General features: G+C 42.9%; 2 protein-coding genes across 9 annotated transcripts; one reads left to right on the forward strand and one right to left on the reverse strand.

The window, feature by feature from the left end:
* The first annotated feature begins 8,139 nt into the window (after positions 1 to 8,139).
* Positions 8,140 to 44,739, forward strand: CNOT10 (CCR4-NOT transcription complex subunit 10). Of its 8 annotated transcripts, XM_075705852.1 has the most exons (19): positions 8,140 to 8,197; positions 13,659 to 13,750; positions 16,527 to 16,688; positions 17,209 to 17,359; positions 18,124 to 18,269; positions 19,182 to 19,268; positions 19,893 to 19,976; positions 20,964 to 21,081; positions 23,571 to 23,720; positions 24,905 to 25,107; positions 29,085 to 29,206; positions 29,850 to 30,026; positions 32,677 to 32,757; positions 37,831 to 37,944; positions 39,808 to 39,938; positions 40,727 to 40,762; positions 40,867 to 40,994; positions 43,179 to 43,254; positions 44,445 to 44,739. In XM_075705852.1, the coding sequence occupies exons 1-19, from the start codon at positions 8,176 to 8,178 to the stop codon at positions 44,597 to 44,599; spliced, it is 2,235 nt and encodes a 744-aa protein (XP_075561967.1). In that variant the 5' UTR covers positions 8,140 to 8,175; the 3' UTR covers positions 44,600 to 44,739. The 8 variants fall into 8 exon arrangements, with proteins under 8 accessions (XP_075561967.1, XP_075561969.1, XP_075561972.1 ...); XM_075705854.1 differs by lacking the exon at positions 40,727 to 40,762; XM_075705857.1 differs by lacking the exon at positions 32,677 to 32,757.
* Positions 44,740 to 55,198: 10,459 nt separating this feature from the next.
* Positions 55,199 to 112,696, reverse strand: TRIM71 (tripartite motif containing 71). Its single transcript, XM_075706295.1, has 4 exons — positions 111,782 to 112,696; positions 70,482 to 70,649; positions 59,457 to 59,591; positions 55,199 to 56,650 (listed from the first exon to the last, which is right to left on the reverse strand). The coding sequence occupies exons 1-4, from the start codon at positions 112,694 to 112,696 to the stop codon at positions 55,199 to 55,201; spliced, it is 2,670 nt and encodes an 889-aa protein (XP_075562410.1).
* Between the last annotated feature and the right edge of the window lie 30,297 nt (positions 112,697 to 142,993).

Raw genomic sequence — 142,993 nt, forward strand, 5'->3', positions numbered from 1 at the left:
CTAGAAATCTAAATTCTTCACTGCATGTTTTCGCATAGAAAGGAAATACATACTCCATTGACTTTATCTATGTAACTCAAACAACACTGTATTACACTTGGAAGTTTTACGGCTTTGTCTCTCTTCTCACTCAAACCTATTTCAGAATCATGCAGTACCCTTAAGTAAAATGCTCACTTTCCATCTACACTTGAGTAATGGAAGAAACTTTAGACCCATCAAGTATTACACAATATTCACTATTATTACTGTTAATTGTCGACATTATTGGTAGCTCTTAATAACCTACTTTTCTAGTTGCCAGAATAGTCAAACGTACAGTTTATCAGCTCTGATATGGGCCCTAAAACTGGAACAAACAGCTGTCCTCAACTTAGGGATAGAGGAAGGAATATTTCTTTGGGAAATAACATGAGAATTGCGGTTAGCTCATATCTCACAGCTAGTTTGCAGCTGCCTAGCGTTGGAAATTTCCCAGCGCTTTTCTAATATTTCTATTTCATTGAAACTAAAATGATATTAACATCAGCAAAAATTTCCAAAGGGAGATTTCTCAGGTTTAGAATGGGATTTCTGGTCTAGAAACCAGAAACAAATACATACAATGACTCAGTGGTTAGGTTATTAAATTATTAGATTTGGAGTAGGGAGCTGAAACTGCTTCCCCTCTCCTAATTCCATGTTTACATGCGCTGCATTTTTTTAACCTTTTCGCCCTGCAACTTGAAGAGATTGGAGTTTTATTCTCACATAGAGGCCCAAAATAGTAAAAACTTCAGAAAGTCTGTAGTGCCTGTTTTCTCGTTAAACTTAGCGTTGGTCCCATCTTTCCTGACACTAAGAATTTAACATGGGGTGAGATGGGTAAATTTATTTTAACTGTCAGGATGGTCTCTGAGGTCATGGAAAGGAGCAAGGAAAGAATAAGTAATGTGCGAGACTGCTTCTACAGAAAATTAAGAATTAAACATATCCTCATGCTTCTACATTTTTCTGACTGCACTGAAACTTGGTCTTCTTGCTACAACTTTGGACATAAATAGAATTTAGCAAATGGATATATCTTGTAGATGCAGCACAGGCATATGCTGGCATATGATTACCGTATGTCAGTCCGCAGTGATTCTCTAGCTCCTGAGACATGTTTCATTCTTTAAATAGCTTTCCATCTTTTTAACATTTTGGAACACGTGATTATTTTCATTATGCTTGTTTGCTCCTTCCTTTGAAGCCACATGCATTTACAACTGACTTAGATTAGGCAGAAAGGACTGATAGAGAGAAGCTAAAACAGCTTTCAGAGACTACTACTACAGTCAAATGTATTTGGAACTTGAAAGGCCAACATGAACTATTGAAACAAAATCTCTATTGATCTTTATAAGTAAAGAAAACATCATAAAGATTGGGATTTTTGTCCTGGATTCATCCAGGATCATATACAATATTTTATTCCTGGTATGTGACACAGCAAGTTAAAATTTAATACAGAAAAAGAGAAAACCTTTGTATTTAATAATGTATCGTTAAATACTGAGGTTTTGACTTGAACTGGAGACCACCTGAGTCAGAACCTTATAGTCTCACACAGAGAACAATGGTAGCTGCCAACAAGGTATTTCCTGTTGGTTTTCACAACAAACAAATAAAAAAAAAAAAGGATATCTTCATATGATCTGCAGATGTGCAGTATGAAAGCATTTACATTTAAGTTTTACAGATGCCTACTATTTTAGGCAAATAATAGATAAACAAACCTTCTATCTCTTAACAAACCAACTCCATCAGAATAGTCTTAACATCTTTCAGCAAATTATGTGACTCATAAAATACACTCAATCTTATGTTCTTAAGTTCCTAAAACTTTTGGAGGAAAAAATACTTTAAATTTACTTAAATGCCTGTAAGAACTTTAAAAAAAAAGGAAGCAGAATGAGAACATACACAAAGATTCTACTGCACTATGTGAAGGTAGAGAAACTGTACTGAACACATTCTTTGGCTTTTGCAACATCTCGTATAGGCTTTATCAGCTAAATACCTCATTGGTATCTTTAGTGGAAAAAGAATTGCTTTATACTTCTTGAGAGAGAAACCATTTCTTTCTGAATGTCTGGAGAAATGCTGAGAATAATAACTACCATAAACAAGTAATTAGTAAGAATTTACTTATGTTTTCTTCTCCGATTTATAGATTATTCCTGCCTGGAGACATAACATAATTTCTGAATAAACTCCAGCTTCCTAACTGTTGCAATACTAAGGACATCAAGCGTTAGACTTCCCTACAAAGGGTATGTATCAGCTTAGGCTGGCATGGGAAGAATTCTTAAGACTGGGCTGAAAGAACCAGTGTTTGTTTACTCAAAGCCTCTGATTTGGCACAGGTACATTTGCTTTCTATTTCTGCATCTCAGAAGGGGTCAAAGTGCTCTGCAATGTAGAAGGGCATAAAGTAGTGCTTGACACATTGGACATAAGCACATACATCATGCAGACATCCTACTGTTATGAATGAATCAGTTCCTGCTTGTGCTAAAAGGCACTGATGTAACAAAATTGTTTTAGAAACCTGATCCTTTTGCTCTTAACTGTGCAACACTGGGAATTTTGCAGTTCTGTAAATTAAGGATTGGGCCTTAGTAGACCTCTGTTGAAATAAAGGCTTTTCTGTCTGATCATTTAAGTAGAACTCAAAGTTCCGTAAGCTTTAGGTGGGCCTTCTCTACAGGGAAGTAAACAATGCAAAATGTCTGGTGATATGCGTGTGGTTTTCCTTCCACAACTGCCTTGATTTCCAGTGTAATTGTAGTTGGGTGCACAGATTTCTTCTGGATGACACCAGAAGGGAAAAATGACAAAGATTATATAAAACAATTTTTTGTTTCTTATCCTAGGAAAGTCTTAAAAAAATGCTAAAACATAGCACAATTTGGGTGATCCCTGGATTTAAATACATTAACAGAAAAAGATAGTGGAGCTATCATGAGAGCCAAAGGGAGAGAAAATACATACCAATACCATATACCAGCAAAATCTGAGCAGATGTAGAATGAGGGAAGGGGCAGGTATGTGATGCCATGAAGGAGTTATTTGTCAGGTACTATAATGTGAGGAAAAGATGAGTGCTTCTTTTCAAAAGGGGAATCAGAAATTTATTGAGGATATTGTGGCATCATTCCTCCAAACTCCTTATGCTCCATTGTTCTCTATGTTTCTCAGTGGTACCCCCCTGCACCCAGAAGTTTTGCACCTGCTGCTTCTCTTTCCGCATCCCAGTGTTGATGAGGTCCTATCTGTCTAAGCTTGTCTCCCAGGCTCAGCATCTCTTATTTGACTGTCAGCAAAGCTGTCACAGTGGTAAGCACTACCAGAAAGATAATTCTGCCTCTCTTTTCTTTGTCTGTGAAGCAAGGTGTAAGAAGAGCTTACTCAAGGTATTTTCCTGGCACTGCTGCTGTGGTTGCAGGGTGAAGGCTAATGTTCCTCCCCTGCACCACCAAGCAATGGATGTTCCAGCATCAGAGTGAAGAACAGAATCTGAAACAAGTAAAACAGTGTCACTCAGAAACTGCAGGAGTGACAAAAATTGGAGGGCTTCCTTCTGCCTGTGAAGTTTTTATGTAGACAGTGGAGGGTGGTGTGAACCATCTGCATGAGACAGGTGAAAGGGGAACTTGTTGATTCCTAGAAGTCCCATGGTTGAGGAAGTAAAGTTTTGTGATATAGCTTTACTTCAGGGAGTTTCAAAATGTGTAATGGAGATGTGTGGTACTGGCCCAGTCCCCACCAGATGCAAAACAATATACTGGAGATGTGAGGAACCTCAGCACCAGCTGTTCATAGTTGTCAATCTACTCCTGCTGCTCCAAGTGAACTGCTGAAGTAAACACAGCCTATGCTGTTTTATTTGCTGCTCACAGACAGAATAAAAAGTGTAACAGTTTGTGATGCACCATAATTTTCCAGGAAAAATACATTCCATAGCATCCTGAAAGCAAAAATACTGTATTTAAATGAGATTCACAGCAGTATATTTTATTGACTTTGAGAGGCAGATTCAGAAAAAGAGGATTATCAAGCTGAGACTAATAGCTGCATTCAACATACGCAAATTTACACTAGTTTACATTCTAAATAAGAACTCCAGTAGGGGGAAAAAATAGTACTTAAGCATGCCTTACTTTATTAGATAGTGCCACCTAGGGGTTAAAAGCTTTTAAGCTTTAGAGTGGCAGAGGATAAGAAGCCCTATTAATAGCAGCGAAAGTATTTCTTACATTAAATCATTTGTATTTTGGAATTTACTAGGCGAAGAAAGTGTTGCCGAGATTTCCATACTGTTGTGTCTGGCAAAAGAATTGTAACTCTCACAGTTCCCTTTGGAGCTGGCCATACTCTTCTCTCTCTCTCTTCCATAGTCTGGCAGTGATCAGGGATGTCGCAAGTCCTGATTTTCTCCTCTACTCGCCAGGTCTTGCTCATATGATCAGTGAGGAGGTTATCTACATCTACTGCTGCAAGGCCGGGTAGGAGATTGCTGTCTTGCTGGTTTTGAGTCTGCAAGAACTTAAAATAGAACCTTGAAAAGTTTGCTTCCTGGCCTACTTAACCTAGTCTACTAAAGGGAGGTACTGTACAAGGGAGGAATGAGATGCTGAGACTACTCCCTGTGAGCAGATATACTTTATTCCTCCTGAAATTCCCCCACCCCCACGCCTTGCACATTACAAATTACAGTTGGCTCCTTTTGGCTTCTTTTGATGTAGCCTAGAAATGCACAAAAGAAACATAGAGTCATAGAAACCTAGAAAACTCTGTCCATCTCTGTACACATTTGTTTTTCCAAACTGAGTTTTGGGCTAAAAGCCTGAATTGTGGTCAATTCTTTCCTGAAAAAACAGAACTCCAGGAGAGGTAATATTTTAGAAGTGGTTTTTTCACACACTTTTTTTTATTCTCTCAAACAGTGTTTGATTTTATTCTGTATCTTCCACAGCAGGTGGCGTACCTGCCTCACTGAGACCAGAGACCCTGTCTGTGATCTGCTCACTTGGCAAGCTCTGCTATACCTCAGGCAGAATGCAAATTACACATGCATGTAGTAAAGAAACTCTCTCCACTCTCCTGAGAGGAAGGTAGTGGTGCTATCACAATGTCACAATGTTTTTCAAGGAAAAATGGCAATGACATTTTTGATTGCATGACTGTATGCCTGAACTGTAATGCTAATGAAGAGCATGTGTCTCTTCCTTCAGTATTCTCCAAACACATAAGCAGTTAAGATTTGGTTATTAATAAGAAGGGGGGAAAAGACCAGGTTTTATTTGTGTTAAGTTCCTTTTTAAACTCATCCATACTGAAAAAAAAAAGGACAGCTGACAAAAATTGCTTTGTCTGTGCCTTAGAAATGGAAAGAAAAATATTTTGAAACTACAAGCCACAAACATGGCAAAATGATGCTGCAAGATATACCAAAGATTGCTGTAAGCACCCCTCAGGTAAACAAGCCCTGTGGTAACTTCATAGCATGATGGATAAAGCAAACTCTTACAATTGTCCTCTAGATGTCATGATGTAGAAGAGAAGCTGGATACCAGGGCTGCCATACTTGAAGCTGAATGAGCTTTGACAAGATTGTTAACGAGAAGCTACAGTAGGGAATAGTAAATTCATTCTGGTGCCCATTTTGATGCAGCATGCTCCGGAACAAGCAGACTACTGCTTAGATACTGGCGATAAACACTGTACCAAGCCTGAGAGAGAGGGAGATGTGCATCCACATCAGGTCCACATTAGGCATTCTTGCTCTGTCACTCTGGGTGGATTTTTGGTGACTTTCTTGTTTTGATAGAAGTCAGAGAGAATATGCAGTTACATTAGTAGTGCAGTCCTTTTGCCTTTATAAGTTCTGTTGCTTACCAAAACAGCATGTTTTTTACATATACATATGTGTATGTATGTGTATATAAATATACATATTAATAAATAATATGCCAGCCAAATAAATAATACACCATTTATAGACACATATAAATAAATAAGTACACTTGTAAATATATACACATTAGGAGGGCTTGCTATTACAACTTTATTGGCAGATGCTTTCTAATACAGATACAGCCTAATGGTCTGGGCCAGCAGCTATTTCTTAAAAAAAAAAAAAAAACAAAAACCAAAAAACCCACCAACCAATTCAGAGACTTGGAATAAGATACTTACGAATAAGGATTGCAGGATTCTCTCATATGTATTTGTATGTCTAAAAGAAAGTCTGAAGATCAGTTTAGTGAAGAGGAAGTGGTGATTAATAGAAGTCATTAAACATAATTTGGAATATTCAGAATTTCAATTACAACATTAAAAAAGTCATGCTTTTCTTGAAATTCCTGAAACGTTTTCAGAATCTTTCATTTTACAGGGCCTGGCTCATTAAAAGCTGTGGTATCTAAAAGCCTGTTTCTTTCTTTCCAACTGTATCCCTCTGTTAAACAAAGTATCACCTTTTCTTACAAACCGTACTGCTCTGAGGTGCCCGACAGCAGTTAGGGAAAACATCGTAGCTGGAGGCCTACCACAAGAAGACTAGTCAAAAATCCTGCTTCCGCTAAATCACTTTTGCCATCGACTTCCCCAAGGACAAATTTCATCCTCAAATCTGGTCTTTCTTCACAAATGTTCTCTGCCTGGCAACAAGGTCAAAATCATGTAATGCACAATCTGTTAATCAGGATTGGGTGTATCCACACTTACTGTCATAAGTGGAAAAACAAGTTGATGTTTAACAGGAATAAATGAGGAGGGGGGAGTGTCTTGGAGAACCACATCTGGAGAAATAATCCAAGAAAGTGTTCCCCTATTAACAGACAACCAAATTATGGAAGCAGCACCTTACAGGAACCCCACTGTGACACACAGGAAGCACACAGAGAGCACGATGATGAAAACTCACGTTCGCGGAATGGCAAGGGTAACTGTCCCTGTGCCTCAGGAGCTTGGCTCCAAGGGACGGGAACACAGGGAGCCTTTTCGGTGCCTGAGATGGGACACCCCCAGGGCCCCTTCTCCTAAGCTCATCCCACCTCCCACTGCGTATAACAACGGGGGTTCAAAAGCAGAGGTGGCTCCTCTGGACTCCTCCACAAAGCCCCCAGCCGAGAGTCGGAAAAATATATGGCTGCCGAGCCTACAAGGATACATCTTAGGGAAGGTGGACACTTAAATGCTATATATAGTATATCCAAGTCATAAACTTTTAAGAATCTTTACTATTCGTAACGCTGCAAATGTCATTTATCCTATGTATGGTACTTCAATGACAAAGATAACGAGGACAATAACAAATGCTAATTTTCAGCCTGGTGAGGGTTACTTCCCCCCCCAGCACACTGAATTCCAGGGACCCTCCAAACTTGCGGTGTGGAGCTGGGCTCCCCCGCCTCTCCTGGGGGGACGGAGCTGGCGCTCAGGCATCCATTTAGGAAGGAATTCAAGGTGCAGAGACGAGGCCACCTTATTGGCCTTCGTTACGACGGTGATGAGCACCTCAACAACGCTTCAGACGGTCAGGCTGACAACCCACATAAACTAGGGAATATTTCGAAGGTGTGCTCGTCACCAACAGGTGACACCTGAAGGAAGCCCCGCGGTCACCGCTCCCGGCGCTGGCGGCTCCGGAGGGGCTCCCGGCGCGCCTGGACCGGGCAGAAAAGACAAAAGACGTTCGAGAGCAGCGGCCGACACCTGCCAATCAATTCGGTGCCGCCGAAGAACCAGAAAGCGCCTACACCGAAACGGCCCGCACCCTTCCGCCAGCCCCCAACATGGCGGCCCTCGGGGCGGGACGCAACGCGCATGCGCCTCCCTGCCCTCAGTCCCCTCCCCCCCCCGCCCCTCTTCCCCGGCGGGAGGCGCCGCGGCGTCCTGACGTCATATGCGTGATCCCCCGGCAACGGCCGGACGTCGCGAGGCTGCCGGGAACCCGGAAGCGGCGGGCGAATAGGAGCGAGTGGCGCAGTTAGCGGGGCGGGTTCGGCGCGCGGAGGGCGGCGGCGGAGGCAAAGTAGTCCCGGGGGGCAGCGGCCGGTTGGCGGTGGTGCGGTCAGCGCTCGGCGCGGCGGGGGGGGAGCCTCGGCCTTATCGGCGGGCTGGGACTGCGCGGCCGCAGCGGGGGAGATGGCGGCGGACAAGGCTGCGGGTGAGTGTGAGGGGAGGCGCCGCCGGGCGCTGTGACCGCCTCGGGCCTGGGCCGCCTGGTGCGGAAGGATACGCTGCCGCGCGGGGGGCGGCGAGTGCCGGTACGTCCCGGGCGGAAGGAGAAACGGCCACCTGGGCCGCTCTGCGCTGTTTCCTTCCGCCGAGGAAGCAGTGTCCCTGCGGCGGCAGGGCTGCCGGCAGCCGAGGTGGCCGGTGTGAGGTGCTGGCGAGGCCCGGCCGCCTGTGGGCCTCTGTCCTGGGCTGTGTGGGGACGGCGCCCTCCGAGCCCTCAGCGAGGGGCTGAGCTCTTGCACCCCACTGGCCTGGAAGGGCTCGGTGGGGAGGGCGTTACGGAGTAATAATAAACCGCCCAGAGCCGAGCGGTTATTACCGCTTCAGAAGTTGCGCTTCTGGGTTAATTTGTTGAACTGGGGAGACTTGAACGCTTCGTGTTGCTACTTAATCTCTGGCGTTCAGCCCCATTCCCTCTGAGCTGCCGCTTTGGTTTCAGGCAATGAGCGGGTCTCTCCTAAACTCGGGCCTGAAAAGACACTGCAGAGAGAAATCACAGAGATTAAAAAGTAAATCATCTTCTGGTAAACACCCGAAATAAATCTCGAGTACAGTTGCTGTGTAACTCGTTAGCATTGATAAGCTACTGCTTTGCTACTGACTCGTCCATCTCCCATGAGACTGCCCCTCATGCAAGAAGTCCTCTTTGCAGGAGCGGTCCTTCCCTCAGGTGGCAGCTCAGTGGGGATGGAGAAGAGGGCGATGGGGAGGAAAGCCAAAGGGATCTACTTGCGTTCTTCATTTGCTTCAGTTGGCTTTATGTGGTGGCAGCGTTATTTAAAATCGCCTCAAGCATTTTTTTCTCTGGATGCTAAATATGAAACTCCTCAGTATCTGAAAGCGATTGTGGGAAAAATTAGTGTACTGTACTGAGCAATATGTACTAAACTATCCTGTGCTTATTTGTAAGCACTGTAAGCATCTTTTAAACCACAAGAAAAAAAAATTGGCATTAAGTTTTTTTTATATTTTTTTGTTCTTGGAAGTGTTGAAGGAACTTTTTCAGTTGTACTCGCTTAAAAGAAAAGTATATGCCCAAATGAGTCAAAGACATGAGCTATGGTGTAAGGCACTCTACATACTGTACTTGCTCATAGCAGTGAGTTACAAATAACTTTCCACTGAAAAGTGTTTTCTTTTTATTGTACAGCATTGAAGAAGTCTATTATGTTTATACTAGTAGTGCAGTGCTTCATAGAAAAATGTAGTCTTGGTGCCACAAACTGTCATTACGTTATAAAGGCTGAATGCTCTGGCTGGTCTTCCTACCCTTCAGAATGCTTTTGGAGCAAGAGTCATGTGATAGATTCTTCCCCTTCCAAGGAAAAAATTATCCCCCTGCCTGTAGAGTTTGAAAATAAAAAAATAATTCCAGAGATGCTCTCGTATTCAACAGCACAGTTCATGCAAGATGTAACTTACAGGGCCTAGGGACAAGAGAGCTCAGGAACAGCAGTCCTTGGAGATATGGAGAACAGGTGTGAGAAGGATAATGATTGCAGTCGCTCTCCAGGTGTCTTTGGATATGTGTATGTGGGAGATGTGGCTTCTTGTTGCTTATATGATGTTGTGGCAGCAGGCCGATGAGGAGAGCAATCTCCCTTTTCAGGTGGCAGTCTCATGCTTTTCCTTGTTCTCCTCTCATAGAGCCGGTTTTCCCAAAGTTCTGCTGTCCACCGTGATGTAACTTCTCCAGTAGGAACAGCTGCCTGCTTGGGCAAAGCAAACAAGCCTCTGCGACAGTGTTTCTGCTGCTGAGCCCCAGGATTGCTAACTAGGAAGATAATTTCCTGACTTGCTTCTTTAACTTCAAACTCAGTGCCGCAGCTGCCTCCAGATCAAAATCTGAGCAGCTGATTTTTACATCCTTTTCCAGGTTGCCCCTTTTGCCCCTCATCACTAGCCTGACAAGTATTAGTTTTAGAGTTGCTCTGTACTGGTGAAAGTTGGACAAAATGAAAGGTTAAACAAACAGGTCTATATGTAAATGCAATTTACAGAGATAAATTGAGTCCTGTCATTTGTAAAGCAGAGAAATCTGCACTGTTTCAGATATTTCAGCTGATAATTGCAGCTACTGTACGGATAGGAGCATGCCAGTAGTGACTGGTGTGTTGTGTGTTACCCACACTGCATGCTTTTGCAAAGAGCTCTAGATGACCAGATCTGAGTGAGCAAGTGAAGGCTCTTATGTTTTGCCAGGGAACAATGCACCTACCTGTTTCATTTTCAAATGCCTCAAGAAATATGGAAATAATAGTTTCATTTGCAAGCACTTGATAGCCATTTGCAGCCAAGAGTGCTTTTCTCCTCCCCCCATTTAAGTGTAATTGAAGGGTTCTTTTCAATATCTTGGGCCACCCAGCTTTTAGGTGACTCCTGTCTGTGAGATCTCTTGATAATAAAGATCAGCTGAAGCAGTAGATCCTGGTCTAAACAAGAATGGCAGGATTACAGTAGATTAGAAGGACGTTCAGCTCTTTAACAGGTTTCAAGTGTGTTTGGGCAAAAAGGGTAGAGAGTAGCCAAAGTATTTTGGTGGTTCCCGTCCCCCCCCCCGGTCTCCCCCCCGCCCCCCCGCCAAAGGAAAGAGCTGTGCTGTGAACTACACCAGCTGGACTTTAGTTTTATTCTTTCTTGATAAGCTTCCTGTTTGGGTTTTGCAAACCTGCTTTGTTTACTGAGTCGTAGTAGGTGCAGTTGATCAGATTACAGCCATAAAACTGACTTTATAGGAGAAGGTACAGCTCTGGTTTTGCTTAAAGTGTCCCCAGTTTAATTTTGGGTTTTTTTTTAACATAACAGCAGACTTGGAGACATAGTGAAATCTGTAGACCTGTCCTGATTTTTGCCTAGGAAATACATCAAACAGCTATATAAGTGGTGCTTTTATTACACAACTTAGACAACGGTCTTTTTAGTTTATCTTTCACATAACTGAAGACATTTTACTTCAGGATTCAGACTTCCACTTTCATTTGAGATGCTTGTTTTATGAACTTGCATACAATGGCAGTAATCAGTAATGCACTCAGTAGTTGATGGCACTCTGCTAGGTAAACCTGTGTGTGAGGAACCTCTTGACCAGACCGAGCGTTATCAACTTCAAAAGTTTTAGAGTCCCAAGCCTCTGCACTATGGTTACTTTTGCTGGCATAATCTGAAAGGCATGCTGAGCAAGTAAAGCAGATAACGTAACTGTTAGCATGAAAGTTTGAGAGGAAAATGCATTTGCTTATTCGCTGCTCTTCTAGAGATCCTTGGAGGGCAATAGCTTTCTGTTCAGCTGTACAACCACAAGATTTAGAGTACGAATCAGATCTATATTTAGCTTGAAGGAGAGGTGCTTCTTGTTCCTTTCCTCTTTTGCTGCAGAACACCTTGGCACATCAAAAATTTTCTGAGCTTTTTTGTGTTTTAATTTTCTCTCTGGCCTTTCTCTTTCAAAGAAAAGGCAGTGCAAGTGGTGTTGATCAATCCATTATGCAGCCAGGTTTTATAGCAGGTGCATGCGGTTCGGTAGCCCCCTAAGGATCCATCCCTCTGGAGTACTGAAATTGCTGAATCCTGAATTTTGTCTAAATCACAGGGGCTTACTTTGTAACTTACAGGTGTAAGATTGTTGAGATTTTAAAATCTCAACTTCGTTGGCATCTTGATGCAGGATAAAAGTCACAACCAAATATTTATAGTTCTTGCTCAAATGTGTTACTGCATAGCGCAATGGAAGAGATCTCACTAACTTCCCAGCAACAAGCACAAACTATTAATAGATTATGAAGTCTGCTTTATTCCTACTGTGGATGTTAATTGATGAATCTTCTGAAGTTTGATTGCTCCTTACTGTTGTTGTCTGTCTTGTCATACTTGTAAATTTTCCTAGTCAGATGATCCAGATATAATGGTGATGATGAGGAATGGATTTTGCAGGGGAGCTCACAGATGAGTGTTTTCATTTGTTCAAAGTGAAAACAAAGTTAGCAGAGTTTGCATTATATCCTTGAAATCTAGGAAGAGAAAGCAGCATTGCATTTACAAAGCCTACATAGCCCATTAAGATAACAAAATGTAGGTTAGAGCAAAGCTGCCACTGTTCAATGCAAGAAATTCTCTGCAAAAGTGGGAACCGTTGCTGGTTTATAAAGTCTTTGTTTCAAAAAGATTAAATTATTTTTGCATGTTCTAGCCATGGGTTAATTATTCTAGAAATAAGCTGTCTGGTGTGGTGGTTGTTTGGTTTTTGTTTTTTTGTCCCTATTCCCCCCCCCCCCCCCCCCCCCCCCGTTTACTTTGTTTTCAGTACAAGGAAGGGTTTGGCTGGGTTTTTTCAGCTTCTTTAACATGGAATGTCTGTACTGTAGTTTTTAATGCAACTTCACCGAATTCTTAATTACATGATGACAAAAGGGTTCAGTAGACTCCTTTCTGAAAAATATGCTCAACAGTAACTGAAAGGTAAATTGTTAGGAATTCTACGTAAATGAAATTGAAGACAATTAAACGCTCATTATATTACTAGATAAATGCTCAAAGGGGCTACCATCACAATTGCTATGTGCTGTTCTTGTTGTTTTAATCTGGAAAAAGATATGGTAGAACTGGAGAAGATCCTGGGGAAAAAAAATGCGTGAGGAAGATGCAGAATAAACTGTTCCTGCTCACCTTGGAGGAGAGCTGGTTAACGAAAGATCTGTAAGATCAGGAGTGAGGCTGAAAAAGTGAATAGGTAGCATTTGCTCATGTCTTGCAGTGTAATCACTAGATAGCATTTGGTGGAGTACATTGAAGAGTACAAAAGTATAAAGAGTTTAAAAAATAAAATTATCAGGTCTGTCAGTGATTATTAACAATGATGGTTCGATTGCAGCCTCATATTTAGGGCGACTTTTTCTTCCAAAGCAGGGAGCTCGGTGGAAGTTCCAGTGTTTGCTCTGGATTTTTATGTTGTTCCCTAAAGCATCCCTTGCATGCTGTTTAGGAAGAAGCATACAGGACGCATGGGTTTTTCATGAAACCTAGGGTGGTACTTATTTTATGACGTGTGGCCTTCACTGCTAATTTTTTTGCAAATAAAGCCAATCTTAGCGATTTCTCTTTAAAGCTGTAGCCATACGCAAGTGTCTGCATTGTCAGTTAACCTACAGGACTTTGGTTATTGATTGAGCACAGTAATTTAGCTAGGATTATTACATTTACATTTTATGGAGAGGAATTCAGTAGGAGTATAGGCTAACTTGAGATGTTTTAGTGTAGTAGGGAGACAGTGCTACAGTTACCTGGGAAGTTGTGCTGGCAGGAGGATCTTGAGTACTGGAAGAAACAAAATTTTTAAGCTGAATAGCTGTCATCACACTTGCAAACTTTCTTGTAATCTTCTGTCTGCTTTACAGATCAAGGTACCGAGAAACATGAAGGAGCAGGCACTTCTGGGATTACTGATCAGGAAAAGGAATTGTCGAGCAGTGCGTTACAAGCTTTTCTGGTAAGACAAAGCAAAACTGAGACTCCTAATTTACCACATAACTGCTAAACGGGCTTGTATAATTATTTTTCCTGTTTTCGTAGCACAGTTGCAAAGGTATTAACGGGATATTATATCGAAAGTAGCACTGGTTTTATTATAAAGCCAGCACATGCATTTTCTGTCTTCTGTGGTGTGAGAAGACTGAAGGGGATACTTGAATGAAGTGTGCAAGAGCGCATTTAATCTTGGTGCTCAAAACTTAGTAGCCTTAAAAGCTGTATAACAAGTTAATTAGAAGAAGCAGGCTGCTATTCTGTACCAGCATTGGAAATGCATGATCTCTCTGAATAATTAATTGCTCCAAGCTAAAAATGTTGTATTAAAGGGTTTAAAGGAGCCATGCGTATTAAAAAACAGCAACCAAACAAACGTTTTTTGTTTTAGCATCTTGCTATATTCTTTCACAAAAAGCATCATATACGGTTCTGTCACTTTGCGTCAAAACACATTCTTCAACACGTAATACCTACAGGCAATCTTAGCAACCTGTTTTGTGTTTCTTGGAAGATTTTTTTTTATGTGTTAAAATTCAGGTACCACATCTTTCAGTTTACTCCTTTGTATTGTCTCCTAATTTTATTTAGCGTAGGAAATGACAGGAAGTATACAACAATTGAAAGGAAAAGCAATTATCTCTATCTCTACAGTGCCTTGCATAATTCCGTTTTGGATGTGTTAAATAGATCGGGAGAAGAATTTAAATACTGTGTTTTGAGATTCCTGTTTGCATGTTTCACTCATTACTTTTATTTTATCTGGAGTCTTGCTACATGAAGTGCATGTAGTTGGTCCTTAAACTGACTACAGCTGATGTTTTTCACTGATGTCGTCTTGAGTGCTTTCTAGCTCAATTGTTCTTTTTCCATAACTTTTTGCTTATTGACATTTGATCCCAAGAACTGAAGGCATAGGAAAGGGTTGCCTGTTTTCCACCTTGCCCACAGACCTACATGCCTAAAATACTTTTGATCTGTTGACAGCTTCATCTTTAATTTTATACTGGTCCAGTGTATCTTGTTTATCTCTTTTTTCTTGCTTTAAGAACTCCCTAAGTTTGTGATGTTGTGAGGTGGTGACAGATGTCAGAATTAATCTGGTGCCTTGTTTACTAATTTTGCTTGCCATTGAGTTGCTCTAAATAGCTTTGTGGACTGCCTTGCATGCTTTTATCATACTGCACTTCCAATTTCTGTCTTTGATAGAATTACTATAAAATTGTATATTATATTCTAGAGCCTGTCTAATAGAGTAGAGTTAAAGGGACTGTTGGCTGAGGAAAAACATCACAAAACAAGCTGAGTATTTAAGGGGTTCAAGGTTTTTAGTCCAACCATGGCTAGAAGCCATGCTGCTGTGATCTGAAAGCTAATCCTGTTGAAGAGAAGCTCTGAGTGTGAACACATAAAGAAAATCATTGGGATATGAACGGTCTCAGTTGAAGAACGTGCCAGCAGTTGAGTTGCAAGTCCCTGTGTTTATGCACATGATCACTAGGCAATCCATGCTGTTGATACTCAGAGTTGTGGAAATACTGCGGGTCAATGTGCTGCTACATCTCTCTCTGTATGTTGTATAACTGTGCTTTTGCAGGAGACTGAAGGGACTGGGATGGTTCTGTTGAGAGTAGCCGCAGAATGGCAGCTTTCTCAGGAAGAGCAGAAGGACCACAGAGCCTTTCTCTGTTGTAATTCTTCACTTAATAGAGGAAGTTAGGCAGGAGCCCAGGAGAAGCTCCATGGAACAGCACTTAAAAAGGAGGAGGAAGTGGAGAGTGGTCGTGGTACTCAAGAGCACAGCTTTTGATTGTGAAGCGTTGACAGAGATGGAAACGAATCTGCTTATCTGACTGACCAGATTGGAAGTAACCCTTCTACGGAAGAGGTGATTATTCCTGTATAGGAATTGAACAGTAGAGACTGAAGGATCCTTTAGGCTTAACATAGTTGAAAGAGTCTGGAGTTCTCTTTCATTCCTTGATGCCACTAAATTCCTCCTGCACAAGCACAGAAAAGACTAAAACTGAAAACAGAAAGAGGTGAGCCTGTCTGAAGTCCTTGCCTATTCCTGAGGTCAAAGAAAGGGATTTCTTGATTAAATCGCACCTAGGAGGAGCATCATGCTTGGGTCCTAGTTTCTGTTTAAGCATGCCTAGATGATTGAATGCTTCATTCAACAGCTAAAACTTGTAAATATGTTATTTAAACCTGTACTGGGAAAGTGATACCCTCTTTTAAATCTGTCTTAAGCTGACTTCCACAGACTAAATTGTACCTCGCAATCTCTCCAGATGAAGTGAAGAATGAACGTAAAATGACAGGCTGGGACTTATGTAAGCCACTGCAGCCGCTCAGTGTACGTGTGATGGGGAAAGATTACGAAAGCTAAGGAAATAAAGAATCTTGAAACTCAAAATAATACGATGAAGAGAAATTAGAATAACTTTTTATGGAAACATCTGTTTATAGTAATCGACTACTCCATTTGTCCTTCCTCCACAATTCTTTTTGAGGTTTGGATATGACCTCAACTTTCAGACTTACTTCTCATACATATTAATCTGCATAAGTAATGAAGTATGTGTGTAGACATTTAGTTCGCTTCACTTACTGTTGATAAAGGAAATACTACTTTGCTCTCTAAACTTACAGAGGATACTTTCATTAAAATTTAGTAGCCTGCTAGTTAAAACTTTGTATCTTCTAATGCATGTTTCCGGTATGTGTGCAATTTCCAGGCTGGAAACTATGATGCTTGTTTACAACACCTAAATACCCTTCAAGACATAAACAAAGATGACTACAAAATAACTTTGAATACTGCTGTTGCGGAGTTCTGTAAAAGTAACCAGACTACAACAGACAATTTGAGACAAACCCTTAACCAGCTGAAGAATCAGGTAATGCAAATGGGACTTGATTTTGAGTACTGTTAATGGTGCTGAGATCTTCCAGTGAAAAAGGAATAAAACTTCTGCCCCTTGTCCCCTAGATTTAATAAAGGAGTAAGAAAGTAATGTTACTTTTAAACCTCTGAGTCTGTTTAATCATTTAGGACAACTTTTTATAGTTATGTTTTTAGTTATTGTTGAAATTGATCTGAAGCTCAAAGGTTTCAGAGATTATAACTGTAGAAAGACCTGCTATGTTCTTTCAATAGAAAGTTCCTTAACCTGAAATAGTTTGTGAAATAATAAAAAAGTGAGAATGTTACTTTACTACTCAATTGATGGCTTTCTCAATTGTAAATTTTTTGTTGGATTTATGTTGAACAACAATAAAGTTTATTAGCTTATAACTCTTACTGACCTGTCTTTAGACAGATTAATACCTTTGGATTACTTTTTTAAAATACTTGACACTTTTAAAAATCATAGGTATTGAAAGTTTAATGAAATGAGTGGGTTTTTTTTTTTTCAGGTTCACTCTGCTGTTGAAGAAATGGATGGTGTAGATGATGTTGAAAATAGTATGCTGTACTACAATCAAGCTGTTATTTTGTATCATCTGCGTCAGTATACTGAAGCTATATCAGTTGGGGAGAAGCTGTACCAGTTTGTAGAGCCTTTTGGTATGTAGACAGAAAGAAGAGTCTTGTTCATGCAGTAACTAGAGAAAGATTATTCAGACTTTCTCACTGTCAGACAAATTATTTGTAAATTGCCTAATATGGTTCTAAAAAAGTAGGTAGGCTTTGGAATGAAGAATATGTTTTACTTATATCAAGGCCAACAATTGAATTTGGGGGGAAGGTACTTCAGAGACATTTAGCAGACAAGTATAATGAAACCGAAATGGATTTTTGACAACTTTAAAAGGCATTTATGTAAATAATACGTACAAGCTAATTAAATTATTTAAAATCTAGTTATTTTGAGTCATCATCCAACTTCATGGGTGGGTGTGTATTTGTCAGGGCACTCACATTTTTAAATACCTGCATTAGGTCATACATAATTGTATGTGCTCATGTCTGAGTATAAAGTCTTGAGCTTTTATGAGCTGTGGCATCCTGTGTAGTGGAATTGCCTTACTTGTATGAAATAACTTCATAATCCTTGTTGAATTTTAGGGGAGACAAGGCTGAAGAATGTATAGGTGTATGTGACTCTATAAATTAAGTAAATGCTACTGTGTTTCTCCATCAATTCCTCCCAGTTTTCAATATGCTTATTTGGGACTTACCTCTGCTTGGCTGCCTTCACAGAGTATGTTTGTATGGAATCCTGTCAAATTCTGTGGGGTTCTACATATAATTAATTTTTTTCTTCAGTCATGTTTGGAAAGATTGGTATTAGAGCTGTAAAATCACTTTTACTTCTTTGCTTTATACAGAAGAGAAGTTTGCCCAGGCTGTGTGCTTCTTGCTTGTAGACTTATACTTGCTAACTTACCAAGCTGAGAAAGCCTTGCATCTGCTTGCTGTTCTGGAAAAAATGATTTCACAGGGCAACAATAACAGCAAGAATGGGAAAAATGAGGTAAGCTTAAAATCATGTGAATGCCACTAAGTGTTTACCAGAAGTAAGCTTTAACTCAATTCAGAATTACTTATTTTAAAATACTTTGGAATTATAACTGTGTTACATCACCTGTAACTTCAGACAGCAACTTATACGTGTTAGTAGCTGAGTTAATTGTATACAGCAGCTGTTTATTCCCTCTCTGCCACCCTTTTCTCTTACTACCAGGGAGCTAAGAAGTATTTCTTAAGTCACAGACTTGTATTGGAAAGATGGTTGTCTTCAGGGTCAAATATACATAGTTCTCCTTGTTTCTCTTGGATTATGACCATATGAGACCCTAAGTTTGAAAGGGAAGTTGGTGTCAGAGAGGAATTGCAATTGCGTACTGTAGTATGGAAAATCAAACATCTTTTTTACATAGTATCTGAAAGTATGAGATATGCTTTCAAATTAAGTCTTTTGTATGTGTCTTTTGGAAAAATCAGTAGAATGAGTAGTGGCTTGGAAGTGAAAAGAGGACACTTCTGTCTTTTCCTGTTGATGGAATGTCATGCTTAAGAGAAAACACTTTATCTTTAGGTATCTAGTAATTCTACTGAAACAAATATTAGAGAGAGGCTCTAGAATGTGCATATCATCCTTCTGGGTAAAAGAATTCTTAAAATACCTCAACCGCAGAGCAACATAGCGTAACACTACGTTACGTAATGTTAATAGAATTGTGCTTTTCATAGGCTGGTGTGGTTGTTCTTAGATTTTGATTGTTAAGCTCAAGTTACAGTATTTGGTGGGATGTGTATTTTTTGAGTATTAAATACTTATTTTTCTTCTTCGTGTGAGATTGATAAAAATAGCTTATGAAAGAGTCTGTAAACTTAAATGTGACTATTAGTAACAATTCCTTTTTTTTGTTTGTTTGTTTGACAGTCAGGTAATAATACAAATAAAGAATCCTCAAATCAAAAAGCTGAAAGTGGAGCTTTAATAGAAGTTGCTAAATCTAAGATACATCAGGTAAGTGTCTGCATATGACTTATACAAGAACATCCGTGCAAGTTTTTCTTAAAACCAAGTGCCATCTACTTCAAATCTAGCTCAGCATGAACTGTGATAACTTTGTCTCTCCTTGAATTTCATTTTGTAAAACCAAAGAACTAAGTCTTCCTTTGTAAGATCCATGTATGGGCAAAAACTGACCTAACACAAGAACAGTCTAAATCAGCTGAGGCTTTATTTCACTGTACTGTTCTGTGGAAAAAATATGTGAAGAAACAAAATGCTTCTCTATCAGCATTCACTTATTGGTGTTTTCAGTTTCATAGGTAAATGTCTGGGATTAAGAGGTTAGATTATTTTAATTAGTTTGTCATTTTAAGTGCTAGTGTTTCAGTGTTTGGATATAGAGTAGCTGTTGACCATTGAACAAAATGTACATCTGCTTGCTGTAAATATGAAGCCTATAAATTTGTTGTTGAAAGTCTGAATAGATTTTCTCTTTTAGGAAGTCTTTTTGATCAGCTTTTAATACCTATTTTGAAGATGTATATAAATACTCTGTAATAAATCTCCAGATATGGTTCATCTTGCAAACCTGCACAAGTTATTGTTTTTTATTTAACAAATTTAATTTTTTAACAGTATAAAGTGAGAGCCTATATCCAGATGAAGTCACTAAAAGCATGCAAAAGGGAGATCAAGTCTGTTATGAATACAGCTGGGAATGTAAGTATTCTTAAGGCTATTGTTCTTCTAATCTAGATCTGTCTTCTATCTTAACACTGAATTTGCTAATTTTCTTTACAAAGAAAGGTCTTACTGAGGTTGAATGTCTGAAATAATGCTTTATGTAGTTGGCTGGGTTTGTGATCTCTTTTCTGCAAGTGTGATTAATGTAGAATTTTCTTATTTGTGCTGTTTTCAGTTGCTCAGAAAAACGCACTTTATTGTTAATGATACCAAAACAGGGTCAGTTTGCTTTATAATTTAAGCAGTGCAAAACAAATTTTAGTTTAGTATAAATGTTATGGGAATTACAAACTTCTGCTGTCATTGCTGGCTTAAACCAGTTCATAAAAGATTAATTCTGGGGTACTCAGTTTTTTGGTTTTTTTTTTCTTTTTGTTGGAGTTTTTTGGCGGCTTACCTCTTGCTAGAAAGCAGTTTCTTTTTTTTATATAGAAGTTCTCAACCCAGAATTACATCCACCATCCCAGATAAATTCTACATTAACTGAGGAGCAGGGAATGGTAGGAGAGCAATTCCCTTCTGTTGCCAGTCTCAACAGCTGCTAGTTTGACAGAAATCCTTCTGGATCCTGAGGTCTCTGTTGGCAGACCAGGACGATCACAGCCCAGGAGGAAGCTGTTGAACTCCACAGGGAGGGAAGCGTGGGGAGGAGTGTAGTAGAAGACAGGTTCGAGAAAGATCCTCTCAGAAAGATGCTCTGTGCTTAGCCATTGTCATGACAGAGTTCTCTAGCATAATGCTGGATTTTTAGAGTAGTAACAAAAAATATGTATAGTTTTGTAGTTCGGAGGAGGTGAGTGTTAATCACGTGCTCAACAACGAAAAGCTACTTCATGAAAATATTAAGGCCTAAGCCTGTGTATTTTTAAAATGGCAGCGGGGGCAAGCTGTTTGTGGAGTGATTTAACACTAGCAGTAGAAATCATGAAACGAGATAATTCACTGTTGTTTTCTTCTTCACAGTCAGCTCCTTCTCTCTTTCTTAAAAGCAATTTTGAATATTTGAGGGGCAATTATCGTAAAGCGGTGAAACTTCTAAACAGTGCAAACATTGCTGAACACCCAGGCTTCATGAAAACAGGTAAAGTAGAAAACCTTAATCCTGCAAGTATGTAAATGTGTAGTATAATAGGGCTACTCACAGATATTGATTTTAAGCATATTAATGATTACTTAAGCGAGTAGGCCCTGAATGTCATGGGTTTATATGCTGGATACGTTTTCATCTTTCTTGTTGTGCTCCTTCATGTAACACTGTTGTGTTTTTCATTGAACATTCTTCTAGACAGTGCAGTGGTTGTCTAAGAAAATGGATTTGTGACAGTGTAAATGTAATATTTGTAAGGCTTATATTTGGGTCTCTAAAGACATGAAACAAAAGGCAACGTACTAGATCTAGAAATGAGACTTCAGATTGTACTTGGAGAGGAGACTATAGCAGTTGTAATGATTATTGTGGGGGAAACACAAATGTTTCATGAAGTGTAGAGGTTTGACTTCTATTGTATGCCATTTTAAGTTACTTCTATATCTAGAAAGTATCTATGTGTACACATGCACAGAGATACAACAGCTTCTAAATGGGTATACTTCTTTAGATAGAAAAGTTTTTTATATACTATAAATATATACACTCACTGTATAGGATATTATTTAAATATATTTGAGGTTTTAGTTGACTGTTTAAAACATCAGTTGAAAAATCTGGAGAGAAAGCTGTGTCTTGTGTCAGCAGAGAGTTAGGATTTCAAAAAATACTTGACTGTAAAACTACTGAATTTCTTTATTACTTTGTTTAATGCTGCTTTTGTGATAGTACTCAATTTTTTGTGCTGCAAGATAATATATCTAGTAGATATTGCTGCATGGATTGCAATTAGATTATAGAAGCTGCAGAGTTGGCCCTGGGAATCACAAGACTGAGTAAATTTTGTAAACTTCTGTATTTACACATAAATTTAATGGAAAACATTAAAAACATTTGCTATAATGTCTGGGGAGGAGTGGCTGGAAAGCTGCCTGGCCGAAAAGGACCTGGGGGTGTTGGTAGATAGCCGGCTGAACATGAGCCAGCAGTGTGCCCAGCTGGCCAAGGAGGCCAACGGCATCCTGGCTTGTATCAGGAATAGTGTGGCCAGCAGGAGCAGGGAAGTGATTGTCCCCCTGTACTCGGCGCTGATGAGGCCGCACCTGGAATACTGTGTCCAGTTTTGGGCCCCATCACTACAAGAAAGACATTGAGGTGCTGGAGTGTGTCCAGAGAAGGGCAACGAAGCTGGTGAAGGGTCTGGAGCACAGGCCTTATGAGGAACGGCTGAGGGAACTGGGGTTGTTTAGCCCGGAGAAGAGGAGGCTGAGGGGAGACCTTGTCGCTCTCTACAACTACCTGAAAGGAGGTTGTAGTGAGGTGGGTGTTGGTCTCTTCTCCCAAGTAGCTAGCGATAGGACGAGAGGAAATGGGCTCAATCTGCGCCAGGGGAGGTTTAGGTTGGAAATTAGGAAAAATTTCTTTATGGAAAGGGTGGTCAAGAATTGGAACAGGCTGCCCAGAGAGGTGGTGGAGTCACCATCCCTGGAAGTGTTCAAAAAACGGGTAGATGTGGCACTTTGGGACATGGTTTAGTCTAGTCTACCCTTGATTGGTTTAGTGTGGACTTGGTAGTGTAGGTTAATGGTTGGACTGGATGATCTTAAAGGTCTTTTCCAACCTAAATGATTCTATGATTCTATTCTGGCATATTTGGACACTTCTTTTAGAATTTACTGTAACTTATCTTTTTGACAGTTTTTATGTTTTAAAGTTCTTCTTATAACTTAACACTTCCTGGAATGTTTTATTTTCATATAACTATTTTGCATTAGCTTTTTTGCACAGTACAATGTTCACTTAATAGTCTTCCTAGGTTAATTTGTTAATGGTCTGTTTCTTGGTTGTTTGGATTTTTAGGGTGTGTTTTACTTTTTTTTTTAATCACTGGTAACCCTGTAAATCTTCAATTACAGATAAGTCAAAAGTTTAATTTTCTGTCCTTTATTAATTAGAAGAACCTTTTTATAGTGTTACCTGAACATGATATATTTAGGAAAAAAAGTGTATTTCCTGCTTGTGTGGTTAGGCTGACATATTTGCTTATTTTATAAAAAATAGGTAAGTAATATCATTCAAGAATTTCCTTTTTTACAAGAGCCATCTGTTAAAAAATATGAAGTACTTGCATGCTAAATGCTACAAAAACTTCCAGGTGAATTTACTTCAACTTGCAGTCTGATAAATTTGCTTTATACCTGGCTCTCCTAGAATATGGTGCATAAGATCTGGAAATCTGTGGCTGCTTATATACAGGTCATTTCAGGTCAACTGTCCAAGAGAACTAGGGTGGTATACAGAAATTCAGGTTATTAGAATGCTTGTGAGGCAGGGATGTAAATGCATAATCCACGAACATCTCGCTGAAGAACACTTCAATAAACTACCATAATACGCTGACCTGTGAGAGAGTGGTGGGAGCATTTTGTGGGCCCAGTGACATTTTTTTGGTTTACAAAAATGGTCTTTTGCTTTTCTCTCAGGTGAATGCTTAAGGTGTATGTTCTGGAACAACCTTGGCTGCATCCACTTTGCAATGGGAAAGCACAATTTAGGAATTTTTTACTTCAAAAAAGCCTTGCAAGAAAACGATAATGCATGTGCACAGCTAGGAACGGGTAGCTCAGATCCAGGTAAGACTTTTAAGAGACGAAAATAGATGGTGGAAGAGGGGTGGGCAAATCAAGAAAACAGAGGATAGCAGATTTCAGTAATTATCAGCAAAATTCCTGTTTCACCTCTTGGCAGAGGACAGGATAAAGAGGGTGAGAAGTTTGATTATAACTTTATTTTAGAGTACAGTTGCTGTTGCCAGAAACAGATGATTATGAAATACCTTCTTTTTTTGCTGTTCTCTTTGACATGCCATGGGGGTGGGGCAATGAATTCTCTCTCGTTTATAGTCTTTGACCATTAGATGTGACAAAAGGAAAGCTTCTGTAGCCCATTATGTATCATTAAAGATGTTAGTTATAGTCGTGCTGACAGTATGTAGAGTTATCAGGACTTAAAGGATGTGTTTTGGTTTGGTGTTTTTTTGTTGGTTTTTATTTGTTTTTTTTTTAACTTGGAAGATCTAGAAAATGTGGAGTGCAATACCGTTAAATTAGCATTTGGAAGATGGTATATTTCTCAAACTTTCTTACTGAACAATTCCCAGACTTGTATGGGAAATGTTCATCTATTGTTTAGTTTTATGGTTAGTTTTATGCATCTGCTTTTGTAAGTATACCAAAGGACAAGAAAATAAATGTTCTAATAAGTTCTCTTACTTTGGTTAGTAATGCTTAAGTTTTTCTTCTCTTCCAAGTGAATGATTTCACAGGTGAAGTGATAACTTTTTAATTTCTTGTTTTCTTTAAAATCTCATTACTATCACACATTTTATTGTTTTTCCTGTTCCTCCCTGGCCCTGTACCTAAGTGCAGTCTTAGATACCAGTGTGAAGACAGAAAATGTTTTGTGCTTGTTAACAGCGAAGTGTTTTTCTTCTGGAATTTATGAGAGTAACAAAGATGTGTATTCTCATGAATCGGGACTTCAGTAGTATTATATAACATTCAACTTGAGTGGCAAGGAACATAAGTGGTTCACATTTAATGTACTTCAACCCTTATTAAGAATACAATTTATTTGTCTTTGGTATCAGCTTTGATGTGGACGGAATTTATTTACAGAGGGAGGCTAGTGAATTTCTGTGATGAAGGGGTTTTTTGATAGTTTTTGAGGGTTTCCCACAGCTTCCCTCCTCTTCTCAGAGTTATGTTTTCAGCTCTCCTGACCTGCACATCCAATATTATGTTATCCTTTTCTGCAGGTAAAAAATTTTCAGGGAGACCCATGTGTACACTACTGACTAACAAACGGTATGAGTTACTCTACAATTGTGGAATTCAGCTCTTGCATATTGGGAGACCCTTAGCTGCCTTTGAATGCCTGATTGAGGCAGTCCAGGTTTATCACTCAAACCCTCGTCTTTGGCTGAGAATAGCAGAATGCTGCATTGCTGCCAATAAGGGGGTAAGTAGATTTACAAATTCCTTATTTTGATTGTAGTTATGAAATGCATCTGATCACAAAAGGAAGAAATGATGCCTTGAGTTGAGCTATACATTTTAAAGGCCTTATATTGCAACACCTCTGTGTAAGTCCAGATTCATTCTTTTTATGTGTATGTGTGTTTGCATGTTTAATCTGAAGCTGCAGTAGGTGGAGGAAAACTACCATAGAAACAGTGTCTTGAGACCCAGTCTTTAATTGACTTTTCTAAGATCAGAAGAAGAATTTGAGTAGTCTCTTCAAAAGATTGGCATGAGAAAGCACCTAAGTGGCTGCTGTAGCAAAAAGTTACAAGTTTTTTGCTGGAGAGACTAGTTAAACATGATTTTGTTTTGGCAATTTACCATCACACCCCTTTGGCATTCCATCTCATAATCTGAATGGGTAATCCTGTATTGGTTTGAAGCACATTAGATTTTGCTAAGTCACCTGATGGTTTACATTACTTTGTCTTGAAATAATTTTAGAAATAGAAGGATATTATTTGGAGAGAAATTTGTATTATTCTCTGGTGAGGCATCACTTCTGGAAGCAATATGTTCTTTCTGTAGTGAATGCTCTCTATTTAAAATGTAGATACTAACATTAACAGTTTGACCTACTATTTATAGATATTTTATGATGCCTCAGCTTTCCACACTCATTTCGTATTCATAGAAAAATCTTGGGGTTTATGTTTTTTTATATATATGGATGCATATATATGGTATATATTAAAACCAACCAACCAAAAAACCCTCACAGGTAATTCTGTCTCTCTTGTGTGAATGGAGGAATTAAACTTGTGTAAGATCTTTTCTCTGTACTAAGTTTTGTACTTTCAAGAATTTCTATTACTGGATTATAGAAACAGCAAGATGAGATTGGAGTCTGTGACCAATTCTAGTAACCAAGGAAAGAAAATTTTCATGGCTACCCTTCCAGGTTTGATGTTAGCGTTGAGGCTTGATGCACAGAAACAACTGTGATAGCTTTTGTTGCTGATGCTTTGAGGAGGAAGGGGTTTTTCTTCTTTTGGGAAATTTATTGACTGGATTTTTATGTTTATACTCTAGGAATTACATTACAGCCTCTGAAACGATGAGTTTCTATGTTAAGTTTTAGCTGGAGTAGTAGGGGAAAACATAAAACTATCCAGTAGATATTCTTTGTCTCTATCTAGCTAGATACTAATGCGTAAAAGATATGACTGAAAGTATGTTGCTGCTGTTTTAGCAGATAGTAAGATTAGTTTTTTGATGTTTTCATGAATATGGTTATTGGATCAGACTGGTGAATAATCTTGTTTAAAAAAAAAAAAAAAGCACTATATCCTAGAACTTTATTGGAAGATGCAAAGACTCTTGTAGAGGACTACTAAAAGTATTTGGCTAAAGAGAAGCTTCCTTCCTGGGATGTTCTGAATTATTTACAGTTTTCTTGATGTACAAGTAATATAAACTTAAACGCTTCTTGTTTAATTCTGTCTACTGTAAATCCACTGTCCTAATTCAGATGTGGCTTCATTTTATGGGACTAAGCTGGATGTAGGTAACAAGATATGCTCTGATTTCCATTGAAATCTTTGCCTGCGTTCTTCCTTCTCAGCCAGCCAAAACTCATCTGAAGTTTCATTATTTTCTCACTCTGCTGCTGCTGGAGGTTGAGAGGGGTGAGACTGTAGTGTGGCTACCAGAAAAGTGGCATAGGCTGAGGAAGCAGAGATCAACCTTCTCCATCTGAAGCTGTTATGATCACAGCTGCTGGGGAACTGAATCCCTTCCACTGGCAAAGTCTGTGGAAACCTGCTGATAGTGGACATACTGCATGCCCTCTGGGGCATCTTGGTTTCAACCTGTTGATCCATGTCTGTTTAGGATAAGCCCGTATGTTAAAATTCAAATGGGTAGTGGGGACAGGGATCATTCATTCTTTTGAGTAGAAAACTGCACCAAAATAGTATGTCTGTGAAATTAGAGGTACTGTGCTTGATTCCCTGTGAAACTGTAATTCACCCATCATGTGTGGGCATGACGATGTAATCTGTAATTGCATGATCCCATGCAGGTATTTCCATAGTATGCCCATTTCACTCAGTGCACAGGATGGGTGGGATTAATTGAACAAACAGCTATATTCACTCTATTTTTCCCCCCCCTTCTGAATTCTTTGTTTTCCCTCTCTGGATGGTCTCTGCACCTTTATTTACTGCACACTATCCAAATCCTTCTAAATACAAAAATTCATAACTTTTCCCTTGGGAATTTCAGTGGTGCTCATTATTTTGGTGTCTCTCTTTCAGAACACTTAAGATATTCACAGCTTTATACGAGAGGTTTGCTTATATCCCCATTTCACAGGCACAACATTGAAGCTTCAAGAGTGTTGGGTCAAAAACGCACTGACTTTGTGTGTGTGCTAGCTATTGTCAGATACTTCTGAGTACTTAGGCTTGTAAACCCCAGCGAGTGCGGGAAGAACAGCTTTCTTCATACTGATTTTGCAAGTTACAAGTCAACACATAGATAAAGAAGACACAGCTGATCATCTCCAGTGGAAAGCTGGATATGGAAGGCTGGATTAGCATAGGTTTTGTGGAAAAAAAACAAAGGTAGGATTCTGTTTACAAGGACAGTGTTTAGCACCCTGGAAAAGGGAAATACAGACCCTTTTGGGGCACTTCTTTTTTCACTGTAGACTAGCCAAAGCAGTAGATCATGCCAGGCTCCTGAAGCCTAGCTTCCTTTCTCCTACAGTTGTGATGTTGTGTGGTGTGCCAGAGAGTTTGAATGTGTGTCACAAAACCAACTTGTTGCTTCCTAAATTTGCAATCTCACGAGAAAAAAATTAACTCTGGATGCTGTTAATATTAAAGGCAAAGGGGAAGTGTCTTTTAAATTATAAGATAGATTTGCAATGTGACAAGTAAGGCCCTAAAATCAATAGTGTATTTAATCTGACCTTGTAACTCAATTTGCAATAATATTCCTTGGTATCTAAGTATGGATTCATATTTATGCTCTGAACACCATACAGAAAAGTAGTTTCACTGAAGCTAACTTTCACCTGCTTTAGTATTTTAGTTTATAAAGTATAGAAGGAAGATGATTCCCTTTCTGCAGTTCTTTAATGCATTTTTTTAAATATATTCTTTGTATCCGAACTATCTGTATGTGTGGGGTTTTTTCCTATTTGACAGTAACTGCCACTATAATGTCAATATTCGTCTTCACAATAGATTGTGATAAATTTTCTGAAAAGTGATATTTAAAATACAGATCTAGGATAAATTTTTCATTACAACTGCAACTCTTTGTCAGTTATCAACAAAGTTGTTAAGATGGCTTATGGTAAAACAAACAAACCCAGTGAATATGGTGTAGAGATAATTCTTAGGACGGATGTTTAGGGTGCTTTAAGTTTGTTTGACCCCCACAATGTCTGCATACTCAAAAAATCTGTTAAATTAATGTAACTCTGCATATGTTGCAGTTCAGCTTCATGTTCCCCATGGGATGGTTTGAGAGCAGCACTCAGAGAGTGTTTTTCAATGCTGTGTAAGCAGGGAGAGAAGATGACAAGCGTTACAGTGCCAATTCTGAATATTATTTGGCTGATAATATGATTTCTTTTTAGATATCCTAGCAGTTCTTTTAATACTACTTGGTTCATTGTTCTTTTGCTTTCAAAATGGAGGAGAAACTAGGTCAGTAGGCTATCAGACAAGCTGTCAGAACTAATCTGTGGTTACACTGTGTGCAGTAAAATCCCTCTGCAACACAAAAAGAATAGAAGGTGTCTGATCCTTCATGGTACTTAAGATTTAAAACTGTATCCATCTAAACTATTAATTCTTACATTTTAGCAGGTGTAAAGTTGTCTTCCAGCTTTCACTTATTGTGTCAAGCTCTCATTCAACAGCCTTGATATTTTAGTCTTTTTTTTTTTTCCCCTTTTAGACTTCAGAACAAGAGACTAAAGGTCTTCCCAGCAAAAAAGGAATTGTGCAATCTATAGTAGGTCAAGGCTACCACCGTAAGATAGTCCTAGCATCCCAGTCAATACAGAATGTCGTTTATAAGTAAGTATGTTTTCCATGGGCTCTTTATTTTGTTGGTATAGCTTTGTTAAGGGTATGTATCTGTTTATCAGGAGGTTTTAAAACTGTCATGGAATAACTGTTCATTTTGGAATTTTTAATGTAGTGAAGAGAGGCATGCTAAAATGCTTGATGAACTACTTAAACATCGTTTGGATGCCTCGCCTGTGGTGGCCAGCAGAGGGCTTAACTGTGTATTCATTGTAACTAAGGTGGCTGTTAAAGCTTAAAATTGATTTATCTGAAATTTATATTTCCAGTTAGCTAAATCTGCCTTCTTTTTCTTACTTAAAAAATATTTTCAGTAATCCACTTTTTCTAAAGTGCAGGAAGAATCTTTTTGCTCTGTCATAAAACTTCGGGAAGTAAAGTCAAGAAAAACAGGAGAACTTCTTGTAACTATTTAGTTGAATCTGCTCACTCTATTTGGGCATAGTGGTGTGTTATCTGTATATAAGAATAGCAAGATAAATACGTCTTCATAAATTAAATGTGTTATATTAAAACATGATTTAACTTTTTTTGGATAAAACTCTCTCTGCATTCAGATCTTTCTGGATCTCTGCTTTTATTTTTTAATTTAGTAGGGTTTCTACTCACTGGCTAACTTCTGTGTCTCTTTAAGTGATGGGCAGTCCTCAGCAATACCTGTAGCCAGTATGGAATTTGCAGCGATTTGTCTAAGAAATGCCTTGCTGCTGCTGCCAGAAGATCAGCAGGAGCCAAAGCAGGAAAATGGATCTAAAACTAGTAATCAGCTGGGGGGAAATACAGAAAGCAGTGAAAGCAGTGAAGCATGCAGGTAAACAGAATTGCGTATAAACCTTTCTTTTTGTCCAGAGTTACTCTGGGCTGACAGTCTTTGTCTGCTACCTATCCTGTTTGGCCAGCAGAAAAAAAAACCGAATTTGTAAATTCTTAGCAGTGTTGGGATATCCAAGGAAATTGTTTAGCTGCTCGTTGGTTTAATTGCTGATATGCTAATTTAAGAATAAAATACTGAGCTCATTCCTACCATTCCTAACAGCTTTAATAAATTAGACAATGAAATTCTTTTTTCACTGGCCATCTTTTTTTCTGTGTTGAAAATGTTATGTTTTCCCACACCCTCCCACCATGCATATTGGTATTTCTCTAATTGTAAGTGAAGTTTCACGTGTTGCAGTGATTTTGTGTGTGTGTGCGCATGTACCATGTACTTGATTGAATATATAAATGTCTAGCAGCTTAGTTGTAAACATTTCCCCATTATCACATTTGACATTCATCAGCCTTAGTATGCTTTGTTGTGTTTGTTTGAGACTAGAAATGGGAAACTGGATTTAGAAGATAAGTAGGAAAGCAGCATGGAGCTATTGCTTAATAAATTACATTTTACATAAAAGAGTTTAAGAAAAATCTCTCTTTTTTTCTTTCTCCTTAAAGCTTCAGTAAAAGTAACTTGTAGACAACATATGTCAAATGTTAAATAGCAGGAAGGTGTGTTAATTTTTTGTTGATCCTGACACTTTCCAAACTTCCTTTTGAAGAGTAACTTTGTTGGACACACTCTGTATTTTCATTAATGACCATTTTGAGAAGGGAAGAGTTACAATAACTAATCTGTAAAGAAGTGGCTATGTTAGAACTTGAACTACTTAGAGTAATGAAAAAACACAATGTTTTTGTCAGACCTAAGTACAGGTAAATTTTAAGAAGATAAGATCCATTTGTCACATGGCAGGATTTACTGCACATATCCTGTGTTGCGTAGGCACAAGGTGCATCTCCATATATTCTGAGGTTGCCTGGGGATAGACTAGGACTGGGAGTTGGTGACTGCTACTGTTACGACAATATTTGAAGGCTGTTCTCTGTAACCCTTTTCTTCCTAATGACAATCCTTCCTGCAAAGTGACCAAATGATTTATAAACTTTGCGGGGGAGGGAGGTGTTTCCTTTTTGCTTACTGAGGTTGGAGGTTGTGAACTAACTTCCCCTGGCAAGCTGTATGCAGCCCATTGAGATGAAGCTCCTCTGGTTAAATGAGGCTTCAATTTTAAGCTTATGGGGCCCACTGAGTGGCAGTGATGAAAACAAAATGGTGGCCCTTACTCAGGTGAGACCTCCTTTTTTGTTTTGTTTTTGATGGTCTTTTTTTGTTTGTTTTTGTAGAAGTGAGGAAAAGAAAACATTCCCTGTATGGGAAGATCCTTTACTATCTTCTGCTTTCAAAACCAGATGCTTCTTCAGCTTAAAAAAAAAATTTAAAAAGGCTCCCTCATATCTCCCAGTGGTCATTGCCAATTTCGAAATATCCAGCAACAAAGCAGGCTATTCTTGAATTTGTGTGTGTCACATTCTGAAAGGTTCTTCAAGGATTTGTTCCTTCTGATAAGGGACCCTCTGCAAGAGAACAGTAAAAGATATAAGGCATTTGAAGAAAGTCACACTAATTGAACAGGAAGGTTTTGAAGCAAATCCCACTAATTGAGCAGGCTGACTGGGAGACAGATTCTTCTGTTATTCACACGAAAACAGTGAATACTTTTGATTAAGGGTATTTTTTTTAATCTATTTTTTTGGCAAAGGCATGAGGTTTATACACTACAACGGTGCAGAGTACAGGTTTCCTTGGAGTCTGCTATCTGTTTTGAAGGTCTAAGTTGGAGTAATCTTACCTGCTTGTAATAAACAGATACGAAACTACATCAATTAAAAAGTTGTTCTTAGGTGGACAGACTCAGTTTCAATTCCGATTTTTTTTTCAATCTGTTTTTTCTAAACATTAGTGTGTCTTTCTGCCAAGGTGTGGCTGTTAACCTTCTCTTCAATTCTCATTCCAGAAGGAGGTTGTCTTTCAGCTTACTGGAGAGCAAAGTTGCATACCTTTTAAGTAGACTGAATACTTGCTCCCCCAAAAAAGCTAAGCATAACTTTAAGAAAGTGGAATTTTATTTAAGGGGGGGGGGGGGGAAAGACATTTTGAAATAATAATAACGGGCAGCTAGAAGTCTAAAGGAAGCCATAGCACTTTGTGGATTATCTTTCTAGAATATTTATGTAATTGGTTTTTAAGATGTCTAGGGAGAGATCTAGTTCACTGCTTTTCTTACAGGCTAAAAGAAGAGAGGCTACAAATGCAGTGAGTTCTGCATCTCTCCAGTTTAAAGTTCTTGTCCCACACCGAACTTCAAAAATAGCTTGAGGCTGTGGAGAATGGCATGGGTTGTTCGGTCCATCAGTCAAATCCTTCCCAGCAAATGTCCCCCTTCTTCCTTCTCAGATAGAATGGTTAGGATAAGAGCATGTGCCTCAATTTCTGCATAGCTTCATTTCCATGGTTTTTAGGTTATAGAATTTTTGCTGTCCTTTTAAATGGAGTGAATAAATATCAATGCTTATTACACTGAGGATTTTTAATTAATTATTTATAGTCACTCCCTATAATTAATACACTGTTTTTATTCTAGCAATAAAAGTCATGAAGGGGATAAATTCATTGCAGCTCCACCTTCTTCACCTTTGAAGAAACAGGAATTAGAAAACTTAAGGCAAGTAAATAATACAAAATATTCACCACTAAATGAGCCCCCTCTTAAACTGTGCTATGATTCTGGAGTCATTGCTAGCTTATTTTTTGTAGGCACTTGCAGCATTGAATTGTAGCTGTTAATCTAAGGATGCCTTTTTTCAAATGCGTGTGTTTCCTTTCTTCTGGGCTTTGACTCCGAACAAGTAGAAATCATCCAGAATTTCAATTCAGAAGGTAGATCAGTTTGTATTGGATCCCACTGTTATAGGCTTGGCATTATATATTGGGCAAAACTAAAAAAATCAAGTCACCTAATGACAAAGCTAAAAACCTGACAATGGCTATCGTGACTGGTGGAAGGGGTGGAAATGACTGTACAGTACCTTTTTCCTTTCAAAGCCTTGGTAAGGCTAGTTTGGAATTCAGACCACACAACATTATATGCTTGTTGGATGGAAAAAGAAATGAAGGTGGTAAAAGCAGCTATGCTGCTGTCAAATAAGAACAGTGCTCCTTTCAGCAGAAGTGAATCCATAGTTTGCATAAAATAGAAAAATTGCCTCTTTCCAGGCATTTGACTTCTTCACTGTGGAAGAACATAGGTAGAATTTGACTGTAGACTTTTTCATGTTCTCAAAGATCCTTAAACTACTTGTTCAGCAGTCTGAGTGCTCTCCAAACAGAGTAACTCCCATGTGTCTAAATAAGTACTGTGTTATCTGGAACCTCTTTACTTTTCCCCAACAAGATTATCATTTGCTTGCAATGTTAATTATTTCAGGTGGCTGCCAGCCCATTGAAATTCTCTCTCACTATAAAGCTTGCACCTGTTTAGAAAAAAAGAAATCTGTTTTAAGTTTCCATTATGGACAAAGCATACAGTAATTTCCCACTTAAACTCTTGGGTAAACACTCTGTTCCAGCCTAACCCCAGGTAACCTGTGTTTTTATAATGACCAGCTTAACCTTTACTTTGCTCCACTACGTGTAGCAAATCTACTTGTATTCGTTTAAAAGCAATTTAGCAGGAATCTGTGAGGAGACATTACTGAGACCTTGATTATTTATTCTGAAGTGGTACAAGACTATGCTACTCAAAATAGAAAGCACTGGATTAAAAACAGTGATGTGGGTTCGTTGTGCATTGTTTTTTCTTTTTTCTTTTTTTTTTCTCCTGGCTGTTGAAAATGTGGTTGCCACATGTCAAAATTACATGGTGTCACATTGTGATTTTTTTTTTTCTTTTTTTAAAATACATAGTCTTTTCTTTCACAATCAGCTGTTGTTATCTACTGATGAAACCTGACAACATGTCAGGAAAAACTTACCAGTTTAGCAAGAATTACATCATATAAGGAAAGGAAAGGCATTGATTTATTTTTTTGCAATACTTGCTTTGGTGGTTAAATCCAGAGGACTAGACATCCCTAGAGTGTGATTTGGCTAAAATGATTTCTAGGTTTCTGCAGATAGCTGTGAAAAGCAAAATATGTTACACTCAAATGTTAGTATATTCCTGTAGTCTTGCTCATTAAGGAGCTAAGTGAGAAAATTAAAATTCTTGTCTAGTCAGGGAAAATTAAGAAAAAATTCTGAATGGCAAGGATTATCCTGAGGAAGAGGTGACTATTCAATTCAGTTTTTCCCTGTTAAGTCACTGGATTGAAAAACCTCTACTGCTTCTAGAACTGAAACAGGCAAGTTAAATGCTTTTTTTGCATGATTTTGTACAGTTGCACATCCTAATAAGAGTTAAAAATGACTGACTGATTTTGCCCCTAAATAGTTCTTAAAAATACCATCTAGAAAAGGCTTATGTGTCATATGTACTGCTTGGTACTTGTGCACAAATTAGTTGAACAGACTATTCTCATAATAAGCAGTAATTCAACTGCAAGGTCTTAAAGGCAACAAGCAGAAGGCTGAGGACACCAAATGTTGCTAAGAATTTATGCATAGGAAGTAGAAACTCCAGATTTTTTTTTTCTTCTGAGTTTCTTCTAAATAATTCTGCTCCTTACTTCTCACCCTCTGAGAGGCCAATTCCCCTGCTCTGCTCTCAGCCTGTGGTATGTCTCACCATGCCAGAACAACCCAATGCTGTTAGGATACATGAAGAGTAAAAGGAGTTCTGGTAGACCACAGTACTACATTTGGAAAATTTTGTGGATTTTATTGTAAAAGTTGAAATGGATAGCAACAGACCTTGTTGTAGCCTTTTTCTCCCTAGATTGAACAACTTTGAAAATGTTAATTCCCCTTCAAAGCAGCTAGAGATAAAAGAATAGTTTGATCAGCCACTTTGTCCTGCATAGACTTGAACTGCAAGCCCTTGCTATAATGTGTGATCCAATTTTACCCTTTTTTCTTTCTTTTGACTCATCAGTTGGCCATCTCCAGTCCATCGTAATGCTTTATTTTATTTACTCGTGTATCTTTGAAGTGTGCATACCGTAGTATTGTATGTGGTATTCCAGGAGCATCACTGACACTGCTAATAATTTCACAGGTAATACTGTAGGGCCCACCATTGCTCACCAGTATACCTTGCCTCTTCTCCACAACTACCCGGTGCTGTGCTGCCTCATTTGTCTAAAGATTGCAGTGGTCTGTTTGGCCCTGTCATGGTGCTGGGAGCTCACAATGACCATCATCCCTAGCTGCCTCACTCTCTTCTTCCTCACTGTCAGCCACTGCGTAGTTCTCCCCCATCTCCCCTTTGCCGGTGCTGAATTTCCCCATTGAGTAAGCACCATCTGCATTCTGTATTTCTTAATATTTTCATTTGTTTTGTATGCATTAAAAGATAAAAAGTAGCACAATAGTAGAGATAAACTATCTTAGTTAGCTTTCTAAACTATTTCAGATTAGTGATGTTCTCCAAATGGTTTAGAAGTGCCATTTTTTGTGCCTTTGTAGTAAGTTTTGAAGAACTGGATTTGCTCTGGCTTGCCCTTTGCCTGAGAAATAAGCCAAGTCAGATGTGGAGTTTGGGTTCTGTAAACTAGCAGTTGGTGTGGGCTGACAAATCTTGTTGCCTAGACCTACACAAGAGGCTGTTTGACATGATCTGGCAGTTTAAAAAAACATTTTTCTTTTTCCTAGTGCAAAGGCAGCTTTATTTAGGGCATGCAGAGGCTCAGTGATGCTGGAAGTCTGCCGTGCTCAAAGGCGACCTGTGGAGTTTTGTCAGAATCCTGACTGGGGTGAAAAACTAGTTTGTCTTTTCCCTTGTGGTGCAATTCTTCTGCTCCGGTTAGCTGTCAGCTCTCTTGAGTGTTCGGTTTAACCAGCTCAACAATGGATCCAAGTGTGCAAGAACAGTACTGCAGGGAAGTAAACCTGAATATTTTCCTCCTCTTTAGATGGCTGTTGCTGAAGAATCTTTGCCAGCTCTTACATGGCTTAAACATTGACGAGTCCTTAGAGCAGAGGAGTAGGTTTCAGTTTTGCTGGATTACCTATTGTGTAACTGGAGTGCATCTTGTGTTGGAGTTTACACTTCCAGAAATAAAAACAGGCTTTAAAAAAGTTGTGGGAAATAGAAGGCACATATTGACGTAAGGGGCAGTAGCAGCCAACTCTGCAGGCTTTGACTTGTGTCTAAGGGTATTTAGCTGGTGATGCTTAGCATCTCTGCTGGTTTAAAAGCTGTGCTTCCTTGAGGCAAAGACAAAAAGAGGCTAGTTAGAAGCAGGCTGTTATTACAGAGGCTTTGGGTTTGTGGGGGTTTTTTTCCCCACCCCGTTCCCTCCCCCTCCCCAGTCACAACCTTTCAGAAATATTTTAGGTTTGGGACTTGAGCTGGGGAAGCTTTCCTCTCCCTCTCTCAGGCTTTTGTATGTGTTCAGATTTGATGTGACATCTGGGCACGGTGGAGAGGAAGTGGGGGGTAGGGAGAAACACTGGAGAAGTTTCTTATCCTGCTTGTGCATAATTAAGGAGCATGCCTCCTGGGAAAGAGGAATAAAGGCACCCCAGGTCCTGCCACGAATTACATGACTTACTGCTGGACTGAAAGTGGGCTTGACAGTTGCCAGAAGGTTGGCACGGTAATAGCCCACCTACCGGCGGGAGAGTCGAACGCTCTCCTCCCATCGCTCCCAATGTGAGACCCCACTAAGAGGGTCCGCTCTTCCTCCCTGGAGAAGGACAGAGTCCACGCTCACAGCAAGGCATCGCGGGCAGAGGCTTGTGCCCAGAGGACAAGGCAGCCGGCGCTGAATGATGTCTTACATAGTGGAAAATATCCCCAAGTGCTGTGTTTGAGGGGGGAGGGAGGGGAGAAGTTATTACAAAGTGTGAAGCTTGGCCTAATGATGGCATCCTGGCGTGGGGTTATTGTTTGAAGATGGAAAATGCGAGTAGTTCAGATTTCATTACAGGAACTGTCAGAGATTTTGTGGTTTTGGAAAGATAAGAAAGTCTGTGACAGCAACAAAATACCACATATCAATCAGAGTCTTGGCAGCACATTACAGCTCTCAGTTGAACACAAAACTGGAAATGCCAAATTCTCCAGTGTTTATTGTCTCCCTGTGTGCAAACATTGTACAGTATAAGAGTGAAATATGTTACAACTTAATTGATTGCTACTATGTGTTTGTAGATTGTATGTTATAGAAATCTACAAATCTGCTACTCTTTGCTGCAGCAGAAGGGGAGGGCGGGGAAGTACAAATGAGAGTGCAAGGCAAAAAGAATGAAAAGAGGGTGAGAAAGGGAGACTGTCCATGAGAAAAATGACACATGTGGTGAGGTTCATCTTTTTTGAATCTGTTATTTGTGGTCCAAATTGCAAAAAATCTTACTGAGCACACCATGATGGTCCTTGGTTTTTACTGGTAGAACACAATGTATATGTCTCCTAATTCAGAGAATACAATTGAGGCCATAGATAATGAAACGCTAGCTCCTTTACTTCATAGTTTGACACAAAGACATTATTGAAGTTTATGATTTATTTCTTCAGCATTTAACAAGAAAGAAATTTAACAGCTGCATTTGGAATCACAGAATTCTCTATTTAACATATTGGCTTCCTTCCCCCCTTTTTCATTTTTTCTTTTTTTTTTTTTTTTTTTCCCTCCAGGTGCTCAATACTTGCGTGTAGTGCTTACGTGGCTCTGGCTTTGGGTGATAACCTTATGGCATTGAATCACGCAGATAAACTTCTTCAGCAACCAAAGCTGTCGGGGTCTCTTAAGTAAGTCTGATGTGCTCATTTCTTCTTTCTCAGCCCTGCTTTTTGCTGGAGAGTTCTGAGTTGAAGCTTCCAATGTCTGTAGCTGCTTGCCAATTCTGTATCTGGTGCAAAGAATTGCTTGGCCTGCTCCTGTTCATGTTGAAGCCCTGACTAAATGTTCATTGACACGCAGGAACGCGAGTCCCCTCGTTTGTGTACGAATTCCGTGTAATTCGGAATCTATCACTGCTTTTGTTGCTATTTGTTAATCTCCAGCTATGGGTCCCATGCAGTGGCAGGACTGTTAGCTCTCTGTCCTGATTCACTGCGGGGCTGCACGTGCTCGTGTTGGCACAGGACGAGGGGCAGGAATGAGCAGCAGGGGGTGGACGACATCAGCCCCAGCCAGCGTGCCGCTGAAAGCTCGCTTATGAAACTATAGCCTCGGAGGGGAAGGTTTGCTCAGTCAGTAGGGTACCAGATCTTGGGTATACAGGACTGTCGCTTCACCTGCTACTGTTGCTTATATAGGTTCCATTCTTCGGTTTCTCTTTTTCAGTTCTTATTTGGCACTGTATTTTGGGGAAAAATATTCAAACCTAATTCTGTTTCTACCCACCAGTTCTCATACATCTCTGCAAATTCAAAAAAGGCAGCTTTAGCCCCATCCTTCTGACCTCATTTGTGCATTTTATTCCTATGTCATACCCAGGATAAAATATAGCAGAGGTTTTTATGGTAGTAATAGTATTTTTCAAAACTGGTGATGTACTTGTGGAAAGCAAGCTAACTTGTGCTTATTTTTATATGCTGGCAGCATACTCTGAAATGGTCCATGCCAATTAAATTCTTTGGCTTCCATGCTTCAAACTGCTGCAGAAGCTCATCTTTTTGCACAGTCATTGTATAAGTAAGATACTAGAGGAGTTTGTAAGGTAACACACAGTTTTGTGGAGGCAGTGTTACCATTCTGTAATGCAAGAAATGCTAGATGACAGGTTTTTTTGCAAAGACGGAGTACCATATATCTTCGTCCCAGGAAACTAGGCTTTTGTGCAGATTAGGAATATTGAACTGTTCCTGTTTTCTTAAGTGAAATAAATTGCATGAGAAAGTTACGTTTGCTGTATCGGATCTAAGTTGCAGAAGTTATTTGGGATGATTGACTCATATTTTACTGATGTTTTGTAATTCATTACAACCAACTATACAGTCAGTTTGAAGTGTACTGTATACAGCTACATAGAACAAGCGTGAACTTTTTTGCTCAACTTTGTGTTTCAGATTAAATATTTGCAAGCTAACTATGCTCTCAATCGACAGGATTCCCTCTGTTCCAAAGTTGAAAAGGAAAGCTGCTGATTAGCTGAGCTGAACTACAAGTGTCAAACATCAGACTTGCTTAATTATTTTGCAAAACCTGCAGTTGGAAAGGCGATTGTGCCCCATGGACAGGCCTGTATAGTTGCTGTCCTTAGAAATGCAGTTATCTTACAGAATTAGCTTGATTTATATTGAATGTAAAGTCACTTAACACCTCAAATTATAGATGGATCCGTATCTTGGGGTGTTTTTGTAAGGATTCCTTTTTTAATTCTCTGAGATAAAAAGCCGTACCAAGATAACGTATTTCTGGAATGGCAATTCCTGTGCATGAATGGTCGTTACTCAGGTGCAGATTTCTTCACAACATTAGAGCCTAAAAGCAGTGAATGGTAGAACTGGGTATGATGACAGTACTTTATAAGCAAGGTAACTTTCACGCAAGTGTTTCAAGTATTAGTATTCGCGTGCTCACATTAAAAGCTGCATTCAGTTTGTTTTACATAACAAATTGTGGGGGTTGTTATGCTGACGTTTGTACCTAATCCTTTGCTGTTGTAGGTTTCTTGGGCATTTGTATGCAGCAGAAGCTCTCATCTCTCTGGACAGAATATCCGACGCGATCACTCACTTGAACCCCGAGAACGTCACTGATGTTTCCCTTGGGATCTCTTCAAATGAGCAGGATCAAGGTTAATGAATACACACTTCATTAGAACTGGTTATGCTTCCAGCTGCCTTCTTGCTGTAACTTTCTATATACAAATATAATGATGACTAAGACATCTTGTTTTAAGACTGTAGGTTGTTGGGGGGGGGGGGTGTGTGTTTGTGTTTTTGTTGTTGTGTTTTTGTTTTCCTGGCTTTAGTTCCTACTTTGTGTTTGGTTTGTCTTTTGCATGTTTGTCATTCCTTTGAAGCAGCTAATTCCTTAACGTAAATAGAACTGTATATGGTAGTGTTCTGGCTTGTTTGAAGGTAACTTTTGAAAGCTGCTTTTCTCAAATGTGCAATTGTGGTTAAATTTAGGGTTCATACCTTCTTTTCCAGCTTTTTAGTCTCTAAACCAGGCTTTGGAGTACCAGTGAAGTCTACTTACTGCATTTAGTGGGACATAGGAGTTGGGAGAACTTAGTTAATCTGTATCTTAATCTTCTTGCAGTGCTTCCAGTTCAGAGTGTGTATTCTGTTACAGAAAAATACTTCAGAGCCCATCTGTATAGTTAAGTCTATAGCAGCTCTGATAGCAGTGTCATGTCTGCAGTTTAAACTTCACTGTACTCATCTGCAAATCTAAAAGCAAAACATTAAAGATAGGAAGTCTTAAGTGGCATAAACTCTTGAGCAAACTGATATGTTTTCCCTCTTTAATGTCAGACCACAAAGAAAGAAGCAAATTTGTATCTTTTAAAGCTTATTACAAAATAATACAAAAAGCTCATGGAACATGATGGTTTTGTGGGGTTTTTTTTCTTTGTAGGATCTGACAAAGGAGAAAATGAGGCGATGGAATCTTGTAAGTACCAGCCACCATATTCAGCAGACTACAGGAACTTACTTAGCCAATTTGGAATAAAAGTGTAAGAAAAAAAGATTTTATTTTTTTTTTTTTTATTGCAGCTGGCAAGCAAACCCCACAGTGTTATCCTAGTTCGGTCACATCTGCACGAACAATGATGTTGTTTAACCTTGGAAGTGCTTATTGCTTGAGGAGTGAATATGATAAAGCTCGAAAGTGTCTTCATCAGGTATGGAAAATAATCTCAAGACAGCTTTAGGGACAAATGTACTTCCTTCAAAGTGCCATTTAGATCACAGCAAATCCAGGTGATTTCATAGCCCAGGCTTATTTGCAGACTTTGCTGAGATAGCAGCTCTATTCTGTCTTTATGAACCAACCTATATTAGTAACATGAAATAAAGAAATTCTAAATTTCTTACTTGTGCAAACAGTTCAGTACCACTATGTGAAGCATTTTTTTTTCCTAGATCATATCAAAATAGTGGAATATGACTAGGAAGCCATTTCACTTTTTCTAATTTTTTTTTTTTTTTAAATGGTCCAATAGTAGTTGTTATATTTCAGAGGAGAAAGTTCTTGAGGGCCTTGAGTTTACTTCTCTGGGCCTTGAGTTTACTTCTCTCTAATCAGTTAACTCTCCGTCTAGGCTGACTTTAGGGCTGTGAGAACAAACTACAGTTCTGCTGGAGGTATGTTTCTTGCCTGGCTCTTGCCCCAGGAATTCTCAAGTACCACTTTTGAAGTTTTCCATCTTCACTTAGCCTGTGTCATTTGGTCCTTCTTACGGCTGGCACCGATCTCTTTCAATGATGATATGTTTGTCTCTTTGCAGCCATTCCTGTCTGTCAGGAAGACTAATCAAATGCATTGTCGATCTGCAAACTGAAACAGCAGTGTTCCAAATTACTTCATAGTAATTGTATAGGTGAACAGGTTCAACTTCTGTGAAGTTCTCAACCACTTAAGGCAGTTGTCTTGCACTTTTTCCTCCTGAGGCCTCTTAGGATTGGGCAGGTGTCTGTGCTTGGGCTCCGTAGCGCATGTGTAAAGCCCAAAGGAGTGTAAAGGCATCTGTGGATATAAAGTATAGTAGGCCTCTGCATCTACAATAAATCCAGTGCTTTTGGGAAGCCTCACACATTAATTATTTTGTATGCACACGTTAATTATTCTGTGTGTGGAGTTACACTGTAGGAGGGGAAGCAACAGGGAGCGCATATCCTTCGCCGAAACGGGATGCATGGTTCCCATGGCTAGATGGCCCCCACTGAGTGACAGAATAAAGGCCAAAAAAGTATTACAAGGTGTTTAAGTTAAGAGTGAGATTCTAGGTTTATTGCTGAAATGCTGAGACATTTGAGATAACTGCTGACAACTTCTTGTTAAGGTAGTAGCCTTCTTGTAAGGTTTTACCTTTAAAATTGGATAAATACTAGTTGTCCATTCTGAAGAGCACCTGAGAGAGACTTCCTAAAACAACAAAACTTACATGGTGGTTCAGAGTTCCTGAGCCAGAGTGGTAGCGCAGGGCAGGGCTAGTGTGTTTTAAGAGACTAACCTTTGCATGAAGGGAGAAAGCAGGGATTGATGAACGGGGTATTTCAGAACTTGGCTGTGGTGGGTTTTATGGGGTGGGTTTTTTTTTTTTTTTTTGTTTGTTTGAGTGGTGTCCATCCTCCCCCCTTACTTTCTCCACTCCTTTCCCACTAAGATTTAAAAGCGCAGAGGGCCTTTGTGTTTGAACTGAGAAGCAGAGTCTGGTGATACGTGGTGTGACTCTGGGTGTAGGAGCTGGTGAGACAGACAGCAGGGACCTGTCTGGGATGTCTGGAGGCAGTTCTGTAGAGCTGTGTTGTTCTGGAGGCTCTCAACTCAGGACGCCTGTCAGGTGGAGCACAGGGACCTTCAGGCCAAATTAAATTAGTGGTGTGTACCCAGTGTGCTCTAGATCAAGAGTAGGGAGTTGCATCCGGAGCCAACGTAAAAGACAGCTTCATTGACTTCATAGCTGAAAAATATTTGTATATGGAAAGCTAATGAATGATTCTTGTGAACTTTGTATTCTGAACTTTTGAGCAGTGGAGGTTGCCTTGTTCACCTCTCATCTCACCAGGAAAACACAGTAGATTGGTCCAAGAATTACAGACTCATATTAACATAAGTATACAGCAGATGGTGCGGCTAATCGGTGTGAAACTATCTTGCAAGGCAGATAATCTTTCTGTCTCTACTTGCATGCATAAACCTAAAAGTGTATTAGTTTCAAAAAAATCTTATCTTAGTTTATCAATTGTTACTTGTTTTTGTTAGCTAAGGTGATGGGAACAGTCTTGTCAAGAGGTGCTTTCTTCGAGCTAGATGTTTCTCTTAAGCACTTTCTCTCCCTACCCCTTTCTTCTTTTTCAATAAGGCTGCTTCACTGATCCACCCCAAAGAGATCCCTCCAGAGGCTATTCTGCTGGCTGTATATCTTGAATTACAGAATGGTAAGGAATGGAATTTTTTTCCCAACATTAAACCCCCTAATTTAATAGGTAAGCTGCAACATTGAATGTAACTTGATATTTTTAACATTTTTGATTTTTTACTTTTTTACAGCTAGCCCTCGTAGGCAAAATGTTAAAACAAATTTTTAAGTTTTGAAAAGTTCTGTTGACCTAGATTTGGGATACAAGGGGAGGAGGGCAGTAGTCATCATTCCTAGTCTTTATATAGAGACTTGTGCCACGATTTCGAATGACACCCTTTAGGCTGCGTCTCCATTTTACACTGCTATGGATCCATGTATCCGCACCTTCATTTCCGTTGTTTATTGCGATCCTGTTCTTACACACTCCAGACTTCCTAAACATTCATCTTCTGAGCTGAAATCTTCTATACTTTGTGCAGAAATCAGCAGACTTGGATAGGCTCAGTAAAACCCTTGATAAGGTTTATAGCATAAAGAGGGCTTGAAAGGCGCTTCATTAAGAGACAGCTGCAATCCAGGTCTCCCAAAGAAGCCATGTCAAGGGCTGTGTAGCAAGTACTGTAACAAAGCCTGTAATATTGGTAACTCCCTCTTCCAAAATCCTTCCTTCTGAAGGTTCACTGTGTTTGCATGGGGAAAAAACCCTACATAATGGGGAAACTGGAAGGATTGCACTGAACTTAGTGGGTTTTCTCCTACGATTTTACAGGTTTAATTTTTAGCAAAGAATAATTTTTCCATTTGTATTGGTATTTATTTGGTGGGCCGTGCATACAATTGAAAATTAGCTTTCTTGTTTTAAAAACATGTTGTATATACACCCTTGACATTTGCATTACTGTCTGTAATGTCACATTGTGAGGGCATTTTGTGTGAGGTTTAGAGTCTCACTATGCGGATGGGGGAGAGAAGAGGTGCCCTTCAGCAATTTAGAAGGTGCTCTGGCATTTTCCAGCTCTGAGATAAAAGCTCAATGTCTCCAGCTAAGGGTAGGTAGAATCAAGCAATACTGTTGTTTCACATTTACTTTTATCTACTACTTTTAATGGCCGTGTCAGCATTTCACTGAATATGAAGACCGCTAGTGTACGTGGCCTGGGCCTAGGGCTGGCTTGTCAGCCCTGTTCTGGGAACAGTCATTTCTAAATCATACAAAGGTACTTTTTTTTTTTCTGTTTTTTTTTTTAATCAAAAGTTGTCTTGTAGGTAACACCCAGCTGGCACTACAGATCATCAAGAGAAACCAGCTTCTTCCTTCTGTGAAAACACTTTCCGACATGCGGAAGAAGCCTGTTTTTCAGCCGGTCCACTCAATCCAGCCCATTCAGATGCCAGCTTTCACCACTGTTCAAAGGAAGTGAGATTGCGCTTCAACCTGCTGCTGCCCTGCCCATGAGGGCTTGGGATTTTGTATATTTTTTTTAACCTAGGACATCTGCATACCCCAATTGCTGGAGTGTGTTCATTTATGTAAATTTTTAATAAAACACATGAACAAAAATGCATGCTTGGAGGTGTTTGTAAAGGTTATTTCATAAAGGAGGAGAGGTTGGTACCTGTTTTCAATGTGAGTGGCTATTTACTTGCAAAAAAGAAGTGGTTAACCAAGTTGTAATTCAACACTGTTGGAGATAATATATGGGAGGGAAGTGACTGGAAGGAGAATACAATTTACCTGAACTGAAGTCCTGCTGAAATAGCAGTTCAGCTGTTGAGCAGTGTTGGGTCTATGGCTGCTGTGTTTTGACATAAGAGCCATGGTTTTGTATTCCTCAAAGAGGTGGCTTTTGTCAAACTTTGCTGTGTTGATGTAGCTATAGTGCACCACCCTGCAGCAGCTGGGAATTTGGTCCTTGCTGTAGCTGAAGCTGCTCCTTCAGGTGTAGGGATGGGGGTATGGGTGCCCCTTATTATGTTAAGTGCAAATACCATGTGCCCAGCGTTAGCAGTGTCTTTCAAATCATCTTTCCTCCTTAAAACTAGCAGCTGTGCTGCAGGCCTGAAAGGGTTAGCAGGGCACAGGAGCCAAGAGGTTGTGGTGTAGGGACAAAGTAATGCCCTCAACATTGCACTGCAGTATTAGTGACAGCATTAGTTTGTACATCATTAGTATAAGCCACCCTTGTGAAAAAAACAAACAAACAAACCAACCAGGCTGTGCCCCTTTTTGAGTGTGTGTGGGCAAGATGGCAGAGGCTTAGTGTGAGGGAGCGGGTGCTGATTCTTGTGAGCAGGGTGCAAAATCCAAAAGGCCATTTGCCAAAACCAGGAAAAGCATAAGAGCTGACTGGAGAGCAAGGCCAAAACCTGGTACAGCTGCTAAACCTTTGTCAGTGCAGCAAGGCAGGGGGCTGAAGGGGGCGGGTAGGTTGTAGGGCGATGGTTGCGGCAGGCAGTGGGTGCTCTGAAGGGACCGTGGCTGGGGAATGCTCTTGCTTTAGCTGGATGGGGGTTTGTGTTGGGTGAGGTTGGTTGTTTTCTTCTCCCTGCTTTTCCTTTGTCCTAAAGGAAGGTATAAGGGTGCAGATTCAGCATTAAATTGCCTGGCTGTAAGAAAAAGGGTATGGTTTGTGGGTGTGGTTTTTTTTGTTTTTTTTTTTTTTAAAATGCAGTTTCCACTTTAGAGGAACACCTCTTGCTTTCAAAAACTTTTGCTCAAACCAAGAGGCTGTAGGAGTGCAGCACAAGCAAGGAGCCTCTGGTTACTTATTGCGAGTATAGGAGAAGGGTTGAGCTATCCTGCCTTGGGACTTAATCCAGGCATAAGATAATCAAGCCCAGCATGGAACATTGCATCTCTCCTCGCTTCCCCTCCCTGGCTGTTTTGTGTCATTTCAGCTACTCTGAGACTTTGCCCAGATAATCTCCAGGGGCGAGCTGGGATAATGCCTTATCTTCCTGTGCTGCTGGCATTGTACTTTGGCCTCCAGCCCACCACCAGGAAGGTCACACTTCCACGTGGCCACCTGGGGTGCAGGTCCTGCTCTCAGCAACTTGAGCTTTAGGTAGTGTAGATGGCCCAGGTTTGCCCCCAAGAGCTTGAAGAAATGAGCCACAACCAACAGACTCAAAATAGTAAGTTTATTAAACAATGTGCAAGTTGTAGAATGAGTACAAGCATGTGTCCCCTCAGCAGGAAGCTAGCCATCAAGAAAGCTTGAGAACTGCTACTAGCCCTTGGCTGCAAGGTAGCTGGCTTTGCTACTTTTCAAGGCCTCTGGAGTAACGTCCAAGTAGCTGACTTTTTCAGTAACTTTTCTAGCGCTGTAGGAGGTGGGATGGACTCTGTCTTCAGGTAAGGGCAAACAGTTTAGAAGTGTTAGGAATTTAAAAAAAAAAAAAAAAAATCAGGAAGAAGGGTGTCGAGGTTACCTTTCTGAAAGAAAGGGGAGCTGATACATCCCTCAAGTCTAAAGTAGATTGACTGATTAAATACAAAAAGGTTAAGGATACTCGCTGTGTGGTCCCGAGCCCTGAATAGAGAAGATTCTTCTCTGCCCTTCCCCGCCCCCCGCGGAATGCGGGGCATTGACATGCAAAAGATGCCCCTGCCCCCCCGTCAGCCCTGCCCAGCTCCCCCCGGAGGCACCCAGCGCTCCCCTCGGGGCTCCACGAAGGACGCGGTCCTTGTTCCCCAGATACCACGCATCCTCCCACGGCTGCATTTGCATGTGAGCAGAAGCGTTCAGCCCCAGCTCCCACCTAACAATGGCTGCTCTTCTGCCCTAAGGCGGCTGCATTGACCACAGCAGCTCCGGGATCCCCCACCACCCCGCCTGTAGCACTGCTGCTTGAAGAGAATAGAATCAAATCATTAAGGTTGGACAAGTCCTCCAAGATCATCAACCCAACCATCAACCCAACGCCACCATGCCTACTAAAACATGTCCCCAGCTTCCACATCTATAACACCTCCAGGGATGGTGACTCCACCTCCTCTCTGGGCAGCCTCTTCCAATGCTTGACCACTCTTTCAGTAAAGAAATTTTTCCTAATATCCAATTTAACACCCCCCCCCCCCCCCGCCCCCAATGCAACTTGTGGCCATTTCCTCTCATCCTTTTGTTAGTTACTTGGGAGAAGAGACCAACACCCACCTCACTACACCCTCCTTTCACAGGGTGAGAGGTGGTGACTGTCAGCTAGTGGGTTTTGTAATTTTACCACTAACAAAGTGGAAAAATAAGTATCCGAACACATCTAGGAGGGGAGCAGTCAAGGACCTGTCTCCCTCTCCAGCACTGGCATAGAGTCACAGTCCACTTTTGCCTTCTCCCTTGGTTGTGCTTAGGCTCCAATAGTAACGAAGTGAAGGTCAAGTAGAACCACAAGCTGTCTTGTAAAAGCAGTGGGAGGAGGAGCAGCAGCACAGGCTGGGCTGTGTGTTAAGTTGGTAAAGTCAATAATGTTTACTGTTTTGGTTTGTCGCTCTCCTCCTGCCCTCCCCTTGCCTCCAGGGTCTCACCCTGCAGTCAGGTTACACTCCCATTCCCCCCAAGCACAGTAAGTAGATCGATCCCTGTTGCTATCTCAGCCTCCCTGCCTGCATGCTGCCATGGGCTCAGACCTAAAGGTTTTGGCAAGAAAGTGGGTAACTGTGACCATGGCCACGGTGCAAGAACCATGCAGTATTTGTTCAGCAGTGTCTAGAGCCATCTCCTGAGCTTCCAGGTCCTGGCTGTCTTCAGGGAGAGAGCACAGAGAAACCAAGGGAATGCGGACAGAGTTACCACACAAAGCTGGCCAAGCTGATAGTCTTGAAACACACCTGAGCAGCCTTTTCCCCCCTCCTTCACAGGGTCTTCTCCCTTCCTCCTTTCAATTTGAAGTGATCTCCATACTGCTGACATGTTGCCAGCTGCTCCAGGAGGAAGAAAGAGTGATGGTCAAGGATTTGGATGGACAGAGCACAGCATGGTGCTGAGCAGTCCTACAGCTGTACACAGCGGGGGCCAGAAAGCTTCTCAGCTTTGAAGAGCTACTGCAGTCAGCACTTTCAGAGACTGGAATCCACCTCTGCTTCTACCCATGCTGGGAATTCTGTCAGTAGCCTTAATTCCCAAACTTTACTCGCTGAAGAGCATCTCCTCATGCTCACCATTTCTTTTCAAACCTTTTCCACAGTTTTAAGGAAAAAGAGCACTTTTTCTGCTTACCCAACTTACATTGGCAGTCTGTTCTGCAAGATGCCAGTTACACCATTCAATCTTCTGGTGGCTTTGCTTTACACTACCCACTCAGAAAAACCATTACTTTCACCATTGCAAAGGTGAAGAAATGGAAACCTAGAAATGGACCTAACAAGGTTAAACCAGGAACTTTCTGGTAAAATACTGGAAAAACTGCATGGAGTACAGGTGGTGAGTCCAATATCAAAGCCATTTCCTCCAGCTGTGACAGCAACACTTTTTTTTTTTTTTTCCAAATAGACCAGACATCTAAGAGTTTGACACTGCATCAAATTTTTTTTAAAAAAAAACAAAAACCCACACTTCTCTCCATAGCACCCCAACGTCTCTCCTCTCTCCTGTCAAAGCAGATGCCTCTGGTTAGAAAGTTTTCAGTAGTCATCACCTGGAGGCAGCCAGGTTCAAATTCAAGCAAGAGCTTTTTCTTTTTTTGCATCCTGACAAAAAAGGCGGCTTTGGCTGGGTAATACAGAAACACACATACACAGATTTGCCATGAAAAAAAAACTCCTCACATTTATTTGATTAAACAAAAATAAAATAAACTGCATAGGAACATTTTAAAGTCCAGAGAGACACTGACTTTGTTTTAAGGCTGCCAGTAGCTGATACATCGTCTCCTTGCTACATCCTTCAGCCTTCCCTATGGACCACAAAGATACATTCAGAAGCCTCTGTTAACACAAGGGTTCTAACATTTTGCTCACTTATTCTACGTAAAAGGTTGCACATAACCTGTCATGCTTTCTTCTCTGTGGTACTCAACATCTGACATCTAAAAATGTCACTTTTTGTCCAAGTAGAAATGTGATGCCCTTTTTGGAGCATGGAAGTTCTTGTCACAGCCTGGTTCAGTATCAGTTAGATATAAAAGCTCTGAGCAGCTCATTAAAAGCAGAGCACTGTCTGTCCTGCTGAGATGTTTTTATTATTATTAGGAGAGCAGCATGATTAATCACTAAAGAAGAGGAGAAACAACTGCAACAGAAGAGGAAACTACAAAACCAAACAACTCAAGATGCCCAACACCCAAGGACTGACAAAATCATTCTGGACCTGATGCAAACCTGCACCAAGGCAACGCTACTTATACACTGGTAATGAATTCTTATAAGATAGGGCCGTACATCTACAGTCAATTAAATGAGGGGAGAAAAATTCACATTTGTGACACTGGTTTCATGTGGACAGCCTCCATTTTGTTCAAGGCTTCCGATTTCTACTTGACTTAAATTGCAGCTGTGTGTTCAACACCCTCACTACTCCAGCAAATCGTGCACGAACCAAGCAGCGCATGACAGGTAATGCACAGTACAAACAAGAGTCACATACAGTAAGAAACCCCCACCAACTCAGGTGACTACGCACACCTTACAAACTAGTTAAAAACCTTTTAGTCATTTTTAGATAAGAAACTAAAAACAAAACCCAGAAACAGACATCTCTCCCTCTGAAGGAAAAACTACTACATTGTCTGAAAAGTACTCTACAAACCTATAAAAGGACTTTTTTTTTTTTTAAACTAGTCTGGTAGTTCAAAAGGAAGTTAATTAACTACATCGCTACACAGACACTTAACATTCAGTCAGTAAGGCTCTACGAAAAGAGCTTAAAAAAAAATTATCTACCTGAGTTTGTAAGTTGATACAATCATTAATAGAAGGTCTAAGACCATGCAGGTACACAAAGCATTTTTAGAACCATTATTGGTTAAACAATGATGGAAAGAGATGCCAGTCTGGCTCGTTAACCCGTAAGATCACTTAGAGACATCAATGTACATTTTCCACCATAACATTTACCAAACCCAACACGGCCTATCATTATTAGGGGTCTCCTGTACCCACTTCTGTCACCCCCTAATATGAGCAGGGGAGGAAAAAAAGACTTTTTTTTTTTTCAATATAGTAATCTGAAAATGTGCTTCTGCAACTTTACTCCACAGGTAAAACAAGGGGCATGTTGCATGTCACTTAAGTTGCATAAAACCCCAACATACTGGTTTTAAACTGCCTCTCCTGCGAATGTCTAAACCTAAACTGCCCTCCAGGAATAGGAACTTGGTTGCTTTGTCATGGTGGAAAAAATCCCATTGAGTCAAGAAAGCTACTAATACAATCACCAAGTCAAAAAAAAAATCAGGATCTTATTCCCTTCAAGCTTTCGGTATAGCATTGTGTTTACATCAATCATAACATTAGTCTTTCCAAACAGGACATATTTGTAGGCATGCATAAGTTTTTCTCTTGTAGAGAGAAGACCTAAAGGTCTTACGGACATAAGAACACTGCAAATGAACATGAAGTATGTCATGTCAGCTAGTAGTGTCATAATACTGAAAAAAGTTTACAATGCCATACTTCGTAGTGAAAACAGAAAAAACTCAAAAGTGTTTCGGGTATCTCAGTCCAGTTTGCCTGAACATTTGGTTTTATTTACAGATTTTTCTAGCAAGGACAGCTTAATATTTCCATGGGCAGGCAGCAAAACCAAAAGCTAACAAAAGCAAGCAGTCACCACATTGTACACACTTACTATCTCTGTTTCAATTAGAATGCTTGTCCAACAGGCAGGATGAATCCTTCCCCCAGGCAGATTCTCAATTATTTCTCAAACCTGTCTGATGCTAAATTGAGGTAGATGATTTACTTCTGCAAAATGAGGTAGAACTTCAAGAAGATAGTGGCATCTCTAGTTGTGCATTTTGTACCACAGCAAACTGGGTTTCAAACTCCCGAGGACTCAAAGACCAAAGGTACAATATTTGTCTAACGCAAGTACCAGTGTTCATTTTTTATACAGCTCCAAACTGTTTGTCTAAATATCTCTACTTTTAAATACCCTATTACCTTTTGGCACCATTTGGCTTACACTCCTTTAAAAAAATAAACAAAACACTTTGGCACAATTTTTTTTTTTTTTTTTTAAAAACCAGAACTGAACAAAGAAATCTTATGATCAAAGTTATGGCAAGATAAGCCTGCTCTCTTCAGAAAGTAATTTTGGTTTAACTGTAACATAACAGACTGGGCCCATTTTCTTGCAATTCCAAGGGAATGCCACATCCAAGTGCCTTGTTCTTTCTCTCAACTTGGTTATGTCTGGCCCCAATATGCACTAGTTTTCAGGTGTTGTCATCCTTCCCTTGCTTTCTTTACAAGTGTAAGGTTTATGGGCTTCCTTAAATAAGTTATATGTAAAAGGTACTAAATAAAAAGGAGTGAATTATCTGAAGGACCTGCATTATCAAGTACTGAGTCTGCTTCAGTTTGCTACTGAAGTTCCTGCTTAAATAGTTCTGAGAAAGGACAAGATTGCTTCATAGGCTGAACCCAAACCAGCCATACTGACTGCCGATAATATTTGTCAAGCAAAAAGTTTACTGAGAGCCACTGGTGTAACCTGGCATAGCAAAATTCCTTTGGGAGTTCTAGTAGACAGGTCTGTCACCCACATCTGTTGTTCCCCAATGTCAGAGCTAAGAGAAAGAGGCACAAGCTCACCTCACCCTTCTCCAGGCTGTTTCTACTAGTTCAGAAGATCACTCTGAATGCTTGTTCAGTTTGCAATCCACCTTCAAAGCCCTGCTTTTTCTCTCTGCACGGTGTGTATTATGATACTGGGGCATTAACCTGAGAATATGCATAGCCTGAGAACATGCATGGAAAAAAGAGAGGAAGGTTTGAATCTCATTTAAGTATTACTTTTCAAAAGCCCCTATGGGGCATCTGATGTTGGCCTTGTATATTATCACGACTTATTTTCATTGCATATAAAACACTCCATTTTATAAGCTACACTACCACTTTTCAATGAGACCAAGTGTGCTTAGCACTATCTATGACAAAGATAAGGAATTATTTTGGGTAGCTAAACAGTAGTGTTTTTAAAACGAAAAAGCTCCCCAACAGGTGAGGTCAAACATTTGAGGTCTGGTTTGTAAGCAAATCCCACTGAATTAGACAGCATGAAAGAGTTAAAGTCGTTCCTCTTCCTGACAGAGCTGGACTGGGGGTTTGTGCAACGGCTCCATACAAAATAGCAAAGGGCAACTTCAGTGTCTGTCACCTTCTACAGGGCGCAGGCTGGAGAGGGGCAAAAAGGTTTCTGCAGTTCAACACAATCCTGAATGCACACTTAACTTTTTTTTTAATGCCTGGAAAACAACTCCCTTCTAGTCCTAGAGAAGGGCTAGGAAGAAAACCCAACAAGCATTAAAGCACAAGAGCATTTCTAGCATACTCCAACACCATCAGCCACTCTGGTCAAGATATTAAGAGACCTGGCATTTTTAAGACATGGTAGGATAAATGCAAGGACACTGCAAACTAAACATTAAAGCTTTTTAAACCAGTTTTCTTTGGTATCTAGATCTTGCAGGCTATTAGTTTTCACAGCCCAAGTTGCAAATAATTCCTGGACTGAATAACACAAGACACATGGACATCTGTTGCAACTGTAAGGCCACCCCCAAGAAGGGAGGCATGTATGCAAGCAGAACTTGAAAAAGTTGAAGGTAAACTATCTTTCTCTCATACCCATATTTTGAGTGGCCACACAAATTTAATGACAGACATCTGTATAAAAGATTATCCTTTAAAGACTATTTTTAAACCATGCTATCCTAAGATTAAGCCTAACTGAAACACACTGCTTTGAAGAGTTTGCTTCCTTGAGGCTTTGGCTGAAAGGCAGCACAGTTATTTAATCTTATTTAATGTAGGTGTTTTTCCTCACCCTTCTTTCAAAAGCGGTTTTGCCATCTCATGAACCTGTCTGTCTCTTTCTAGTCCTTTAGTTTAAGCCTCCTCTAAGTGGCAGCCATCTGTCTGCACACATCATCAGGATTTCTACAAAACCCAGAAAGTTAATGCTCCTTGGAGGGGAAAAGCAGCAAGAAGGAAAGTGCACCTTGTGATTTCTCACAAACTTGTAGAGAGCCTCTCAATCTCAGGTCACTTTTGTGCATGGTGGCTGACAGGGAGATGAACCCTTTCCTTGGAGGATGGTTAAGGCTCTTCAGACTTTTTGGTAATAACCACGTTTATGTTTCAGGGATCTTCTCTTGCAAACAGTAAGGTAAATCCCATGGCATTTCCAAGCCCAAGAATATGATATCTGAATTTTTCCATCACAGAGACAGAAAAGCCCTCTGCTCCCTACTTTAACCATTCTTCTTTGCCACCAAAGGCCTTATCCAAAGGGTGAAGCAACAGCTCTGTAGAGACCATATCTGCATTAACAGCTAAACTGGAATGCAAGAAAAGAATAAAATGAAATGCTTCCAGGGAATCAAAGTCACATTTTGCTAGAGAGATCTCTTTTCTCCCCAAAAGCTTCCACTTCTCAGAAAAGCTTTTTTTTTTTTTAATCCCCAAAAGGGCTAACTTCCCCCTGCCTCCAAGCTTTTAAGGATCATATAAATTTATTTTACACAGAATTCTTTGGTACTGCCATGGAAAAAAGCAGCAAAGTTTCATCTTGATGCAGCTTGCCTTACACTGGTATTTGTAACCTTTCACTTGGATCTGTAGCAGGAGATAGAGCCACAGGCCCACCCCACCCTAAAAACTACGGTAAACCTTCCCAAATTTTTCAGTCCAGCTCTTTAGGGAAGCCAGAAGATGAAAAAAAAATTTTGTCACCGATAGGGTTATTGCAATCCTCTTTAAACACAAAAGACTGTCGACTTCTCCAAAACGCACCCTGAATCTCCAAAGCTGTGCTTATTTCTTAGTTTTGGAAAAAGGTACCACTTCTGTTCTAACAAAGCCATCAAACGCTATTCCCTTAAAGTCTCCCTCTATGGGGAGGGGCAAAAAAAAAAAAAGCAGTAATTTCACAAGAAAGTAAATCAAAAGGGTTTGATTTTCCCTGTTTCAATGCTCCTTGTAACCTCTTCTGTTTTCCAGATTAGGTACACTGATAAAAAAAACAGTAACTTTTTTAAAACTAATTTAGCTTTCAGGTGAAAGGTAAAAAGAAATACTCAATGACAGGATACATTAAAGGAAGTCTTGCTTTTTATCTAAGCTTTACAACAACCGCACTAAGCCACTAAAATGAACAATTTGGTTTAAACTTAAAGAATTTTTGTGCATTTTCATCAGCTTCAATTTGTGCTGTTGGATTACTGTGTTTCAGAAAAAATACACAGAAATGCCAAAAAGATGCAAACTTGCTCTTCCCGGCAAGTGAATCCCACTCACTTTCGCAAAACGTTCAAAGTCGTCTGGGAACAAGACACTGTGCTCACCAGTAAATCAAACACATTGAGGTATAAAAAGGAGAACAGGAAAAAGTTCTCTGCTGCAGCAGCAATTCAAAAAACAAAAGTCCCCCCTCCCATGTCCCCACCCACAGAACTGCAGTATGGTCAAGAACACAAATTCTCTACAAACACCTACTACCATTTTCTCCATTAAAAAAGTTATAGAGCCTTTTTTTGGCTTAGTCTACAGAACTCACCACACAAACCACCTAATGTGCACAGCAACACTTGTTTGTGCATGAAACCCCATCGGGGGGAAGAGGTAAAACGTTCTGAACTGTGAGTGTGTGGGGACAGGGAAGGGGCGAGAAACCGGGGAGGGAAGGGAGGACAATGAGGTAGATAGAATTTAACTTTACAGGCTCACTCCCTGCAGAAAAGATAAGTACATTCATCTGTAAAAAAATTAAAGATGAGGTAGGTTTGAATTAACGTTGTATTTTTTCATTTTCTCTTAGAAGAATTTCCCTGAGACAGTTTCTTCCTAATTCAAACACAGATTAGAAGACGAGAATTCGATTGTTTCCAAAGTCGACCACAACAATCATGCCATCAGGGGTGACGGCTATACCTGAAGGACGGTCCATCTGACCAAAGCCGCTTCCCTGAGTGCCAAACTTGCATAAAAAGCTACCATTTGACTCGAATATCTGCACCCGGTGGTTCCTGGAATCGGCCACAATGATGCGCCCCTCTTGATCCACCGCCACTCCCTGCGGGCGCAGGAACTGGCCGTTCCCGGTGCCCTCAGAGCCCAGAAAGCGTGCTGACTGGCAATCTGGATGGATGACCAGTAGGCGATGGTTGTTGAAGTCTGTCACTACCAAGTGGCCCTCGTGATTGAAAGTCACACCTCTGGGGGAATCAAAGTGCTTCCAGAGTGCCCCTTCGAAGCCATACTTGTTAAGAAACACACCATCGGGCCCAAACAGCTGAACACGATGGTTCCTTGTGTCAGAGACCAGGATCTTGCCCTCTGCGTTGACAGCCACATCCCATGGGTAATTGAATTGCCCGTTCTTTGTTCCTTTCTCCCCAAACTTCAGAATGAACTGCCCCTCAAATGTGAAGATCTGGATGCGATGATTGTCCTTGTCAGCCACAACGATCCTACGCGAGATGTCACAGGCCACGCCGGCAGGACGATCAAACTGGCCCGGCCGGGAGCCCAGCGTGCCAAACTTGTGATGGAAGGTGCCGCACGGTTTGAACACCTGGATGCGGTTATTACTGCGGTCAGCAACAATGATGTAGCCTTCTTTGTCAACACTAACCCCCCAGGGGCGGCAGAGCTTGCCGTCGCTGTCTCCCTCGCTGCCAAAGGAGAGCCCAGGCAGCCCAATGCCTATGTAGCTGCGCCCAGATTTCACCACAACTTTGAAGGGGCTGTTTTCAATGTGTTGGTTGCACATCATCACGGATACCAGGTGCTCTCCCTCTAGCTGTGGACGGTAGCTGACCAGGTAGGTCCCATTCTGCTGATCACTGACGTCTGCCCCGAAAAGGTTTCCATCCGGGCCCATCACCACTGCAGAGATCATGTCACCGCCTGAAAGGCGAGGCTCACCATCGTGGTCATAGCCTATCACTGTGAAAGAGGCCACTTTGCCCTGCAGTGCACGCTTGAGGCCTTCCCCGGTGGCTTTGGTCAGAGGAGCAAAAGCACCACTGCTGACAAAGCCCATTGATTTAATGGCCATATACAATGCCTGGTCTGGGGGAGTGAACATGATCCTGTCATCTTCCTGTGGCTGGAGAAGGCCTCTCACATTCTTCAGCTCCTGCACCTGAGCCAGCATGCGGTCCCGAGCCAGAAGAATATCCATGGTACGACCCTCCTCCAGGACCTGCTGAACAGCACTAATGGTGTTGTCCAGCTTATTTAGGTTCTGACGTAACTTTTCGACTTGCAAGTAGAGTGACTTAGCCTTGACTTGACGAATCTTTTCCACCTTGGAGGGGACGGGGAGGGGGGAGAGAAAAGCACACTTACATCAGGAAAGACAACCCATAACACAAACATTTCCCAGTGTCACTCTTCCACATAAAAACTGGTTGTGCAGTTGTTGCAGCATGTTGACACAGAACTGCAGAACAAGCCTCTAAAAGCCATGAAGTAGAGAAGCAGAAATGAGGAAAAGTAATTATTTATTCAAATTCAGGATTATTATTCTCTCCTATCCTCCAGCCAAAATCATACATGCTTACTCTGCAGATCTGCTGCATCAGAGTGCCATTTGAAAGGAAGAGTCACTTGCTTACCAATAATGATTTGCATCCTCAAATGTTACTCTGTTTTCTAGTCACAAGGTACTTGGCAGATCATCCGAAGGTACGCCTTATTTAGACTCCAGGGAGGACAGACGTTACTGCAGGCTCTCAAGAAAGAGCAGAGGCTGAGGCTTTTCTAACCAGAACTGAGACCAATTTCAGAAGCTAAGCTGTTATCACACAAAGCTGAGGCTAGGAGTCAGCGTCAGCTAATGCACATGGGCTCTTGCCATTCTCCTGCCTGCCAGAACTGTTTTCATGTGACTGGATAATACCAGACATCTATCCCCAGGGATTTTTAGGATCCAATTATTTTAATATTTTCTTGCAAATACTGGCAGTCATGCTGAGCTACTGCTTTACAACTGGATGCTTTATAATGTCACTTCAAATGACACAGAAGGTTGCTGCCAGTCCCTGCTTGGGGGACTGAAGCTCAAGCAAAAATGGTTTGTTTGTAACTACTTTATATAAGCCTGTGTTTATCTTTACTTGTGAAAGATCACTTTAGACCATCTGCCAAAGACACCTGTCTTAATGAAACATGAAATTGCTTTATTGTTGCAAAAATACATTTCCTTATGTCTTGATACCTGCTTGGCTGCAGAACAATACCAGCAATGTATTTTAATGAGGGACAATTCACTGTCTGAAGACTCCTTGGTTATACACCGACTAGATAACAGATGTACAGATATGCTATATTTCATCTAAAGTTAAGGCATGCAGCTTTTACCAGACTGTTAAAAAAGTCATAGATGCTTCCTCCAATAACTTTACAAAAGAGATTACTAATCTGAGATCCCTGCTTAATCCTTGGCCTCAGGTTTGGTACCCAAAATTATTCACTAACACACTTCACATGAGGGCTTAATACACTCAGCTTTTTTTGCTAGAATGATTTACCACCACCACCAAGTTTCCTTCTTAAAGTAATGCTTTATAACCTGAAGAGAACTTGCTCTCAGTGCAGACATTCCAATAAAGTGCATTTATGCAGCCTCTTGGGATACAAATGTCTTAGGGGCAGCTCTTACTTCTCCTGTACTAGGAATACCTCAAAAAAGAAGGCTGCCAAGCTTCTTCGGGAAGGCTAACAGTGGAAAGCGAACTCATCTCCCTCAATCCAAATACCTCAGGAAAAGCAGCATTAGAAGTACAGTAACTATATGAAGTGCATTTTTAATCTTGCCACTGACACCTATAAAAGAACTACAGAAACCCCAAACTTCTCTTTTAGGGGAATAGTCTTACTGTAGCTAGAGTCATTCCATACAACAAACTCTTACCAGAGCGGTCATTTTGCTGGCAACAAGTATTAAATCAGAAAATTACTGTTCCAATCAGTGTTGATGGAGAAGAAGCAGGGGAGAAGTACTTTAGCAGTCTGACACTACTTCTTGGCAGCATGTGCATTGCCAGCCACATGTATGTGCCATCCTGCCTGGCTCAGCTAGTATAGGCAGCAGCCACACAGCACCTGGCTTCCTGCCACACTGTCTGGTGTGACTGCATATTATAGGACCATTCTCAATTTACTCCTAATCTCTTCCCATCTTGACCACACATTTTGCTCCCCTATACCAATACTAGCAATCATGTGGTCATAGGACAAGTCAGTTTGACTCACTGATCTAAAAAGACCTAATCCAACAGCAGAGAGTGGGTTTCTGCTCAATTCCACAAGTAGGACCCAAAGGGCCAATCCAAACTAATTTGTGCTAAACAAGCAGAGGAGAGCCATGACCACTAAATTACCTTTCCAGAATAAGAAACTTTGCTGTTACTTCCTTTCCTCCTCTCAAAATACCACACATGCATCGTGGCTGAAGTGAGTGCGGGAGTTTGGGATTGTGCAGATACTCTTGCTGGAGAGTATTCTTTTCTTCTACTAGTAAAAAAAAAAGATCAGAGGGACACTACCTTGATTGAGGGTAAAATAAGTTTTTAGGTGTGGGGACAATGAAAGTTAGTCTTGCAGAATTTCTACTAGTCTTTCTAAAAAAGGGCACTGCACATACAGCTTTGCTCCTTTCCTTATGAGAAGTGGCTCATGTAAGGAAACCCATATACTAGATACCTACTACAGCAACGTATTAAAGAGGTTTTAAAGACATTCTTTAAACAAGGTGTTTAAAGGTGATCTCTCTTTTCCTGTCAATACCAAGATGTGAGGCACAGCTGCTGACCCAGCAGGGGGAGTGCCCACCCTATTTGTGGGGCTGAGCTTGTGCAAGGATACCACAGTCCCTACAAAAACCCAACCAGTTTCGCAGATTAAGAGATACCTTCAGCAGAAAACCAAATCTGGGCCAAAATCCAGCATCCTGCTACCTACAGAAAAGTGAGTTCACAGTACACTGTAGTGTTTCAATTCAGTGTTCCTTGGGAGGGTATCAGAATCTGGCCATGTACTAGTTAAAAAGCATGTTTTCTGTTTGGAAAGGCACTTGTCAGCAGTTCAAACCACAAATTTAAGGTGCATACCTTCCAAAGCAGCTCACACTCCCGCTCTTCCAAGGCCTTCTTATGTCTAGTAGTCACTGCTTTGACTTCAGACTGTACCACCTTCGCTTTCATCTCAACCTGCTCTGCCACAGCCTGGGCCTGTTCAATACTCAGCTGGAGAGAAAAAGAGACAAAATGCACTTAGGGTTCAACCAAACCAATTAGAAATGCATCAGAGAATTGCTGCTTACATTTCACTATGCCTTCGTGTGAAGGCATAAAGTGCCAACTCTTGGTTTTTCACCAGGCCTTTGCCCATTTCATACATCAGAGACTGAAAACTGACATAATTTTTTAAAATACATCTATTACATGGAGTTTATGCCTTCATTGTACCAAGCACCAACACCACAGGACTAAATTCCCTGTGCAATTCCGGCAAGCAGCTAGAGTGAACTCAAACAAGAGACTCACACCGAAAGTCATGCTCGTGTTTTCCGACATATAGAGAACCCAGTTTGTCTTGTCCCTCAAAATGGTTCAGACTGTTATGGTGTGATGGTTCTGCCTCTCATAAGAAATGACACTAGGGAACAGGCTGTTTTATCTGTGCATCTGAGCTGCACAGAAATACCCCTAACAGAATGTGAAGTTAATTAATTTTAAAAGAAAGAACAAAGATTAGATGGTTATTATTAGAAAACATTCATATAGTTATTCACACCTTGGAGAGACACCAAATTCTTTCCCATATAACCTTGTAATACTAGTATTTTAAAAACATTCTGGAGTAGTATTCTGCAAATACACAGAATGCATCTGGAAGGAACATGTCTTTTTTTCCCCTCAAAGAAAGAACTGTTTTCTTGAAAAGAAGTCCTTCCCAAACTGCTCCCAGTTTCACAAAATATTACAGAAAAGGGTATAAAACCAAACAAGATAGAGAGCAGGCAAATCTGAAGGATCACAGTTCCCAATGGAAAAGGTTCAATAACATCTGTTAACTGAATCTTTTCAACACGTTTGTCATACAGTGAACCAGCATTAACATGCAGATGAGGTTGTGAGCCTCTAAGAGGTTAAAAAGATACTAGTTTATTAGCTACAAAATTCTAGAACAAAATGATGGTATGTGAAGGTATTTAGCCTAGAAAAGAGAAAGCTCAGGGGGGTATCTTACCAATGTATACAAATACCTGAAGGGAGGGTGCTAAGAGGACAGAGCCAGGCTTTTTCCAGGGGTGCCCAGAGGCAACAGGCATAAACTGAAACACAGGAGGTTCCCCCTGAACATCAGGAAACACTTTTTTTCACTGTGAGGGTGGCCGAGCACTGGCACAGGTTGCCCAGAGAGGTTATGGAGGTTCCATCTTTGGAGATATTCAAAAGCCATCTGGACATGGTCCTGGGCAACTGGCTCTAGGTGGCCCTGCTTGAGGAGGGGGGTTGCACAAGATGACCTCCAGAGGTCCCTTGCAACTTCAACCATCCTGTGATTCTGTGACTGTACCACCACACGTTTACTTTTTTCTCTTTTCATATGCTTGGCACACCACAGTATTTTATTACTCGAATTTTAATATTAAGCAACATACGTAAGACATCTAAACCCCTACCAACATACTACATGTGACTGTAGCAGCTCAACAAGTTGTTGACAGCTGAGAATGTAACTCAAACTCACCTTTGTTTTCCATGGTACATACCAAAAGCCATGGAAATAGCCATGGGTATTTGTATTTAAATACAACATTTTAGATAGACTTTACAACACCTTCCCCTCACTCTGGTCTTAGTAACTGGTCCGTTTCAGAACTTGAGCTGTTTCAGACTAGGTAGCCAGGGAACGCTCTGGCAGAAAACATCTTTAATCTTGAGAAATGCATGCTTGATAAAATGGGCAAAAATGTTATTTAAAGACTTTATTGTACATTCAGGGCCTTATGGAAAATATCCTTGGTTTAATTGTCTATATGAGTATGTACCAATCTAAGAACCACCTGATGCAACAATCTATGAACTACGCAATGCGATCCAGCTTTGTCTAGAAAGTCAGACAGGGCTTTTTGTTATCTTTCTTCACAGATTTAGTTCTTAGCATTTTCAAAGTCTGGTCTGGCAAGTTCAACAGCACCTATGCCAACAACAGGAATGCTAAAACATAAAAACAGAAGTGTACTGTTACTTGGACATTTTCATCCCGGGTAGTTATTTTAAGACAACTAGTTTGAATTAGATGTATTCTTCCAGGTCACGTAGGAGTAGAGAACTAAAAGGAAAAGGAAAACTAACTTGGCCAAGTGATTAATCTCTGGAGACATGAAGACAACCCTGAGTAGGTAAGACAAGGCAATGTTTCTGATCTTTATTCCCAAGTAGTCTCTTGCAAACTGGCAGAGTAGAATAGGAGTGCTACTTGACAGCCCCCCTGCAACACAGAGCATGCCTTTCAGCTGTTCCTCTTTCACGCAACTCCCAGGTCAGAGTCACCTTCCCTACATTTTTAACAGGGAATGTCCTCAAACTCATGGACAGCCTAAATATCCCCATCCCACTGGAGGCAGTCCTGACCTGACTTCACACAAAGCTTCTGTGTGACAAGTTTGACACAACACTTCAAGTTGACAGAAAGTGAAAAACTCATGACAATCAGCAAAGCAGACATGAAGTTACAACTGGCTACAGATTACGGCTTCATGAAAGCCAGTAAGTCTCAGTCCTAGCTGTCAGAGTCCACATGTAAGAATACTGTGCCTCTATCATCTCTACTTTGCCTTTCAAATACAGAACCAGCTTCTACTGTAGGGAAAAGGTATGTATTTCTTCCAAAACAGACCTGAATTCTTGAAAACCTATTTCTCTTTGCAAGAGGTGTGTATCTCCTTGAGGAGCATTAGGGAAGCTATGCTATCCACTTATATTCCAATTCTAGCAAGCATGTCTGTGAAAGCAGGAAAGTCTTGGTTTACTTGCTTGAGCTTTTTGTACAGCAGTACCCATTAGGACAGTGATCTGTGTTTCCTCATATCGTACAGCTAAGAGCAATCTCAACTTCCCTCACAATTCTTCACCAAAACCAGAGTCCACCATTCAAGAACTCCAACATAGCAGGAGAGGTATTAATTCCCTGCAGATGCTGTGATCTTTTATCCGTAGGAACCAGTTATGGTAGGGCAAGTAACTGTACTCAATAGCACAAGGTTGTCTACCAACAACTCATGTCATCATCTAGATTTATTTTTACTTGCCTGAGTCTGAACAGCTCACATTAGTGAAGGATGCCCAAAACACTAAGGCTCTAATACTGTCCAGGATATTAGCAGTTTTGGTCAAATTCACATGATCCTGCACTCTGCCAAAGCAGGCTAGAACAGCCTAGGAAGGCTGATCAACATCAAGCACACAGCAGCAGGCAGTGGTATGGTGGGGAGGGAACAGCAATAGGCAAGTTATCTATCTGAAGCAAAAGCCAAGAGCTTTAAGTACAACTTTTGGGAGCCTTCTTTACATGGAAATCCCTTGTTCTCTTTGATTACTGTAAGATATCACAGCTCTGCCATGATAACTCTCTCCTGCTGTTCTGCAGGCATTTCCTGTGCAGAACTTGTCTTCAGAGAGGTCAACTTTTTAGGAAACATGTTAAGCAGCAGCATTTCTTGTTCTGGTCAGGCACCACACAATCTTTTTAACAACAAATCCTTTTAAAGAAAAGCAGCTTTTATGATGCACTCTCCTCACAGTATGTCATAATTATTCCAGTGCTAGTGAATGAGATGGTCAGCCAGTTCACATGCTTGGAAAACAGAAGACAAGGCCTGTGTAGAGCAGAGAATCACATTGGGTTACTGAATTTGAGATGGATAACGACTGTTTTGTTTCCTGCTGTTGGCTGATACAGTAAATCGCCTATTTGCGGCTGTACCTATTCACTCGTGACTTCCCAGGGGCCTAAAGATGGCCAATACACTCCCCATTCTATTAGAGATGTCACCAGTGCCTTGTGTTTAAAGAAAAAAACCCACAAAACACCAAAACAAAACAAACAAAAAAAGACTTTGCAATGTGTCTTGTCAACTTTAGGGTTGAAACTGGTACTTCAAATTCCTCAGAGTGAAATTTAAGTAATGACAGTGTTTGTGCAGGTAATATGTTCCAGAGGGCCACAAAAAAAGGAAACCTTGCAAACAGAGCTTCCGGTGGGGCAGACAAGCATGTTTTCATGAAGGAAAGCAATGCAGACATCCATCGCTAGCTATTGCTACCAGCACATTTCAGAATTTCTTACTCTTCTCGATAAACCTACCCAAATAGCAACAAGCAACATTCAAAACACACACTTTAGCACAAGAGGACAATGGCATGCAGTAATGCCTGTACTTTCAGACTTGAAACATTAAATGTGCAGGTCTCAAGTTTTTATTCTCTGGACATTTTGTACAAACCAAAAAGGCTACTTGTTATCACCTCAAGGTAACTATTCCTAAAATTCATACAGCATCTTCCATCTTACTAGACCTAGCTCTGCACAAACACACCTTTACATAAAGTGTCACTGGCACCCAGTGCCTACATACAACATGTTAAACCAAACACTCCTTTCCAGGATAAGACATCAGACCAGGGCATGCCTGGCCAGTTCCTACATGCTCCAGCCAGTTTTGAGTAAAAGGCAAAGAGCAAAGTCATGCTGGACCCCAGGCGTCCTTTGCGAGCCCCCTTTAGGTGGGCACTTCTGTGAGCTCCCCTTTAGCTACATTTAACCACCTGGGGGGAAAAAAAAACCCACCACCAAAACAAAACACCTAGTGATGAGCTTGCTACAGTGGCTCTGACATGGCAACTGATGCTACAAACACAAAGCTATGAAGAAACCAACTGCAAGAGCCAGAAGTAGCAAAGTAATATCATAGAACTTGGCTGCACTTCCGGATATCTGGGTTAACTACAGAGGGGCCCAAATCAGGATTTGCCATTTTGTAGACTGGCACTTCTCAGCCACTTTTTACAAGTCCTGTCTTCTAGTGGACATTAAGAACTGGAGCCTCAAGTTAACAAAAAGCTTTCCCCAATTTAATCTTTACTTAAATATTCCTATGGAATATTTAAATGTAACGTTCTAGAAATAGCACTACTCCAAGTTTTCACTAGTGTTGCTTTTTTAAATGAAAGATTATGATCAGAAGCATACAACATTCCAGGAGAAAGAAAAACCATTACAAAGCATGTGCTCTGATGGGCTACAAACAAGAAATGCAGAGCTACTGTAAAGGTGCTGATTGCTTCACTGCATGGTTTCCACAGTCCAATACCCCAATTAAAATCAGTATGTCCAGAGTTATGTCCACACAGCTATTTGAAGAGGCTAACTTATGTCTCAAAACCAGCAGAGACTGTTAATCCAGATGCTAAACCATGTTAGATTATATAATTTCTGTTCAGAAAATTATCCATTTGAACAAACTGCAGCACAACACACCACATGAAAAGGTGCATAAAGGCTGCTTATAGTAACTGTATTGCAACCCATCAACACTAGCTTGCCTGAGCATTTTTGAAAAGGTCCTTAGGATTTTTAATTCTATCCATCCAAAGATAGGAGGGACATATAATTTTTCAGGCATTAATTCCAATATTTAAGTTTGCTGGTCTAAGTTTTCCAATGAAGGTGCAAACCTCTGGATAGAAAATTCAAACTTGAAAGCAAGCTTTGTTTTCTTCAGAGGAATCCTTCAGTGTTTCAGGGGTGAATGGACCACAGGTAATGACTAAAGAACCTTAAATACACACCTCCCTACCTCAATATGGAGGATTTACACTTAAACACTAAAGGATTTTAAGATGAAGTTAATCCTACTGGTGGGGTGGGAGAGGAGAAGCTTTGAGATGCATATTTTCTGGCAAACCCTCTCTAGCTTTTAAAAGCACATTAAATACAAAAAACTCAAGGAAATCTTTCCTTATATCTCAAGTTAGCCCTCTTCCACCAAATGCTAAAGGTGTTCCATCCATAGGTTTTTTTTTCAGTTGCTTATGGTAACAAAAAGATACAGCAGGCTTGTTTCAAAGAACTTTTCCAGTTACTTATCACTGTTTCAGAGCAGGCTAAAACAACCAGGACATAACAGCCAGCTTTCTCCAGCATCAAGAACTGGATATAAACTCCCTAATGTTCTTATACTAGAAAAATTAATTGGAAGATCCTATACAAACTATAGTTACAGTAAAGATACTGGGATTAATAGGCTTAGCAGTGGCTTTGCTGTAATATTAGTGCAGCTATAGCACAAATCACAGTAGTTGGGCCAATTTAAAGGTTTCAGCCTAAAAAGTGTAAAACACTAAAAAATTCTCACTTAAAGAAAAATTCTCACATAAAGAGAATTTTAAAAGAAACTTTGATGGAGGGAGGGCTAGAGGCCAGGTTAACTCATGTCAGAAACCGACAATCACTTTGGTTTGTACTGCAAGAACAGACTTTTTGCCTAAAGTTTTAGGCAGAACAGTAGTTTGGACAGTGACGCATGTCAAATCCATCCTTCCCTTTAGCCATCTGTTCATATGTTACACTAAGGAACTCACTAAAACACAACACAAAACAATAACTAGAAGTACACCGAAATTCATCCTCTGTTGATATAAATACTAGATTTAGAAAAGCACAATTGACTCCATTTTGTTTACAAAGCTTCATTTCAGATTCTCAAACCTGCAAGCCTGACTTCAAAGCCACACACAAGGGTGCCGTCATGACGTACCTTGATGTGACAACCCCAGAACAATCCCTTGCAGCACAGCATGCCATCCTTCTCGGGTATTGACCTCCTGGCAGCACAGATCCATATGGCAACCCACAGGGAGGCTTCCACTGAAGGGCAGAGGCTCAAGGCAACAGATCAGCTTCCTCCTCTGGCTGGCCAAGTTTCTTACAGTACCCCCCTCCCCAGAATAAAAGCATTAGTCTACTTCATACCACCTCCTCCACAATTTGGGAGAGGAGAGGCCTTGCCTTAATGGCTGACCTGCCTTACCACCAACTCCTAAGCCTTTCACGCTGGTAGATACAAGAGCCCCTCCACGTTTTGCACATGACTGGTCTCACTGCATTAATTTAAATATGGAAGCCTGCACTGTCAAACATCTCAGCAAAACCAGCTATAGGCTCAGCTAGGAAAGAATTTGTTTGTTTTCCAGTAAAACCACTTTTAAGACAACTGACATGAACAGATCAAATTGTATTTTAACATGTTCACCTGGAAATTGACCCTAAATGGGAATAAGCACTCAAGGCTTTACTATTACGCAAGTGCATTAGATTACACACACACACATACATACATATATACAATTACACATGTATAGTTGTATTTTAAGAACATGACATTTTGAAGAAGCCATCTATCTTTCATCATAACAGATTTACGTTCAGTTTGTGGCCCAGTCCTTGGAAAAAATTCTGCAAGAAGGCAGCTAAGCGTGCACTTCCGTGAGGTAAAACAAGGCAGCAGGTCAAGCTCCCCCATAGAGAAAAACAGCAGTCTTGCCTCCCCCCACCCAATTTAATCCAGTTTCAACTTTGGCTTTCATATCACCCTGTGAATTAATTTAAGTCTCTGAAAAGGCTAGAAAAGCATCCCAGCAAGGAGCATAGCTTTCCAGTGAGACAAGAAAGAGGTCCAACAAGCAACAGAGTTGGGTGTTTCTGCTCCGTTCCCTGGCACCATTGACAGTCCTTGTAGCACTGCAGTGAACCAGCCAGGGGGCTGACCCAGCCAAAAAGTAATCCTACAGAAGAAAGGTTACCCTTTCAGCTGGATCAGCTCACCACTCAGACACACAAGCACAAGTTCTGTGTTAGGGACAGGCGTAGAAATGTGTGATCCAGGCCAGGACCAGTGCAGCACAGGGAAGCAGGGGGAGCTTTCCATTGCTGCAGAACCCCACTGACAAAAAAAACCAAGCCTCTTGCTGCCAGGATTACTATTTCTTACAGAGAACTTCAACTCCTTTGAAAAGTGAGGTTTGGACTTTTCAGGAGTGACAGACTAGATCAGGCTTCAGTGGATCAAGAGGCTGAAATGTATCCCAAGTCACAGCATTTTATTTTTTTTTTTAAAGTCTGAAAAACAATCTTTCCTCCAAAGCCGCAGGAAGAGTTTAAATAAACATTTCTTTCCTAAAAGCCTTCAACTTTGGTTAACCAGATACTCTCCAGCCAGTTGACTCATGGCTTGATTTCCTCTCTCCTGCAACACCCTTCAAATTCCACCTTTTCCCCTTTACTCTCAGCTACCCCTCCTCATTCATCCTCAACATCTCATGTCAGAGCGCTATATCACTTTCAGAGCTTATTAAGAAAGAGTTACTAGTAACAGCAGTATGAATCAGTCCCACTAAGAAGTGTTACTGCCCCATATTACTTTTCAAGCCTCACAGAGCTTCAGTCTATGTTCCTCATATTGCAGTACTGGCATTTAAATCCCTGCTGACCGTTTTCAAATTTTAACAAAAGCACTCAAGCCAATTTCTTTTAATTTAGAGGCCAGTTACTTTAGAGTTTGTTTTGAATTCATGCTGGCATGCTGTCTCCTCCCTAGGATAAATATATAGCTTCACAGCCCTATCATCCCAAGAACAAGGAAAGCTCTGCACCATGAAAACTTTCTTATGCAGCAGGCTTGCCACATCAACCTTTAAGTCAAGCACCCCTGCTTTTAACTGCACCACGTGCTCTTGTAGCTGTTGTTGATGTTGCTTAGGTAGCAGTTGTCTTGAGTTGTACAGTCTTCCCATTCCTGCATATGCACACACAGATTACCACCACCTCAACTTTATCACTGATCTGCTTGCTCACTACACCCTTTTTCTGTACAGCAGTCCAGATTAAAAAGCCCACTAAACTAATAAGACAACTCAGTTCTTGAAAAGCATGCTTCATTTTACAGAATCTTTGCACAGGCTGCCCAGTCAAACACTTCCAAAACCTGGATGGGCTGCAGCTAGACCAGGCAAAATATACAAATTAAGTTCAGTTGAGCTGCTTATTCAAGTTACATGAGCATAGCCAGTACCACCCACCCTTTATCTGTACCATCATAAAGTAGTCAGCTCACCACAGTGGCAGGAGCCTCCAACATAGAAGCAGAAAGAAAATGGAGGAGGAATAAGCAAAGTAAACCCAGTAGGAAGCAAGCAGGCACAAAAGCATTCATGCAATAGCAGTAGAGTGGTACTCAATGATATTCTGCTAGTTTCTACTCTAAGAATCAGTCCCTTCTTAGATGACTTATCTGCACCAGTTAGATGATTAAGAGCCCTGGAGGTCAAAAGCAGTAATTTAATTACTAACAGACAAGCCCTTGTCTAGGACAGCCTGAAGAAATTCAGAACACTGCACCAGTGAGGTTCTTTAAGCTAGTATAATCCCTTTCTTCTTGCTCATTTTGGGGACATGCTAAATGTTTCAGTATGGATACTGTTGAAGAGCCTTATGATTCAATTTAAAACAAATCCTGGAAGGAGCGAAGGTTTGCAGGATTCTGTCTTAAGATGGAGTTTTAAATTAGCCATCCAGCTCCAAAAACTGAACAGCAAACAGAAGAGCAAACACCAAGTTAACATCACAAGCTAAAGGGAGACATAAACAACAGTTTAATACCTAGACCATCATAATACTCATTATTTCATTCCAGAGGTGCAAAAGGAGGGAAAAGTTAGCTGCTCCTGTCCCACTGAACAAGCTTACTTAAAAGAGTTATAGCTATCCGACAGGCTAGAAGTTACGGCTTATTCTCACCAACCAGTGAAGCAGAAAAATTGTCACATCACAGAAAGGAATCCAACTTCAAAACAGCCAGTCCCCAAGACACACAAGCCCTACATCTAGTAACCTGCCCAGAATACACAGGACTTCCATAGTGCTGCAGAAAACTGAGCTAGAAGAGACTGAAGGAGTGGTCACTGCCAACAACAATGGAAGGACAGATTTAACAGATTTTATTTAGTAAGAAAATTTAAGAGAGACCCACTCAAATCCTCATCTACTAGAAACAAGCAATGATGGGTGGACAACAGGTTTGTTTGGGTTTTTAAATTATTGTTTGTACCGTGCATGTGCCAGGAAAGCACACCCAATTCAGAAAGTTTACTTCCTATACATGGCATTTACCAACGTTTACTCAAAAAATCTTACTAGTTAAATCACACAGAAGTGTCCAGTTTCAGAATATCCAGCTCAAATTTGAGGCTAACAAAATGAGAAGATGGCAGCACGGAGCATAGCTTCCCACGATGCCTTCCCCATCCAAAGTCTCTTTATACAGGCAGAACTACTGCTTAATATCATATAACAGTTACTGCCAGATTATTATTCAGCAAAAGTAACTATCTACATAACCCTGCATGTTACTTCCCTATATAAATTTCTCCTGTAGTTTGAAGCACTGTACTACCTTCCTTCCAGTCCTTGCCTGGTATTTGTATTTGCATTATAAAACACAGCTGAAGTAGAATGCAGTAATAGGCAGTTATAGTATGCATCTGTGTGTGCAGAGTAATCCTTGTATGGAGATGGCTCCAGATCCTTCACACAGGCAGGTTAGAAGTTTCACACTAATCCAACAGCTGATTAGTATTTTATATGTCATGGCAACCCTGAAGACATAACCAGAGTCGTAGGTAGTTACAGTGCTAGATACTGTACACAAATGAAAGACAGCTGAAAATAAGTCTCAGTTGTAAAAACAAAGCCAGGCTTCGCACTCCTATACAAGATCAGAACTTTCTTCAAAATGCTTCACGCTCAAGTGCATTTCTACAGAGCTTCATATATATTGTGATTTACATGACAGGATTATGCTGCCAGAATGCAAAATTCATATAACAGCACTTTGTTTTCAGCTCCACAGCCACTTCTGTCAGAGATCCGAGAGAACAGAAGGGGTGAGAAGACTTGACAGCAGAAGCAGAGAGCTTTTTGCCTCGACACATTGCCCTGTAACAGACAAGCTGTGGGGGAAAGAAGGGGCGGGAGGGTGTGGGAATAAAGTACTCAAGTGAGTATCTTACTTGAATAGCCTGTCGTCCTTGCTGAGCATCTGCCAGGAGCTGAATGGTGAGAGTCCTGGAGTCCTGGAGGGCATCTTGGAGGTAGATAAAGCTGTGACCCACATGTCGTCCCATGGTACATTCCCGACATATGGGGACAGAACAGGTATCACAGTAGAAATGCAGTACCTAGAGGGAAAAAAAAAAATCTCCATCACCATCTAATGAAGAATTAAAGAGAAAATAGTGCCAGAATGAAAAAAAAATCCAACAGCTCAACTATAAAGGGGATGGTTAGAGGTAGTAGCAATAGGCAAAGACTTCACAATAGTTTCTCCACAGAGGAAGAGCTATCCCTCCCAGTAAGTTCCAAATCATACTCTCTAACAGTTGGATGGAAGTGTCATTGTTTTCTTTGCAATACAATACTAGGAAGAGTGTCCACATCAGCTCCTCTTAAGAGCGGAAACCATCTGCCAACACTTGCAGATTGGAGATGTCATCTATAGCAAGTTTCAGGTAAAGACTTTTCCTGCATACAAACACCACATTCCCTTAAGTGGGTCATTTAATAATCACTGCACTGAAGAACTGCAGCACCAGCACACCCACCTCCCAGAAGGCGAAAACAAAGTATGCATGCCTGAGAACCATCCTCTGTTTTTGTTTTTTCAAAATATGCAAGTCTCTATGTTCAGAGTAGTGACAATATTAGGCAAGACTCCCTTCTGCCACTTCCAAAAGCAAAGCAAAAAAAACCTTTGCTATGACGTAGTGTTTCCATGCTAGTGATGCTCAGAGATGCTTGAGTTGGAGGAGAACAAGACTGAAACATTAGCATGCCCATCAGAGTATTTGAATGCTAAAGTGAACTGTGGGTAACCACTAAAACCCCATTCTATTCACAAAGCACTTAAAAACCCTATAGTCAAATCACAATGAAAGTCTTACACAAGATGTTAGCCTAGGAAGTTGGATCCATTCATCAGCCATAACTGTTCCCATTCCACCCAGTAGAGGGAAGCAGCACACAGAAATAGCATCTTCCATGGGAGTGTGTTTTCTCGGAGGCAAGCAGAAATCAGCTGGTTTGTTTTCGAAGACACAAGTGAAGGAGCACAACATTTCAACACAAGAAAGTTCTGTATTCAGAGCCTTGCTCTTAGCTATATACACTATTTTTGTTAGAGTGTAATGTTAGAAAAATCTAGATTACCACAGAAGTCAGAAATCCACTATACAATGGCAAACAAGGCTCCATAGTACAATTTTTCCATCACCAGCTATTTGAAATCTACCTCAGAAAGGAGCAAGAGCAGAACAAAGATTGGACAAGTGTTTGATATGCCTGTCTTCTCACAGCTGTCATCCAGCCACTGCTGATTCCAGCTAACAGTTTGTGGTATGGTGCATAACATCCCCCTTTCCCTTCTCCCTCAAAAGGAAGGGGGAGAACAGGACAGGTGATTCCCTCAGATTGCCTGTGCTGCATAAAGTGACATTTTAAGCTCCTATAAGCACAACAGCTGAAGTGGTATATGGATTAATTTCTCAAAGGGGTATGTGTATGTTTGTGCACACATGTCAGCTTTTACTAAAACTTTTTTTTTTTTAAGTTTTGCTGTGGGGAAACTGGAACAGACTGTTATGGTTTGCTTCTGTTCAAATACTAAACCCTCAAGCAGTGTCTCAGATCCTCTCTTTTGTAAGTAAAAAGCTGCCTTGGCTCTGAAATGCATTATTCAAATGCATCATCTTCCTCAACTCCTTGTCTTTACGCTGTGGTTGTCTAAATCTGTATACAATGTTCACTTGCTCATGCAGTTCTGCAATTTTGCTGTTGAAATTACAGGGAATGTTTATTACATGTTGCTGAATGACTCCACTTAAACAACTGAGAAGTTGAGAGAATGAAAACCAAGACAGGCTATCAAGTTAAGTCATATGAATCTGATATACTTTAAAAACATACAGCAGGGATTTGGGGCCTCAATCAAGCAGAGCAGCTGAAAGGAAAATGGTGACCATATGAACAGAAGTCCAGAAGAAAGTTAAATCTGTTATTAGTCCTCCAAAATAGTCAATACCAGAAGCAAAAGCTTGGTAAAACACCACAGATCAGTCCTGACACCCAAGCACTCCTGCTGCAAGGCAACAGCATCCAGTGGGAAAGAGTCATCCAGCCGTTCAAACCAAAGAGAAACTAAATTTAAGCTGTTCAGTTGCCTCTTGCCACCCACCGCAATGTGGTGGAAAACATCATTCCAGAGTTTAGAATGAGGAGAGACACGAGCCATAATCTCATTTCAGAAATATGCAGATTGCGTAGGACATGGCAGGGGAAAAGTCTTTTGGGTAAACACTACAAAGCCATTGGTAAAACCTCATATTTGTTTCTTAGTCAACAAAATGATGAAAACCACCTAGATTTAACGTCTGAGAGCGACAGAGTTAACAGGCTTGGGTGAAGAGAAGGGGAGGAAGTAGACAGCAATGGACTGATCTCCATCATTACACATTTAAAATAGTTACCTTAAATACACACATGAGAAAGCACAAATGCATAATCCCTACTGCTCTCAGTGTGGAACCGAGCTAGTCACCAGAAGCGAATGGGAAGAGTCAGCCAGCTTCAAGATGAACTAGGAACGCTTCCCAGGAACTCCCTCCTGGACACACAGACTAACTTGGCAGAGGTACAAGAAGGGCAGTTCTCCTGTAGTCACTCTCATACTCATCGTCAGGAGCACTCAACAGGCTGTACATCAGCTCTACCAAGCACTAGAACTGCAATCCCCAAGAATTAAACTGGAAAGTACCCAGGTGTGCAGGGTGCAACAGCAAGGGGGATTTGTGCCAGCCAGGCTAATGGAGCTTGGAGCATAGCATCAGCTTGCCTGCGCTTGCAACCACAACCAGGCATTTACTGTTAAGCTGACGCCTGCTCACATCCCAGTCCCTAGGTCATGGCCATAAAGGTCACGTATTGCTGGATTAATTTTCTATCCCAGTTTCTAAATAGAAGGGGAGAAAATAAACTAAAAAACTCCACTGAAACAAGCAATCCCCTGCAAAAAACTCATACCAACAATATACGTCCTGCTCAAGTAGGACAATACAAGAGTGTGTTCTCAATTCAGATTTGAAGCACTTGTAGCATACCTAAAAGACTGGCAGAGCCTCCCTTTCTTTCAATCTCAGCAATGTGGAAAAAGGCCACCCAAAATTTCAGTTGCACTATTAATATAGCAGCATACTGCTCCTTCTATGCTCATTATATGACAAATAACAAGACTGGTCTTGAAATGTGGACAGGCAGGAGTAGTGGGAAGGAAGGGAAGAGTAATACTAAGTCTTCCATAACAGAGGTCATCTTATGATGCTCGGCTTAAAAAAAAAAAAACAAACCACGAAAAAACCCCAAACAACAAAACCAAAACACAGTACTTAGAGGAAAGTCCCAAAACTTAACACCCCCCCCCCCCACCTCATCTGAAGGGGCAGAGATGATACAGTCAAAAGATCCATCAAGCTGTAAATTAACTATTGTCCTGTTAATTTCAGTATTTTCCTGAATGTATGGAAAACTTTTATAAGCAAAAACCTTCAAACATGCTGTTTTTTCTAAAACACACAAGTGTTCTGATAGGCAGCAAGGAAAGAGAAAAATGAGAAGCAAGCAGAGACAGTTTTCTCCTTTCAAAGAAATTCAGGAATTGTGTAAATTGCATTTAATGAATTGTTTGTTTCTGTAGTAATTAAGTAATTAAGTAAAAATACAATTGTTCTAAGATAAAAACTGGTGCCTTTCCAACACCCATTTTGGTAACTATCTAGTAGTAAGGGGAAAAAATTCATAAGATGAGTAGTTTGGTTCGGGGTTTTTTGGTTTGGTTTTTTTTTTTTTTTTAAAGAACTGCTTCACTACATTAATTAGTATTTTAGAATTTCCATGAAAATTAAATGAAGAGACAAGTCAGAAGCAAGAGGGGAATAGTTTTAGAGATAGTTAAAAGTGATTTATTTTAAAATAAATCAGCTATGGGTTGATTATTTCCCAAACAGGAAATATTTCCTGAATTGGTGGCATACAATTTTAGACACAAAACAATAAAGGGAGCCTACTTCAATTTAAACAGAATCAGTGAACCATATTACAGGGCTATTCATCTTTTACAGCCACAGCAACCCAAGAAATACAACAGCAAGGCCATAAATGTGATTGCTTCAGGAAAGGCTGTACAGTGCACCGTAAAAACATTTTACAACAGCAGGAATTCCTGGGTGTCGCTCTCCCCATTTTTTGGTCCATCTGCTTTCAAAGGGGGCAGGGGGATGGGCGGAGATGTTGTTAGACGTCCCCTGGGACTGCACAGCAATCAATCATCATCTGATGAATGGCCACTAAAGTTAAACCCTGACCCCACTCCACAATTCCCACACCAGCGCTCCTCTCCTTACTGCTGACCAGCTTCCAGCGTGCCCCCCCACCTTCCAGCCCTCACCAAAATTTCCCAAATACCAAGCCCAGACAAAAGCAATGGAATGTAGTAGGCACCATGACAGAGGAAAATTCAGCAGAAACAGCAGTTGAAGAGGCTTAATCTCAACCTGCGTTTAAACAAATGTTCCTTCAGCAATACTCACAGTGCCCTTCTCCTCCCAGCTTGCAAACACTTGATTTCTCTCATTTCAGAGCACATTTAAGAGCATACATGCACACAGTTGTCAAAAAAACATGTGGAATCTAACCATGTTTAAGCATTTGTTTTCTGTCATTACATTTCAGTGTCTTGCAATGCTTTTATTTAAGCCTACAGCATTAAGATTTTGTACAAGACAGCAACACATAAAGTCACATTATTTTAAAATATAAGTCTGATGCTCAAAAGCTACCCTGTAGTCTTGACCAACAATAAAAAAAAATCTACAGACAAAACAGTAGCCTCTTAGTTTCTGTTTTTCCAAAAGTTTCAGTATGGCATTTGTAAGTGAACTTTTATGACCAAAAAAAAAATCATACTTACCATAGTCAGTCTAAAGTTTTCCATTACTAAAGGTGTTTTATTATCTAGTTCCCTTGACAATAACTCAAACACCAGTGGCTTTGTTAAGTAGTGTGTAACACTTGGATGACTATGAATTTAGTATAAACTAATTTTCCAGTGAATTTTGGTCCTCCTCCCTCAGCACTGTGTTTTGTTTGTTTTGCACTACCCCGCCCCAAACTGGAGAAAAAGCTGCTTCTCTGCATCATGCATGCAGCAGTTGTTTCTTTTTTTTTTTTTTAAACACCATGTAAATACACCACCCAGGATGACTGGTTCAGAGTTTGGTGCAGATAATTGTTGCAAGTTTAAGTGGAAAGGGGTAATATTTTTACTCTGTAGGAAGCTGGTCCTTCGTTTCCATTTTAATAGCAATTTGTGAAAATTAACTTGTTTCACACCATGATCAGAGTTTGAGGAACGTTAACTTCTGCACTGATATAACTCTTGAAATTTAAATACAAAATATGAAGACTGAAGATATGAGCAAGCCATGTGATTCACACCAGAACTACAAGCTACTTCCCAGTATATCTGAAACATTTTTTTTTCCAGAGATACTTAAAAACCTCATGTTTCTGTGTACCAGTTAATGATTGAATTACTCTTAGAATCTGTATTTTGACTTAATGCTCTGGTGTAAAAGAGACTGGCTTAACACCACTTTTCCTCACTGTATCCAGTGGTAATGGGAGATGGTCTACCAACTCCAGAAGATCTCCACAGCAGACAAAAGAATTACTTTTCAAATTCGGGTCAATATTCTAATTATAAAATTTCTACAAGAATATGGGCACCTTGAAGCATTACAGCCCATGCAACATAGGGCATGCGGTGTGCACAGAAAGTTCTACCAAGTGGGATTACTAAAACCACTTTGCTATTTATTACCTACCTTTGCCACTTGGATGAACAGAGATGGGTTTTGGTCCATTTATAAGTTAATCAAGTGCAAGAGGATCATTCAGTCCAGCTGTTAAATTCAGCTTGATTTCCTTACCCCACATGGAATAATAAAAGCCCAGCTACCAGATGACTTTAAGACTCATGCAAGTCTGTTTGTAGGAAATAAAGCTGTAGTTCCACATGCTTTTTTTTTTTCTTCCCCCCCAGCACTAGTGTTAATACCCTCCCTTCCCCAGATGCTCCAGTGGGTTCTGTTCCTTGCTCCAGTTTCTCAGTCACACAGGCCCAGCACATGAGGGGGAAGGAAACTCACTTATAAAACCCCCAATCTAACCAGCACTGCTCCCAGTATGAACCACACACAGTGCAACGCTGTCATTTTGTTCCACAATTAAACTGACAGCCACTCTAAGAGGAAGCCCTACACCTCCCGCCTTCCTCCTTTCCTCCCCCCCTTCACTGCTCCTCCAGTCTCAGTGTAGACATTTGGGGATCTTTACAAAGAGCAGAAAAATAATTTTAGGAAATGGTTTATTCAATCAGCTGATCCTGGGATCAGAATAGCAGTAGGGCCAGCACAAGGGAGGAAGAAGTCTCCACATCCTTAGTTATGGGTTCATCTGATGACAACTATCTATTAAAGATCAGCTGAGCTACAGTGCTAAGCCACATGGTTCAGTTCTGGTACTTCGCCAACATCACAGCTGGAAGTCAGTGTAAATCTTCTCACTGATAGCATTCATCTCAAGTTCTAACTGGAAGAACAGTATATCTAACCGGAGACTGGAGTTGAGTCTGGTAAGTTAAACAGGCTGTTAAACCAAACAGACTACCATACTCTTAAAATTCTTGATGTTTACCTTCTTCAATCCTGCTGTGATGTCATGAAGTCAGTAAAAACAGCTGCGTATTTGAGGGAGTGGTGACCTGACAGCTTAAAAACAAAGGGTTTTTGGAAGGCACATAGTTCCATTAATCAAGTTCAGAAAACCCAGTGAGTATTAACAGTCAGCTGGGAGTGGAGCAGAGCCCATTTAAGTTGTCTTTACCAATGCAGACAGCATTTGCAAATTCAAAAGGACTTGAAGTGACAATCAAGATCCCCTTCACTCTGAAGGCCACATCATCACTGTTGATGGTGCGACAACAGGCTGCAAACTGGGGCTAGGAGACAGGAAGTCACACCTTTGACAAAGCTGGTTTAAGGATCTGCTGGCTCCAGCATACCATAAAATGGCATCCTCTGTGTGTTGAGTTAAAATCGTGTAAGTTAAACTTCACGTGATGACTGTAGCTCCTGGTTATAGCCACCCACCTGAAGCCCTGGAACCGCAGCATCCCAAGCATTCCTTTGCCAGCTGCAGTATCCCCCTGTTCATCCACTATGGAGGGAGCACTACACCACTCACCTGGAATATGCCCAGCATTTGAAGATTAACCTCTCATCAGCTAGCTTTCCAAAAGCTCTTGGGTGCAAGGTAACTTGGCCAGCTGATCTAACATACTACCTCAAAGATTCCCAATACTGATGGGCTGGAAAGAACATCTCACATCCACCTTAACTCATCGCTCCAACTCTTCCTAAACAGGGATAAGCAAGGCTTAATATTCTTCTAATATTAATTATACCTGTGCCACCTCAGTATTATCCCACAGTGGGCTATCATTTAATTACTGCATAATGGTAAGTCTACATTCCGCAATTTTCTTCTAAAGAAATTGTTTGGGGTAAGAAATCTGCATTTCTTTTTGTTTTAAAAGTCACAGTATCTGCTTCAGCGCTAAAGCAGGTAAAGTAGCCAGTTTATGGAAAGATGCAATAGTATCAGTAGCTAGTAGATTACTTAGCCAGTGATAAGTCAGCTCTTTTACAGATTTCAATAGGGGAGACCAGCCTGTGCTTCAACATGCAACTCATTAGCTGTTTAAATGCAGCTTCTGTGCCAAATCTACATGACACGAGTAGCAGCAGGGTGGTCTTGGCACAGGGGACAGTGGGTGGATCTAAATATTCAACAGTTCAAGCAAGCAAGCTAATAGCCTGCTGTGGAAGCAGACATTAGAGTGGGTCAGGACCCGGTTCCACTTTCAAGCCCATCTGTCCAAGTCACTGCTGTACGTCCCTGCAAATCCTTCACTGAGCCTCCCTAACTCTTCAGCTCTCTGAAAAGCTAGATTGTCTTACATAGTTCTCAGCCAAAGCTCGGCCATGATTTCAGTGGTGCTGGAAATCGCAATGGGTTGACAACCGCTTTGCTATTGCACATGGCATTTTGTTTCTTAGAGACAACCAACAAACTTCAGCATCTCTACAAACTCTTTACAAAACACATTTTCCCTTTTCCTGCACAGCTCAGCATTAGAGCTTTTGAAAGTTTTCCTTCTATGCACAAGAAGGGTTAGAATAGGAGTCAAGGTACACTCAAGGCTCCTGCATCCTGCTCTGTGACTAACATCAGTATAGGCCTTGCCTCCCAAAATCTATATTCCTCAACCCTGCGCTGTTCCTACACCACTGCAGAGAACACTACCTCCATTCAGGTCCTTGGCAACTGTTGACCTTCACATGGAAAGCTGACAGCAAGGATGCTATTACATACATTGCAAACAAGCAGCTAGAAAACATTTTTGTCTCTTAATATACTAGAAACAAACCTTATTCCTTTTGATTTGAATGGGGAAACGGAGCGGGAAGAGAAACAAACACTTAAGTTCCCAGATTTCACTCAAGGGCCAAGCTAGTCCTCATGCTGAAGACAAGCCAATTGTGAAACAACGTCTTAAGCTGATGGGCTGTGTGCCGTTCGCCAGAGCGGTTTCCTGACCCCAGCACAAACAGGTCTTTTGTAGGATTAATTTTCTTATAGAGCTAGTCTGTACTCAAACCACCACTACCTAAGAGAATTTACTTTGGTGCAACAGATTCCCATTAATATTTTTAGAGAGCTTCTCTGGGAGGTCAGAAAGCCTATCAAGCTAGACATCTTAAATTCATAATGTTCAATTATTAGGGAAAAAAAGAGTACAAGCAGAAAGAACACATTTATCCAGAGAAACTGTGGCTTTACCTATTTTAACTCTGTGATAGGTTCTACCTCAGTTTTTTGTTTTGTGTGGGGTTTTTGGGTTGGTGTCCTTGTGGGGGGGGGTTCCTCCTTTTGTTTTAAGCAGCACTAGAAATCCTGGTTCAGAAAAATACTCTTTAGAACATGAGTTTGCACTTACTTTTTCACAGTGTAATGCTTCAATTACATCATCTAGTACTTATTTGTTACAAGGAAAAAGATTGGGAGTGCACATTTGAAAACTCCCAGTTTAACCACCATGTGAATTTAACCTGCAATTCAAGCCGCATTAGCTAGAGAATACTAGAAAACTAAGCAATTATGAATTCTGAGCCCACTTTGCAGCTTTATCGTCTAGTTGTTCCCCCTTGCTTGTGTGGACTTACTGCCAATAATAGGGGAAGAACACAAGAACCCAGAGTCAAAACAACAAGTAGAGTGCTCAAAAGTAATAAATTTTCAATAAAGCCATTTCTATATGGAAGTGCCATTAATACAAAACCAGAACTAGGAGGTAGGTTGACATCTTTAATTTCTATCTTCAAGTGCATACTCTATTTGGGTGAGGTTTGTCTCTGAACTGATTATTTGTTTAAAATCATTTTAATAACATTACATAATCTCTACAGAATTAAAAAAGTAACTCTCTATACCTTTTAGAAAAAGGAACATTTGTTTGTGTTAGGATGAAGGGGAAAATGCATCAACTTTTAGACTTACAAATCTCAAAGCCCTATTAACAAAGAAGGTTGTTAACACACATTTAGCAAAATGAAGCAATTCAAATGTCCAACACCACCACTACTAGACTCTGGTAATTCCAGTTTGTGTAATAGCCTGGTAAGTAAATCAGTCCACATACTTGTACAAGACACTGTGTGTCCTGTGTCCTCCCCCTGCCCGCCCCCCCCCCCCCCCCCCCCATTTCCAATATCAGGTCTTCAGAGATTTACCTAGTATTATGCAAGCTAATATCACTAAAGAGATAGCAATTACTGAAGGGATTAGGCTGCTTGCAATGACTCCTTGTGGTAAGACTTGGACTCTTGCATATGCAAAAAAAATTAAATACCTCTATCAATTTAAATTTAGAAACAGAACCATAGTGAACCTACGGCAGTTTAAACTATGTGGAGTAAAAGCAAGGAACAGCAACATAAATTCATGCATTAGGGCATAAGCTGATCACCTGGGTTATCACAGGAAAGAATTCCTCCTTCCCCACACATTTTCTCAGTGGGGAAACTGCCCAGTTGGCCAAGCATGTGAGGCAGACAGGGGAAGGGGGAAAAGTGTCATCCTTCTCTCCTCCGCCCACCACCCCAGCATTAGGCATTGGCTACTACTGCAGCCTGGACGTCTGATGGGAAGAGCAGAGTTCTACTGTTCCTCCCCCTTCTGCTTTGCACCTCTTCTGCCTTCAGAGGAAGGCTGTAACAGGAACAGCCATGGTACTGAACCCCCACAGCAGGAGCTGGTGGTTTGGTGTTTTGGTTTTTTTTTTTTTTTCCCCCTTCTTTAATTGTAAAACAATCCATGCCTATTAAACAAGTCCAGTTACCACCAGTGCCATATGCACATCAAACTCAGGTCTAAGTGAGTATGACCAACTATAGCTTTTTATTAGGAAATACAGGCAAGACTGTTGTCTGGGAAAACTGACATATAAACCCATTCTAAGTGTTTTATACCACAGTGTTTTTAGTTACTGCTTATGTGGAACAGGTTTTGTGGAAAGCACAAAGGCAGCACTGAATGGGCCGGGTCTGTTCTTTACCGTCCCTGCTCCTCTTGCCTTACTCTGTTCCAAACATTATTTTTACAACTATATACCCACATACCAAGTCCTTACAAAATAAGGCCTTTGAAGGAACTTCTCTTGACTGAAACCCCAAAATGACTAACATGAACATTTGGAAGGTATCTTTTCAAAAAGCATTCAAGCTCTCCCTCTATGCCATCATCCTCTCAAATGCTCATACCCAAAAATACGCAAGTGTAAAACTTTTACTAGCTGAAGTACACATGTTTCAGAGCAGGAAGAAAAATTACAACATGTTGAGGTTTCAGTTGGGATTCCTCATAAATGAGGAATCTTAATTAAGCAAAACCAAATTTGGACTGCATTGAAAGAAAAAAAAAAATTGCTTTGCTCCAGACCCAGGCAGTAGTTTCTAAAGCATATTATATATACGCTGTATCAGGGTTCCTCAGCTAACACCATCAAATCGTACCATCCATGAATAATTATTATCTGCTCCCAGCATAGGACTTGGCATATACACTAGAGTATCTTATTCAGAGAAACAATGTTGTCCTTGAGGATCAAAGCTTTGCTGCTTGTAGTAGAATGCCAGACTAAATTTGTCAGATTAATACGCTTGTTACAACTCCTCTTAATTTTAAGGAGGATTATACAGTCATGTTTTATGAAAGACTCCTCATGAAAGTGTTATCCTATGGGTGCTAGTGCACTATTACTTCCAACTGAACTGTAGTATTTAATGTTTGTTTTGGAAGACCTAGATGTCTTAACAGCCACAGGGCATTTCAATAATCATATAACAAACATTACTGCAGGTTACTCTTTAATCCCTTGCAAGTGAATGAGTAAATTCTTGTCCATCTATCATATAATGACACAGCTCTGGAGTTACTGCCAAAAAGGTACTGTAAATCATAGAAATATCTTAAGACTAAGGAGATCTGTTCTGGGAAGTCAGAAGTGTTACTCAGAATAATTTTTTTCTCCATCACTATAGAACAGTAAGAACAACAGATAAACCTTTGTTTATAAGCCATTAACACAAAATTAGAGACATTTTTATTTCTATCTGAAGATTTAAGACAAGTCCTGATGGACAATTTAAGTATGTCTGGTTTGGGGGGTTTTTTTGGTTTTGTTTTTTTTTGGTTGGTTGGTTTGGTTTGTGTTTTTTTCCCTTTATATCTCTCTTTGCCTCACTGGCAACAGAGCAGAAGCAAGACCTCAGAAGTATCAGAGCTCTAAATTAATCACTTACCTGCCCCACACGTACTTCCAAATTGGTGAAATACAGGTACAAGGAAGTTTGAAGCCTGTGTCTCCCCCACCCTGACAAAGTGGTGTGTTTTACGAGCGTGCTGCCACCCCCCCCCGCCCCAACTTTCCACCTTTCTGTCATAGATTTAAGTGCAGCACAGTGCCTTCCTGTAACAGCCTAATAATATAATTTTCCTCATGGAGAGGACTTAAGATTGCTTTCCTTTTGAATTTGGGAGAGGTGGGAAGAGATAGGCATTCCAGGATGAATATTCAATTAAGTGAAAACTGAAGGAGAGCAGAATTACTGCTCCTTCAAACTGCAATGTAGATTTGATGTGCTTACAGACAATGACTAAGAAACACTAATAACCGGAGTTTGTCATTTGGCCATAGACACCATTATTGAGTAGTAGGTTCAGTTTTGGGAGAGTAAGGACAATGTTCCATCCCAGTCAAGGTTTAAGTTATGATTGATACACACACTCTACATTTAATCCATTCCATGGGGCTCCCATGGATCACGTATATAGTGTATGCATTCATACTGCCACCAAATAAATTCTGTTTAGAGCATTATGGTTTTGGTCTAACCAAACTACAGTGGTTTGGTGCCACCCTGTCACGGTTCACTGATATATTTCAAGGAACTTTTAAGAATTTGAAAGCATTCTGGATTTTTAAAATGCTTAAATCCTTTGAATCCTTCATCAAAAGCACCAGCCTTTTCAACAGTGGTATCAACCGTTCCACACAACGCTAGCTTTAGATTGCTTCTGTATTATGCAGGCAAGTTACCTTACCCCAAACTTTAACTGTAGCCTTGTTTAAGCTTTAAATCAGGGTAAGTGTAAATATAGCAGGCTTGCTCAGTCATCAGTGAAGGGAAGAAAAGCTATCCAGGCTGAACGAGAGGGGAAGAGCCAAGTGTGACTCACTTTACCAAAGGAAGAAGGGAGAAGGGATGGCTAAGATTAAATCCTTGCCCAATTCTTGAAGAGAAAAATACGCACTAGTCTTACTATCCAAAAAGCTATTTTATGATAAAATCCACACTGCCTTGTTATGTGTAATACAATGCTAAGGAAGAGACCATTCTTACAGTAAAAGCATGTGAAAGCACACCATGAACATCTACATTAGAAATACGCTATTTCTGACAAGCACCAGCAGGAGTTTGACTGCAGTTTAGGTACGTCAATTCACCAAAAGGCCAGGTTTACACAAGGTATGGTGTGTTGTTTCCCTGCTCCAAGGAAGCAGGTAAGCAAGGCAGAAGAAATTTTATTATCTTTGCACAATCAGCAGCAAGTTTTTATTAACACTCCTGTGTTATAACGAACACACTAGGCCGTGATCATTCGTTTTTTATGTATTGCCAAACTAGTCCTACATGTCCCCTGCCTGTTAAGAAGAAAGTTTGAGGAGGTCATAGAGTAGATTTATTCTCTCTAGAGAAAAAGACTTTCCGCAATCCAGGCAGAAGAACAAAACATGTTTAACCAGATTTCCAAGCACAAGACAATTAACCTATTGAGTCAAGTCTGCTCTGTCAGACTTTCAAGGAAGCTACCTGCCTGCCTCTAGAACATTCTTTTATGTAGCATTTTCTAGCACAGAAACTCCCAAAGACAATATGCTGAATTAAAAAAAAAAGAGGAAGGCTAGGCTTTTGGACAGTGTTGTCATGCGGTTTTCAGCAACTGTGTGCACAGTGCCAAGCACTCTGCTGTCATTCCTAAGTTACTAAGCTAATTTATTCTAAGACACATATGGCTTATTGGGACAGTGTAATAGGTGTGTGATCAGAAGCACAGGGAAGAACTAAAACTTCGTAAGTTAACACAATAAGGATTTTACGAAAAGCTACATCTCTACCTTTGTCCTCTACCAAAAGGTTAAATTGCTGCACCCCACATACCACCTTTGCTATCAAAGCAGAGCAGCTTTAAGAGCCACACACAGGCAAGTACCTCTGGTAGCTTACTACCAAGACAGACCTACTGCATCAGGAACATCGCTTCCTGTAACTCTGCTTTCAAGTAATAACCAGACCCACTGATTCACTTAAGATTTAATGAGATTACAGCTTGAGGTGATTTGACTGGAGACCATAAAAGTTTTAGGAGCCCATCTGCTCTGCAAAACCAACCTCTCGTACAAGCCTGGGTATGAGCTGACCTTTGAGAGTTGCAGTGTAGTTCAGGCAAGAATCAAGTCCGATTGGTACTCCCGATGGGCAGACAGAGCAGACAAAACGAGAGATTTGCACTTTCGGGCTAAGAGGAGTTTCCATATGCATCAGTACTCAAGGGGGAGTTTCCCTATGCATCAGTACTCAAGGGGAATCTTTCCAAACAATCAGCAGTCTTTTCATTAAGAAAAGGCTAGCCACCTTAGGGTGCTTTCCCCACCATTATCACACCATTAGTAGCAAATTGGAACTGTACTGGCAATGGTTGCAAAATTACCATTGCGGAAAAACCTAATGCAATATTCACCTTCTATATACACCAAAAATCGATGACAAAATACTCCTGCTCAAATGTTGCAGCCCTTTAAAAAAGGAACTTCCTAATCACCCTAAAAGGGTAAGTCACCACTGCTTTCCACCCCACTTTACACTTCTATCCCCCCACCAATAGCAAGCATTTTCAAGAACCAACTGGTTACTCTTTTCTGACATCTCCCAGTATTAGGATCAAACATTGACTTTTCTTCCAGTAAAAAAAAAGAAATACAGATTTGAAGAGATTGAGGGCAGAAGGGGAAAGAGCTACTGTTTTTACTCTGTTACTTTTTTACAGACCTGTAAAAAAAAAGCAGCATTTCAGCAAGACTGCCATTAAAATACTTTAAGTCTAGATGTAAACTCTGGACAAACATTTACATTTTGTTATTCTAAACCTGACCTTGTTAGCTGTAGAAGAGTCAGTCACACTGGACAGCTGTATGTTGTAGCATAAAAAAAATTTAGGTGCTGTTATTTTTCCTTCCCCTTGTAGGCTGAGATGTTTTGTTGTTTTGTTCTCACTTCAGTAACAGGCCTCAATATGCAAGTTACATCTGGAAACAGACAAAAGCCAACTGCCCAGCAGTATTGGAAAATTAAAACATTGGGTCAGACTCAAACAGACTAGGAAGCCAAAGGTCAAAGCAGCATTAAATCATTAGTTTCCCAGCTGCCACCAAGGCATGGAGTTGACCTTTGATTTTGTAAGAAGTGGTCCAAGCAATTTTCTGGTGGCAATATGGGCAATCTGGCACAGTGGAATATTATCCTTGAAAGGGGCGGGTGGGAGGGAAGGAGGAGTTTAAGGTCTTGCAGGCAAAGATCAAACTAACTCTTTAATCTCTCCAGACCAAAATTTGCACTGTGAAGCTGTAAGTGCAAATAATGAATATGAAATTATCAAGCTTTAAAGCAAAGACACTCAATCATTTGAACCATTCAGGTAGCTTTTATTCACCTAGCAGGGAGAGCAGAATTTAATAAAGTAGAATACAAGAACATAATGAATGCACTTTAGAGAATACTAGAATATTGTATTTCTTTCCTTGAATGATTTAAGTTTTCAGAAATTACAGTTGAAAGCAGTTTACTTAGTTGCGTATTTTTTAAAACAATACATCTGAGACCGAGATCATACTTCTTCAGACTGAGAAGGACCAGAACACTGCACTTAGTCTATTTGTATCCCCATTAATGATTTTTTTTTTTCCCCATAGCTGAAGTAGCAAAGACAGAAAGCAAAGGCCAGTTTCTTATTTTGTCTTTCTCTAGCCTCCATGATCTTAAGTTTCAGCTGCTACTGCCCTCTGGTAATAGTTCCCGACTGGTCCTTGTAAACTGTCCTGCTGAATGTCTGCGTTGTACGTGCCGAGTTCTGGTCTGGCTGCTTCCAAGTTCCTAGAAAGGGGTTGGTTTTACTGCTGCTTGGCAAAGAGCAGCACAAGTATCAAAGGGATTTCCGATGCAACCAAGGTACATTTGAAGAGCATGTTCGATCCTCCATTAGCAGCTGAGCACATGCACACACATGCAAAAGCAGTTTGCATGCAGTCAGCTGTTAAGAGATTTCTGTGTGTACTTAAGACATTTCTATGCATATTTTTTAAGCAATTTCAAGCAGTTTCCTTAGTCTAAATGGGTCACCCAGCCCACACTTTATTGTGAGGGCACTTAAAAAAATTAAAAGCTATTGCTTTCCTATGCATTTTAGAGAGCAGCAAGTTGTCCAAAGAGAACATAAAGAGCCCCCTCCTCACCCTATGCCCCAGTGTTCCAGGATTAGTCACTACCAGCTCTTCATGTGAGAAACTAAGAGTCACAGTAGTGACTTCAGGCATGGACTGAGTCATATACCCACAACCCTAATGATGCGGAGGGGGGCAAAGGAGGAGTAGTATTTTCAGAAAGGTGCATTTAGGCTTTAAAGGCTTGAGTAAAAATACATCCCTGTGCCGCTAGCCACCTGATGTGTTGTGGGGTTTTTTTTATTTAAAAAAAAAATCAGTATTTTCACTGGCAAGGTGAAAAGCACACCACCCTTAAATACCTTAGCAAGTAAGGATGAGCAGAACAACCTCTCTTCCCACACTCTTTCTAGGAAAGGTTCAAGATCACACAGCCAATACAACACATTCTGAACATACAGACTGTTATATACAGGTCACAGAGCTAACCCAGAAAGCAAGACACCTCCCTCCAGAGAGCCTAATGTTATAATGCTCAAACCAGTGAAAGAATATTTAAGTCTGCTTTAATAACAAATACTACGAAACAGAACACTGAAAAACCACACTGGTAATTTCCTAGAGGAAGCAACTTTCAAAGTTCATCCAGTCAGCAAATTAAGAGATACAGATAGGCAGTTGACCTTAATCCTTTCTGCAGGAACCCAATTCAGGTAGCATGAAGGTGCAAAACAAGTAACCAGAAGCCTCTTATTACAGAGGCTTGGAAAACACATAATTCCTCATCAAGACCTTTCAGAGAAAAAAATAACTGATTTTTTGCTTGGTTAGTATTCTGGTTTACTCACATTAGCACAAGCTCAAATTCATTACTGAGACAGCATGGAAGTGTTACCCTCACTTCAGGCAGCCTGCATGTGCCCACTGTTTCCTAGATAGAGGATAGGTTCTACCACTGCAAATTTCCATCCAAGAGAGAAAGACCAAAGCTTGCATCAGGTCTGCAGGCTACAACTTAACTCTTACAGTTGTTGCTGCACTACCTTCCATGGTCCCGAGAGGGATGTAAGATGTACAAAGCTAAAAAGAGGCCTTGCTAAACATAGCTATTCCTCACATTTCTAGTTTAAAAAAATAGTTTTCATATAAACAGGCCAGTCACCAAATGACATTGGTTTTGGACTGGATAATAAGGCTATTTCTGGAATTAGTATTCTGGAATTGGATACTACACAGCTTCTGCCACAAAAACTTATGAAATCCAGCTACTCAGATACTGTCTTTCCTCAAGGGATAGTTCTGTTTATTGCTTGAGCTAGGAATAAGACAAGACTATGACCTAGAGCTCTTCAGGTGTTCAAGTATACTCTCTGGACCATTAACCAGCAGCCAAATGCTGGACCAACACAACAGCTAATTTGCTCTTCAACAGAAGATGGCATGGGAGTGGAACAAGATGGGAGTCATCCAGGTGACTGACTAGCCTTGATCTTGCCTCAGCTCTATTCTGGCTGCCATGTGAAACTGAAAAATACCTTCTCTGCTTATACTAGAAAATAGTATTTTCCATTACACCTCCATTCTCATCTCTGTAAATGGACTAGAGGCAGGACTTCAAGCTACAGTAGAAGAAATACACCCTAAAACTTAAAACCATTCACAAGAAACTCTGAGAGAATCACTAATGTAATTATTTTTGCAGGCATCCAGTCTCGGTGATGAAATCCTATGTATGCCCACACAGCTGAAGTTTCAGAAATAAATCAATAGACCTTTTTTTTAATTGAATAGGGTAGTAACTGCCAATACAGTCCATCAAGATAACACATGAAAAGGGTAGAGTGTTATGCAACTATCCCTCACCACACCCCAACTGAAGGGGCCCATTTGATATCACCTAATGACAGTAAGCGACCTTGTAGCCTTCTACAATGAAGGTTAGGGAGAAGGAAGACAAACCTTTAGGAGTTAGACCACGGACAACCAAGAGGCCCCTTTCTGTGACTGCATGTTCCTCCTTCATCTTTGCTACTGTGTCTCTTATCACCAGAGCCAGATGCTAGGGGAGCTGGTGGAGAGCACAACAGCCAGCAGCAGAAGCCAGGGACAACAGCCTGAGATGTTCGGGTGTGGTGGCCAACAGCAGCTAAAAACAACTACTTAATGCAAAGTCTTGGGCACAGCTGAAAGCACCCCCACCCCACAGCACCTTCTGAGAAGAAAAGCAGGAAAGACACATGGCTCCCCAAACCTAGCCCCAGACCTCCCATGTGTAGTGCCAGAGCTATCAGCCTGAAACCTCCCTTCAGTGCAGGTGGTTTGTTTTAGTTTGTCTATTACCAAAGCAGGCAACAGTCCCACTTCCATCTCCACAGACATGTTCTTGTGGAAGACCCTCCTGCCTCCAATTCCTTTGTGATGCACACAAAGCAACAAAAAAGGGTGTTTTTTGTGATGTGGTCTTTTTGCTCGGTCCTAATGTGCTACTCTGGGAAGTGAGAAGACATTACCAGCCATCATAGTTCTCTTACTGGGAGGATGAGGATGATCCCATAACCCTACCTCAGGGCAGGAAACAAAATGGAATTTGGAGATTCCTCCAAAACAAGTAGTTAACAAAAGCTAATAACCCCCACCATTTCAAGAACAATGGGCTATTGTGTCTCAATCTCAGACTCCATGGGCTTAGTGGATGGGCTTCCTAGTCAGCTCTCTCACTCCATGGGAGTACAAGTTTCACTAGAGGCAGAGCTTCCAATCTGTTTGCTTTGGTAGGAAAACCACCTCCAGTTTTACTTTCCAGCTCACAGTCTACTTCTAGCCTTGTCATTTCTGCTATTCAGAAGTGAGTGTTCAGGTCTGTGCCTTGTCAGTCACATGGCTCAGTTCCCTTTAGAGCCATTCCGAGCCTGAACTGGGGTGCAAAGATGAATCCACAGGTAGCCCAGAGTAGCATAAAGTGCTCCTGGGAACAGGTACAGATATCTAGCATTCCTCTGATCAAGCAAGGCCATGAACCTAGAACAGCTTATCAGCCAGTATCACTCTGTTCAGAGACACAAGGCAGGTTAAATGATTTATTTCCAGGAGATGTTAAGCCCTACTGCTAGTTTCTTTCCTCCTCAGAGAAAAGCAAGGACCAAGAGTGGAAGACTACCTCTAACAAGCAGCCTCACAGAAAGAGGTTCTACAAGAAGAGGAAACAGGCCTTTGCTTTTATACCATTGGCTTTCTTTAGCTCAACTTCCACCCTTGGAGCTGCTGTTAACACCTTAGAAAAGGAAGCACAAACCACAGCAGCCTTCTCAAAGGCCAGATTATGCTTGGACACAGTGGGTCAGAACAACTAGCCCAGGCAGAAGTGAAATTTGAAGTCTAGAGAGGTCTGCTCCTGGGAAGTTTGGCTGAGGTCTCTCCTGGGAAGTTTGGTTTAGCTGCCATCCACAGGCAGCAGGAGAATACAGGGACCCATGGGTGATTTGAACAGAACAAGTATTCCTTTCTGCTACTGATATAATCTGGGACTGGCTGGCAGCAGACCCTTGTACCTTAAGGTCAACAGCTCCCTTAAAGGCACAACAAAGATGATGTCAGTAAAGACAAACAGAGTTTTCTGTATTAGGAAGTACCCTGTATGATCTCAAATACCTTCCTCTGCTGGCATTAAAAAAAAAAAGAGGGGAAATTAAGTCACATGCAGTATTCTTGATGCTGCCTTACCTATGATGGAAATACTGCAGATCAAGAAGATTAATATAGTGCTCTAATCTGGTAGATCAGTAGCTGAAAGCCTCAGCTAGGTGAAGCTTTAAATGTGACCTTTATAAGCAAAGCTGATCTTGCAGGAAGTTGCATGCTCAAAAAAAAAGTAATTCCAGTGAAACAGAGGCACTCAAGATGCTTGAGATCTGGAGCTAATACATACCAGGAAGGGATTTCTTTTCTTGGTAGAAGGGAGGAGTCAAGAAGAAAAGAGGAAAAAAGCTTACTAAGAATGTTAACAGCAGACATTATATCCAATTTCTTTGCATTCCTTCCCCCCTCCTTTTCCTCCCATTTTTAAAAAACAGGAGCAAACTTGCGAGTTAAGGATTCTGATCAATGCAACATGTTAGGAAAAGAGAGCAGGAGGTCAAGAGGAAATGATTAATCCTGTGCAGAAGACTGGCAGGATGGGTCCTGGAACGGCTTACCAGAACAATGCCCCCACTAATAAGCAGGTCAAAAGACCCTTACAGTGAACAGAAGCCCCAGTTACACTGTACATTAATATTCTTCCCTTAACCCAAAGTTACATTTGTTCAATAAAGCCAGATTCAAAAAAACAAGTGTTGAATTAGAAGACAGGTGAAAAGTTGTAGCACCAGACACAAGCAGCAAATCTGAAAGATAAAGGATTAACACTTTAAGAGTTGTTAAGTTGTAAGAGCTCCATTCTAAGATAGTATTTGCAGAAGGCTTCAGTAAACTGAGGAACGAGGGAAGAACCCACTATTAAGATTTCAGCTGTAATACTGAGTTCATGTTCAGCTCATGCAGTGGACCAATGCCCCTTCTTGATAAAGGCTGCTCTTCAGTTAGCGGCATGGTTTAATGTGCTGAAGAAAAAAAAGAGCAAGCAAACTCACTGCAGGCAATACTTTGGACTTGAAGGTGCATGTGGTTCAAGGTTTACTGTAAGAGATAGCTATTTAGTGCTATGGTTTCATGGCATCAAACAGAAGCAATGCAATCCCAAGGGATTCTCAGCTTCAGGTAATTATCCCAATCCCACACCATTTCTCCTCTCTAGTTCAGCCAGCATTACAAGTCCCCAGGACTGCACTGTGGAAGCAGTCTGGGGAAGTCAGCTCTACTTCCAAATAGATTACAAACTTATATAAAGCATTTATCAATCCTATGATGCAGCATGCAGTACTACCTCAGAGATTTGTGCTTGCAAATATGCAGCGGGGGTTTCACAACTGCTTCAAGGCTGACCCAAAGCAAACCCTCTCATTAAGGGACCACCACCCCATCAGCATCCCCCCAGTTTAGTCAACTCTCTCACGCAAGCATTAGCACCTTGTAGCGCCATCAGAGAACTGATCTGGCTGAAGACTACCCTGAACTTGTCCATAAAGAATCAAGTTGCTCACAAGTCAGCTCAGTTCCTTAGTATGGCTTGTTGCACCGATGTTGGGGAAGCGATAGGAACGCTACTACAGGTGTAAAGGCTGGTACCGATGTAAAAGCAAGTGGTGGGAACAGCCAGCCAGAGAGCAAGAGGGGCCAGCCTGCCCCTCCTCCCCGCAGCAGCATGCACTTCGCTCGCTGGGGCCACTGCAGAACCACAGCCTGAAGGAGCAAAGTGGTGGGGAGGGAACGCCCTCCGGCAGCATTGCTGATTGCCTTTGTATCAGCAAACAGCCTCCATTTTGAGGAGCTAGAGGCATTCAGGGCAGACTGGAGAGGCCAAACATCAGCTTCCAATGACTAGGAATAAAAATGGCAGATTCGTATTAGCGCTTTCCAAAACAGGCTATCTTTAATGCCCGCAGCGTTCCCCCCAGTCATATGCTGCTTCTCAGTATAGTGAACATTTATCTTTCAGGTCCACCTCCCCAGTAACCTGGGCGTTAAGCCCCCCTTCCCACCCCATGCCAGAGGAAGAGGGCTGCACGCAGAGGAATGGGCCAAGTGCACGATTTTTGCAGCAAGACCAGTCCTCGCAGCATGATCTTGGGAAGTCAGAAACTCAGAATCTCTCAGCTTTTACTAAATTGAAAAATGAAACAGAGGGCTAATCATTTTAGTGTATTACTCTGCATCCCCCACCCCCATTTTTCTGCAGGGGAAAGGCACAGACTGTAAAACAGCACACAGGTTTCAAAATAGGGAAGGCTTTGGCATTAGGAGGTCATTTCAGCCAGGGAAATCCACACCTCTCAAGAGCACTCTGAAGACAAAGCTACAGTTTACTTGCAAGCGTGTTTGGACTCAGTGGGCTCCACAGCTCTTTTGGTTAAGACAAAATTCAGCTAGTGTACATGTCAGTTTATGCCAGCACTTAAATCCCACCAGTACAGGCACAGTTAAGCAGGCACAGCCTATTCCAGTTTGTGACCTCTTCCAGGTCTGCTGAAAATCAACAGATGTTTAGGCCACTAATTTTTATTAAATCAGTGAATGAAATTGAAATTTACCCCTTTAAGTCCGGAAGAAATTGAGTCAGAGTTATTAAATTCACTTTTTGCAAATACATTTCCCTATTTAATCCACACTTTCATAGGGAAACACATTTTAAAAGCATTCCTCTAGTTTCAGGCCTAAGCTACAAGTTCTACAACATGTAGTAAGAGAGACTACCTTGAGGTAGAGACTATCCTTCTAACGCATCCTAGACACACGCTTCAGAATCTTTGTTCCCCAACACAAGCCAAAGCAGCCACAGAGCTGGGTTAGGTTATGCATCTCTGCACAAAATCACACGCCAGTTTTCAGCAAGACATGGTTAATGAAAGCTAAAGCTCCTGCGAGCTGACCAGGTTAATTTCTGCACCCCGTGCACAAATACACAGGACAACCCTGTGGCTGGTTCAACATGCCAAATACAAGGATGTTAAAAAGCCAAATAATTGTTATCTGAAGCTCAGTGCACGTGCTGAGTTCAGTGCAAACATCCATTTTGCTCTGCCTCCCCACACAAAAGCTGGGAAAGTGGATTCCAAAGTTCAAGCACTGTTACTACAGGGGAAATGCTGAAATACAACCCAGAGTCTCACTCTAGCAATGTTTCCACACAATTGGGAGGATCAAGTTCTTGGACACCTCTAACCAGTAACATGCAAACTATTTCGGCTGCATCTCCTAAGCCTACATATTTTGTCCTTATTGCATGACTCTAAAACATCACAAGGAACAATAACATAAAGCTCATACATCTATAGCCATTCACTGCAGTATAAGCCTATTTAAAAAATGAAATGGCTAATAAGTTCTTGAACAGATAAAAGTAGTAGTAACCATTGTTTAAACAAGGGGGGTAAGATGAGTTCTTAGAAAACCTATTTCTTCCGCTGTTATTTGTCTCTCCTCTGTTCCCTGCAGTTCATTATAATACACATTATCCAGGGTGGGGGGTGGTAAAGGGACTGCTAACCAAAAGCTAGCACCTCAGAACAGCCAGACACACACAGGTTGTGATGTAAATGCATGAGAACATGCTGATGTTTTAAGACAGTCTCCTCCTATTTTGTGTGTAACAAGATACTGTCACAAGGGCAAACCCATTTCAAGTATAGCTGAATTTTATCAACAGGATCAAGTCACACTGCTCCCCATCCCCCACCCCCACCCCCCTCCCCGCAAGCTGATTTAAAAAACAGAACCACTGCCCCACAAGATTGTAACACCATTCTTGACTGGCATAGATTGTTATTGTCCCAGCCTTCACCCTGCACTTAAATAGCAGAAAATTCACCCAAAATAGGAACTACACTGTCCTCTATCTGCCCCACATAATTACTCTTTCCTTGACAGTCACCATCTTTTACACCACAATCCCACAAAACATCAAGCACTGTTCAGACCCAAAATCAGTTTTTAATGCTGTCCCTTTTAATGCAAGTACAAAAGCCCAGCCTGCTGTCAATGCAAGCATTTTATGAAGTTGCAAACCTCCAAATTCCACCCAGAACAACACTATCCTCTTTGAAACTTTTCCCAATGGCTGTCTCAAAGAAAGAGCCCATAAAAACCAGTTTATTTCATCAAACTGGAAGTTGTACAAGGGGAAACAGTCCTGTGAACACCACCATATTTAACTCATTAGACTTTTCAAATGTTTTGGAGTTTGACCATTTCAGAGAGGGAGGGAAGAGGAGGCATTTACCAGCCCTAGCCATGATTGATTTAAAAACAGTTTAGGGAAACAGGCAGAAGCAAGTGCAGGGCTTCCTTTCAAATTTGAAAAGAAACATATCTTGTTGGCCCTCCGGTCACATTCTGTGCTGTTTTTCCTTAGGACCATCTAAACAAGACAGATGTAGCCAGTATCCAGGCAGCAGCTGAAGCCTGAGCACTAGAAAGGCACTCTGGGGTGGGGGATGGAAGGGAAAAGAGGGAGAAGAGAAGAGGAAGCCATTTGGCTATAAAAAGGATCTTTCTTTCCTGTTGAAACGCAATGGTAAAGAGTGTCAAAATGGCTTAAGGGTGGGGAGGTCAAACATGTTTTGAGATGTTAAAAACTCTTAAGCTTTGTCAAAGACTGGAAAAAAAATCTTACGGTAGGTTTTTGTTCTTCCTTTCAAAATACTTAGCCATCATAATAGGTGCAAGCAATTCTGAAATTTCCATTATCTGTTCACTTTTATCACAAATTACCCAGAACTACTCAGTTAATATTTTATCCTAATGAATCTGCTACTACAAAAACACTTCTGAAAATTACTGTTTTCCAGTAATTTTCAGGCACATTGTATTTGCCAATCCTTCCTCCCTCCAGCAAGCCTCCATTTTAAAAATCAGTCACTACTGTTTATACATATGACTGACTCTGCAGTAATAAGGATGCTGGAAAATAGACACAAAATAGCAGTTTTATTAATGACAGCATCAGCACAATACACTTTTAATCTGTATGCCATCAAAACTAAACACAACAGGGTGTTTCTTGCTGCTAAACAAAAATATTTTAGGAACCTCTGGGACTGTCATATTACTTGCCATTTAAATCCAAGAATGAAATTTCAGAGCTCTTCTAAACCTTATGATTCACAAAGCTAGAAAACTAATGGTGCTTACAGAAAGTCAAGATGTGAGAGAAGGCTTAGTAAAGCTTGTATAGTATCTTTCACCCTGTTCTATTTCCTCACTCTAAAGCATGCAAAAAGGAAGCATATAGCTTGCACAGTGAAACCTTATTTGCTATGGCTACAGTATGTCTTTAGCAACTCCAGCTTATTTTCTAGTTTGTACTGCAGTCATACAAGAGCCAAGTCCTCTTTTTTAACTCAGCATAAAGAATGTAGTGATATGAAATAAGAGCCACTGGAGCATAGACTGGCACCCCAGACCCCGACCCCCCCCCCCCCCCCCCCCCCCTCCTACTGATGAGGAAGCCAGGCTCATCCTTGATCTCTCTCAGGCCAGTCACTTAGGTTCTGCTCTATAAAGTTGAACAGCTCCCACAAGAGACTCCAAACCACCATCCCAGAAGTTAGACTTGAAAGTTCATTCCTAGGAAATTGGATTTACACCTGCCTCATCTTCGAGAGCTGCATACAATAGGGATACAGAGCAAAGCCACTTCTCCACCATGACCTCCCACCCCACCACTTGAAGGGGCTTGGGTAGGGGGTCTAAGAAGGAGACTACCTTTGGGAAGGGGTTTTGAGCTGCAGCTTCTGAACAGATGCTGGAAACCCAGATCTTCTATCCTCATCGTGGAGCTTAAGTTACACATCACGAAATTAATTCCATTTGCTAATATAGAAGTCAGGATGTTACTAGCATCCTGACAATCCCACTCAACCACTGAAGTCCTCTCATGTTCTATAAGCACCTTGTCTCTGTCTCAAGTTTCTGCATTCCACTAAAACTTGCTGCTTGGGGTGGGGATTGTACTACAGCCCTTTGGGATTCTATATGGTGTTACTGCTTTGCACCAGAGCTGCTCTGGTGGTAGTCCTCAGAAGTGGGAAGTCAGACTTCTCTCTCATTTGGGCAGGTTTTAAGCAGGAAGCCTTCCCAGCACCCCATTGGGATTGGCTTGGTAGAGTAAGAGCCAGCATCAGGGGTGTGCCTCAAGGCCGTTTCATATTTGGCAGGTTGACTAGGCTGAAGAAATCACCCTTCTCTATGCATTCTCAGGAATAAGGTTCACTGCGCAACCAGACAAACACTTGGCCGGCACAACAATGGATGTTTATAGGAAAAGACAAGGCTGCTTACAGCAAGAAAAGGCATTCGGATAGAAGCATAACTTCCCCTGCAATTGGGAAGTGTTCTGGAATTAAGCGTTAATTATTATAGTCCCACACAATATAAGTAATACTGAAGCTGCAATATTTTAAACAAGTCCTCAAGCCAGCTTCACTAAAACTGCTATCAGAAACATGGTCAGAACCTAACATGACCCTCTTCCCACAACTCTGCAGAATTCAGAGTTCAGTATTTGATCAACATTGTTTATTTAAATTTGGTCAAAACTAAGATCAGTAGGAAATACTTTGTCAATCCCTTTTTAGGACATAAAGGCTGAATCCCCTTCTGCCAGACATTACTTTCAGATGCTAGCACTGTTGCTAAATTGTGTGGTCAGCTAATCCCAGCAAGGACAGAAGCCCATCTTAGCCTACTATGTTTTTAAGGGAGGTATACAGAGAGGTGGGTCAGAAAGAGTTGAGTCACTGAACCAAGTTGTACCCCTTCTTCCTTTTGTTCCAGGGTAGAATCAGTAAATGATTAAGACTTCCATACAAAAACTCAAGTCTACAGCATGTGGTAAGACTTTTACCACACAACCACCTGGTTATTTTCTGATGCTGTGTTTCTGAATATCACAAGAAACTAGAAAAAGTGTTTTTAAAAAGGTCAGGACAATGAATAGCCAAGAGGTGGCAGTGTTTCTATCTGGTAAACAAGAAAAATACTAGTTGTTTATAGAATTCTAGTAGGGTATGAAGTCCAGTGGCAAGAAGCAAGATTTTAAACAGCTCCTCTCTCCCTTTCAGCTGCAGCCCAGTTAAACTTAATAGCCTCTTCGGGTGCTACATCCAGTTCTTGGTTAAAGCAATTGCTTTAAGCAGCAATAGTAGTATACTACTACAAACATGCACATTAATAGTAATTAGATGCTTCTAAACAAGAAGGTGGTAATAGTTTAGTAGGCTCCAATAAATGAAAGCATTCTAAGAGATTGTCTATGCAGTTATTTTTATTCTAAAGCTGAGGATTCTTTGTCAAGTTAAAATAAGATTTTAGCTTTTTCAATTTGACTTAGACTTACAAAAAAGGAAGAGTAACTGTATAAATCAGGACTTATATTTCACTTGGCATTTAAGCTAGCCTAAGGAAATCCCAAGACTGCCTCACCTCTGAATTTTTAACATGGTTATTGAACACTGGAAGATGAAGTTTCAGTTCACATGTTCAGTGCAAAGGTCACAAGCTCTGCAAGACCATGATCAGAAACATTCCAGGGCAGTGTTGCTTAATTCATGGCAACAGCTTTATTTAACAAAAGCACTCAAGGAATGGTTTCCCTCCGTAACTCCATATGGGATCAAACATGAAACAAGTCAGCTTATTCCAAGAAGTGGCTTCTTTGACCACATGAGAGCTGGGCGTTTTGAGAATTTGTTTAGCTGGTTTTCTTTTTGTCTGCTTAAACTTTGATTTATAAAGATCTTTCATTCTAAAAGCATTTCTACCTAGTTGTAGCAGAAAAAGAGCCATGGCATACATATTTGGCAGAAATATCTACCCTGCTTAGAGAAAAACAGATGCATGAAATGGGGAAAAAACAACCCACACACCATGATACTCTGACTCTCACCAATTTAGGAGAGTGTCTTTCAACAACAGTCATTTGCTCCTAAGGAACTGCTGGCAGCAGTTTGCCTGGGTCAGACAGGGGTCTCTGAAGAAGAGTTTCCTTTCTTAGATCACAAACAGAGTATTTTATCTCTTTTCACATCATGCTGCTCAAAACCATGTGCTACTTCATTAGAATATGTGTATCTAAAACAAGTTACTAGATTTACAGCTGCGGAAGTCACCTTGGATTATTTCCTCCTACTTCCCTCCTTAGGGCAAGGGACTATATAACTGTCTATCAAAGTACCTCTGCCACAGGAGCCAAATGGAAAATTGCCAATCTATTTCCAAAATGAGAATCCACTAATACAGATGGCAACTATTTCTTTACACACACACCTTAGGAAAATTCATACCAGCAAGCTTTGCAGTAAAACCATAATCCACAACATAGAATGAGATAATTGTTCTCAAAGCAAGGAATAAGCCAAATTCTGTCAGATCCCCAGGAACAGACAACACTAGAATAGAGTTATAATGAGCATATATTCATTATCGTGAGTAGTCAGTTTTTCCATCCCAAGAAGTTAACACTGTTCTCTCATATGCTGAGGAATACCTGGAGGAGTAAACAAGATTTCCAAGACAGCATACCAATTCAGTGAGTCTCTCACCTGCTGGTAGCATATTCAGATGGCACATACTAATCTCAGCTGGGAGGTATCGCTATTCTATTTTGTTTATTTTGGTGTTTGTTTTAACATGCAACACTTCCTCTTTCCAGTCTATCCCCTAGCTTATGGGAAGTGTTTCCTTTTGTTTCTTCCTTCAATAGGATTAAAATTAATTTAAACTTCAAACAAAAACATTGATGAAAATACTGTCTTCTCCTCTAGCCAAGATGATATTAGATTTCATGCATTATATGGTATTTTCAGTTGAGACTTTTTTCTGTTGCTCATATTAGAAAACTAATGTTAAAGAATATAAGACAGGACATCTTCAAGGCTTCCCCATGATAATTTTAGATATAAATTAAAATGGAAGAACACTTTGTGGACCAGTTACTCTAGAACTATATACTGTAGAGCTTTCCGGTTTTTTTTCCCCGAAACAGCTGTATCGAACATTGGTGAAGACAAAACAGCAGTTCTGACAGGATACTGGTTCAATACATTATTCCTAGATTGATTAACTGTCAAGATTTATCTTTCATTTAGTAAAAAATAAGTCAGTCTTATTATGCTAGCCAAACCCTCATAAATACTATATACAAACGATGTTTCTATAGGTATACTGACAATATATAATGAAGATAAATAGCAACAGAAGTAGCAACAGAAAAAGTATATTACTAAACAGCTGAGAGGAATGAACACATGCTCCATGTTTAGACAGTGACTTGCACTAGCAAAAAAGACAATTTAAAAGCGAGATGTTTAGTCACAAGAATGCTTTGTAATAGGAAGCAGAACTATGGCTTTAACCAAAAGTTCATTCAAAGTGTCGAAGTTATTTAACTCCCTTTCAAAGTTTGGGTTGTTAGATTTAAGGCAGAGCTGGGGAAGGAGAAGAGGTGAACAGGTTTGGACAAGAGAAAGGGAACCAGTACTTTTTCTCCTTCTTCCCTACAGCATCTTCAGCTGCAGGGTTTTGCTACCTCCATTGTCTAATCATTTCAGCCTGCCTGGCATTGTCTTCCTTCCTCTTAGATTTGATCCAATTCACCCTGTTACTTGTTGCTAATCAATGTGTGAAGGGATCAGATACTGAACACAGACTGTCTGAAGGAGGCTGAAGCAGAAAAAGAAATGCAGATTTAGATGACACAGGATACCTGTGCCAAGGCTAGTGAGGCCAACTAGCTTGGTTTTGTGTAAGCCACCTTGCTTTGCCTGCATATCAAACACTGTATCACTTCCCTCCCTCCATAATGAACACAGCTTTTCATGCCTGGACCCCACACCAAGGGGTTGCATCAGTGTGAGCTCCTTGGCAGCCCTGTTTTGCTGAATGACATAGGCTGGCATTAAGAATAGATTGCAGAAGTGACATCTTATACAGAATGAAAATGCTAACCTCGAATTGTATTTACAAGGATGTTACTTGAGAAAGGCATAACTTCTCTGTAAGGAACTGGTGGCCGAATGGGCCAGCTGAGTAAGTCATCCACATAAAGTTTCTGTGGCTAGATGAGCCAATCAGAAACCAATGAAAACAAAGCTAATGAGTAGTTTAACACCCTAAATGACTTCTACAGCAACTATCAGAATTATGGTCCTTTCTGTAGATAAATACAACTCAATTGCTGTGCAGCATCTCGGGACTGATACACAAAAGTGAAGCTATAACTGAAAGAACGGTTCAAGGTTATTTTTTGCTCCAGTTTGTAAAAGTAAGCTTAATGTTAACACCTGCACTTTTAAATTAAGGCTCTCCCATTTCTACTCTCAATGTAGAAAGTTTTTTTTGGCATTGTTGCCAAGAGACCAAGATGGGAACACTAGTAAATACTGTCAGTAAGCACGTACTACTTGAACTCACTTCACTGACTCAGAGGCATAGGAAAAGTAATGAAAGAACTGACAAGGAAGCATCCAGGTGAAAGAAGAGCCTTTGGATCTAAGCCAAGCCCGAGTGTATAGTATGCCACTACAAGCTTAAGTGGCCACCCAGAGAACCCAACTACTCCAGTCTTTGCAGAGACATGCTGAACTTACCTATATCCAGTCAATGCCAAAGGCTCATGCAAGGGGAAATAAATGCATACATTATGTTAATTTTAACTGCAGCGCTTTAGAACTTCCAGCAGAATCTCTCTAGTAGTTCTCTGGAAAGCCCATCTTTCTGGATCATAAAGAAGTTTTAATTGTAACTAGCAGCATCACATGCAATCAAAGCCTACAGTTGGCTCCCTGAAAATATTATTTCAGGAGTAAGCCACTTTGAATGGAAGCCCACACACACACCTTCAAGCTCACATGAACATTGCCCAAGAGGTTTTCCACTTGTCTTTGGTACAGAGACAAAAGACATTAGGCTGGCCTGACATAGCTGCTACTGTTTAGAGAGTAACAGTTCAGATTCAGAGGTACTTCCTAAACTACTTTTTGACAAGATGCAAAGATGGGATAACATCACCTTTGCCAGAAAGACAGTAACATGAAGATAAAATCATGTTTGTTTTGACAAGTCACAATTGTCTAAAATTTATCCCATTGAGTATATCAAATTTGTATGCATTTGTATGCAGTCTGTCACTGGAAAGAGCCCCTCTCACGAGTGGCCTAAAGGTTTGGAGTAGACAGCCCTCCAGCAGCATGCCAGCTATGTGGAGGAAGTCAGCTCAAGAGCCTCCAGCTTGCTTCCACTCACACCAGCCTGCTTCGACTGACCACTAACCTCCATACTAACCATCTCACCCACAACCATAGAGTGTAACTCAAGTAAGGGAGCCATGCTTCAGCAACAGAAAGCTCAAGGGTCATACATTAGTTATCTCTGCTCTAGTAAGAGGCTCAGAGTCCTTGAGAAAATAACTAATGCTAGAAGAGAGCAACAGCTACCACAAAACAGTATCGTCAATTAAAATACGCACCTAGAATGGAGAAGGCAGACAACACCTTCACTCTAAGAAAGCATGTTCTGTTACCTTTTGGGACACTGTCAACAGCCACCATTTATAACCCTAATCTAATTCCTAATTCTGATCTTATCAATGCATCCATGATATTCAGGGCAGGGGGAGATTACACCCTCCACCCCCCCTCTTACAACTGTATTAAGTACAAGAGGGGAGGCAGCAAGAAGAGTATTACATCTTCCCCACCACCACTGTATTAATTACAAGAGCAGCACTGGGAAGACTGGGACCCGAGTATTCCAGTAATTCTTTTGTATTTCGTCCTCTCCAATTCCCTAAGGTTTTGTTGTTGTTAGTTTGGTTGCTATTTCTTTCAGGGTAGAATACACTCCAGACCACTGCCTGACTTTTCCAGTTCTGAGGTTTTTTTTATTTCTTTTTAAACAGTCCCCACCCTCTTCCCAAAATATTTGCCCATCCATTTAAAAGCCTTTAAATAAAAGTTGACACCAAATGCATTCATTGTGTTGGGACATCACTGCCACATTACAGCTGCATCTACCAGTAACTAAGAGGGAGGGAAGTTGTATTTGCCATTTGTTCAGTCTAGTGTTCAGTCAATTCAATATAATTCAATAGAGAATTTCGTTATCGGCACAATAGTTTCTATAAGTTGCAAGCACTTCAGTGGGAGAATCACAATTGTCATCTTCCCCTACAAAAAACCATTGTTCTCTGAAGGGAGACAGTTCTCAACAACTTTGGCTGGCATGCTTATCAGTTGTCAATTAAAGAAACTCTGATTTCCAATTTGCTCATCTGGCCACAAAAACTGTGTTTAGGACACTCAGCCAGCTCATTTGGCAACCAGTTTCTTACAGAGAAGTCATGCCATTCTCAAGTAACATCCTTGTATGGATCAAGTATTCCTGAAATTTGAGTGACTTTGTCTAGCAGCCTGCAGACCCCCTTCACGCTCCAACTTCAATGTATTAAATCTCCAGTGCCTTTGGGCACACCATATATAGCAGTGGGGGCGGGGTGTGCTGCAGGGGGGTGAAATTTAACTCTTCACCAGCATTGCTTTTAAAGGAAAAAGAAGGCTTGGAGGCATGGTGATTCTTTCCATTCTCTTACCAAGTTTCCCCTCAAAGGAACTGACTGACTGCCTCCCATATACACGCACTTACTAAACCATTTTAGAACGATATAGTTGACTTCCAAACCACAGTAAGACACAGCAATAGCAAGCCCCTCGAAGCTACCTGATCTTTATCTCTTGCACCCTCAATCACCTGACATGGCATTACTCAAGGTTACAGGAGATCAGGAATAGTAACCTTGTCAGGCAACAGGGACCAGTACCGACTAGTTCACTGGCAATTCGCAGACCACGCTACCAACCCTCATACATGAGAGCAGCATTCTCTAGTCCCTCGACACAGCACTAGGTTGGATTACAAAGCTTAAAGGCATCCATAATACAGACAGCTTTCAAGCTTTGCTTGCACCAAAGATTTAAAGCTAGGGATTTTTACATTGTACACTTAACTGTCTGACTGTGAATGGTGTGAGTAGTAAGAACCACTGAAGTGAAGGGGGAGGGAAAAGGGGAGGATTTGAAGTTTGATAGCTGACATTTTCCCCTAAGTAATAGTTTGCCTTTTGTTAACCAAGAGCAGCTGAACAAAAGGCTGTATAAAATGAGTCTTCTAGCATATGCTTGCCACTCTGGTCAGTGAGTACCTAAACATACCAACAAACCCCACAAAACCCAAGACAACCTGGGACAAGGGAAAGATACAGCAACAAGCTCTAACATTACCATCCAAGAATCCTGTTGAAGTTTGATTTCTGATCTCAGGTCCCTGCCAGCCTTGATTAAAAGGAGATGGTAATTTATAACAACACTGGCTATCCACAAAATGTATGTGACAGGCATGTAATACAAGCAAACAACTAGAAAAGATAACGTATAGCTAACTTGACAAAATACCTTTAAATATTTTGGTTATGCATGGAAACCAATATTAAAAAGGGAAAACGATGCAACGCAAGTTCAGCTATTGCCTTTAGCTCACTGAAGGACTCTTCTACCCCAAAAGCACCGAGATCCAAGGGCAGGCAGTTGCTATTTTGACAGTCCTGGAAAGTACTGGTACTGAGGGCAGCCTTGGTGATTACTCGTATGATCTTCACTGAGATCACACCATGGTAACCAAAAGGAGCAAGACATAACTACTGAGGTAACAAAAGGAGGACAGCAGCCTTTGATTGGTTTATCTGTTCATTTCCAAAACAAGCTTAAGATATTTCATGTTTCTTTGTTCAGTAGAGACCATTTCCACTATAGCCTTGAAGACATATCTCACCATCCCCAAATTTTTAAATATTCAACTCTGAAAAGTGACTTTCACCCATTGCTAGTGAGACAAGTTTAAAGATTTCCTCAAGTTGCCTACCTACTGCTGAAGGTAAGCCATTTTCTCCAAATCAGCACCAATGCAGAGGCATAGCACAAAGTACACAGAATCATGAAACAGTAAGCTTCTCATTTAAAGTTTCCAGTTCAAGTCTTAGTCACTTCAAAAATATTTCACCTACATACGCAGGAAAACTGCTGACCAGACATCATCCTATCCAACAAGCTCATCATCTGAGGTTTTAGAAATGCATGTTATACACTCAAGTGAAATAACAGGACTGGAGCTCTTATTTCTTACAGCTGAACATGTAACTGAATTAATTCTTGTGAGGAAGTGTCAGTATTGCACACATATCCAAGAGGCAGCACAGTAGGACAACAATGAACATGTATTCGTGAGCCTCATCTGTGGGTACTGAGTTTTACTCCTTTTCATATGAAACAGCTAGAGCATTCAAAGCTGGTCAGCATTTTTAGTTTCTAAGTAAGATTATTAGCTACAGACTCCATAGCTGAAATTTTTGTTATTTTGTTGAGCATTGATGAAGAGGAAGAAAGAAGTAGCTTAGAGTCAAAAGAACTTTAGGAAAGAAGTACTACTCCTTTATTAGCCACATACAATTTCTCCTCTTTAAGATGTGAGGGGGGAAGGGGAAGAGAAAAAATTGTCTGAAGTGATATTGCATAGTGAAGAAGCTTTTGAACTCAAGTTAGAAAACAGCAGATAGTATTGCTCAATTCTTTAACGTGTTTTTGTTCTATTCCTGTGACTTTCAAAATCGATTTCGATGTACAGGCATAACTTGTTAGATAAGAGGACCAAACCCATCTTACCCACACAGCCCTTCAACAAGCACAGCCAGAAAAAGTAGAAAGCAGCCCATGGAAGGAGCTGCAGCTCAGCCCATGACGAGAACAGCTAAAACAAGGACATACGCCTAATGTATTTTAGGATCAGGGACATCCATTCATTACATTAACCCATACTTGCATTGCCAAGCAATAGTCTCATTCCCATCCAGTATTTCTACACTTTAAGACTCAGAATGATAGGGTAAAAGCATTACTAAAAGTTATGTACTACATAATTATGATCCAAGATTATATTTGTAACTGCTGTATTGAAAGTGGATTACAGCTAAAGACAATAAACCCCTTCTGTGAAATCTTATCTGTGGTAACATTAGTCTTGCATTTGGTGCATTGTTCATACAGCTTAAGATCTGTGCTCTCAACTCATCATGATTCTTTGTCTGATGGAAAGACACCAACAATTTTGCAGGAAGGAAGGGAGGAGAACTAGGAAAAGACAGGGTCAAGACAGTATTGAAAGCAGAATGATACCTTCTTAACTTGAAAACAGAGGAACTAGGTAGTTTTCCTCTAAGGAAGCATGGTCTAGCAAGCATGTTTACATGCTCTGAAGATTTAGCTGAAAGGAGCAACTCCTACACATGATGCAAGATTTCTTCACTGAATCAAAGCAGAATTCAATCAGACTCTCCAGGTTATGAGAGACACTTCAAGACATCAGTTTTAGCAAAACTGAAGTTAAAGAAAATTAAGTTCTCAGTATACAGTAGACTAGTTCCATGCCTACATATTTTATGCACATCTCTAGTCCTATTTTCTCAAGAAAGTTATTATAACCTCAGAAGTCTGTGCTGCAGCCTGCAAGTTTCTACTGTATTGATCCTGTTGGTTTTTCAAAGATGTTCTCAAAGTAAAAACAGTCCATGGAAGTTGCCTGAACAGACAAGGCATTTCTGTTTCTTCCAATTTTTACTCATTGGAAACTATCTGAAGTCATGTTTAATTAGGCCAGTAGTGTAATGATATCGGATTATCACCAGGAAAAAAAACCAAACCGCTTTGCAATATTTACCCTAAAATGTTCGGTATGGCTTTAAAGCTGTTTCAAGCCCAGCAAAGTTCTCATTCCAAAGAAAAGCAGTTAAATAAAATACTTTTACATACAGAGAAGAGCCAGGAACTAAAGGTATGCTGGGGAAGGGGTAGCTGAAAAGAAAGTAAGGCACAGTAATCTAAGAGGTGACCTGTTTAGCACCAGATATCTGAACATTATTTTAAGTGAAAAAAGTGTGAAATTAGAGTTTATTAAAACCCTTTGTCATTCCAAAGATGTTAAGTCCACGTTACATAGACCATGTATGAACAAGATACCTCACTGCCCTGCTTTCTTCACCAGGAAAAAGTTAGAAAGGAAAACACAACTGTCAAACTGAATCAGACATACCTGCATATGCATTTGATATCAGAAGAGAGAAAACACAGTATGATAAATGAAGGGTGCATCAGTATAAAGAAGTATATGCACAGTTTCTTACATATACTGAAATTACATATTTCTCTAGCTCACGTGCACATTCTCTTATAAAGCTAAAGCTATAGCAGCCACAACAGCTGCAACACCATGAAATACTACGTATTAAGACTGGTGCCTCCAGGATGCACTCCTAAAAGTTTGATCATTTTGTTAGGAGGTAAAGAACCCTAACCATTAGAAAAAGCCTGCATCACATTTGTATTGCTTACTGCAGTTTCATATAAATAGCCCTTAAGCAAGGAGACACAGAAGTGGGGACACAGGCATATTCCCTTTGTGTTAGCCACTGTTTTGGTGAGATAAGTGGGCAGACAGTGTTAAGAGCACCATGGAGTAAAGCTCGGTATTTGGCAGTGATGGCAAGCCATTACACAAAAGAGACCATATCTAATCTACCCTTCCTTCCTAGCCACACTATTCCTCCTTTTCCCTCATACCAGTTCAGTTTGTGCCAGATTCCTCTGCAATTCAGATAAGCTTATACCAGTGCTAGAAGAAGGAGGGGAAAGAAGTTTTCTACCATGTTAAGCGAGGTAAATTGGCTCACAGAATCATCTCCTGTGTGCATAAAACCAAGGCTGGAGAGAACAGAGGAGGAAGTGAGATGCCCTTCTTTGAGCAGCCATGGGATGTTAAGACAGCTCACTCCCTACTGTGAAACCAGAGCTTTACCCTACATTAGAGCAGCTTAGGTATAAATTCAATCAGCAAATTTAGCCAAGGTACCAGATAAGTAGCTTTCAGTTCAGCTGACAGTTATGTGTTTGAATGCCTTCCCCTATACATACACAAGCCTTCAAAAGTTGCATCTTTTATAGTCTGCAAGACAAAATAAGAAGCGTGGGGGTTTTTTGTAGTCTAAAAAGACAATAAATTCAGGATATGCAACTCCAGAATTCAATCTAGCAATCTAATTTTAGCCAGTCTTGTCCACATGCACTGATACCCCCATGAGCCATTTCAACTCACTAAACTAGCAAGAAGCTTCTGAGTTTGTGAATTAATCTGATCAATGAAGAATCTGACTAAAGCCAGAAGTGATCCAAGAAGGAAAGAACAGTGTGGCTAAGGGCAAGGGGAGAAAACTTTAAGTCCTTTCTTGCAGTGGGGAGGAGCTGTGGTGCTTACCAGGTTTTGCATTGTAGCCTGTGAACCACTTCCAAAATGGAATCTGTAAAGCAGTGAGAACTAAGGGGTCACAGACCATTAAGTTGACTGAATCTGGCAACTCTGCACTTTCCCTAGAAAGTGTTAGAAGTCTGCTATTGAAGTGTTTTGACCATCCGCCACTGTTATCGCCAAGTGATACTAAAGCATGTAGCAGCTGAGAGTTGGCATAAAGGAAACCCCACATTATTTAACCTAAGACTTATGGCCTTTCCAATTTTCTGCAACAGCGAAGTAATTTGAATCCAGGTAGTTTATCCATGCAAGCCAAGTATCTTCCAGCTGTTCCAGCATTTTCTAATCATCTAGCTTGGTTTGTAGCCTATTATTGAGAATTCTATGAGAAGAAAAATAGAGGTGCTCTTTCAGTCCGAGAGGTGAAACAATCAAGCACACTTTGACATATCAGTTAGCATATTTGATTTAATTATGGGTAAGACTAAGGTAAAACCTTTTTCAAGTTTAAAGTCCTGTTCTAGTGGCTTTTATGACAACAACATCTAGTTACTACTGTAATGTTAATAATCCTATCCATGCAACAAACATGGTCACACAGAAGAAAATGTTCAGGGTTGCAACACAAATATTGCTACATTTGTAGAATGCTTTGAAGCATCTGACAGATTAAGCATTTCCCTTGCTGCCCTGATAGCATTTTACATCAGACAGCAAGGTTCCAAGTGGTAAGCAACCATACTGGGTTTCAACAGCAGCTCTGTGACAAAGAAAGGTTGGCTTTTGCTTTTTTGCAAGATTAGTTTACATTCCTTTCATGCATTGTTGCAGTATTTGCAGGCACTCTCCACCCTGAAAGCAGTGCCCACTTTCTTGCCACTACAGTAACAGTCAATATTCCCTGTTAAGTTGTCAGTGACTGCATGTACTCATAGCACACAACAGGTTACTGTTGTTTTACAGGAGTCAACAGCTCACCTGAGAACAGAACCAACTGAACTAAAAAGAGACTGCTCCAGATGTCCCGGTAAAGAGCCAAAATCTCCATTTCTCTGCACTGAAGAGGATGAGCAACTACATTGATCTTGTCTTGCAAATGCTTATCTGTAGTCTTGTTTTGAGATGTGGAACACCCAGTAAGTAACCACCCACAGAGCTATTTCCCTCCTCACTAGAGGGACTCTCAAAATGGGGGTGGAAGGAGGAAAAGTTATATGGAACAGACAGTGATTTCCAGGAGAAGGGATCAAAATACCAGAGAGAAACAGAACCAAAAGGTAACAAGTGAAGTTGTGATGTTGGAAGGACAGGAGTATCGTGTTCTAGGCAAGGAGGTAGAAAATAAGGGAGCCAGCTGCTTTGGCTCAGAAAAGCCTGAGGGACAGGGTCAAACTCCTTGTAACTCATCTCAAACAGGGTGAGGAGGATACATCCTAGGGAAGGAGAACTCCACATCAGAGAGAACTACTATTCTAGCAGCTTACAGATGAGAGCTGCCTGTGCTCAAACTTACCTGCACGACATTAGTCTGAGGGAATATCCTGCTCTGTCACCAGCTTTTCCCACTTACATCCTGAGCAGAACCAGAGTTTATAACTGCTAATATTAAGTTTTCAAACTGCCATTCCAGCCTCGCATTTTAGGTTTGTTTTTACACTATTAGACAGCCAAACAAAGTACTTAGTGCATCACTTAAAGTACTCTCTTGGAAGGCTGCCTGTCTATTATCGTTCCTTTTATGAGGCTGTAAATAGCATTCTTCGAATTAAACAAGCAATAACCCTCACAGTTTTGCAGCCACCCTTTCTCAAAAAAATTGTACAGCTCGCCCACATTTTTAGTGAAAGTGAGAAAGATTTATAGTATAAACTGTTCCCAACAGTCACAGTCTCTCACAAACATTTCCCCTTGATTGAATAATAAATACTTGCAAATACTGATCAGGCACACCCACATTAAGGAACCACCAAAACTCACTAATCAAGAACAGTAGCAGATCATTAATTCACAGAATAAAAGCCTTTCTCAACAGGAGCTGAAGGCTTGAAAATGCTCACTTGTTTTAAAACAATTTCTAGGTCTACAGGACACAAGGACACCCAAAACCAATCCTAAGAGACATGTACACTTTATGTACTCTTTTCAAAGCACACTGTTGAAACTAAAACATTAGTTATGTAAAACAAATTAAAAAGCTTTTTTATAAGTTACTTCTAGAAGAGCTGTTTGGTTTAAGCAAGGCTAGAATATCTTTCTTCCCTTTGCAATTTAAGCTTGTAAGTCTACGAAATACCTTGGAGCTCCTGTCCCAGCTACTCTTCACCAAGTGGTGGTGAATACGTCTTCTTTAGAAGTTGGATACTCTACACTACGGCCAACAGCCCTCCATTGTTTCATTTTACACACTTCAACAAAAAGCTTTATGATACTGAGAACAAGAACTAGAAGCTTTCTAGCCCATACCACAAGTCCAAAGTTATACTCCAAAATGAAGGCAGAAACACAGCTTTTTTAGCTTATTAAGAACACCATGCTTCATTTTATTCTGGCATTCAGTATTACATATGTTCTTTAGGAAACCCACTAGCAGTAAGATACTTAGATACCACAAAAAGCTGTAAGCAGCCCAGCTGCCAGTAAGGCAGGTTTTTTTTTTTTTTCTTTAAACCTCCTTGCCCCTCAAGCACACCCTACCCCCCCAATGTCATTTTAAGGTTTTTCTTTTTCCACAAAATACCTACTTGCTCTGACACTAGCAACTTTAAGAAATGAGAAAAGCTCTTCCAGAGCTTTCCAGAAATTTTAAGGGTACAGTAGCGTTAGAGGAGATAGAAAAAGCATCCTTGCAAACTGAAGACAAAGGCATCACCACATTTCACTAGGCTAAACGCCTTCACGTATCAGTGAAGCAAGCATCCACAGAAAACTCTTGTACTACCCCATCCTCAGGAGGGCTTTTCCCCTGAAGCGGTTTGTTGTGTTGTCTGATTTCATACGGGGAGAAAACTACCTCCAGCACTGAAGTTACTGGAAAATTCCAGCAGAATCCCCCGTGTTGACCCCCAGAGCAGAAAGGGGGTGGGGGACAGCAGACCGCCATTTTCCAGTTTCAGCTGAAAAAAAAAAATCAAGTTTCAAACTATCACAGCAAGAAACTATGTCCCAATGAAACTTAAGACACTTCAGTGCATTTTGAAGAGGCCGCAGCCTCTTTTAGGTGCGTGAAACAATACTTAGGATCATCAGAAACAAAGCTTGCAAGCAAAGTGTTTTAAATGAAGACCAAGTTGCCGGGTTTATGTATCAGTAAAGTTCTCATTTGCACCACAGAGGCAGGTAAAATGTTAATCAAGAGCAAGAGATGTAGCTGGTATAGGCAAGGGTGAACATCTTTCCTAACTTTGACTGCCTTCAATTAAAAAAAAAAAAGGGGGGGGGGGGGGAGTCCTTTCCTCGGTTACAGTTATCTTCCCTCCCTGTTTATTCGTTTCCTCTTTCCTCGATGGGTTACACGCCGAACGAACGCGGCACAAAGCAGGTTCCACGAAGTAATTTAACTTCGCCAATGTAACGCCTCAGAAACATCCGAGGGCTCGGGGGACTCCAGACTTTCTTCCTCTCCTGCACGATCTCCGCGCCTCTCGCTACCCCTCGCTACGCGCCCAAGCCCGCTCCCTCGGCAAAAGGGCAGCGGCCGCAGCAGCCCCGACGCCCCCGGCCGCACCGACGGCCGCCTCCGGGAGAGCGGCTCCCGCACCTCGCAGCGCCCCCCTCCCCCCCCCCGCCCTCCTCACCTCCTCCTCCTCCCGGGCGGTGCGCCGGGGGACGCCGCCGCCTCGCCGCACGCCCTCCCCCGGGCTCCCCTCAGGCTAATGTCGGTCCGCGGCTCCCGCTCGGCCCACCCCCGGCCCCCAGCGCCTCGGCGGGCGGAGGAAGCGCCGCGGCCGGTGCCCGCCGCCCGCCCGCCCGCCCCTCAGGGCCGGCCCGGCCGCCGCCAGGGTGCGAGGCGGGCGGGGGCCCTCTGGCGCCGGCCCGGGGCGGGGAGCGCGGCCGCCCCCTCCCGCGTCGCGCCGCGCCCCCGCTCACCTCGTCGTCGTGGTGCTGGCAGTAGCTGGCCCGGTCGGGGAAGACGGAGAGGATGTTGTAGGGCGAGGCGGGGTAGGGCGGGCTGAGGGCGAGCGGCGCGGCGGGGCCGGCGGCGGCGGCGGGGCCGGGGGCGGCGGCGGCGGCGAAGCGCTCGATGAAGTGGTCCTTGGTGAGGCGGACGCGCTGGTGCGCCCGCACGCAGTTGTCGCACAGGTGCTCCTGGCAGTCGAGGCAGCGGGAGCTGGCGGCGTTGCCCTCGTCGCAGGAGCTGCAGCGGGGCTCGCCCTGCCGGCTGTGGGGCCGCCGCAGCAGGAGCGCCGCCGAGCCGCCGCCGCCGCCCGAGGAGGAGGAGGAGGACGTCGAGGAGGGCGCGGCCGAGGCGGCGGCGGCGGGCGAGGAGCCGGCGGCGCGGTGCGGCGGCGGCGGGCGGCCGTGGTGGCGGTTGTTGCCGCCGCCGCCGCCGCCTCCTCCTCCTCCCCCCGCGCCGGAGCCGGCGGCGGGGCCGGCCCCGGCGGCGCGTCCGTTCTTCTGCTCCTCGGCGGCGGCGGCCACGACGACGACGTCCAGCAGGTTGCTGAGGAGGAAGTTGGAGGAGGGCAGCGCGTCCATGCCCGAGGGCTCCGAGATCACCACCTTCTGGTCGCAGATGGGGCAGCGCAGCTTGAGCGCGTCCCCCGCGCCGGGGTGCCGCTGCGCCTCCAGGCACTGGCGGCAGAAGGCGTGCAGGCAGGGCAGGACGTGGAGCCGCCGCGGCGGGCCCCCGCAGGAGGAGCCGCCGCCGCCGCCCCCGGAGGAGCTGGAGGTCTGCGAGGAGGACGAGGAGGTGGAGGAGTTGGAGGAGAGGGGAGCCGGCGAGCCGCACATCTCCTTGCACAGCGGGCAGATCTGAAAGTCGGACTCGGGGAACGAAGCCATTTGCGATGGGCTCGACTCCCCGATGGGGAGGGTTAAAAAAAACCAAAAAACAACAACAAAGTATCCCCTCCCTCACAAGGAGGAAAAAAAAAAAAAAAAAAAGACGTGCGGGCAGAAAAAAAAAAAACAGAGACGGGGGGCGTTTGGAGAGGCGCGGGGAGAAGGTAGTTCTGCAAGCGGCTTACGAGCAAGCTGGCATCGATCAGTAGTTTTGCCAAGTGGGATCGATCGGCCGGTTTTGCAAATACGGCGTCATCGATCCGGCGGTCTGCAGGGAGCTGGGTCCTCGCCTCGTACCTCGCTGCCGCCGCTGCCGGGCTCGCTGCTGCGGGGGGGAGTATTTTTGGTATCAAGGTGTAGCTGTCCCGTTCTCTCTCAGCAAATGGATCCTCTCTTCCCTCACATGTACTTAGCCCCCGATCCCCCGTTGCATTAGACAAATTGTATCGATTCCCAGACCGGTCGATACCTCACACAGTCTTCTCATTTCCCCCTTGGGTCAGCAGTTTGACAACGTGGTTTGGTTACTTGTCTTCTTCCTAAACAGAAAGTGCATGGGCGCCAATCGCCCGATCCCCACCGCGTCCGGCGGGGACCGGACCTCTGTCCGCCGGGGCTCGGCTCCGGTTCCCACGGCCGCAGGACGGGGTCGGGGCGCCGGGGCGGCAGTGCAAGTCCCTCTTGGCCGGGCGGGGGGCAGCAGGGCTTTAACTCAAGTTTCGCTCTTTCTTCTTGGGGCGTTGGGCTTTTTCCTCTTTTCCTTTAAACCTGTGCTTGTCGGGGGGGAAGGGGAAATTTCGTTTCAGTTCCCCCCGCCACTTTTGCAATCCAGAGCAGCTCTAGGAGAGAGAGAGGCACTGAAACACAGTGGCCAGGCAGACTTCTCCGGCTCCAGTCCTCCCCCGCCGACGCCTGCTCCACCACCGCATGACTTGGGGGTGGGGATGGAGGGCGGCGTTGGTGCCCACCCCACCGGCAGAGACTCACGCTGGCGGGACGCGGAGGAGGAGGAGGAGATGGGAAAGGAAGAAGAAAAAGGGGCTCCGCGGACGGCTGCCGGAGAGCAAAAGCCCCTCTCGCCCTCTCGGAGCCCCGGCTCCCGCCTTCCTTCCAGCGGGGCTCCCCCGCGGGGGGCAGCGCCGAGCCCGCAGCGGCCCCGCCACACGCGGTGCGGTGCCCGGCGGCTGCGGGGGCTCTCCCGGCCGGGCCGGGCCGCTCAGCGCCGCGGGCTCGGCGCGGCTCGCACAGGCTGCGGCCGGGCAGAGGAGCAGCGGCAGGTCCCCGCCGGCCGCCCTGAATTATTCATGGGGGGTGTATTATATTCGCTCGCACAAATTGGAGCCGCTGTGCAATGCTATCCGAGAGCGCTACGCTCGCCCCCTCCTCCTCCTCCTCTCCGGTTCTCGCTCGCTCTGAGCCCCTGCAGCGCCTAGGATCACATTTCCTTTGTCATCTCGCCTCTTCGCGTGGTGTTTTATTGAGAAAACAAAAATAATATAAAACCCGAAGGAGGGCGGGGGGGGGGGGAGGGAAAAAAAGCAGCAACAACCAAAACGCCCGCCCTCCCCCGCGATCCGCCAAGCCGGAGCCCACCGGCCCCGGGGAGTGAATTAGCAGGAATTACTCACTGATGCGGCAGCACCGTCCCGGGCGGCGTGGGATCCAGGCAGAGCCATCGCGCCGGGCGCCTTCCCCCTTGCCTGGCGGGGTGCGGAGGGGCAGAGCCGGGCGGCCCGGCCCTTCGGGGGGTGCTGGGGCGGGGGGAGCGGGGGGGGAGGCTCAGGGCGGGGGGCAGCGCATGGCCCGCCGCGGCTGGGCTCGGCGCGGCCCGCAGGGCTGGCGGCGGCGCTGGCTCCGGCTCCGGCCCCGCTGCGGCCGCCGGCACTGGGGCGGCGCGGCGTGCGGGAGCCTTTTAAGCTCCGACGGCGCGGGCTGACTTCCGCCCGGCTGCGGGGGGCGGCCGGGGGGCGGCGGCGGCGGGCAGGAAACATTCGCCCTCCTCCTGCCCGACCTGCCCCCATCCGCCCGCGGCCACCCCCCACCCCCCCGCGATTTGTTAATATCGCTGGTTCCAACCCCCCACCCCCCCCCCCAACCCCCTTCGCGCTTCGGCTCAGCCGCTTGCCACCCCCCCACCCCCCTGCTACCCTTTTTGGGTTTGAGATGCGAGCGGGGAAGGAGCTCCGGGGCCGTTCTTTGAAAGCATCGGGGCGTTAATGCGGCTTTAAACATTAAGGCACTCGATTAATTGTTTTCTTACGCCCGGCCGCGGGGTGAGCTCCGGCTCCTTTCCGCGCCGTTGCGGTCGCTGCCGTGCCCGGGAGGGCGAGCCCGAGCTTTGCTGCTAGCCAGGGGCAGGCGTTTCCTCTCCTTTAAACTGACGCGATGAAGTTAGCAAAAATTAGCGGCGATGCCATTTGCGCCGCGACCGAACTCTCGCTAAAACCGCGACGATTATTTTGTTTTAATGAAACGCCTCGCGACCAGCGACTGCTAAAGGGAAAGTTTCAGCTGCAGCACGACCGAGCGGCCACCCTCTCCTTTTAGTGGGGCTTGTACCAGCAAGGGAGGACGCATGGCATTTTACCCTTAACAAGGGAACTGGAAATGCTGAAAAGTTTGAAAACGTGAAACCGGCTCGGGGATTGGAAAGCCGAAGAAATAGGAAAAGGAGTACGAATTGGAAAAGGTATCTGCAGGATTGTGAACGAAAGCATTGGTAAATAAGCAAAATAAACTCAAAACAAATTAGTGTTAACTAATGGTAATAAATTTTCAAAAACACCACAGAAAAGGAAAACGGGCCGTTAAAATGAATTGAACGATGTTCCTCCTCTGTTTAGGCCTTAGACGTACAAACAACTAACGCTATTTGGGCCTTAGACACGCAAATAACACTAACTTACATTGGCTACTTAAAAATAAAAATGTCTTTTGTCTTTTGCTGACAGGCACGAAGCACAGCGACGAGCCATGCCTGTGAGGCTCTCTCGCCAAAAGCCCTGCAGAGAACTGAGGAACTGAAGAGCGCTACCGTCCTCATGCAAGATCGAGCAACGGGAATCGCTGATGAAGTCCATGGGGCAACAAACGTGCATGAAGTTGTAAACAAGCATGAATATTTATTATGCCCCTCAGTAGTATATTCAGCTGGGAACTTGCCTTATGTATCGCTAAAGGATTTGGCTCGGGGGCTGTGTCCTTTATATTACGTATCCATATGTTCACATTTGAGCACGCAGGTGAAACCCACCACGGCTTTGACTAGCAGAGGTCAAAAAATCATCGAGCCTTGCCTCCGCTCTGTTCGTCTGGCCTGTGGTTGCCGCAGAGGGTTATGATGCTGTAGAGCTTGTCCTTTTCCAGATGAAGCCAGTTAGTTGTGAAGAACGGTAAACTCCCCAAACAACAAACGCGCAGTTGGTCTCTTTGGGTTTCCCAGATAACGCTTTCCACTAACTCCCTCAGTAGAAACCGTCATCTTTTGCGTTCAGAAATATTTTAATTGGGCAGAAATTCCCAGATGCATGTCTCCAGGCGTATCTGACACCCCTGCCTTCCTCAGTGACAGCTGTTTGCTTTCCAGCTAACCGGCTGAAGAGGGGAATTCTGCGCGTCCATGCTTCAAATGGCTCTAACGGGTTCACCAGGCTACCTATACGCTGCGGAAGGTCCTTTTCGCTGACAGGATCCACTGTGTTTGTGCCAAAGCTCCCGAACCTCGTTTACAGCTTACACCCTCCCTGAGCTTGTAAAAGGCTATAAGCAATTCACTGTCCCTGAACAGTGGGGTCCTTATTCCCCAGCTGTCATCCTCGTATTTGAGCACCTCTGTCTTTCTAAATCAAAGTCCTTCTTTTCTTCTCCCTCCACCACCACCGAAGGAATGCCACATTTCGAGGCTTCCCCTGATTATGGATGGCTTTCTGTCTTCGTTATGAAAAACGCTGAAATAAAGCTAAAGGGAATACGCCAATATTACACTCTGAAACATTAGCTGCTGGAGCATTTGTGTCCTCAACTACATGGCAGATAGCACCGTGCATTTTTCTGCTTAGTGTATTGACTCGACGGTTTTCGATCCAATTAACTTGTTCTGCTATAAAAAAAACCCCTCAGCTCTCCTCAGATACAGCAAGGCCTCAATATATTTCATTTGTTTTCTAAGCCGACAAACACGTGGGTGAATAACAGCGCGAGGGCGATAGGTGAAGTACGAGAGGCTTCTGGTTCCTCGGCAGACAGCAGGATGAGAACTTATTTTTATGATTTTTCCCTGGGAAGCTAGTGCTTCGCGCTTACCCTTTTTGTTTCTTAAAAACAAAAGAACAATAGCTATCCTGGTTAGCGGGGCTATTGTCCCTCTGTGCCAAATAAATGAAATCTTACTGCTTACGTGAGCGTCTGAGGCATTTCTCTGCATTCTGCTCGTTCTCCTTTGTGTCGCTCTGCTGAGGTTTCTCGCATTTATTCCCTTCTCTCCAGTACTTTTCACACCCGTTTCTCTCATCTTTCTTTTGTCCTCCATTCATACGCTGTTGCTGGTCTGAATTTGAAACAGTGTAGTGTGTACTAAAGGCAAGCCCATCATTTAAACTGTGTTGAAATCATAACTGTGTCAAGATCACATCAGAACTGTGTTAAAACATTAACCGTTAAAAGATTCTAACAATGCTAAAATCTCGGCATGACTGGCCAGATCTTCAGACACCTAACGAGCATCAAAATAGCTCTGAAGATATGGGCCAACTTCCACCTAGTTGGAAAATCTCTATTTGGCAACATTTGTCTGTCCTTGACTAACTGCCCAGCCACTGCAGCTAAACTATGCATTAAAAATACATAATATTTTTTTTCCTTTCCCCCCTTTTATTTCGGTGTAAAATAGGACATTGGGGCAGAAGGCCGCACCTGAGTCATTCTCTAGCATCTGTCAGGATGTGCTTTCCACTGCCCGTACTTGGAAGCTTCATTTGCTTGAAGGAAAGCATCTGCTTTCCACCAGCAGCACTACAGCACAAACAGAACGGTGTTCCTGCCAAAAGCAATACAGCTGGAAAAGCCAGGGGTCTGGAGGTTAAAAGCTTTGTTAAATAGAACCAGGTACAGTAATTGTGGGTTTGGGGATATTTTACTGTAATTTTAGAGGCAAACATTCACATAAGGAGCTCTCCCCTATACCACCTGTGTGAAACGGTCCAGCAGCCTGATACTGCTTGCCCTGCGCTAAGGCAGTGTGCAAGCTCAAAGCTCAGCAGAGCTTGTGAACAGAAGTAGCCGAGTAGCTGGTGCAAGTCCCTGAACGTGCACAGGTAATAATAAACGTATAGGGCTGAACTTCTGTGGTCATTGTTACTGTTTCACGCCTCAGCACCAGGAAAACGTTTCCATCTCCAGTATTGCTATACCAAAGAGGTCCGCAGACATAAAAAGCCAGGACAGTGGTTCATTGCTTCAAGTTCTGCATGATATTTTCTAGGGATTATAAAGACCTAAACCTCTCCCTGTCCTGGTGGCCCCGAGAATCCCCTTCCTTCTTTATTTGTTAACAGTTACAAAGAGGCAAGAGGCACAGCATTGCATTCTGCTTGGATCTTTGCCTTCCACGGTCAAGAATCCGACTAGTAAATCAATGTGTGAAGGGAGCGCTTCCAACAGGTCCATCCACAGGGAAGGGCTTCAGCAAGACCTTGATGCTGGCGTAATCTTTGGGGATTTCACATTTGTCCAATAGTCCCAGATAAATGAAAGAGGAAGGTTTTGCTGCTGCTTTTTAGCTCGCTGTTATCAACTTATTCATTACACTCACAGGAATATCCATCTTTTTTTTGGCTTTCACCACGACTGTACTCCATAGACAACTGTGCCACTTAAGTCCAGCCACTTTAGCGCTGATTTGTGCTTTTTTTCCCCCCTTTCCTCATTTTTCCTCTTGCAAGCACAAACTTCTAAATTTGCCTCAGATTCCAAATTTGCCATGCCTGCTCTTGCATACTGACTCTCGTTCAACCGTATATCTGTCATTGGATCCATTAGTAAGTACAGTAGTAAGTTCAACTTTCTGCATGTGTTGCTGAGCTTCCTGTATGGTATGCTGGATCTTGAGCGGCGTGGAGGGTTGGGGAGCAAAGAAGTGGTAAGTGTTGTCCCCATGGTATAAATCATTGGGAACTGGCTTGCTCAGCATATTAATTCAAGCTCTTGACACCCCCTCCTCCACCCATCCATCTCCCCTACAGCAGGGTCACCTTGAGTTTAAAGATGTGCTTGTTAGGATGCGATGGGATCTGGAGGAGAAGAGAGATAGCCTCCCCTATACACGTGTGAGTGAAATCTACAGATCTTGGTGGTGTGCAACTTTGCATCTTTACACCTTTCAAGGGCTGGCTTTGGGAAGCAGGGACCTTGCACTCAAACAGCTGACATTACTTTTAACCCCAGAGACATGACGAGGTTTAGGGATCGATCCTCTATTCTCCAGTCCCAGAGAGAGGTAAACCCCTACTGTCTTCCCTTACAGCACGGAGCTCTGCAGGCAACTGAGGCAAAGGTGTCATTTTTGGATGTGCTAAAGGAAGGGGTTTTTTTCACTTATATTGATAGAGTCTCCCAGAGCACCTTTTCTGCTTAAGCCTCGCTCTAGCTCTCCTACTACTTGGTATGCATCTGAGAGGAAACTAAATGACCTTTCCTTTCTTTTTTTCCTGTGCATCCTCATTAATTCCTTCTTCCTTTCAGAAATTCTGGCTGAAAATCATCCATTTCTAACCACATAGTGGGATTTAGCGTCACAAGGACTTTTAGCACCTTTACCTCCCAATGACTGCATCTCTAAAACGAGTTTCCTCTTCTCAAATCTCTCTCTATTCACCATCTGTTCAACCAGATCTCTTGTTAGACTAAGTACCTGTGTTGGCCTTAATCTCCAATGATGACAGTGCAACTATTGCCCCCCAGGATGGGCTCAAGGCCAGAGGATGCAAATGTCTGTTCTTCTCACCCTGACTCTGCTCTAACCCTGTCACAGCTTTCAAATGTCATGCCTACTATTAAGAATGGTCTAAATCCAGGCTTTGGCCCACAAGGGAGTGACTTCATTGTCTGGATGTTGGACTTCACAAAACACGTGCAAAAAGCGATGCTGGAGTAGCATTAAAGGCTCTCAAACTCACCTTCAGTGAAATCTCCCATCATATCACTTTTCCCTTCAGGAAAAGCTTGGCAGAATAGCCGTGTCTTGTAACCATGCTCTGCAGGTCAAGAAATGCAAGCTCTGAGCAGCTGGAGGTAGAAAGCAGGTGCCAACATTATGGGCTAATAATTGCAAATGTTTTGTTATTAGCCTCCTGTTTCCTGACACTGCTGCTGCTCCGATACCTCACTTCGCATTTATCCTCTCCACACAGTTAACTCGGCTGTAACTCAAAAGTCCGCTCTACCTTCATTCTTGTTCACATCTGCAAGATCCTTTTACTCAGCTGGGGGAGTGCTTTTAACTGCAAGAGGTGGTATATGCTAACACTTAAGGGAGAATGGCTTGTCAGCTGCTAATGCTTCCACACAGCTGTGTAAACTCTGGGCGCAGGCAGCTGTTCCCCTCCAGATCTGGCTGCAGGAGCTGGGAAGCCTGGCACCCTCAGCTATTCATTACCAGCACCCAGTTCAGCCCCTAAACCGGGACGTGTGAGTGTCCCCTAACACGCTGCAGCACCGTGATGGCTGACCTTGTGCTGGGAAGGGTGAAGCGCTCGTGTAGCCTCTTCAGAGGGACACTAGTATCTTCCATCTCTTTGGCTGATTGCAAAGAGACTTCATCTATGTCTGAAGGCTATCTGCGTCCAAGTGCTGCCCATCCCCTTCTGCCTCCTCGTCATTCCCTGGGGGACCGGGACAGACTGCTTCTCCCTCAGGGCCACGCAATGTAATTCCCTGAGCATCGGCAAACCGTGACCCTCGGAAAGCGGCATGTGCCCTCAGATCATTTTGTGTTACATGCAGCACTAATCCTGACCCGCATTCAGGTGTGGCTCTCTCCCGCAGCTGCTCTGATCAAGGTCAGTTCCAGAGGTATAAATTGAAAGCTGAGAGGGAAAAGTGGAGGTATTTCTGCATTGTCCTTTGCAGGAAACAGGCTTTGAGCTAATCTGGACCTGAAACGTTTAGGGTTTTATATGTTGAAACCGACACTGGTCAGGGACAGTACATGCAAAGGGAATACACTCCTTTACGAGAGCAAATGAATAAGCAAGTAGCAATGCAGGGTGATAATCAAAGTTTCTGGTTCATGCGAGTATTGTGGTTATAATTGCATTTCCTATAGGGAAAGCTGTAAGATGGACTCAGAGGAAGTTTTTGCTACCTTGCATCATACGATTCTTCCAGACTCAGGTTACAGGACGAGGCTGTTGCGTGCTCGCAGGACGTGCAAGAGGTTGGAGTCTCAGATCCCAGCTTCTCTGCAAAGTCTCTGGGAACATGAAATGACCCATGAAGAGGCCTTTCCCCTCCTCACTGCTCTGCCAGGGAGCCAGGAAGGGAGAAGCTCTTGCCTGGGCAGCTCTCCCCAGCAGTGGGAGCAGGCGGCTGTCTCCTCTCCTACGTGGGACCCTGATGACATCCCTATGGTCCTTTGTAAAAGTGGACTTACAGAAGCAGCCCATCACTCATGCCACAGTCCAAAGCCCGTCTGGCATGCCGCTGTGAAAACACGTGGCTGAAACCCTTTGGGTGAGAGCCTCCTCCCAGAAAATGCACCCCGGGGAGCCACGTGTTTCTCAAAGGCTATTAAACGCCCCTTTGCAGCGTGCCTCCTCTCTGTGCACAGAAGGGCCCTGCGTCTGCTGGTATAAATCCTTCCCAGTATACCTCCACCACAGGAGCTATAAATAGGCTGGGGGATAAGACAAAGGGAAGCTTTCTTAAAATGGAGGATACCATGGGTACTGTTTGCAGGAGCAGGAACTTTAAAGTGAAGGCAGGGATTTGGGGAAATTTTAAAGCTGTTGAGCCAGAACACCAGGGTTTGGCTGATGCTGTAGGTCTTGAAGAGGGGAATGCTGTCACTCTGAGGATCTTTTCCCTTTTTTGCTTTACTAAAGCAGGGTGTTGTCTCCCCTTTCAAATAAAACCCATGTACATTTACGATGATGGATGGCTGCTGGGAAGAGAAGTTTGTGTATCTTCTGTTTGCTAGCCGCAGAGCAGTGGAGTTGCGTTGAGCCTGACAGCCCCTTTTGTGAACCACTGCCTGGCAGTACAGATGCTCATTTGTTTAAATAAAAGCAGCCAAGGGGCTTGTGTGGTCTCCGCAGTGCAGACCCTACCCTTCCTCGGTGTTTCACAGCTACCAGCCTTTGGATGCTACCGCAAGCTGGAGAAGTAAAAATAAGGAAGGAGGGAGCAAGCTTCAGGAAGCCGAATCAAATGGCGGTAGCAGCATCTCAGGAAGCTCGCCCAAGGTGGTGGGGTGCAGGGCAGGTGAAGAAGATCAGAAGCGTAGGAAATCAGGGAAACAGATGTGGCTGTGCCAGGCTTCAGGGAGGCAGCTCCTGAGATGCGGGGCCGGCATTCCCATGCGTTCCCATCTGGCGGTGAAGGAAATTATGTAAAGTGGAGGGGCCAGGGGCCCCCTTTCTTTTTTTTTCTTCCAATTCTTTTCTCCCCTCACTTCCCATGATGCAATTAAACAGCCATTGCTGACATCATCATGTATGCACGCTGAATGCAGCCATTGTGTCTCGGCTGCGGTGCTGTACTATATATAGATTAGTTGCCAATCTCTGCTATGTATCAGCAGGGAAGACACCCAAGGAATTAAGTGAGCAGTTGCACTGTAGGACTCCTGGCTTTTGTCCTCTGGCCTCAAGACACGATGGACTATACAGTGAAACTAGAAGTAATCAAAGATAAGTGATTTGGAGACCGAGCCAGGAAACTTTTGAAGGATTGATTTTCATCAGTGGTAGGAAAGCAGCCTTCTAGGTTGTGATGCACGAAGCAGAAAGACAGTTTTGACCCACCCGTGTTGCTAGCCTCTTTTACGTAAAAATAAATGGTTAGTCAGTAATCTCCCCTCACCAGTCTCTATGCCAGGCAACATTAAATAACTGCAGATCCTGCTTTCTTGGCCTTAGGTAGATGGAGGAAAAACATCCATCTGGCAATTGTGGTTTTGCCCTTCTGGGCACTTGAAGGGACAGAGTCAGTGCCCTCCCCTCTCGGGGTGGTAAATGCACCCCGCAATCCACTGTGCAGAGACCAAGCAGGGCAGCCAGTGCCCATCTTCCCACTGCCAGTGGCATGAGAGGGTGAGCATCTGGGGAGGACCGCTGCTACATCTGCCACCACCACATACCAGGGAATCTCTTCCACACTGAGCCTGTTCAAGTGATCTTGCCAGCACTAGGTTAGGAAAATTTGGTCTTCTGCATTTCCAATGGCAGGATTTTCTTTTGCAGCAAGACAGCTCAGTTAGCCCCTTCTCCCTCCCACCCAGCCCTTTGGCAGGAGGTGACAGGAGGTGGCTGAGCCAATCTAACAGCTCAACACTTCAGAAAGGGGCAAGTCCCGCTCCTTCCCTCTAGCTCCTGCTCTTTGCTGCTCGTCTCCGGACACCCCAGGCAGCTGACAGCAGGGGCTGATGAGTTCTCGAGCAGAGGAGGTGGTGGGACCAGGGAGCTGGACGAGCAGGAGAGGGTTGGGGTCCTTGGAGGTAAGCAAACCCTCCCTGTTCAGCAGCAAGCTGTTAGATTGACTCAGACAACAGACAATTTGAGGGTGTAAATTGACCCTGAAAGAAAAGCTTTGATGTCAGAGGCTTTTTTCTTTCTTGTTGACTTCACTCCAGGCCAAATTCCAACTAAACTGTGGCCACTAGCATCTTTCTCAATCATTTCATGAAGTCCCATACCAAGGTGATGAGACCGCAGTGTTGCCGCGGCCCCAGGCACTCACCTTCCTGCCCTTATGCTGCCCTTGGGCCAGCCACAGCGTCTCTGTTCCTAAGAGGTGTTCAGGTCTTCACTCAGTAAATGGTACTTTTTGTTGCTCTGGCTCCTGCTAGGCATTTAAGAAGCAGCCAAGTAAAAATGTTTATTTCTTGTAGTCCCTGCAAGAGTGGCTGTTGCACTGCTAGCAGGCAGAAAAAATGCTACCAGGGTGGTTTTGAAAATCCTCAGGGATGGAGGTCCCCCAGCCTCTCTGTGCCGCTGCTCTGGAGTCTGACCCACCTCTCATAACAAAGGTTTTTCCTTATGTCCAGGTAGGATTTCCCTCCTGCAGCTCATGACTGCTGCCTCTTGTCCTTCCAGTCTACTTCCAGTAAATAAACCCAGTTCCCTTAGCTTTTCTTCACACATCACGCACCAGTCCTCTAACCATCTTAGTGACCCTCTGCTGCACTTTCTTCAGTATATTTATATCTTTCTTGCACCGGGAACCCCAAACTGGACACAATACCCCAGGTGCAGTCTCACTACTGCTGAAAACAGGGGAAGGATCGCTTCCCTCAACCTGCTGGTTATGCACTTGCTGATCCAACCCAATCTGGAGTTAGCCTTCATCCCTGTGGGAGTATGCTACTGGCTCATGTTCAACCCATTGCTCACTTGGGACCCCCAGGTCCTTTTCTGCAGAGCTGCTGCCCAGGCAGTAGGTCCCCACTGTTGCAGGGTGCTATCCCAGGCAAGGTGCAGGATTTTGCATTTGTCCTTGTTGAAATTCATGAGGTCCCTGTTGTCCCATTTCCCCAGCTGTCCATGTCCCTCTGAACGGCAGCCCTGCCTTTAAAAGTAATGATCTCCTAATGGTTTGACATTGTCTGTGAACTTGCTGAGGATGTGTTACCTCCCTTTGTGCAGATTATGGGTGATATTGGTGTAAACTAGTTCAGGCCCCAGTATTGACCCCAAAGCTCATAACTGACTGCTTGATGGACTCTGAATCCATGACCACTCCCGCTGGAGCCTGAGCAGGCAACCAGTTTTTCACCCACTTTCTAGTCCATCCATGCAGCCCATACTGCCTCAGTTTGGCTACAAGGATGTTATGGGAGGATGTTATGTGATGAAAGCCTTGCTAAAGCTGAGGAAAGCAACATCCACTGCCCTCCTTGCTGCTGCAGAGTGGGACGCTTATTCCATCACAAGGACAGGCAGGCTGGTCAGGCACACTTTGCTCTTGGAGAACCCCTTGGATGCTGGCTATTCCCAGTCATCTCCTGCCCTTCGTGGTGTGGACACAGAGTCCCTCAGAACTTGCTTCATAATTTTCCCAGGCACTGAGTTGACTCTGACCAGCTGGTCCTTCCCCAGATTCTCCTTTCTGCTTTTTTTTGAAGGCAGGCATCTTTCTCCAGTCATCAGGGACCTCTCCTGGTTGCTATGACCTTCCAGAGATGAGAGAGTGTGGCCCCACAGTGACATTGGCCATCACCCTCAGCACCCTCAGGTGCATCCCCTCTGGTGCCATGGACTTCTGTGTATGCAGCTGACCTCTGTGGTCCCTAGCTTGACCCTCCTGTGGTGTGGAGAGTACCCGTCTCCCTTAGTCTGTGAAACTTGCCAGTAAAAGTGAGGCAGAGAAGGCACTGAATGGGGCTTTTCCAAGTCCATTGTCAGGTGTCAGCTAGGTAGGGTGCTGTGTGCCAGGGCACATCACAGCTTGGTGGGGTTGGTGCCTGCCCCCATATGCAAGCCAGAAAATTAGATGTCACTTAAAATACAGAGCAGCTCATTACAGTTCTTGCCTGACCAGCTGAACTCTGCACCAGCTAATTCATTACATGGGTGTACCCCTGGCACCCAGCCCCCTCTTACTGTCTGCACCTGATGGCAGGGGACAGCAGAGTGGTCCCCAGCATAACTCCAAGTTATTCAGCATGTTTCTAAGTCTGGATTTGGGACATATTAATGCCCTTCACCAGCAGTGGTGTGTGTGCACGTGTATTGCATTTTCCATCATGGCCAGGTGTGCTTTGCAAGCAGAGAGCAGGAACAATATCATGTTTTATGTCTCACCAACCAAATCCAAACAGGATAGTACATGAGCTGACGCTAACGGCAGACCTCAAATCGGGCATCGATCGGCAGATCAAACACAGACCTGGTTGAAGCTGATGGATGTACGAAGTAGCCTTTGAGTAAGATAAAAGGAGCAAGTGAAGATCCCTGTGCAGCTACAATTGCAGAAGCCACCACTCACGGGATCAGAGCAAGCATTACACAGCCTGAAAAACGGCAGCCCAGCAAAGCCCCAGACACTGCTTACGGGGGACGACACAGGACAGTGACACTTAATGACTGCAATTCAAATTGCAGAACTTTTGCAGTTTGACCAATGACCAATCCATGGTGTTACAGTCTATTTTTCAAACAATTGAAAAAATCACTGTATTGGGTTTACAGATGTTCCTCAAGTGGAAAAAGAAGACATTATCCTACACCATTGCTGCAGCTAGTAGCCTGATGTGTTTCCATTTCTGCTTGTACTTGTTAGTCCTTTTAATTGCATATATATTGCAGAGTGAATGAGAGGCACAAATTTGGATCTGAGAATCTGGTTCAGTTTAAGCCCTTCTGATGTGGCTATCTTCACTAGTAAAAACAAAGGCAACATCAGAGCACACGGAAAATACCATGTGATTTCTGGAGGTACAAGGGAATGCTTTGTATCTCCTGGATGCAAACAGTATTTCTACTTGGTAATAGCTATGCTGGAACCGATTGTCTTTCAGTCATTGTCTTTTTAAATCCCAGATATGGATTGTCTTTCAGTCATTGTCTTTTTAAATCCCAGATATGGAAAACGTGTAATTTTTTAATTGATTTTTTATCTTTTCTTGATATAGCTTGATAGAGCACCCTAAAAGCTTCCACCTAACTGGGTAATTACATTTTGGTTTTAAGACAGAAATGTTTTAAACTTCCTGTAATGTTAAATACCTCCCAAAGATACTTTGAATATTGGTCAAAAGCATGGCCAGGGGGATGGTTGACTGCATGACTGTCAAAACAAAACTCCCAGAGCACTGAGCACCCCTAGGAAACCAGGCATCTCAGGAAAATTAAAACACTCAACCCCGACAGCAGGAGCTGAGACCTGAGGCAGCATCTGCCCTGCCTTGACTGCCCTTGGGGACCTTGCCACCTTGGCCCTGGCAGGTAGCCGCTCTGAACTTAATTCATATATTTGTCTTTTAAGATGAAGTTTTGTTAGACTTTTATTCTCTGAGTGCACAGATCTAAAAGTTAGGAGAAAAATGGGTAAAAAATGTAGTTCCTCAGCAGCGAAACGGAAAAGCGCTACCTTTTCGCAAAGCCCAAAGTGCTGATTCTCTCCTGACATGGTAGACCAAGGGTGTCTCCAAAACCTGTAAATAGTTATCTGATCCCAGCAACAGTGATCTGCAAAGCTATGAAGCCATCTCTGCTTTTCAGGTTTCTGATGCAAACGCCTTGCATAATACCTCAAGCTTCCAGGTATAGGAACCACAGCCAGCCCATAAAACTGAATGTGTATCTTATCCACCTTGAGGCCAAAATAGCCTGACCTTTAGATGATCTTTGGAAGATGATGAATAATGTATTGCATCTCCCAGAAGGCTGATTTCTGCCCATACAGTAACTGACAGTTTTCCTGACATCAACCAACTGTGTCAGCTTGTATCTTTTCAAAAAAGGTTCTGGGGTTATTGAAAGGAAAAACCTGTAAGGTGGAGGAAGGACCGCTTCAAAAAGAAGTCAAAGATTATTGCAACCATCAAATGGGAGTGACTCTTGGGAAAGCCCTGCTGTTACACAGTGCCTGCAAGGTTGGGATTCTCCTGAGCACAATAAAATCTGTCCAAGGAGAAACATCAGCAGGGCTGGAGGGAGACAGCAGGAATGGAGGGCTAGGAAAGCACTTCTGAGGAGTTAATTAGTGTTGCATTGGTGTTTGTGGGTGAGCAGACCTGTGAGCAAGGGCATATACTTAGGAGATCATTTAGGAATTCCCAAAGAAGCTCTCTTCATTGGCAAATGGCAGCACCGAGCCAGCATTGACACACATACTAGCTGCTATGAGAGATAATTTAGATGTCGCTCATTACAGAAAAGGCATTGCAGAAAAAAGTCCAAGCCCTTTGGTTCAAAGAAATCTCCAGGACCACCTCAGCCTAGCTGCCTGCCATCTCCAGCTGTTTCCCGCTGGGCTGGAGCTGTCTCCAGGAGCCCAGGGGTCCCTGGGACCTGCTGGGTCTCGGCAAAAGCGAGGGGACTTCCCGCAGGTTGTGGACCAGCGCCCTACCATGCAAGGAAAGGCTTGTTCCCCTCTGCACTCCCTTCTCCCACGGTTGCCATTAAAAAAGCCCAGAAACAGCAGCTCCCTGTCAAGAGTCCCCAGAGTGACTTTTAGGTTCAGAGGGAGTTTTCAAAGTGATTTAATGCATAGAAGTTAACACCTGTTTCCGGATGGGTAAAGCTCCTAAGCCCCGCTTTGGTGCTTTTGAAAATGCTGTGCCATGCCAATTAGCCGCAGACGTGTTTGCAGGGTAAGAGCGATGCTGCTTTTTCCCCTTTTTCCCCTGTTTCCCCTGCTTCTCAGGGCTAGACCAGTTCCTGGGAGCAAGCCCTGCAGAACGCCCGAGCTCTTGCCCTCAAAGCACAGCGCAGATGCCGTGGCAGCAGGAATGGGCTGCACTTCCTTCTGGTGTAGTTTTTGCGCAGTGTGGCCCTTTGGCGCTCTGTCCTGCTCCCCTTGCCATCCTTCTTGGTGCTTGCCGCTGCTCCAGTGCGCTGTCTGCCTGTTTGCTCTAGCCCGGTGCTCGCTAGCAAGGCTGGGGTCATCTAAAACACTTTTAATAATGGAGTGGCCGCTATTAAATGAAAATACAGCTCTTAAATGAAAATACATATTTAGATACGGCAAATGCCTTGGCTAAAGGGCCTTTGGGGAACAGCTAAGTTGCAGGGAACCACATTTTCTGCCAGCATAACTTCACTGGAGCCGATGCAACATCTTCTCCTAAAAAAGCCTGCGTGCAGGGGATTGTATCCATCAGCAGGACTGGAACTAATTGGAAATAACAGCGCAGACTCCTTTTAAAACATAATAAAAGGAGTGCTTCTCTATGACTTATTACATATTCCTTATGCCTAAGCTGACAGCACTTGTGTTGCTTACATGGTTTGCTCAATTACATTCTTAAGCACTTGTATGATTTTAAGCACCTGGAGAGCTTGGCTGGCTTCACTGGTGTTTAACGTGATGTCGGGGTTATGCTGCAGATATATGCTACAGTCTAACCTGGTAAAACTACTGGTTTTGACTCAAGGGTGTTTGGTCTCTTATTTCGCTTGGGGTTTTATCTTCTGAGGTGGTTCTCTGAACTAAGCGTTGCTCCAAGCTCTTCTCCGTGCCTTTGGAAGATAACATCCGTCTTGTTGGGACTTGCTGCTTAAACTGCATGGGAACGAAGGGCCATTTGACTCGCCAGCCTGCCTTAGACCTGCTGCGATCCTTTAGCACATTGGGTGACAAAGCAGGAGCTGTGGCTTCCAGGCTCTGTGCTGCTCTGCAGGAGGAAAGCAGGGACAAGGGAGACAGCAATTCAGTGTCTCGTCACTGAGGGCAGTGGGTAGGAGAACGTCTCCAGAAACATGTCTCTGAACGTACTGAACATTTATGGGAGAAGATTGCAGAACGTGGTTCCCCCTGTTCCTCTGACCGGCAGGTCTGTGCTCGCACCCCCCGAGGTTGGGGGGGGCTCCTGTTGCTCCCCTGCAGGCTGCATCCACCTGGCTGAGCTCTGGCTGGGGCAAAGCCCCCTCCTGGGGAGGGGTGGGATGGGCACGAAGCCTTTCTCAGCCGCTCTTCAGCCAGCATCTTCTATCACAAGGAAAGATGACAAATTGTTTGTTAAATTATTTAAGATATTACTGACTGGTTATGAATTATTAAAGTGTTTATTACTTACCATTTGGATGGCAACTCGGCGCAGAAAATCGCAAGCCTTCAAGAAACCCGAGGCCAGCCGTGGCTTGCCAGACATGCTGGGGACTCGGGAGCGAGCCGAGGTGGTGGGCGCAGCAGCATCTGGCGTGAGAAAAGGCACGGCTGGAGCCTGGAGCGTGTTGCAGCCTGCGCTGCTGCAGATGGCTTTGCCACTGGTGCTGCAGTCCCACAGCCTCCTGCCACTCCCCCCAACTCTATTTTTATTTAATATTTACATGATGGCAGTGCTAGGAGCCAGGAACCCCTTTCTACTATGCACTATATGAACATACCACAGAGACAATCCATGTCCCAATGGTTTGCTCCCTATTACTGCAATTTTCTTATTAATTAAACTATCTTTAGGTAAGAGATGACAGCGCTAAAGCAAGAATATGCTAATTCTCATCAGCAAATGCATACGTTTGTTTTATGCGTTTGCTCTGTTGACAATATTTGAAGTTTTTTATACCGGCCCCTTTTCCCTCCTTTCCAGCCTTCCCCATGTTTGGAGTTTTTGCTTTCTCTTTTCATTTTCCCATTCCTTGAAACTGTAATCATGTGCTGATCATTAGGACTTCTGTTCAATGCATACTTATCCTTTGTGGTCACCATTCAAGAGTTGGAGATTAGTGATCAAAGAAAGAGTGTACCTTATCTTCCAATGTTATTTTGAGAAAGACAAAGCAAGGAGATAAAAGTAGCCCGTTTGGACATGCAGCTCTGCTTAACAATACCTCCACATCAGTGTGAGACAGTCAGGATTGGGCATGTCGTTAAAATATAACTTGTTGCAGAAAAAAAAATTCTGCGAATGAGTTCTGACTACATAACACGGCTACTAAAAAATGAGAAGAGGTTCACAATTCCACTTTTGGCCGAGCGAGGTGAGTTTGATTTGCAGGCGTACATACATCATGGCATCCAGCATCCACAGGGTAGTCAGCGATTGCTGGATATCTCTGAAAGTGTTTGTGAATACAGTCAGCTGAATATGTTTGTCCTTGAAACGCACTGTTTCTTATTTAGTATCCTGTGTTCATTTTTCCTCCCTTGCAAACATTTCAGTCATTCAGCCCAGGAACTGATTAAACCACCCAGTAAACACAGTACAGATGTCAAAGTGAAAAATTCACAAGCTATTCATAACAAGCCATCTGCTGAAAATAATTTGTCTAAACTATTTGGGGAAAATTTACGAAGTAATGAAAATGCTCAGAGATGTTTGGGAAGATTCTAATTACCAAAAATCGAGAGAAGGCCTAATGGTATGTTTTGGATACAACTGAAGTCTTTACAGCTCGTCGCAGGATTTGGAAAAATAAATGCTCTTTGGCCTTCCGTGCTAAGTACTGGCTGCTCAATTTTGAAGCATGTAAACCTGTTTCATGTTCATGATTACCCTACAAGAACGAGCAGTTTGGGGGTAGTCTGTGGTCTGATTTATATTCCCAGGGCGATAAATGGCTGAACTCCCACTCAGGATATATTTGGACTATATCGGAAATCTGACCTTCAGAAATTCATACCACCAAAACAATAACATATAGTTTTGCTCAAGAAAAAGCATACCTAACCTTCAACAATTTTTCATTCAGGTAAAGCATTGTTTCTTTGGCTGTTCAACCCATTTTGCTAGTGCCGTATCCCGGTTTTCAGAGCTCCTGCTGAGTCCTGGAGATGGGCTCTTTCATCTGCCGTGGCTCCAGGAGCACGTTTCTCCATTCTCTGCATCTCTTCTTTACTTTGGTTTACAGGCTGGTGTGTTGACAGACACCTGAGCTGGCTAAAGTGGTTTTTGTGTGTGAAATGCAGATTCAGGCCCCTGGGAGATGTATTTGCCAGTAGATCAGAGATCTCACCTTTAAACCACAAGCAATTTCCTGAAGAAGGCTTAAAGTGAAATAAGAAAGAAGGGAAAAAAATTAGTATCTTCAGGGGACATTTTCCAGCACATCACTTAAATCAACCTCCCCAGCATACAGGCTGAGAAAAGGTTAATCCTGCAGCATCTAAAATCCCATACAATCCACACTCCCTCAATATACATATTTCCAGGAGGAATTCCTCTGGCTGAGCGTAGTTGGCAGCCACACAGAAAGGTATCTCAGAGCTTAAAGGCCACAAGTCAGTGGAGATCTAGGGCCATCAATCTCCAGTGGATATAAAAGTCACACAGGGACGTTGCTGCTGTGCACATGTGGGACGGGGGCTTTCTTTTGTGGGGGGACCACGTGGACCAAAGCTTTTGACGAAAGCCCACACCAAGAGCTAGCTGTCAGAGCTTTCACTCTGGGATTAATGGGCCTGGGGTCAAAGAGATAGGTACCTAGGTAGGCACCTAATGAATTTTTCAGTGGATGTTACATATGAAGTCTGTACTTACTGAGTCATTCCCATGTCCCGTTTCTTCTTTTCTTTGGAAACTGTCAGTGTAAGTATTCTAAATAGACTGAAATGTCCATGAGCACAGCCGGTTGCCAGACTTCACCAATGATGAACACGGGAAAAATTGATGTTTGCAGCAAGAACTTGCTTCTCATTTTTAAGTGACTTCTGATATTGAAGTCCCAATTACGTACCTTAAAATAGAGATGAGCTAATGCGTTGTCCAGCTGCTCTTGCCACTATCCTGTGTTTGTTGATAGTTGCCCGTCTGCTCTTTGCCAGCTTAAAAATAAACATCCACAAGTAATATGAAAAGATGTTACTTTGGAGTATTATCCTGATGCTACACAATTCAGTGTTTTCCATCTAAAAGTTCATTCCATTCAATAAAAACCACGAAAAAACATGGTAGCTAGTGTTACCAGAGGGACAAAATGAACTCACTTTACAAAAACATGCCATAAAATGTTGCTGCCCAATTAGGAGCTTTAAAACCTGCATTAGCCTACTTCTTTTGCTCTTTTGCCTTTTATTAGCGTAATCTGACGGTCAGATCCACAAAGATAGTTGAGAGTCAGAGTCTCATTGAATCCAATGGGAGTAAAGCACCTAAATACTGTTCTAAAAGCATAGTCTGAGGGTCTCCAGCTTTGCATTGTGCATCACCCCAATAGGGCTACGGCACATGGTTTGACTCTTACGCCTGGCCGGCGTTGCCTAGTGCCATTGCCTGCGTTTTCGATGGGAAATGATGGGGAAACGATGGGGAAACGATGGGGAAACGATGGGGAAACGGGAACCACCGCCACAGGTCTTTGGGCAGAGCCACCTGCACCTTTCCCCGGCGGTGGGGCTGGGAGATCACGGCCCCCACCGGGGTGCAGCTCAGTGACTGCAGAGCACTCAGGCTCGTTTAGGAGGCAGAAATGAGGCGTAGGCACGGAAAGCACAAGGTGTGAACCCGGCGATGCTCTCGATGCCTACCCGCATCGCAAGGGCTTGTCCGTGCGCCCTGCCGGGGGTCACCTGAGGAAGCCATCCCAGAGCAGAGCTGACTCTGAGGCCCCATGCCAAAAAAAGTAGCCCTGAGCTGATGTTCCTACAAAGAGATCGGGGATAGATGCCGGAGAAGAGGTTTGCTTCAGAGGATGTGGGCTCCTAGGGCAGAAAGCCGAGCATGCTGTGTGGTGGTGGTGGTGGCGGGGAGACAGCTCTACTCCTGGTAGCAACCTCAGTGCAACTGAGATTTCCATGTTGGGGTTAAAGTAGCTTCTAACCTCGCGGCTGCTTTTGTGCCCACCTCGCCAGCTTTGCTTGCTGAGGTGGAGGCGGGCGCGAAGCCGGAGGGCGGGATGGGCTCCCCCAGCCCGCCGGGCAGCGGCTCCCGGCGGCTCCCTCCTCGGCGGCCCTTTCGGCGGGATTTGGCAGGACAAGAGTGGCACCCAGCGGCTGGTGCCTCCATCACAGGGGTGATCCCCTCGCCCCGGCCCCGGGCTGCGGAGAGGGGGCCGGTGGCCAGCGCTGCCCGGGCTCGGCTCCGCGGGGAGCGGGACAGCGCCGGGCGGGAGCTGGGTCTGCAGCCCAGGACTCCCAGCCTTGGGAAGGACTTGTAAACGGATTTTTTTTTTTTTTTTTTTTTTTTTTTAATATAAAAGAAACCCACAAGAAAGACTGGCAGGAAGCTGGAGGGAAGGTCTGGGTTTGCTGCTGCTGTGCCAGGAGAAAGAAAGGGAGCTACGCGCTTTGGGACCTTTTCCTTGCTATTACAAATACCAGAGAGCAGGGTTTCTCCACCCACCAGTTTTGTCCCGAGGGAGTCCTCCCAAGATGGGGACAGCGGTGCTCCAGGGCTGGATTGCATGAGGCAAACCTCAGCTTTCTCTGCCAGCGAGAGAAATGGAAGAGGAGATGAAAATCTGCCAGATTTAACTCCAATCCCAGTCAGTGGCATTTGGCAGGAGTTGCTGAGCCTGCCAGAGCGCCTGGGTTGGGAGTACTCCACTTAAGAACAGATTTTTGGCAAAAAGCATTTAATCTATTGCCTTAGAGTAACCAAGACCACATTAATCGTGCCTAGCAAGTAATGGTCTGCGTGCTCGTGTGAACCAGCCCCAAAGCCCCCAGCAAGCAGGGGCGGTGTCTGCTGTAGATGGGGAAAGCAGCTGGAGCAAAACAGCCGTGGGACCCCATGGGCCACCAAACTCAGCCCAGAGAGAGCAAACTGGAGAGCGGGAGGCAGCCTGTCACTCATCTTCCTCCTCCAGGTCTGATCCAGAAGACAGCTCCAACAGAAATGGTGCCAGGCTCTGCTGGTTCTGGAGCTGCAGCTCCAGCTGAACTCCTAGGGTGAGCTAATCTTAACCCTACCCCTGTTTAGGGTGTTGAACATTGTTGTCTTTGTAAGAAGAGACTGTTGATAAGGATGATCCAACTGTGGTTTTGGAAATGTGCTAAATAAATGGTGCTCAGATGGCTGCATTTCAATAGAAGTGGAGTTTAGTGGAAACTATTTTAAGAAAAAAAAAAAAAATTTATTATTGTTTTTAATCTTTTTAGCATGATTACAGACCAGGCAGACAATCTACGTTTCTTGTGGTATGAAAGAATCTTCCTAAATGAATAAAATATGGGATATGCTGGAGCTCAGCTTAAACCTAGAAAAAAGAGAGCTTAAAACTAGGGGGGAAAAAAAACCCTAGAAAAAAGAGAACAGAAAAAAGCAGAGAGAACACAGGCAAGTCCCTGTCTCAGCTCTCATTGCCATCTGAGAATTCGTGGTTGGGATCCTATGAAAGAACAACCCCTGGTGGGACAAGAATTAAAATTAGAAGAAGAAGAAAAAAATAAAATACAAAGTGACCCATGAAACCTAGCCCAGAAAGAAGGAGGGCTGCCAGAGGAAATGAAGTTAAGGATATGTTTGGAGGGAGTTTGTTTTCTCAAAGCCTTCCATTTCACTGCAGCCAATTCAAAACGAGGGTTGTGTTTCAGCAGCAGCAGTTGTAGGAGTGCAGAGGGGAGCCTGCTGCCTTGGCGTCTGCCAGCATGCTTCGCACAGACTTGTTTCTGGGACCGGACTCAGAAGCTGCTCCTGGGACTGGACCCAGAGGAAAAGCTGCCCTTTTGCTCCTGCGGGCAGAGCGACGCTGCGCAGGGGCAGGCAGAGGCAGGGAAGGTGTCTCTTAGCCTGGCTGCGGAAAACCATGTGAGTTTGTTGCTCCCTGCCCAGCAGGTTTCCCTGCTTGCAGAAATGGTCAGCAGTGATGCAGGCCAGTGCCTACCAACACGGTGATTTGAGGAACCGAACCAGATTTCCAGATTTTGTGTGCAGAGGAGCTAGTGCCATGCCATTAAACCCTTTCATGTAATAAACGCTCGAGGAGTCTTCTTGCCGTCATCAGCTCAGCTGCTTCCCTCCCAGATTAATGGCCTCACAAATGTGCCCATTAGCTTATTTAATTTGCTCTTTGCCTTCATTATAAAGACAGCAAATCACCAAAGAACACATTTCTTTTTCAGGAGAATTTACCTATTCAGCTCACTCGTTGTCTTGAAAACATCTCTGGCGGTCACCTGAGGAAGCCATCCCAGAGCAGAGCTGACTCTGAGGCCCCATGCCAAAAAAAGTAGCCCTGAGCTGATGTTCCTACAAAGAGATCGGGGATAGATGCCGGAGAAGAGGTTTGCTTCAGAGGATGTGGGCTCCTAGGGCAGAAAGCCGAGCATGCTGTGTGGTGGTGGTGGTGGTGGGGAGACAGCTCTACTCCTGGTAGCAACCTCAGTGCAACTGAGATTTCCATGTTGTGGTTAAAGTAGCTTCTAACCTCGCGGCGAAGTGTTTGTCAAGCAATGCCCTGGCTGCCTATTGCCTGCCTCTCCTAAACACAGCAACGGGAGGGGCAGGATGTCAAAAAGTTTTTTGGCAACTTCAGTGAAAATTTCACTCCTGCAAGCATACCTGGCCGCGCAATCCACTCCGTTCCCCCAGGCTGGATGTTCTCCAAAGCCTGGGGAGTCACAAACTGCTAACAGCAGCACTTTACGTCTCAAAGTGCTTCTCCAAGTGGGCCACATCTGGGCTGCCCTCCACCTCCAGGCACGGTCTGGATGCCCATCGCAGACCTGCTCTCCTCAGGGCAATCCCGCTCCAGCCAGCGCAGCCTCACTCCTCCGCACTCCTCCAGCTCCAGCCCTCCTCGGGGGTGTGACGGGTTTCCATGATGTCCAGTGATGTCAGCTGGAGGTTGGTGACATCATTAAGCAAACGTTTCAAGGGATCGTTTAAATAAATTACGTGGAAGTTTCTGCTTAGCAAGGATCTTTACACTTGAAATGCTAGTGCTAACTGTGTCTGAAAATAGCAGTGTGGATGGGGAAAAATAAATTACACTGTCAAAAGGCGAGCTGAGTAAATGCTGCAGCGGGGAGGTTTCAAGTTCATTAGCCCTTTACAAAGTCACACTTATACCGAATCAAATAGCAAAATATCTCCAGCGAAGGGGTGCAATCCTGCCATCATGGTTCAGGGACGGAAGAGCCTGGTTGTCCCTCACCACAGTGCAGGTGCATGGGTGCTGAGCCGCACTTCGGAGCACAATGTCTAACTGCACGTCATGGCTGAGGACACTTTAGTGCTTTCTGTCAACACCCTAGCACTGAGCTAGGAAGTAATATGTGCTTCTAGTGATGTGATCCCTCAGATGACATTTTAAATCAAGCTTCTGTCTGCGGGGAGGCATGAAAGATCCCATGACACCATTTTTATTTCAAGAAGAATAAAGGCATTCATCTCCGCAACATTGGCGAGATTCACTGCCTTATCCCAATAGGGCATCTTCACATAAACAGCTGAATGAAACTGAAGTCTGGAATAGCAGTCAGGGGTAGGGAACTCAGGCCTGAAACTCAGGAACTAATTTTGCTTCTTCACTAAAACTATCTGTGTTTTATTTCTCTGAAGGAGGGTAGCCGGCAGTTTGTAGTATGGCTTCCAAATAATGGTACCGTTTTCCCTCGCACTCCAGAGTAATTTTTATTTAAATGCTGATGGCTGGTATTTATGTTTTCAAGCCCAGTTGTGGCCAGGAGTGTGAGAAGAAAACCAAAAGCAAGCTCCAAACCCTATTTTCAAGGAATCTGGCCAAGCTGTGGAGGTCAAATTGCAGTTTAAAGCTTTAAAAAGCAGTTTTAGTTCTAAAAGGAGAAAGATTGCACCAAGGCAGCCAAAAGACGAATGGTGATAACAATTTTAATACCAGTGAAGACAGCTGATTTTTATTAAGCCTTTTCTCTCGAGAGAGACAGCAGCCCTTATAAGGTCCACAGCTCTGCCATGGTGGAGCTCCTCATGACCATTAATAGTCACGACCCTCCCAAAAGCTGTGCGAGCTTTGAAAACATTATCCCCATTTTACGGATGTGGGACTGTGGCCCAGGACTCAGCCCAGGACCTCCCCGAGGGCACTCAGCAATCCTGCGCTTGAGCCAGTTCCCACACTTGTGGGAGTCACTCCTGTGTCCTGCTCACCTTCCTTGCCCTGTGCAAGTGTCCTCCAGGCTGAACCTCACCCCCTGCCCCTTGGGCTGATCCGAGCCCACAGACAGATGTTTATTCCCTGGTAAAGACTGGCCCAGACACTTTGTGCAAAGGGCAGAAGAACCGGAAAGCTGCTTTGGCCAGGCTGATTTCATTCTCCGAGCAGCAGAAAATAAAGACAGGGAGGAAAAAAAAAATCAGTGTGAAGGGTAGAAAGCAAAGTCAATGAAGGATATAGATATGTGTACTCACCACAGCCTATGGTGTACTTAAATAACGTAGCAAGGATTTTAAAAATCCAATCTTGATCCTTTTATTTTAAAAGTAAGTGTCACTTGTGAATATACGTCTGGAGTTAATAATTTTGTGCTATATTTAGGTCTTTGATTTGTTTATGCATTTTGAAAGTTGCTTCAGCCTCAGTGGGTCTAACAACACAAGAGGACAGGGAAAGGCGAAGCACGTTATTCTTGTATCTTTTCTCTTTTTTAGGTTTTGCATCAGTTTGACTCATTTTTTTTCAGGTCAGTTTATATTACTGTTAGTTTGGATCTGAGCGTGTGCTTCACCACATTATAAAGATCCAAAGACGGAAAGGCACAATTCACAGATCATTGCTACTTTATAAGCATACATTTAAGAACCACTTTGAATTTTTTTCATCTCACCTTTTCACAGACTCAACAATTTCTCTTGTCCTTGGCAGCAACTGGGGATAAAATGTCTAGATGAACTGCTTACAACATGACCTGGCCTATTCCCCTCATGGGACAGGACTTCCTTGCCTTTCTCTCTGCCTGCCCTTTGCAGGGATTTCAATAGAGCATCCGTGTTTCTCCTGGCCCCCAGCAGTTCAAACTACTGGGGTAAGGGGAGCGCTCTGCTCCATGCAACCATTTCTCCCTCCTCCCAAGAAACTCTACTGGAGAGACACAGAGGTTTAGCATCTCCCACCTGGCACCAGAGATGATGATGTGAAATGCCCCCTCTCCTTTTGTACAGAAAGCTGCATCCCTCCCTCCCCAGCTCTGGGGCGATTCCTGAGGAGCAGAAATCCAACCCTGGGGCGTCCATCCCACAGAAACCGTACCTTGCTGGAGGCAAGCACTGCAGATGGCTGCAGCTGCTCGAGCCAACTGGGATGGCAGCCGCCGGTCCCCCCCAGCACCAGCCCCGCAGCTCAGGTGTCCTCAGGAAGGAGAGAATTAGTGAGGACTTTAATGCTGGATTAGGCTGCCCCAAGTTTTCCCTTTCTCTCCTGCCACCAGCTCAGCCCGTGGAAGCGAGCAGGCGGTCTCCGGTGTGGGTTACAGCCTGGGACTGTCCCTCAGGGTGGCCACGTCCTCTCCTTGACCCGCAACCCCGCTGCCTCTCCAAGCAGCTTGAGGGGGCCGATGCCTGGGGGTGCGCCCCAGGACGCCCTGAGGGCACGGGGACGGGAGCTCCTTGGGGTTACGGCTCACAACCCGCCCTGTCCTCTGCTGTGCAAAGCTGGGGGCCAAAATGGAGCATTTTGCAAAGTGGTCCTCCCTGCTCCATCTGCATGGTGAACATTAACTGGATCCCAGGAGCCCATTTTATTCAAAAACTGTCCACCAGACCATGGGTAGAGGCTCCCACGCAGACAAAATATTCTTTCCTATGCTTTTAGGCATTTCCCTTCTCCACAAAACCTTTGGGATGTTCAACCAAGCTGCAGCCATCCCGGCAAACCTTAATGGCCCTTTAGCCCCGGAGGACTGAGCAACACAACGTTGTGGCCTTGCTTTCACACCGCAGAGGAGTACGTACCATTCCTCCTGTGGTCAGAGTTGCAATCATTAATGTAACCACTAGGAAACTGGAGTTGACATGACTTGTTGAGTGGTATTTGGTAGGCTTCCTGGCTGGATTTAGATAGCCTGGCAGGCTGCCCTTCCACAGCAGTCATGTAGAAAGCCGCGCAGAAGATCTGGCTATTGCGATAATGCCATCTTTCTGAAAAGCCTGTTCAGTGGCTGAATGAGCTCATGTGGATTCAGGACAAAAGTGCCATAATCATGCATTGCAGAAATAAGAATTAAAAAAGATCTCATATATGATTTTTCCCTGGGACTTCCAGATTTATCCAAACCACTGTGTGCCGAAAGCCAGGAGCATGTATAAGGAGGTCAGTTTGCATTTACCCCATTTCTCATCTTTCCTTGAACATCTGCTACTCGTTGTTGCTAGAGGGAGGTTTGGGGTGAGGAGGCACACCAGATCTGACCCACTGTTGCCTTTCTTTTACTTTCTGCTACGTATTATTAATTTTTTAACCCCAGTTGACTTTGAACAGCTCAGCAAGGCTCGTCCGCCACCCTCCCTTGGGCACCGCTCTGCACCTTCTGAGAATGCCCAGCTGAGAAGTTTTCCTTCTGATAATTAATCAGCATTTCCCAAAGGGTAATTAAAAAGCTTTTGTTAAAATATGTCAGGTCTGTCTTGCTGGTTTGGACACACCTTGGAGGCATCAGTTTGCTGCACTGCAGATTACAAATGTGTCCATGTCAAATGGCCAGAGCATGATGACCCTGCTTTTGGTCTCAATTTTACCAAAGGTGCTGGGTCCTGAGGAATGATACCTCGAGAGAGCAGATTCCTCTACTGATTATACAGCCTCAGGTAACCAGTGGTGTCCTCTGGGTACCTGTCATTAGCAGAGATAATCCCACTTCTGCAGACTCATTCTAAGCCAAATAGCAAAGCAGCAGAAAGAAATGTGAGCTCCATGTTTCAGAAGTATCATGCTTCTCTCATCAAGCGTTGGGAAGAGTTACCCATGCAAAATGGGTATTTCTCCCTGGTTCCTCTCTTAAGCACAGTTCACTACCAGATCCTTTCCAGCCTCCAACCAGTGGTCCAACACGAGGAACTAAGTACACCAAGTCCCATTTTAATTTGCTTAGCAAAGGTCTGCATACATGAGAAAGCCATATGGCCTTCAGGAGGGCGTTAAAACATGGCCAAACTACCTGTGCGGGTATTGCCGCTTGGTAACTGCTCATGGACATGCCTCATATACCCCCCCAGGGAGAAAACCAATCTAGCCAGGGACTGGGAAGAATGATACCTTATATTTGCTATGGGCAAAACCAGGCATAGAGGGATTAGCAGCGTGATTGACAAGCCAGGAGGAATTCAACTGGCGACTGCTCTTTGTGTGGACACAACCTTGGAAGACAAACCTCTGGCCCCGGAGGTTTGCTTTTAATTTGCTGCTCTACAAGTGCAAACCATTCAGTAGGGAAACTGCACCCAGGCTGATGACTCCTGACCCTCCTGCTCGAGGTGCGAGGCAGCAAAGGCCCAAAAATCATGGCTGCAACACATCAACTAATTGAACTCCCTTTGCCATGGCAATGGCCGTACTCTGTGCAGCACCACTCGGCTGCTGGGATATGAAGTTTCTCAAGGACAGCTGATGCAAAACTCATAGCTTGGGAAGCTGGTGCAGCTTAAGGAGTTCATACCAAAATGGCATGAGGAATCAGTGCTTTTCAGAAGAAATATTTTGAAGTGAGCCAAATTCTCCTTTAGCCAGTGTGATTTATCCCTCGATATTTTCAGTCTTGTCTAAACCAGGCTTCTCTCAGGAAGTTTTCATTTCCAACACACATTTTCCTTCATAGGACAACTAAGAGGAGGTGGGACAGTCTCTTGGTACAGGCCCTGGGCTGAGCTACAGGGTACACCAAGTCAATACATAGCTCAGACCACAGACCCTGTCTGCATGTAATTGTGCCACTTGGAGCAGAAATTCAAAGCAGACGGGGCACAAGCGTGTTGGGCTTCTGTTGAATATGTCAGAAGCCCTGACACAGGATTTACACCGGTGCATGCTGTGGGCACGTGCTCCGTATACCAGAACCCACTGCACTGCATGCTGCCATGTTCTTGGTCCCCTACCATACGCTCTGCAATGCTGCTTTGCTTGTGGGTAAACACCTGAGGGTCTGGCCGAGGTTAGCCAATGCTGTGGAAAAAAACCTTGAGGAAAACATCTGGAGCTCGGCTTGTCAGCGCAGCTCTTCATCTGCCTGGAGAGGTCATGTCGTGCATCACGAGGTTTGGGTCCAGCCTCCTCAGGTAGGCTCGGTGCCTGTGTTCAAGCTGCTCAAGATGCTCAGCTAAGGTGGACGTAGAGGGACATTTTCCTTGCACAAGCAAGCCAGCTTTTGGGAAAAGTTTTCATCAAATTTCAGGAGAAGTGGCACTCTATGCTCATACAAATTCATAGATTTTTTTTTTTTTTTTTTTTGGACCAGACACGAGGTAATCCTGTGACTCCCAGCACTGACACAGCCCCACGCACTTCGGCAGTCATGTGGCAAACAAGATGCAGTTTTGTGGATGCCCCTGCCAACTCCGGTGGGAAGAGTGAGCCTGTGACAGCCCCTGCAGCTCAGTAAGAGCAAGATTTTGATCCCTAAAATAGCATTCCCCGCTCACCAGAGGCGTGGGGCTGCTGTGCCAGGGTGTGCTAAGCCAGCACATTCAGTGCTCAAGGCCATAAAACCAGTCATCAAAGTCTTTGGGGCGCTGCTGTCCCTGGGGGTTCCCAGGAGCATGTGGGGTCTTGCTACCGATGTTCTGGTCAGCTGAGGCACAGTCTGTGGGAGCCCTGGGGGAACAGCACCCCCTGAGCCCCCACATTCTTCCCTGGGACTGCATGCGGTCTGGCACCGAGTGGTTTTATTTCTGATGTCCCAGAGGTGGATCTGGGGGAGCAAGGGAAAAGAGCATTGGCATCTGTAGTTCTACCAAGAATCCATTGGTATGAAGAATAAAAAAAAAATAATCAATGGATCCTATTTTACAAACCTCAGGTCAAGAGGGTGCAAGTGCATTAAACCTGTGGTCTCAAAACACCGCCTTGCCTTTCCTCCGCCAGGTCATGTAGGATGTTTCAGAGACGAAGGCACACACACACATCTTTCTGGGCCCCGAGCAGGGGTACCTGCTGCCTGGAGACACCTTATAGGTCTGAGGATGCCCGTGGCCATGTGGACTTTCTTGCGCTTAACCAGGAGCGCTAAGGGCTTGTGCAACACCCGTCGTCTCCAGGTACCACTTGGCACCACCAGCCGGGCTGAGACAGCCTCCTACAGAAACTTTTTCATCAGTCTGCATGGCAGATCCCATCTGGGACAGGGAAACTTCCTACGTTGAGGGCTTGGTTTTATTTTTTTTAAAGCAGCTCTTTGATTTATTTGCTGAGCTAAAGTTTTTTTAAGGATCCTGAGGCAAATCCCACCTCGGATGGCGGATCCTGGTATTGCAGATGAAGCAAATAACCAGTAAAATGACATGCACCAGCTTTTCCACGCATCATTATGAAGGAAGGCATGTGCCCAGAATAGATTTAAAATGTACAGAAGCAG

The sequence above is a fragment of the Pelecanus crispus genome, chromosome 2 (assembly GCF_030463565.1).
Source record: "Pelecanus crispus isolate bPelCri1 chromosome 2, bPelCri1.pri, whole genome shotgun sequence".
NCBI lineage: Eukaryota > Metazoa > Chordata > Aves > Pelecaniformes > Pelecanidae > Pelecanus > Pelecanus crispus.

What these genes read in the sequence shown, in the direction of transcription:
- CNOT10 (XM_075705851.1), top strand. Translation starts at nt 8,176, where the DNA reads ATGGCGGCGGACAAGGCTGCGG. An exon ending in GGCGGCGGACAAGGCTGCGG is followed by an intron (nt 8,198 to 13,658) that starts GTGAGTGTGAGG and finishes TCTGCTTTACAG; the next exon opens with ATCAAGGTACCGAGAAACAT. An exon ending in GAAAGCAGTGAAGCATGCAG is followed by an intron (nt 30,027 to 32,676) that starts GTAAACAGAATT and finishes TTTTTATTCTAG; the next exon opens with CAATAAAAGTCATGAAGGGG.
- TRIM71 (XM_075706295.1), bottom strand. Translation starts at nt 112,696, where the DNA reads ATGGCTTCGTTCCCCGAGTCCGACTTTCAGATCTGCCCGCTGTGCAAG. An exon ending in GCCAGCACCACGACGACGAG is followed by an intron (nt 70,650 to 111,781) that starts GTGAGCGGGGGC and finishes TTTTCCCTCTAG; the next exon opens with GTACTGCATTTCTACTGTGA. An exon ending in AGTGTGAGCTGCTTTGGAAG is followed by an intron (nt 56,651 to 59,456) that starts GTATGCACCTTA and finishes GTCCCCTCCAAG; the next exon opens with GTGGAAAAGATTCGTCAAGT.